Raw genomic sequence first — 133,465 nt, forward strand, 5'->3', positions numbered from 1 at the left:
TAAAACTTCTATGTTCCGGCCGCCTTCTATGACCAACTACTTTGTTAATTAATTTATATGTTGTATTTGCCTGCATATATGCGCGTGTGAGAGAGAGAGAATTGAACTTGGACAGATAAATGGGTTGAAGGCATCACCTTTGAAGTTCCAAAAAATTATTGTATTTGCCTGCATATATGCGCGTTAGAGAGAGAGAGAGAGAGAATTGAACTTTGGACTGATGAATGGGTTGAAGGCATCATCTGTAAAAATTAAAACTTTTATGTTCCAGCCGCCTCCTATGACCAACTACTTTGTTAATTAGTTTATATGTTGCTTCCGGTCGTTGTGCTTTGGATAAATTTTGCTAGGTGGGGCGTAGTGGGGCACAACGTCCAACTTAGATTGGGACGTTGTTGGGGACACTTGGATGGCATCCGTGTCTCCTTTATGGGTGTTAAAGCTGGTGTCTTGTCTCTGAGGATGATCCGTGTTCATTATTTTGAAAAGGGTGGGTTAACCTTCTTAGGGATGATGACTTCCACTTGTGAGTCACAGGGTGCAAATGGCTTTCCCTGGAGCTAGATTCAGCATGACACAAGTCTCCTATATAGATGCATGAATGATTTATGTAAACAAGCCTTTTTTTATATATTTGATTTAGTGAAATAATTCTCTGAGATTGTACACTTTTTTTTTCTATTTATCCTATAAAATAAATAAAATACCATAAATAAAGTGCAGTCGGATGGGTCCAACTTATTCTTGAATTACACAACTAGAGCACACTCCCTTTCCAAAAAAAAAAAAACTTAATACAAAAACAAAGAAAGTTAAAGGCCATCATAGTCATTCATATTCCAAAATCAATTAACAAAAAGTAGCATTTAGTTCAAGAATCAAGCAGGAATAAGACTTTTGGAATAAGTTTTCATGCATGTCAAATAGATTTTAAGAAACTGACATAAGAAGGGAATAGTTTCCGTGCTGGATGGTGGCACGATAGGTGGAGCGGGTTTTGTTATTCGGGACCCGACCTACAGGGTAGTGGCGGCGGGAGGCTGTCAAGTATTTGACTGCACGGTTCCTGGAGCGGAGCTGAGAGCTGCCTGGGCGGGTCTTCGACACGCTCAGCATGTGCTCTCAGCTAGATCAGTCATCTTGGAAGGTGACTCGGCTACGGTCATTAGTTGGATCCAGGGGGGTCTGAGAGCCGGTGCTGCCGACCATCCCTTGATCCGCGATATCTGGTTGATGATGAGGGACGGAGGGGTGGTCCAGGCGAAGCATGTGTTTAGAGAAGTCAACGGGGCTGCGGATTGGGTGGCCACGTATGTGGCTAACCATGCCGGTAGTACTAGTACCTTATGAGCTGGGGACGGAGAGCTGCCTCGGGAGCTCCGGGATGTTTTGTTTTTCGGTTTTATTGGGTGTATCCGTACACGTGTTGTATAGATCACCCGGTTTAGCAAACAAAAAAGGGGGAATAGTTGCTTCAGTGAAACCTACTTATCCCAAGTAAAACTATGCTATAACAAGGTCGTCATAAGATATTACTGGTGCAAACCTTTTATCTATTCATGCACTTTTTCTTTCTTTCTTTTTTTTTGGGGTGGACAAGAATATCTTTAACCTTGAGTTATTTCAAAAATTATATCCAAACAAAAATAATTTGTGAAATAACTATTTTATAAGCATCTATTTTTCTTATTCCTAACTAAACACAAGCAACAACTACTCAATTTTGCATCTTACCCAAAGAAAGACCTTGGTCTTGGTGACACTTTTCCCCAGCGTCCTACACACACTTTCTCCACACCTTTTAACTTGCTCCCTACTATACGGTGCTTGCGATCAAATCCAAAAAGCATCCACCTTTTGAATTTTGCTGGTAGAATGGCATCCACTTTCAAGATTTCTTAATAAGAGTAAAAGAAAACGACCATCTTTATATGTTATCGGAATTGGTTAACAGATGGAGTCTTCTTTTTTTTTTTGCGTAGAAATCAAATAGTAACTCCATATGGTGGGTCCTTGTCTCTGGTTGGTGAAGGTGTAGAAAGAATAGAAGCATCAGAGAGTCTGAGGTGCCAACTTGCCAATTCCTATAGTAACTTCTGGACCGTGTCTTTAAGTTGTTCATCGTACAGTATTAGTGAGAACATCTCTTCCTTCCTCCATTTTCTCTTTACTTTTTCACCAATGCATGTTGGCATGGAAAATAGATAGAAGACACAAGCTCATAACTCAATATTATGGTGATTCAGCAACAATTTGCGATGTAGATGGCCAACCAAATACTAGTAATGTTGATGTTTTCATAAGCTATAACTAAATATAAGTTCCAATTTATTTCCTCATCTAGATGTTCGTCATGTGTGTGTACTTGATAGTCCATTAATTCAATTAAGATGGCTTGGCTAATTCTTGATAAGTACTTTCCATGCAATCCATTAGTAGATCACATGAGCCTCGCTAATCAGGGTTTGGCTTTGATCTCATTGCTATCTAATTTTCTAGCACATTTCCAATGGAGTGCACAAAGTATAAGTTAAAACCCAAATTTTCAATTTCATTATAACATTAAATTTATTACTGAAATAGTGGTTAGATGTTCTTTTCCTTGCCGCTCTCGCGTTTCTTTCTTCCTATGTCGATAGTGTCATAAGAGTCAACTATGCGTGATCTAGTTGATTTGAATTTACACCCATATAAAGTCCAAAGTAGCAAGCTTTTGCAGCAGAGATAACCTCCACTCCTCCACCTCCGAGAAAAGACCTATACATGACTGTTGGGGGAAAATAAATCGCTCCAAAACACATGGACGCATGACCATCACGTGCCTGAAGGCGCCCGACCTGAAGGCGCCCGACCTGAAGGCGCCGACCTGGAGGCGCCCGACCTGAAGGCGCCCGACCTGGAGGCATCCGACTTGAAGGCGTCCGACTCTAAGACGTGCAGCCAACCCGACGTCCGACCAGGCGCTCGACTCCGGGACGCCCCATAAGCACTCGACCTCGGCCTGCTCTCCCTCGGAAGCCCGACCTTACCATCCACCTGTTGCGGTCACATCCTTCTGCAGCTCAACCAGGGGCCATGCCCTGCTACCACCATCAACAATTAATGCGCATGGCCTCTGCTGATCTCCGGTTCACTAAACAATTAATGCGCATGGCCTCTGTCGATCTCTAACTCACTCAACAATCAATGCGCGTGTTATCTACGGATCTCAAGCCCTCCACGACAGACAGTTGAGCTACTCCGCCACGTCCGATCAGCCACGACGACACTGACTCCGGCCTGATCTCCCACGACAATATATTAATTCACACGATCGTGCTCAATCATGACAGTAACCCATTTGCCCCGTCACATCACAGGTAATCCTGTACCCCTCTATAAAAGGAGAACCTCTCCATCTTAAAAAGGGGGAATGTTGAAACTCTTGAGATATATTTTTCTCCCTCCTCATACATTTGCCCCCTCTGACTTAGGCATCGGAGGGCCGGCGCCGGAAACTCCGGCCACCGGCTTTTTGCAGGCCCTCCGGAGGACACCGCCCGCCGGCATACCGCCACCCACCATTCCTGCACTGGAGCTCCTCCTTCTCAGCCAACGGCCGCCTCCGGGTCCAATTTCCAGCAACAGTCGGCGCTAGAGGAAGGGACCGAGTTGTGGCCATGAAGTTGAGAAGCAAAGGAGCCTCCAATCCCTCCCGGCGTCTTCCACCAAGTCTTGGACACTCTGTCCAGAACTCGCCGCCTCCGGTTGACCCAGTTCCCCAAGTCCAGTCGGAACAGTTCAATATCCTGGTGCAGCAGGTCCAGGCCTTGGCCGCAGCCGTTCAAGGCCTGCAACGTGAGGAAGCTCCACCTATGCCGCTTCTGCAGGCCCAGGTCCAGCCAGTGCTTCCTCTAAATGGACCGGTGCCCCAGGGCCAAAACCTCCACGGCTTCTCGAGGGCCAATAATGAAGAGTCGTGCTGCTACCAAGGCTCAGCCCAAGCGTCCCCCCAGAGAGAACTGCCGGGGAGGGGCATAGGCAGAAGACTGCAGCACTCAGAAGCTGAGTCGGCCCTGGATCGACACGAACTGGAGCAGACTACTGTGGCGATCCCCCAGGCTGGAGAGCTCGACAGGAAGGTCGAGAACCTGGAGCACCAGATTGAAGCGCTTCACAGCAGAAGGGCGAGGCACGAGGGTGACTTTGAGTTTACCATCAAGTTCCCCTTTTTCCGCCAGATCGAGGATGAGCTGGTCCCACCGAGGTTCAAAATGCCTCAAGTGGAGCCCTACAACGGAACTACCGACCCCCTCGACCATTTGGAAAGCTACCGAGCCCTCATGGCCTTGCAAGGGTCCTCGGAGGATGTGCACTGCAAGGCCTTCCCAGTGACCCTTCGAGAAACGGCTCGGCTTTGGTTCTCTGGACTGAAGCCGAGCACAGTATCCTCTTTTGAGCAGCTCGGCAGGCAGTTCGCCATCAACTTTGCTACCAGCCGGCGCCAGCGGCGAACACCGGATTCCCTTCTGAACGTCAAGCAAAAAGAGGGGGAATCCCTCAGAGAATACCTTGACTGCTTTACCGCTGCAACCTGAGAGGTTCGCGAGCTCGACCAGTCGATAGCCATGTCGGCACTAAAGACTGGGGCTCACTCCTACAGATTCCTCTTCTCATTAAGAAGAGCTTCCCTGCCGACTTTACTGAAATGCTGGCCAGAGCTCGGAAGTATGCGAAGGCCGAGGAGGCTATCACCTCCAGGCGGGGCGCAACCGAGCAAGCCTCGAAGAAACAGAAGAAGCGTCGTGAAGAGCGCGGCCACCCGAGAAGCCAATCCCCTCGCCTAGATAAGAACCTGCCTCGGCTAAGCAGCCCACCTCGACAGTAGGGACAGCTTCGACCAAGGTCCCCACCTCGACCGAGATCTCCGTCGCGGCCACGAATGCCCTCGGGGAGGTACGAGAATTACACTCCCCTGAATGTTCCCCGGGTAGAGGTCCTAATGGAGATAGAAGGTCGAGACTATTTCCGACCTCCACCCCCGATACGGGATACAGGAGCTCGGCGTAATCCTAGGAAGTATTGTTGTTTCCACCGGAATAACGGCCACAACACGGAGGATTGCTTCCAGCTCCGGGATGAGATCGAGGCGCTTATCCGCTGCGGGGTACTCAACCGGTTCATACGAAACCGGCGTGAGGAAAGGAGGCCAGTGGAAAATGCCGCACTGTCCGAAAATCCAAATGACAACGGGCCTATCGCCGGCACCATCAACACCATTGGAGGAGGAAGCTCGGCTAAAGAACCGATCGAGGGAATGACCCCTCTGAAGCGTCCGCGCACCTCCGAAGCCATCTCATTCTCGGACGAGGACTTGGAAGGAGTTGAGACTCCTCATGATGACGTTGTGGTCATCTCCATGATTGTAAACAAATTTGATGTAAAACGCATCTTAGTTGATAATGAAAGCTCGGCTAATATTTTGTACTACGATGCCTATCAAAAAATGGGGATGACAGCAAGCCAGCTCCGGAGAATGAATGCTCCACTGGTCGGATTTACCGGGGATTCGGTCCCGGTCGAGGGCGAGGTCGGCCTCCTTGTCACGATCGGGCTCACTCCCCGAGAAAGTACCGTAAGGACGGATTTTCTAGTGGTCCGCCTATCTTCGGCCTACAATGCCATTCTTGGACGACCATGGCTAAATGCTCTCCGAGCTGTGGTCTCAACCTATCATCTGCTTATGCGGTTCCCCACCGACCGAGGAGTAAGCGAAGTTCGTGGGGACCAGGCAATAGCTAAGCGGTTCTACATGGCAACTCACCAAGCAAAGCAACCAGTTAAGGCACCAAGCCGGGAGGAGCTACCGGCCAAGGCACCAACTCAAACGTTAGATCAGATGCTGCCCATCGAAACCTTGAAAGTGCGGGATGATTCCCGAAAAGGACGGGTAGAACCTGGTGAGCTTCTTACCCAGATTTTTTTACAAGAAAATTGCCCAGAGCTAACCGTGCAGGTCGGCTCCGGCCTAAGCTCCCTTGAAAGAAACCGCCTGATTGAGTTTCTTCGGTCCAATATGGACGTCTTCATCTAGTTGCCCGCCGACATGCCGGGAATAGACCCTGAGGTCATTATTCACCGACTCCAGGTGAAACCAACCTGCAGACCTGTACAGCAGAAGAAATGGGGCTCTGCCCCGGAACAACAACGAGCAGCGGCCGAGAAAGTGGACAGACTTTTCGAGGCCGGCTTCATCCGGAAGGTCTCCTATCCAGACTGGCTCGCCAACGTGGTCCTCGTGAAGAAAGCTAACGGGAAAGCTAACGTGGACTGCACCGACTTGAATAGATCCTGCCCAAAGGATAGCTTTTCACTTCCCAGCATTGACCAGCTTGTGGACTCCACCTCGGGACACCAGTTGCTGACATTCATGGATGCCTTCTCGAGATACAATCAAATTCGAATGGCACCAGAAGACGAGGAGAAGACGGCCTTCATCACTGACAGTGGCACTTACTGCTACAAAGTGATGCCTTTCGGGTTGAAAAATGCTGAAGCAACATATCAAAAGCTGGTCAGCCAAATCTTTAAAAACCAAATAGGCCAAAATATGGAGGTCTATGTGGATGACATGCTGGTAAAGAGCCGGACAGCGGAGGACCATGTGGCTGACCTCAACGAGACATTCTCCATACTTAGAAAGTATCGGATGAAGCTCAACCCTGCTAAGTGCGCATTCGGAGTCATCTCGGGCAAATTCCTTGGCTTCGTAGTCACCCAGCGTGGAATCGAAGCAAATTCCGAGAAGATCCGAGCACTGCAAAAGATGGTGCCACCAAAGACGATCAAGGAGGTACAACGGCTCACAGAACGGGTGGCGGCTCTGGAAAGATTTGTTTCCAGGTCAGCCGAATGGTGCCTCCCATTCTTCACAATCCTCAAGCGACCGAAGAACTTCTTGTGGTCGGAGGAATGTCAGCAAGCTTTTGAAGAGCTTAGGCACCTCCTTGCTTCCCCTCCATTACTCACAAAACCCCAGCAGGGTGAGCTCCTCTATTTGTACCTCGTCGTCTCCCCTGTTGCAGTAGGCTCGATCCTGGTCTGAGAAGAGAACAAGCTTCAAAGGCCAGTATATTATACCAGCCGAGTCCTGAGGGATGCCGAGACCCGATATTCCAAACTGGAGAAAACAATCTTCGCCCTGGTCATCTCGGCTCGAAGGCTCCGGTCCTACTTCCAGGCCCACACTGTGGCCATACTGACCGACCAACCTATGAAGCAGATTCTGCAACGCTCGGATCGCGCCGGGAGGATTGCCAAGTGGGCAGTCGAGCTTGGAAAGTTCGACCTCGAATACCGTCCGAGGCCGGCGATCAAAGCCCAAGCGCTCGCTGATTTCATCGTGGAGTGCACTTTGCCAGACGATCCCGAGCTCCCACTCATGTCAATGGAGGAGACCCCGAGGCAGCCATGGGTCTTATATGTGGATGGCTCCTCAACCTCGGGGGGTAGCGGAGCAGGTCTTATCCTTACGAGCCTAGATGGGGTAGTTGTGGAGCAGGCCCTACGCCTCGAATTTCCAGTCTCGAACAATGAGGCAGAGTACGAGGCGCTCGTCGTCGGGCTCAAATTGGCAAAGGAGCTGAAAGCCAAGGACCTGACGGTCTTCAGTGACTCCCAACTGGTCGTAAGCCAGATCCTGAGAAACTTTAAAGCAAGAGAGCCATCGATGCAGAGATACCTCCAAATGGTACGAGACCTCACATCCGCCCTGAGCTCCTTCAATATCCAGCACATCCCCAGAACGGAGAACCTAAGGGCAGACCAACTGTCGAAACTGGCAACCTCCCACATGAGCAAGCTTCCTAAGGCAACAATGCTCGAATATCTCCAAATGCCCAGCATGGAGGAGCCTGAGCCGACCCTCTACATCGAAACCGAACCGAGCTGGATGGACGAGCTCATCAGCGATCTACAAAATGAAGCCCTCCCCAATGATGAGCTCGAGGCTCGCCGAATCAGGCGTCTAGCCTCCCGATACATATTATATGAAGGCAAGCTCTACCGAAAATCCTTCACCTCTCCTCTCCTCAGATGCCTCCGCCCGTCAGAGGCGGACTATGCTATGCGAGAAGTTCATGAAGGGATATGCGGGAACCATCTGGGAGGCCGAGCACTGGCCCATAAAATCTTGCACCAAGGATACTATTGGCCCACACTTCAAAAGGATGCGACGGACTTCGTCTGAAAGTGCGATCGATGCCAGCGGAACACCAACATCCAGCGCCGACCCTCGGCCCCGCTGACCTCGATCAGTGCCCCTTGGCCATTCGCCCAATGGGGGATTGACATCCTAGGACCATTCCCTCTAGCTACCAGGCAAAGAAAATTTCTGGTCGTCTCCATCGACTACTTCACCAAATGGGTCGAAGCCGAACTAGTGGTCCGAATCACCGAGCAGAAGATGCGGAACTTTGTTTGGAAGTCAATAATCTGCAGATTTGGACTCTCCCGCATCCTTATATCTGACAACGGCCGTCAGTTCGACAACGTCCGCTTCAGAGAATTCTGCTCCGAACTCGGCATCGATCACCGCTTCACCTCGATCGCCCATCCACGATAAATGGAGAAACCGAGGTGACGAATCGCATAATCCTCCAGGGGCTCAAGGCCAGGCTCGACCGATCCAAGGGTAAATGGGTCGAAGACCTCTACAATGTCCTCTGGGCCTACAGAACCACATTCTGACTTCCTACCGGCGAGATCCCTTTCAATCTGGCATACGGAACGGAAGCTGTCATCCCTCTGGAAGTTAGACTCCCTTCACCAAGAGTGGAACATTACAACGCAACCTCCAACTCCTTCCAACACAGAGGCAACCTGGACCTCATCGAGGAGACAAGGGAGGCAGCCCGAGTTCGTATGGTAAGATACCAACGAAAAACGGTGCAGTACTACAACTCCAGAGTGAAGGCCAAACTTTTCAAAGCAGGAGATCTTGTCCTCAGGAGAGCAGAAGCTTCTCAGTCCACCGAGCAGGGAAAGCTTGCCTCGAACTGGGAGGGGCCATACCGGAAGCGTCACCAGGTCGACAGCGAGCCCAAGCTCCCTCGGCCTCATGCTCGATTTCTCGACTAAGGTCGGGATGCTCCGCTGAGTCGACAATGAGCCCAAGCTTCCTCGAACTCGGAAAGCGTCATCAGGTCGACAGCGAGCCCAAGCTCCCTTGACCTCGTGCTCGATTCCTCGACTAAGGTCGGGATGCCCCGTTGAGTCGACAGTGAGCCCAAGCTCCCTCGGCCTCGGGAAGATATACGGGATAGTACCTACGTGGTCCCCCGTGGCGCTCGATAACGACAACGGGGTAGTACCTACGCGGCCCCCCGTGGCGCCCGAGGCCTTCAACAACGGGGTAGTACCTTCGCAGACCCCTGAGGCCTTCAACAACAGGGTAGTACCTTCGCGAACCTCTGAGGCCTTTAACAATGAGTAGTACCTTCGCAGCCCCCCGTGGCGAACAGAGACGGGGTAGTACCTTCGCCCCCCGTGGCGAACAGAGACGAGGTAGTAACTTCGCGGACCTCCGAGGCCTTCAATAACGGGGTACCTTCGTGGACCCCCGAGGCTTTCAACAATGGGATAGTACCTTCGCGGTCCTCCGTGGCGAACAGAGACAGGGTAGTATCTTCGCGGACCCCCGAGGCCTTCCACAACGGGATAGTACCTTCGCGAACTCCCGAGGCCTTCAACAATGGGGCAGTACCTTCGCGGACCTCCGAGATCTTCAACAACGGGATAGTACCTTCATGGACCTCCGAGGCCTTCAACCATGGGGTAGTACCTTTGCGGCCCCCCGTGGCGAACAAAGACGAGGTAGTACCTACGCAGACCCCCGGCTCGCAGGCACGCCTAAAGCAGACAACATCTCGTAGAGGACACGGCATTCTCCCCCGCTCGGCTGGTGCGGGCTATGTTGTTGCGCGAGGCCCTGATCAAAGCGCTATCTTCTTCTACAACAGATGACATCACCTGCGGAAGTGGACTACAGGCCAAAGAAAGCCCTTAAAAGTCGACCATAGAGCGGAGTCGCTTGCCTCGACAAGAGGTGCCTGGCTCCGACGGTGTGAGAGGTACCTTCCACCCAGCACCTACATCATTGCATCTACTTGTTTATATTACTAGACGGTCGACAAAATCCCGACCAAGCTCGGGACCCCCCCCCCCCCGACCGAGGTCGGGATGTTCTCCTGGATCAACCATAGGTCGAGGTTCCCTCGACCCCGTGCATACTCTCCTCACCACTAATCTCGAGGCCAATCCTCACTTGCTCTGAACCCCTCTTAATGAGGGCTCGGCCGAGTCCATACGTCGATTTAAGCCGAGACGCCCCGTAACGACGACCTCGAGCTCCGCCCGATGATACTCTGGCCGAGCTCGGAAATGTCAAGTCACTCACCGCAAGTTTCGATTCTACTTGTTGATTCTCCGACCAAGTTCGAGATCGAAAAGCATGAAAGCCCCAACGGTAGCCCGACCTCGGTCTACGATCTCTTCGGAGTCCGACTTTAAAACTTTGGCAAGCTTATTCTGGAAGCCGAGCCCAAGGGCTAGGCCAAATTTTCCAGAAAGTAAATCTAAACACCTAGCAGGATCTCTTCGGAGTCCGACCTTAAAGCTTTGGCAAGCTTATTCTGGAAGCCGAGCCCAAGGACTCGGCAAAATTTTCCAGAAGATAGACCTGAAGGCCTAGCGGGACTCCTTCAGGGTCCGAGCTCAAAGACTTTGCGAGTTTTCCTAAAGTCTGAGCCCAGAGCTAAGCCAAACAACTTTGCAAATGCTATCGGAGCCTAGGTCTAAGGACTTAGCCGAGCTTGAAAACTTGAAGAAATTCATCGGAAAAAATCCAACTCAAGCAATCAAAATAAAAGCTTATCAATTACGCAAATGAAGGCAAGCACAAGTCTAAAAAAGAAGTTCTTCATTAATGAAAGCTCGAAGGCTAAGTACAAAATCAAGATTCGGCCGTACAATAATTTCGGAGGCCGACCTCATTTACAAAAAGGAAGAACGAAAAGAAGGACAAAGACTAAGTCCTAAGGGGTAGTCGCAGCTTCGGCGCCAACCTCGAGGTCATCCACGACGACCACCTCGGGATTCTCAGCTGGAGCCTCCCCGGGTTCTTCCGCCGACCCGGCCGCAGTCATAGAGGTCTTGGTCGGGACGTCGCCAGCAGCTTCGAGGGTGGCATCAGGCACTCCTTCAGGAGCTCCCTCGGCGGAAGCCTCCCGAGCGGCCTCCTCGGGTGCTACGACCTCGGCCCCAGCCGGGCCTTCGGGCCCGCCCTCATCCTCGTCGATTCCCCCTCCGGGATGGAGCATGCTGAGATAGAACTCAGGGTAGAGCCGCTTCAGTTGCCTCCGAAAGTCTTCGAAGCCGCGGATAAGTCTATCCACGGCCTCTTCCTCCAGCAACTCGCGGAACTCTTCCGACTCTCGGAAGAGTTGCACCGCATGCTGAGCTTGCCCCAAGGCCCTCTTCTCCCGAGCCTCGAGCTGCTCAACCTTTAGCTGGGCGCCCCTCGCCTCATGTTGGTGGACAGTGATCATGGAGCGAGCTTCGGCCAAACGAGCCTCGGCGGCGTGCACCTCCGACCTGGCCAGAGTATGCGCGCCCTTCTTCTCCTCAAGCTCCGTAGTCAAGGCCCGGAGCTCGTCTTCGACGGCCTCCACCCTTGCAAGAAGCTCCCTCCGCGAGACCTCGACCTCGCCAAGTCTCCTCTCGGCCTCCTCCTATCCCCGCAGACATCTTCGGACCCGGTCCCGATAGTCTGCCGCCACAGAGATCAGCATGTCAACCTCGTGGAGATGCTGCAAACAGAACAAATGAAAGAGTGAGCCAAGGCCAAAGACCAAATACAGGAGTTAAAGCCGAAGGCAAACTCACCCGGACGTAGGAGCAATAGGTCTCGTCCACAAGACTGTTAAAGCCCGTGGACTGGAACTCGGCCCGATCGGCCGGAAGCAAAGCGACCCGGAAGACCTGACGCGCAACTTCGACGTCATGGAGGGCCGAGTCACCCTCAAAGACCGCCCACTCGGGGCAGCGGGGCCTTCTCTCCTGCCAGGCCTCACCCCCCGAAGGACCCGAGAGACTCGGCCTCGCTGGGCTCACCGAGGATGACCTCGGGACCCCTTGGCCGCTCCTTGGCTCGGGGACCGAGCACCGCAACTGGACGAGCTACCGGCTGGGACGCTGCGAGATCGGAGCTGGACAAGCAGGGGCCGTAGAAATCCTCGCAGAGCTTGAGCCCCCGCGATCGGTGCTCGAGACCTCCTTCCGAGCAGGCCTGGAGGATCCGGCCTTGCGAGCACCTGCTTCGGCGGCCGCACTCGCCGAAGATTTGGCCTTTTTCCTGGGCTCGAGTAGAGCCCCACCTCCCTCGGCCTCGGCTGCCCTCTTCCTAAATCGGGCATAGAGAGCCGCGCTGCTGGTCACCATCTTTGGGACGTCTAAAAAAAATAACAAAAAAGAAAAGCCCAGATGTCAGGGAAGAGAAGACGAAAGAAGAAGAGAAAAAGTAAAATGAACGAGACAAAAAACAACAACCATCCTTACCCTGGGGGCGCTCCGAGCTCAAGCCGACATTGACCAAAGCGACCTCGCTCACGAGGTCATTCAGAAGAATATCTTCCTCGAGGTCGTAAAGAGCGTCGAGGATCCCCTGCTCGCTCTCGAAAAGTCTGGGGAGCTTGTTGGCGGTCTTGAGCCGGGCCTGCCCCCACCTAGGGTCAAACCCCCACGCACGCTCGGAGTGTAAAAAAAAAAACTTCTCCTTCCATCCGTGAATGGACGTAGGAGCACCTCGAAAGAATGGCCGACCATCCCGAATGGCAAGGTAAAGCCACTCTCCGTCCCCCAGATTGGACTTCAGCAAGAAGCACCGCCGGAAGACATTGACCGAAGCCGGCACCCCGTGCAGAAGGCAAAGGGACAAAAAACGGACAATAGTCCTCCACGCGTTCGGAACGAGCTGTACTGGGACAAGCTGATAGGTCGCCAGGATCTCGTTCACGAACCTGTGTAGGGGGAACTGCAGGCTGGCCCAGAGTGACTCTATGTACACTCCGATCCGACCTGGGGGAGGCCTCGTCACCCGATCCTCCGACCCTCCGGGTTCAAGACGAAACCCGCACTGAGGGAAAAACCACTCATCGGCCATTTCTAATTTCTCACTACTCAAAGTGGACCCGACTTCGTCCGGACCACGATCCATCCCAGAAAGAAAATGATAGAAGAAGAAAAGGAAAAGAGAGCAAAAATCCTCCGAGCGGACGAGGGGCACCTACTAAAATTTCCGCCGGAAATGTCGACGATCGAAGGAGAGAAACCGAGACGATTGCCTGGAAACCCCTCGGAATGCCGCCGGAGGAAACTGGAGAACAGAAGAACAGGGAGAGAAGGAGCAACGATAGCGGCGGCCAAACAGGAGCCCTTGGGGCCAGGACAAGGGTTTATATAGACCTCTCCAACGGCTCGGATCGAAGAGGCAGGATCCCGCCTTCCATCCAGATCATACCACGTGTCGGCCCCGGAGACCGAAGCGGCATATCCGATTCAGATCGACGCTTTGAATACCGAATCAGGGCGGCATTCCATCGGATCGTGGAGCCCCATCATGAGCCCATGACGCGAGACCACCTCGAAGGGCGAAAAGGCGTCGCCCCATCTCCTTTCATTAAAGATGCCCCGAAGCGTGCGGGACGCCGGAATAATTTAAGGCTCCCTGGCCCCCACTAATGTAATAAAGGCAACTACTTTCCACGCCCGAGCTCGCAAACGGCTCGAACTCGAAAGTCGGGGGTAGTGTTGGGGGAAAATAAATCGCTCCAAAACACATGGGCGCATGACCATCACGTGCCTGAAGGCGCCCGACCTGAAGGCGCTCGACCTGAAGGCGTTCGACTTGAAGGCGTCTGACTCTAAGACGTGCAGCCGGGCCCGACATCCGACCAGGCGCTCGACTCCGGGACGCCCCATCCAAGCACTCGACCTCGGCCTGCTCTCCCTCAGAAGCCCGACCTTACCATCCACTTGCTGCGGTCACATCCTTCTGGAGCTCGACCAGGGGCCATGCCCTGCTACCACCATCAACAATTAATGCGCATGGCCTCTGCTGATCTCCGGTTCACTCAACAATTAATGCGCATGGCCTCTGCTGATCTCCGGTTCACTCAATAATTAATGTGCATGGCCTCTGCCGATCTCCGGCTCACTCAACAATCAATGCGCGTGTTATCTACGGATCTCAAGCCCTCCACGACAGACAGTTGAGCTACTCCGCCACGTCCGATCAGCCACGGTGACTCACTGACTCCGGTCTGATCTCCCACGATAATGTATTAATTCACACGATCATGCTCAATCATGACGGTAACCCATTTGCCCCGTCACATCACAGGTAATCCTGTACCCCTCTATAAAAGAGGAACCCCTCCATCTTAAAAAGGGGGAACGCTGAAACTCTTGAGATATATTTTTCTCCCCCCTCATACATTTGCCCTCCCTGACTCAGGCATCGGAGGGCCGGCGTCGGAAACCCCGGCCACCGGCTTTTTGCAGGCCCCCGGAGGACACCGCCCGCCGGCGTACCGCCACCCGCCATTCCTGCACCGGAGCTCCTCCTTCTCAGCCGACGGCCGCCCCCGGGTCCAATTTCCAGCAACAAGTATAATATTTTTGACATCATAATCGCCATTGACAAGAGCAAACAGTCGAGTTTTTTTATGTTTTCTCAATAAAAATATAATCCGACAGGGGAAAGATCCTTTATAAGGTAAAGATCAGAATAAAGACAGTACATTCAGATTCTATTTATTTCTATAGCGAAAATCCTCTGTATTTTTCTCACAATAGCAAGTAACTCCTCGAACAAGTAGCATTGCCGTCCAGTTTTATTGTAACCTCGTTTCTTCTTTATGTATGACTAGCGGCAACGAGTGTGAACCATGCACATGAGAAGTTGGCAATGAGCTTTTTAGATTAAGAACTTTTTAAATTTATGTGAAGATTATACATGCTGATTTATTTATTTTTTTTTGCTATAGAGCTCACCCAAAATGGCAGCGAATAACCGATGTGGGACTAAACATACGTCCGCACGGGTTCTTACATACTATTTTCGTTCAAATTTGAGGATAAGGGTTCAAATCTTTTCAAATTTAATCACAAGCACAACGATAGGCCCGTAGCTAGCCTCCATTAACCCGTGCTACAATGTTCCCTAGTCCACATAGGCTATAGGCCAAGTTTTCTCTGATACCATTTGTTACAATTCAGGATCTCATCCAAAAAAGTTAGCTATAAGGTGTTTCTTTGGTTTCTTAGTTCTGTATAAATATCCAAGATCTCTTTGGCAAATAACTAATATGGGACTAAATACACGTCCGCACGGGTCCTCATATGTCCAATCAGGAATTTGCTTATATTTTCCTTTAATATATTAAGGATTCCTTTCTCCATGGAAACAAGCCACACATTGGATTGTGGTTTAAAATATTTATCAGCTGCCAATATTGCACCAATAACAGTCGCTGAAAAGCTATTATTATTTTACATATATGACAGGAAAAAAATATTAAATTACCTTTTTCATTTCATTAAAACAATATATATATATATTTACTTTTAAAGTTGTTATATTAATTTTAAAAAACATTTTATCTATGAAGATTGAATACCAGACTTGCTATTGCTTTACTGGTTATGTTCTTTATTTCATGATCTAATTGCTAGTTATGGCTGTTATGACTTATTGACCGCGATTGCACCGTTGCAGAAGAACTCAAATAAAGGCTGGATCCTTTTTCTAATAATGATTTCATCTAGCATCGCAATATTTCATGCGCATTTTTTGCTTTTGTGTTAAGTTGGTAGTGCATAAAATTAGGTCTACATGGAGGGAATGATAAAAAATATACTTAAACACATAGGGGTGGAATTGGATTTACCAACTCTGCAAGATAAATGAATGTTCCAAGATTGAGTACATGATGTTACAGTTCTGCATGCACTTTTTAAGGTTTATGTTCTTGGATATAAAAACTTCGTTCTTGAAAAAGGTGGTTTCCGAGTCGCATGCTACATCTGTTTTGGTTGGTTCAAAAGGATTGTTTCGTTCTGCAGCTGAAGAAACTTTGGCAGGTTTAAGAGCCAAGAACTAGAAAACAAAAAAGAGATCAGTTAAGGCTCATATGGGCTGCTCTAAGTTGCTGAAATAAATTTGACGTATTTTGTTTTCTGAAAAGATCCCATACCAGGTAGTCTCATACATTACATCCTTCTGTAACCTGTAGAGCCATACCAATACATGCACGCTCCATTAGCTCCTCAAGGAATGTGGCATCAAACAACATGACAGTCCAAGTCTAAACCCTTAAGCAGGAAAGGGGTTAAGGGGGTCAAAAAAAAAAAAGGGTGGAAACTTGAACCTATATCAATTCTTATGAAAGAAACTTCTGTTCAATTGAACCTTTATTGATCCTTATAGAAGTAAAATTATGTTAAAATATTTCATGACCTTTCAATTCATTCTTTAAGATGGCCTCTACTACTGCTTACTGTGAATGTTCTCGCAACCTAGATGAGGGCATTAAGCAGGACGGATGGAAGGAGGGAGGGGAGGAAAGCATTCTACATGTATCCATGAATCAACTTGTAGAAAGTTTATAATGAATCTATATAGTTACAAAGCCCGAAGGTTTCAATAATGGTAGAGCTGCATTCTAGGAATCAGCTATCGCCCTCCCAACACAGCCTGGGAGAGTGACAAATTATAATTAAGCTGAAGTAGTCGCAGACCAAGGATAATGTTCTCCACTGTGATTGGTGGTACAAAAATTTTGCCAAATATTTTGCGAAGGCGTGCCCAAGATCTTCTGAATGCTAAATAGATTGCTCTCTCAAACATCTCCCAGCCTGTAGAACTTCAGAGGGCTTTCTTAACATCAAAAAATCCAGGTCGCTCCCCATTTGCTGCAGCAACATCCTCAGGAGACGCAACAGCAACCACAACCCCATTATTCTTGACAGCTTCAACTGCATCAGCAAACTCCTTGAAATCCTTCAAACTGTACATAAATGGGAAGAAGAATAGTCAATGCAGAACAATTTGAGAAACAGAATAATGAAGAGTGGTTCACTATGGAGGACAGGTTCATCTCAAGATAACAAGTTAACAACCTTTAATTGGTTCATACCTGCCACAACTATACTTCTTCCTAAAAGCCAGATAAAATAAAGCCGCAGTATCTTACCTAGTTGACAAAATCTCTTCCCGTCTTCTTTCACGTTCCTCATCTGTTATACCCAGTAGGTATCGCAGTAGACTGACATGGAAATATGGTCAGTGCTAAATGTTGTCAATTTGCTAATTGCGAATAAAAGCACAAACCACCAGCAGCCAATAAGTATCCAACACTGGATCCACACAATTAAAACAAGAATAAAATGTGCATGTCTATGGAGTTTAACATGTTTTCTGTAAATCCTTTTATATTATAATCACGTAGGAAGATAAATAATCTTACAGGAATATTTATCCTTGTTTTGATTGTCCCCAGTAGGCTCTAAAAAGGCAATTAGCAAGCTTCAATTATGTACTTACTGGGATCTCTTACCCAAAAAAAAGTATAGTTGCTGGGAACCAATAATGGCACCAATAAAGATTAAGAAAATTACTAACAAGGATAAGAAAGTACTAGCACATATGGGCATAGACTATATATCTCATATGCCTCTCACTGATGCAGGACCATGGTTTTTCATGAACAACCATTCCTTTAACTACTTAGAGCATGTTTGTTTTTGCATGGAAAATTGTGTGAAAACTGCAAAGTCTGTGTTCGTCAGAAAACTAGCAAATTTAGAAAAGTTTATTATTATGTTTCAGGAATTTCTTTGTATTGAAAAAAAAAAATTCTTTTCCTTTTCAACAGATTTCATTGCAACCAAGCATACCCTAAATCTACTGGCCCTTGAATAATTATCTTATAATGAATTCCAGAACTAGTGTTACAATGGTTAAAATCACTAATTTTGGCACGATGAGTTCGAAAAATGTCATGTCATGAAGATAAGGGAGAGCTTAGGCAATCAATGACATTATATTCGGATTCAAGGCAAAAGAATGATCATTCGCAATCTTCTTACTCGAGCAATTCATAGACAATTTTCAGAGTTGTATGTTCCATTTATATGGAAAATCATAAAAACAGAATGCCTGATGAGAGACTATTCTGCTGGGATGAAGAAAATGCATGTCCCTATGTATTCATGGTGCTACATTATAAGTGAACAATGATATGTTCATGGACTACCTAGAGAGGGATGGCAACATGAAATTGCTAGAGGGACAGCTTTGAGCCAGTCTTAATTTTAATTGCTAACGTCTAATAGGGAGATCCTTGATGGGTTTTTAGCTTGCAAAGACAAACTCATCAGTTGATGGGACTTGTAGTAGTTCTTAATTTTTGAATTATAGAAGTTTTTCTTCTGATAGGAAGCAGATGAGAGGATTTGGGTTTGGAAGGTGGTGACGAAGCTCTGCCAAAGTACTTGAAATAGAAGCAGGTGCAGGAGCGTAACCAATTAACATTAGTACAATTAAGCAAGAACATATATACGTAGTGAACAGGATGGAGCTACAGTTGGCATGACGAAGCTACTTTGGCTTCATTGCATAGAAGGACAAGAGAAGGATGAGGCTGCCTTAAAAAATGACCAAAAGCATGATGAATTTAAGTGTCGATGAGCCCGAGTTCTTTAGGGTACTCAGAAAGCATTGAAACTAGAGGAAATAGGATCTTCTCGGTCCTTCCATGTCGCCTACTCAAGTTTGATTTTTTCTCTATACCATATCCCCTATGCGATGAGAAAAGGCTTGGATGATAACAACAGCAATGATAACTAGGTGGAAATAATATTGTTATAACGGAAGCCTTATTGCATGGAGCAAAGAATGTTTAATATTGTGTGCATACAATAACTTGAGCAAGCAAAGATGTAGATGCTAGTTAATACAAGGTATGTCTGGGAAGATATCAGAAATGGGTACATTGGAGAATAGATGGAAGTAGCATTAATAAAGGATAAATCAAGTTGTATGAAATGGTCTCAAGATGGAATATATGCTAGTGATGGTCCCAACATGCAGGGAACCTCAATTCAGGTTAACGTCAAAAACAGAAAAGGGAAAGCCCAAAGATGACTCCAATATAATTAGTGAAAAGGCTTTGGAGACCCTTTCTGTCATCAAGAATTAAACCTTGGCAGAAAACAATGGCGCGGTGGGATCCATATTTACAAACAAAAATAAATGGAACAGGCTTCGTTGCTAGGCTCTGTTTTAATTTCTATTATTTGAATATGGCATTGGATACAAATCAAACGAAAGGTAAAGATCAACCCAACCTTAACAGGAGGACTGCAGATCTGTGCTTAGATGACGATGTCTCGCTTCCTATCCCACGTAGATTAGTAATTAATAAAACATTATCGTGCTTCAAACGCTCAAATGTACACCAGATTCTAAACATTATTTAAATGCCATAGTGGCAATGGTCCAATAAAATATTTTTGTCTCTGATCACCAGTCTGTAAAACTTACAATTTCAAATGCTAAGGCAAAGCATATCCAAATTATACTTAAACATGATTAAAATAGTAGATGAATCAGGCATTATGATTCAGTTTTCATGATGCTTCTAGCAGAGAAAATCATTTATTCAAATCCAAGAGAATATGCAAAAGAGAAACCTTTAGGATCTAGAAGCGGAGTACATCAATTTATACGCGAGATCAGAAGTGGAATTTATACCTGCTGTAACCTTTTGCATCTGGAAGCTGGTATGCATCAACATCTCCAATAGTACCAATAATGGCTTTTGTAAGAGTATCATCATCTAGCTCAATTTCTCGGAGAAAGCTGGCCGTCCCATCATATACATCTAGTGTTTTCAATAAGTTTGGATCACGATATGATAAATAAGAGAATACTCCTGCCATTGAAACCCAACTATGAGGAACAAAATACATGATATGCATGACAAGAGTTGATGGTTATCAGAAACAAATCAAGAAATGCATGGATATGATGTGATATGAACCTGAATGAGTATCAAAATCACAGAAGCCTCCATATGCACCACCGCTCACTCGGATGCGGTCCCATAACCACGTGTTACTGATGTGTTTGGAAATGACATATGCACTTCCATTAAGCTGATATCCTGTTTCATATATGTTAGCAGCTTTTCCCACATAGTTAACCTGCAAAAGTAATGGAAAAGGATGATAAATATCATGAGAAAATTTTTATATAACGGAACATTAAGTGGTACTGCTAAAATAAATGACTGCACCTGGGTAGGAATGACAATGGCTTCATTTCCTGAAGAAAGTTGGGCATGCCAGGAACCAGTCTCAGAGATTGAATCGCTTGGGAGTGAATCAAGAAACTTGGCCAGAAAATTTGTAGAGTTTGTGATATTTTTTCCATCGGCTGTCATGTTCACCAAACAACCTCTTCTTGAGAGCAGGGATTTACGTATTCCCTCAAGTGAACAAGCAATCTCATCCCAATCTTGATCAACTTTCTTTTCCAGGTCTTGTAAGAACTCCAAATAACTACCAAAAAAAGTATTGAACTTTTAGGAACTAATCATGCTAAGCTTCTTAACTTAATTGACAGATCGCTAGAGTATATGTTCCACAGAAAAGAATGTAATGCATAGTCAAATATTATTAACTATAACAACTAAAGCACATAGAAGTTTCATAACTCACAACTCTGACATTGAATATTACAGGTGTCATTTTGTACATTTTGCAATGATATAGTCTTAAGTCTTAACATATAGCATAACAACCAGGCATTATTTCACCTTTTTGAGTAAAGAATTAGAAAACACTTCAATTAAAATGGTAAAGAAATATATTCTAGAAAATAACGATGCAAAAGAAAATCAGTTGAGTTGGATTTGATTTTATTTTGGATCCTTCATTTAGGTAAGTTTTACGGTCGGTCTCAGAGTCCTATTCTAAGTAGGATCGATATACCAAGTTCCTCCTTTAGGCATATATTGGATGGCTAAGTCAAGAAGTCATTAGGATTTGTTTCCTTACTGTTTTATGCAAGCTTCATCATATGGGTCGGTTCTGTACCGTACCAGATGCTCGTACCATACCGACACTTAGTATGTCTCGCCGTCTCATACCTTATGGCGTGCCAACACTGTGATAGAATGGTACTGGTACGAGGTCCGATATCCACACGGCAAACGTTGGTTTTATGTGTATATTTAAGGTTCTGTGAGAATCTAAATTTTTCATTCAGGAAAGATTGTCTAAATGGCATCCTAAATTCCTAATAAATCAAGCCATGGAGATGTTCTAAAGGGCACTATGACTGGCCACCAGAAGACACTATATGCCAATTATTTGAATGAATGAAAGATTTCTCTTAAGCCAGGTTCAGATAGCTTCTGTCATAGTTTTCTCTGCTCCATTTTTTCTGTTCTAATTATTTCCATCTTTCACCCCTAGTTTACTAGAGATGGTAGCCAAATTCTGAGTAGAAGTCAAATAGGAGTAAAAAAAAGAGAATGTATGAGTTTTAGAGGAAAATGTATCATTTTAGTTTTGCATATATTATCAATATGAAGTTGTCCACTTAAAAATATTCATGCAATCTTTGTTTAAATGCTTAATTAGACAAATAACAACATGGATTTAATACGTCAAAACAAAAGCAGGATGCAAATACAGGAAACCAATCCTAAACGTTTTAGGTGAAATAGCAAGAAAGCAGACCTAATGCCACCCATCTGCTCAGCAATCCATCCTGCTACATTTAACTTAGCATCCATTCTAGCAGCTGCAATTCCATGACCACTGCCTCTTAGTCGGCTCTGCATACAGATATCCATTAGATTATCATGATGCTCAATAAGCATTTTTGCATGCAGAGATTCATGAAATAGGTACCTCCATTCTTGCTTTGCTTTGACATACAAATTGCTTAAAGCGCTGCTGTTCAGTAAACTGAACTTCCTGAAGAATGCAATTCATCTGGAAACAACTAAAAATGTCAGCCCCTTTTTAAGATGTAAGGCATGGACCGCAGATTAGTTTATCAGAATTCATCACAGCTTTAATTAGTATGTGTTCGGAAAAGAGTACTTTTTAATAACACTAACTAAAATTTAGTATGAGCAGATTATTCCCTAGCAGAAAGTTGATATGCAACAAACTCTTCCACACAAGTTAGAGTAACTGTGATAAGAGGTTCAATTCAAATTGTATATAGCTTTCAGAACTTGTTTGCACTTAATCACACATGAGAAGCTCAAACATACTTGAAGGGACAACTTGTTTTTGCTGTTGTCAGATCTAAGGTATGTTAGTGTCTTAAAGAGTCCGACTAAGCTGGATGCTTTAAAGACTTGTAATAACAGATGAAAGAATAAGAAATCCATCATAAAAGTTGAAAGGACTGAAAAGTGGCTGCTATTGAGGATTCATTCCTCATGGAACGAATGATGAAGACTAAAATTTGGAGACAGCCAATATTGACGAGCTAAAGATTGCAGTTACAGATATGGTAAACAAAGAAATCTAAAAGAAAACTCTATAAACATACGAAGCAGAATGATTTTTAGAACTATACCAAGAATATCAATTTATATCAATGCAAAATTAGAACCATAGAGCTAAAGGTAATGATAATACCAGGTTAAATAGGTCCTCAACCCGTCCTGCCATGGCTTTTCCACGAACAATTATACGTGTGCATGGATCAACCTTTCCCCTTACAGAAGATGTGAAGGGATAAACTGAAATTCCTCCTGTCTTTCTTCCAATTAATTGATTAAGCTGCACGAAATCCATGTCTTTTGTACCCATCTCTAGCAATGATTGGCTGATAAAAAACTCCAAGGTGTTAGCTCAAGTTCTGAAGTACTAAATTTCAACTGTGCATATATATATATACATGCATCAACTTAGTGCAATGACGAAGCAAAATAGTTCTGCTCACCAGAACAATGGCACCAATTGAAGATGTTCTTTCTTCAATAAACTCATATCAAATACAGCTTCTGCATAGACAACGTCATTGGTGAAGAGGTCATGCTGCAAAACTTTGACTCCATTGACTTCTCCAATCTGCAATCCAGAAGCATATGCTATTAATAACCTTCCAACCATGTTTAAAACTCAAATCACATGAAAGCATCAAAAATCAGAAACTGAACTGAAAGAGAAGCTTTTAAAGGGTATAAGTTATGTTGGCAATGCATCAGAAAGCAGTTACAACACAATATTGAGATCAATAAACCAATATGCTAGGAATAAAGGCAAGGATAAGACATCATGCAACGAGCGAGACAAGGTTGGCAGGGATGGGATGGAAAGTGTACATAGGAAGTGGGTGGATGAGTGGGTGCATTATGTATGTTAGAAGTCACATACATGCGATTTGTTATAGAAAAGGATGAAAAGTATTACTTCTGTGGGCACATGTATAGGTTTTCTTGGGATATCTTGTAATGAGAGGCTAGGAACGGATCTTAAAGCTTCAGGTGGATCTGGTGTTTCTTGCTTTAAGCGGAGCTCCTGCGTGGCACGTGCTAGCTCAGCGAGATCCTCTTCTGTCATACCAGCTCTAACTTTTTCCAGTATTTCTTTCTCAACTGCTTCATCATGAGAAGCTTTATCTGGATCAGGCTGCATAAAAAGGATGTCAGTTATCTTAAAAAACTGACAAAATGTTCTCCCAAGAAATAGAAGGATATCACTGCTCTTTAAAAACTAATGAAATGTTATTCTAAACTAATATTCTTAAGCTAAAGAGTTGTAGACACACCTGCAATTCAACTGTGACACGATGAGGGTTGTTTAAGATGAATTTCTCTATAAGTGGGGAAAAAACAGCTTTGGATCCTTCTTCAGCTATACGTGCTTTTAGAGATTGCAAAGGTTTCTCATATCTTAGGGGCTCAAATGGATCCATATCATATATCCATTTACCCTGCAAGACATGGACATCTATGAGTTAGTCTCAACCGGGCAAAAGATCAACAGTGTGACTTCCTTAAACTAGGAAGAGATACAGAATCCCATACAATGGAGCGAAGCATCAGAGATAAGCCTCGGGGGAAGGAACCCGTGTTATTCTCCCTAAGTGAGAACTCAATTGTGTTCATCGATGCCTCTACAGCTTCAGGAGCAAAACCTTCCTCTGCTAACTTTTTAAGAGTGTCCGCAACCAATTCTTCAACCTTTTGAATGTCGTTATCAGAGACACCTTTCAGTCCAACACTAAACTGGGGTTGAAGGAGTTCATCTTCAATTCCACCACCAACAATGGCATCTCCTAAGCCACTTTCCAGCAGAATTCTTCTCAGTGGAGAAGCTGGTGTTCCAAGCAAAAGATGATCCAAGAAACCAAGTGCAAGCTCAGTTTCTAAGCCCAAGGGCTCTTCAGATAGCAGCCAATTAAGGCAAACCATGTGTTTCTTTTTCAAATCCTCACCTTCACCAGCAGGATATTTCTCAATGATCCTTTTTGGTGCGCTGAACAACTTTTGTGGCTGAACCTTTGATTCATTAGAGGCAGAACTTGCTTCAAACTGATCAAGATACTCTGCAAGACAGATATCATTACAAATTAACCAACTCAAGAACTGATCCAGTGCTCGGAATTAAGTTGTACTCGAGACATGATATTATTAAACAGTTAAATACTAACTTCTAGAGAGATCTCAATCATTATTTGACCCTCAGACAGCCACTTATTTGAGCTGATAAGTAGAACATCATTGTTTCTATACTCTTAATAGCTCAAGAATGTCCACTTGGTTTATGGCTCGTTAACAAGTAGAATAATGTAAATGTCGCACCATGCAAGGGTAAAGTTCTAAAGCATGAAAGACACGATGATTGTAAAGGAATCTAGGAAACATAGCCTCCAAGCCATCACATTATTTTGGACAGTTAATCAGTTGAAAGGAAACAACTAGAGACAAACATCTACTAGAATATAACCACTACCGAAGACTCTGCTTGTGAATAATGTACATGCTTATTCACATGGTGAACTGCCAATATCTCATTGGATGAATTTCTGTGCTACTAACTTAGTGTTCTAAGCTCAAAGGGAAATTTCATTAATGTTCTAATACGAAGGTCTACGACGTCCATCGTATCATAGGCCTTATCTACATCCAAGTCATTGAGATCAGTGTTACCTGGACATGGGGCATAGGTGTCAAGCGTCCAAGTGTCCTGAAGTATCCAACATGAAAAGTTCAAAAAATGGACAAGAGGGCACGGTATATACACATCACACACAAAAAAAAATTTATTTGGATTTGAAAGCATTTAGATTGTAGACAATTAATAGTTTTGAGCTATGACATCATTTAGGCCCATCAACCATGTATCTCAGTTACTCAACTGCATCGCTTAGTAGTAGGCCCCATTACTGAAAAAAGTTGGGCTATCTTTGCTTTGCCCATCAGATGCAATGTCTCTTCTGCTCTCTAAACCCACCGCCTCTCTTCTCTATTTCTCTCCCTTCTAATCTCTAGCCCCCAACTCCCCATGAAACCCCTAGCTAACTAGAGAGGTGAAATGGATGTGTCTTTCTGGATGGATGATTTGCATTCCCTGCACTTTTAGAAGGGAAACAAGAATAGATCCATGAACAAGCCTTAAAGCCAGGGTTGGAGAAGAAACAGGTACACAGTGCCCTCCTCCCTCCCTGCTTCTCCTCCACCACCACCACCCTCTCTCTCTCTCTCTCTCTCTCTCTCTCTCCCCCCCTTCTCCGGCTAGAGTAAAATAAATACCCGTGTCACCGGCATGGCCAATACATGTTGCAGGTGCCATGTTGTATCCATGTGGGGACATGGTGAAGAACCTTATTTTCAATGTGTCTGGGTAACATGGATTGAGATAGTTGTATCGCTTCCCTAAAATTAAGAGCTTAGATTGGCAAAAAGGTATCAAATGAATATCAAATTGCATGTTTATAGCTCCAAAGCATATAGTTGCATTTAGATTCTTGGCTTCAAAACTAAATGTCTACAAGCAGACTTTTATGGGACATACAAGGGTATTTTGGCTTATTAATTTCAATCGGGCAATAACAAGGGCAAGAGCTCAACAAAAAGAGATGGAGAGCTGCCCTTTTAAGGTGATCTAACCATAATTTACATACAACAAGGCATAAGTCTTATATACGTTGAAGCTCACCCCGGGCCGTGGCACTTCCTTCATCTTCGTGCCCATCCATGTCCACATGAGGTAAGCCTCCCTTATATCCATTTTTATAGAACTCACCACTGTTTTTTGGATTTGTTTTCAAATATCTTAAAAAGATTTAAAAGGCTCGCTCATTAAAGCCTCTTGAATCCTTTGTTACTCAATTGTCAATGAAACTTCAAATTGTTGCAGGCAAGTTACGAAATCTTTTCAGAAGTTCAGTTCGTAAGTCAAGGGATTTGATTTTAAGCTGGTTAGAGAAATATCTGCAATCAAAGGAAGGGAGTTATCTTAAAAGTTCAAAACTAAGTAAAAACAGAACATTTAAAGCTAATCAATCTGGTAAATCCAAACTATCACTCAGAATATGCAACAAATGGAAAAATCTTGATTAGGAGACATGGGATCTAGGTATTTGAGAATTTTCTTTCAGATGGTTAGTATCAATAAAGCTAAATAAGTAGAAGTGCATCATAAGAGTATCAGGAAGAGAAGGCAAGGTGTCATACAAAGAAAACAAACACTTATGTAAGGTAAGCTCCTCACCACTTAAGATACGTAGTCGCTCATTTGGATCATCATCTCCATAAAACCATATCCTAGCATTGCCAGGGTGGTAGTATCTACGGTGGAAATCCTGAAATATATTGCACATAATATTTTCACACACAATTATGTACACACACAAGTTTAAAATATAAATTATAACGTAAATGCATGCCTGGTAGTATCTATGGTGGAAATCCTGAAATATATTGCACATAATTCTCATCAAATGAGGATAATAGCATTCTCATCAAATGAGGATAAGTTATTGAATGAACAGTTGTGATCTCACATTTGAAAAGTTTGTGTTTCAATAAAGAAACTCTTCTAACAGATGCACTTCCATTTATCTCTCCAATTGCTACATATTTATTTGGATACAGTATTGCATCAAACATTGTTGCCCCAAACTTCAACTACCAATGCAACTGCCCAAGCCGAAAGCAGCCCTTAGACACCCAGGCATTTTATAAAGCCAAAGCTGGTTATTAAGCATCCAGGTACCCACCTAAACGATCAGATGGCCTCCCTACCAAGGTTTGGCAGGGGCTGGAACATATTGTGCTGATGATTTGTTGGCACAGAGCATAGCTGCATGCCGTTCAATGTGAGCCAGCATGTTTCCAGATTGTGCCAAGCACTGGCAAAGCAAGTATCATGCCAATGCACATGCAGGACTTTGACCCTTTCTCCCTGCCTAGAACACAGGAAAGTACCAAGTGCCTATGCAGGACCATCAACCCACCTAGGTAACCACCTTTGCCAACCTTGCTCGGATGCATAAGCTTTATGGAAATCAGGCAGTAGGCATCATAAAGTTGGAGCATTCAGTGCCAATTCCTGACTAAAATTAATGTTTCCACTTTCTAGAGATCAATACCAATTTTATCGTAAAAAATGACTGTCAAAAAAGTGTAGCACCGGCAGTTACTACAGCTTGCCAAATACTAAATTAGATGATGAGATCAGAATATTAGGGTTCAAAATCCTGAAAGAACTTGAAATACAAACCTTGAGCAAACAAACAAGAAATGATACAATTTAAGGTTAAAAAAACAAAGCAATAGAACAATTTAAGAAGTGACAACAATCTAACTTTGACAGAAATTATTACTCTATGTCAAAAACAATTTAAGCATGGAAAAAGAAATGTGAACCTTGAATTCTTCAAAAGTGAGCTTGGGGATGACTTTTGGATCACCACCACTATCAACACCATATGTATTTTCAGGAAAAAGGGCCTGCAAGGAATCAATATGCAAAAATGTAACACACCTGGACTTTCATCACAAAGTTGAAAGGCAAAACCAAGGTAAACTTTCACCAAATACTGAACATATGGTGCCTGGAAAAAGTAACAGAACCAACTACAGATGCTTTGGTTCAGTCCAATTGCTCAGTGTTTAAATTAGAAGATTTTTCTAATTTAAGTTTATGGGATTGAAAATGATAACTTATTAAAAAGAAAGAAGAAAAGATAAAAGCAACAAACATGATAAAGCAAACAAATAAAACACCTGAATCATTTAACAGCTGGGCAATCCAGAAGCAAGACATCTAATTCAAGTTACTCGAAAAGATAAGCATGCTCAAACTGGAATAACTTATTCTTAAATTGTCTTTCTTCAGCTCAACAGTTTATATAAGACATGCAATTTAACAGCAAAAAGCAAGCATACCTTATACGTGGAAGAGCAAAGAAACTACACAGCAAAGTAGTTCAAATTAAGCAGGAGTTAACATTGAAAACAATATAGGTTCTCGTCCGCTCTTTTCCATTCTTATAAGTAAGAATTAAAACAACATCCCCAAGATAATAGAAACACATTCTTAAAAGAAGTGCAAAAATACCAACTAGAAATATTGGTGTGCGCTCAGGAAGAAGTGGAAGTTGCTTTGACAGTTTATAATGCCTAAAAGAAGATCTGAGACAATGTCATTGTGTAGATAATTCATGCCGAAATTAATGAAATCTAAGAAAAACAAGCCTATGGAATATCAATTGATGATGAACCTATATGTAATTTCAGCTTTTCTTTTGATTATCGCAAACCTACACTACAAGTAGAGGTAAGTTTAGCTCCTTGTATTTGAAACACATGTCAGTGGTTGTTTCTTTTTATTTGACATGAAGACTATCTTCATAGATAAATTTCAAAGGTCTGAATTCTTGGCTACCAAAGGGACCAATGCTACACATATATATCTAGCTGAAGGTTAAGGAATAACTCATGAACAAACAGTTACAACTGAACCAGGACAGCAATTGGATGTATTATTAACAGCCTTAAAAACAATCACGATTTCCAGGCCTTATTTTACTTGTTATTAAACCAATATGGATAGTAAATTCTACACAACCACTACATTTGTCATCATTCAGTTAAAGAGTACAACATTTTTGGAGTTTACAGCTAATATTTGTGTTTTCTTGTACTAACTCTATCTACTGGCAGAAAGATGTCAAGTCATGTGCACTTTAATCAGTCATCAACAATGGCTAATGCAATTTGAAGTAGACCGATTTACCGTCTGAATAGATAACCAGATTATCATTTTTCGGTTCATCTAAGCTAAGGTCAAAAATGAGTCAGAGAATATCAGGCTGCATCTACTTACTATGTTGTTGTTAATAATGCACAATGAAGAAGATAAATAGGTTTGCTTCTATTGTTTGGTATACTGGACATAATATGTATAAATCTGCATCTTCCACTTGGAGTCTGCTGCTTGGTCATTACCTCTTCCATCGTGCATTTCCTGATAATGACAGCTTTAAGATTTTCCGATATAAAACACTGAAATAGATCTGTCACATATAGGGCTACCCCAGATGGGAGAAATGCTTCTTATTGAGTTCAGCTCATGATTCAATGGATTGACCAAAATATCCACAACTTCCAGTACATCGTTTAAGCATTGCTTATATGTCAGATCAACTTTCAAATGTAAGTGAAAGCCAAAAATTAGAGAAACCAATATTCACAAGGATTTTCTCTACCTATATCTATTTGGGGAATAGGGGTTCATAATTACACTGCCAATACCTCATCCTAGTCATAAAAATCAAAATTGCGCACTGGAGAACTCTGTTAACCGCTTTTCCAAAAAAAAAAACATTTGTATGCCTTAATCTATTACTTGATTCTTTTGCAAAGCATTATAAGACCCTGCTACAAGTCTTTATCTCACCAATATCATATTCAAATTACTTTCTTAAGAAAGGAACTTGCCAGCCCTTGGTCGGAAGGTTCAGTAAAAGTAGGAGCTGTATTGTAAAACAACTAAAGTGGTAAACAGTTAAGCCTACCCACCAGACGAACATTAGCTGACAATGGGTTTACATATCAATCATAAAGCATGAGGGTTCCCAATCCTCTGAAGTATCGGATCATGAGCACTTTGTTTCTGTGTATAGCTGAAGCATACGAAGGTAACATTACTGGACACCATTCACAAGTATCGTACATTTAAAAATTGAAACACAACTCTCCCATTTAATGAAGAATATCTAATAGGTTAACCATCAAAGAAGTGAATTGAAAAGGATGGTTTCAAAGAACATCAGTATACTACAATGCTTATGCATGCAGCATAAGACAACTACCAAAAATCAATAACAATGATCATATAAGTTCATAAAATCATGTAGAGAACATAAAACAAGGAACCTGCCTGTTGAGAAGCCCGACCCAGTATGTTATCAGGCTGAGAGTATACTCCTTTCATCTCATTAAAGACGACTCCTGGAATTACATACCACGTACAAAGGGTGAATAATTAGTTAACTTGCCTAAACCATCCAAGGTACGGAAACTAAACAAAATCCATTGTAGAAGAGTACGGAGATGGCTTGATAGGAAAGCTTTTTGCATTACATTTCGTAGAAGATTGGAAAATTGCCTAAAAATGAAAGAGACCTTATTCATTACGGTTTACGGACGGAAATAATGTGGTCTGAAGAGCTACCTTTGAAGGATATATCTTCAGCAGGGTTGTTAAGCTCATAATGCCAACCCTCCTGTTGAAATGTTTGGAAATCCTCGATGCATTTAGGAAAGAAGACAGCATCTAAATATACATCAACCAAATTGTAGAAATCCTGAAGAATTGGGAATTGTATTTTTTAGGAAGACTCATATGGGCACATTGCAAAATAGTGAAGCAATGCCTAAAAATTTTACATATTTACCTTTGCATTTGTTGAAGCAACTGGATAACAAGTCCTATCCGGATAGGTGAATGCATTTAGAAAAGTATGCAAGCTACCTTTCAGTAATTCAACAAAGGGTTCTTTCAAAGGGTACTTCCTGGATCCACACAACACACTGTGTTCAAGTATGTGAGGTATGCCGGTTGAATCCTCTCTGCAGTTGGCAAACTTCTAGTTGTCAAAACACCAAATCTTTTGATTACATAATTAAGGATTGATAATCCATTAATCCACATTCAGATTTATACAAAAAAAATAACATTGATGTAGATTTCTAAAGGACTCAAGTTACTAAATAAAGTTTACAAACTAATAGTAGCGTATGTGCATGATTGCTAGCTACGATTACAGATTCATGATGGAGCACATGCTAAAACTTGCCACGAATTGGCATGGAAAGGTATACAGGCCTACAAAAAAGACTTCCAATCGACATGCTAGGATCTGCAATTTTGTTCATGTTCAAACATAATTAATATTAACTATTTTAAATCAGTGCATAAACATCTTTAAACTATTTAATTTAATAATTTCTATGATTGATGAAAAAATAGAATGCACAAAGCCTATCGGAATGCTGGAAGTCACTTTTACATTGATCCACCATCCGTATTTCTTCAGTATAACGCAACCCCAGGCTTCTCTATATGCAGGACATTCTTTTTTTGCAACTAATATCACTTTTCTCATAGTCAGCCTATACTGGGCTTATATAGTGAACAGTTATGCAGGCAGCCAAAAAGGCCCTAAAGTTCACTGCATATTAAAGCAACGAATTTCATAGAACGAGAAATGTGGACTGCCTCCAGAATCAAATAGTTTTAGCGCTCAATACTCAAGAGCACCACTTTGATAAGCATGAAGACAAATGATCTGAAATAAAGTGCTAAAGGAGACATGATCGAAATGGAAACCAGATGCATGCCTCATTTCCAAAGTACAAGGAGGATTATGATGACTTTAAAAAGGTGAGTATGAGTTATGAAGTACCAAAGACATAAATATATGAGATATGCCCATATAAAACAGGATAAGTCATTCAAAAATCAATGTATTTATAGCCCAGTTGCTTGAAGAAGTCAAAACTTCAAGGATTACTAAATCAATGAAATCAGTGCAGATGGAAGCCAAGAGCAAGTAAAGGACATTTTTGCAAGCTTCAACACACAGGGTGAATAAACCAAATTCAAAGGTACAGAGTCTACAGACTAAGTTAGGTGTTGAATGTCCAAGGGAGAAGATAACGAAGATATCATTTCACAAAGGAAACATGGAAGAAAGGTCAAGAATACCCATCTAGAGAGCTTCCCTAGTTTAACAGTTAGACCAAATTAAATCCCATTAGGGATCATTCTGCAGTGGCATGGAAGAGGGCAATAGAACAAGATTCATGATGTTGGAGATGAAAAGAAGGAGATAATTGAAGCAGGTTAGGTCTCCTGAACTCTTTTACTCAGAAAGGAAGAAGATAGTGAAGAGGTGACTTCCACAAAGGAAACATTAGGTGATAGGTGGAAATTACCCATCTAGAAAAGACCACAAAGCCAACGGTTAGCCCCAATTACCTCCATGAAGAATGATAATGCACGGAACAAGAACAAGAATCAAGTAACACTATGCAAGGATGACCTATAAGCTAGCTCAAAATTCATTGATAGCTTGTAAACATGAAAAATAAGAGGAAACAAAAAATCAACCAATAATGTTGGAGTGGCATGTAAGAAATTGACAAATGGAGAGTCCAATCAAATGCATCATATGTTATATAATTGGATGCACATGAATCAGGAGTTAGAATGACTTCATACACCACAAGGTAGACAAACCAAACTAAAGATATCTAGACATGATCAAAAGCAAAGGCAAGATTCCAGGGGCATAAATATGTGGCCAAGAACCAATAAAGGTTCTCTATAAAATAATTAGCAACAGTCAATAACCACAGGGAAAAGATTATGGAAAGAAAATTTCAAGATTGGCAAAAGCAATAAAATTTGATGATTATTGTTGAGAAGAGCCATTTGTACCAATAGAGATCAAAGAGGAATAAAAGCAACTATATATGATATCAAGAAATGCAGAACCGTCCCGAACCATCTGGGACAGTTCTGGCATTCAAAACGGTAAACCGGCAAGTGGGAGGAGAGGGAGAAGAAAAAAGAGAAAAAGAAAGAGATGGGGGGAGGAAGGGAGAGGGAGAGGGAGGGAATGCCGCCATTGGCCTCCAAAGGGCACCGCAGGGGCAGGGGTCCGAAGGGCGGAGCCCCTTCTCCGGCCCTCTGTGCCCCTCCAGCACCCTCCGAAAGCCTCCAACGGCCCTCCCTCCCCCTCTCCCTTCCTCCTCCTCTCTCTCTCTTTTCCTCTCTCCTGTTCTCCCTCACCCTCTCTGTTGTGTCGGTACAGACCCAGCACGGAACAGCACAGGGGCATACCGAATCATGCCGCCAACCGACTGGTACAAGCTTGTACCGGCACGGCGAACCTTGCATGATATAACTATTAACAAATCTTCCATCTTACATGCTTTTCACATATCAGAGTATTGTTTGGAGTACTTCACCATGTCACCAAGTGTCCAGCATAGATTGGATGAGGAACCACTAGATATCAATACCACCAGCAATTACTAAAAAATCATACTTTGAATTTCTGCCTTATCTCTATAATCAAAACCATAAGTTTTCACTTTCATCCAAAAATGATTCGAAACTAGAGTCAGTTTTGTAGGTTCGGCCCAAAGTTGCCCAAAGGCCAAATATATTTTATATATAGGCAATTATGATAGCATTTTGTTTTCTATTCCAAAAGCATTTTCCCACGAAAAAAAAAATCAAACTTTGCAAATTTGATGAACATTTGAAAGCATTGGAAAACTAGGTTGCTAAGAAAATTAGAGAAGCCAACTTTTAATATAGGTTCGGCTATCCTAGAGATTAAACTTAGTGGTCACAAAAATTAATACATGTCAAACTGTCATTTACAATCATTGACATAAGTCACATAACACTCTAATATGTAAAAAAATGATTATCAATTCCACAATTAAACTACTATTTTTTAAACATTACGCATCCCATACATGCATTCCAACAAGAAACCATCGAAATGATATACTTAAACACTCCGAACAATAAACATATTTTATAATGATGTCAGAGCAAAACATTTTTACTAGATTTTTTACTTTCCTCAATTTTTCTACTTTTTTAAATCATTTTTGGCTGAAATTGCCCAAATCACAATTAAAACTGCAGAAATTGAAACCAAACTTTCAAACTTTGCTGCCAACATGCCATAAAAAAGTGTTCAAAGAAAAAGAAGTACAGTATAGTTAGAACTCAGAAGACCAAGTGACATATGCATAGAAAGATAGTGTACCCATTAAACTGCATATAAGCCATAAAAAGAAACAAAGGAGGTACACAGAGTAATCACAACTGCTGCAAGATTTGTTAAATGCAATGGAATAAAGACTGAACATTGAGCAAAGCAAAGAGCCAATAAACCAATAGCCATTTGCATCTGTATTTATCCCAAAAATTCACTGCATGTTATGTGAAAAGATTGTAAGTCGATTTCCCCGCCAGTAAGCAGTCAGGTAGACTGCGGGTGTAAACAAGTTATCTTACAATCTCTTTCATACATACTTAAAGCCCAAAGTCAGTTCTGAAGCAGGTCAGCCTTGATCACTGACCCATACTATTTCTAATGCAACACAAGCTACATACCAAATTTTCCCTTCTAGATGAATGATTCCCAAGTAACAAACTTATGACTATGCCTATAAAATGCTCACCAAAAGAGAAACAAATACTGCAACTCTGAAATTACTTAGGTTGATTGGAGTGGATTAATCAATTCATATTGGTATTATCCCAAACTGATTACTTATTCACAATCCAGTTTAATAAAGATTAAAGATGAAAAAAGGGAAGGAAAAGATATGATAGGCAAAATAGGAGAATAAAAACGAAAATAAGCAACCAAAAAGAAGATCCATATATGTGTCATTTATTACAATTCCTTGGTTTTAAGCAGCATTTTTTTAACTAAAATACCTTGGTTTTCTAGCAAGAATTCAAGATAATTCAAGGGCTAATACATAAATCACGCATCTGAAATACATGTGCATATTGGTGTTCAACCTGTGTATGTATTCTCCATTATTAAGTTTAGAATGTAATCTTCTTTTTTTTCCAAACTAATTTTCATTTAAGAGTATGTCTTTGAAAGAAAATAAAATGTAAACTCTAGAGACTTTCACCTAAATCACATACTTGATCATGCATGCATTGAGACTCTTTATATAAGTGCACAGATTGCTAACATTGATAAAATTAATATAGTCTATGTATAACAAAGTTGATATTTAACTAAACAGTCCAATGAATTAAGAGCTGAATTAGAAATCAAAAAAGTATTATTCGGTCATATACTGTAAAGTTTTTTATTTTCATTTTTGTAAGATGATATGCTAACTTTGTAGTTGTATCTGATTTTTTTTTATACTCTTTTCTAGCTTTCTGGCACAGTGTACAAGCTGGAATACTACCATGTCTAATATCATACCTTTTTCAGCCCACATCAGTTCAGTGAGCAAGATCATAGCTCGAATAACAAACATATATATATACATATTTATGTGTGTGTATGTACATATATATGTGTGCATATATATATATGTGTGTGTGTGTGTGTGTGTGTGTGTATGTGTGTGTATATATATATATAGATGTGTGTGTGTGTGTATAACTATATATATATGTGTATATATATGTGTGTATATATATGTATATGTGTGTGTGTGTGTATATTTGTGTGTGCGTGTATGTATATATATGTGGATATATATATATAAATATATATATAATATGTGTATATATATAAATATATATATGTATATATAATATATATATAATATGTATATATATTTGTGTGTGTATATATATATGTATATATAATATATGTATATATGTGTGTGTATATATATGTATATGTAACATATGTATATGTGTGTGTGTGTGTAATATATGTATATATATGTGTGTATATATATGTATATATATAATATATGTATATATGTGTGTATATATATGTATATATGTGTGTGTGTATATATGTATATATAACATATGTATATTTGTGTGTGTGTGTGTGTGTATATGTATATATGTGTGTTTGTGTGTGTATATGTATATATATATATGTGTGTGTATATATATGTATATATAATATATGTGTGCATACCAGATGAAAAAACACAACACTTTGACTAAAATTGGACAGACGAGAGACCAAGAGCAGATAGAAGGAAGAATATTAGATGTACTTACGGAGGAGTGCGGAAGACGATGCCAAATACTTTATTCTCATCATCGTTGGATACAGACATTACTTCTGCACCTGTCTTCTTGTGCTTGTAAAGTACGGCAGTCGATTTGCATTCATCAATAGTTTGTTCAGATATTTTTTCAAAACCAAGCTTCTCAGCAATATCATGACTCTCATCCATTTCTGCTGGCAATAGAAAACAACAAACAGATTACATAATTTAACAATACATTAAAAGAGGAAAACACTAACTTTGAACTAGCAAAGGATTTTTCCAGACAAAAAAGAAAGCTGATAGACAATAACGATCTCCTACAATATCATCTATCATCATTAAAAGCAAATATCATCAAAGTACTTGACTAAGTGGATATGTCAAAATATGTGCGCAAGATAGTGAACAATACCAATTAACAATAGTTCATTACCCTCTGGATCTAAAAATATCATTCAAATGTTCAAAATCATCCAAGAATATCAAGCAAGAAAAACTAAAACCAGCTTACTGAAGATTGCAATATATGCACTGTGCTATCACAGAGTTCAATGACTTCTATCTTGCACACAATACACTGAAAGGAAGGTGCTATGCTGATGCAATGGAGCAGATACGTAGAATCACATTTATGTGTGCATGAATACATGTTATGCATGTATCAGTGTTAAATGATGAACAAAAATTGAATAGAAATTTGTTTTATAGCAGCCTGCTTCTCTTTTTTCCCATTTTTCTTTGCTTTTTTTTTTAATTCACCCCTTTCCTACTGATGGCCAATCATGAGGCCTTGCTACAGCTCCAGATGACTGAACTAGATCCCACATCTCCTCAAAAAGGACCTATAATCTTTTTTTTCTTCCATAAACTGAGGCTGCCCTCCTGTTTCACTGTGTATAAGTTATGCAAGTATAGGATCTAAAGCAGATACAAGTAACCACTCAAGAAGACTGACAAGTTGTTAATTGTAGATTATGAATGACCAAACATGTTATCAATGTACCAAAGTCATAAACTATAGCTGATAGGAGGTTATCCTCAATAGGATACTATTGCAGAAAAGAAATTCAGTGGCACAAACTTTGAGAATAGTACCAGTGTCAAATTAAAAAATAAATAACTTCCTTGTCAAAAATCAAGAATCATCAGTTAGAAAAACGAATGACTGAGAATGGTTAAGAAAGCCTCAAAGAGTGACTTTTAATGTGCCATATTATGCTACACAAGGATAATTCACTTGGAGCATCTGATCATACACTGGAAAAAATTTTGGCAAGGGCATTTTCCATTATCTTTGTTGGAGTCCTACTTTCCAACATTATCAATATAACCAGATACAGCAATCAATCTAAAGGGTAACATAAAGGACTCTCATTAGTTAGGGAATAGCAGCTTTGATGAGCTAAAATTTCGTCTATAATCTCTTCCCCCCCCCAACCCTTAAAAAAGAGAGGCAAAAGAAAAAAAATGCCGAAGGCTGTTATGACGTATGATCATGTGCTCCTCCCACAATATTCTTGTACAGCACAACACGTCATCCAGTCATCACATAAATTACAAGGTGATACCAATTAGAGTGAAAAGCTATAATCTTTTAAGGGGAGGAAAAAAAACCTCTAACTCGCTTTCAGTATTGAGTTTGTCAAAATTAGCATCACTGATTCACTCGTCAAAAATTACTGAACACATTAACGATGGCAATGGAAGACAAAATTACAAATGTCAACGAATAAATCAATGCAAGCAACCAACAGCGCAATTCCATTCAGTTAAACTGGCACAAGTTTCAGCAAATAAAAGTATCCCAGAATTTTATCGGGTAGGGAGGGGCGGGCAACCAAGTCTATCGGGACAAATCACAGGAACCAAATAATTGTAATAGGATTTCTGGGAAGGAGAAGTTGCATCAAAATGCAAATTTAAAAAAAAAAAGACAAAAAAATGCAATTTTTAAAAGAATAAATGAACCAAAATGCAACTTTCAAAAGAAGAAACGCATTCTAAATGCGATTTTTCGTAGGAAAAAAGGAATTTTCCGATGGCCGGGTGGAGTTTCTTGCACATCTTTACCTCGGGAGACAGGCGAGGGGGTGGTAGAGACCGCCCGAATGGTGAGGGAGAAGGCTCTTCTGAGGTGGACGGAGGGGGCGGGACCCGGCCGCCAACGGAGGGCGCTGGAGCAAGATAAGAGGCGGAGGTGCTGGGACTGATGCCTGAGGGGATTGGTGGAGAAAAGGCGTGAGCTGGCCTTGGCGCGGGGGAGAAGACGACGGCAGGCCGTAGAGGAGCAAGATAAGGAGCGGAGGAGCGCAACCCTCTCCATTACGCACTTGAACTAAGGGAGAGCAGATGAGAGCCGGGAGGGAGTTTGCTGCCCCGGGGTGATATTAAACTTCGGGAGCAAGAGAGAGGGGAGGAGGGGCTGGAAGATTTTTTTTCCCCGGCTGTAGACCTTAGCTAAACGGACGGTCCCGGTTTATGGGTTTGATTGATCCATATGGCCCTCAGCCATCCAACCAAATTAGGGTTTTTGTAATTAGTTTGAAACTTGGAGTAAAACATTATTGTTTGAAAATCCAAATGTTGTCCCTACATCCCTATCCTAATTTTGTTGTTTTCACATCTCTATCGTGATTTTGCAAAACATATCTTGAATCTCATTAGCCCATAAAACAAATTTTAAGATAATTGTTATGCACTTGCTGCCAAAATATATTCAAACTAATAAGACACTAGATAGGAGATTCCATCCTTGTAATGCATAAATATAAATATATATATATATATATATGTATGTATGTCTGTATGCCAAACAAATACATACCGTACCAATATTATGCTTTTGTGGCACCGGTATGTGATCCGGTACCGAGACGATAAATCTTGGTTTAAACTATTGCTAGAGTTTGACACATTCAATGCATGTATTTAAGCTATACTTCAACATAGTATTACTCAGAAATTTGAGTTTAGCAATATATTTGGTACTAGCTATTACAATAAGTTTAGAGGTCATTTCCTATGTTTTTCAATACTTTTTTTTTTGATGATATTCAATACTTTGAACTTTGTATCTCATCTATATACTTAAATAAGTTTTCTTTTTTGGCATGTACATCATTGTACCATCGCTTTAACATGCATCGAAATTGTTGTATAATTTATCAATGTTAAGAAGTGGGTACCTAGACATAGATAGCTTTCTAAATTTGATAACCATTGGCTTCAAAAATGAGTATGGAGGTAATTTTATTGGCTTTAACTATTTTAACTAAGCTAAAATATTGTTGATCCAAATTATTATTTGGTAATATGGGTATACTGACAGTACACAAAAATTGTGAAGTATACAATATAAGCTTGCACAAGTATACATAAAATGCATATTTTGGTGAGATCATTGATAAAGAGATTATTAATGCATTAATATGATGAGGTAGTCTTATACTTCAATACTCAACATTCTAGTTTTTTGATAGAGTAAAACAAAATTAATGAAAAAAAAAGTAAATGCATTTTCGACTTCATTGATTCCATTCTAAGATATCCCGATATAGTTGTTGATTGGTTAGACATGACTACAAAATTTCTCAAGATAAGCAGAAAAATGGCATAAATTTGGCCGATAGTATTTGAATATAAAATAAAAGACATCATCAAGGTGGCGTACTAAGTTTTTAATATAGCTAGATACCTTTTTTCTTTTCTTTACTTTCAAAAAAAAGGGATATATTTTAGAGGCATGTATGCAAGAAAATCCAGCTAAAACCTAGAAACAATATTATCTATCTTATACAAAAAAATATATTATGCACCATCGATATATATGCCAAAGATTTTTTATTGAAATCTAGATAAAAGGAGCCTACTAGCATATTATCTTTTGAACATGCCAAGTTATGAAATATGTTATAAAATCACTCTCATGTAAAATGTTTTAGTTCAAATTCAATTCTTCTCTTTGTATGGATCTTTTGCATCTAATTGATGATAAATGAGGTGATAATTGATCCATTTTGATAATCACCTCTAGCAGCTTTAAGTTATATGATTTTGAAGAAATGTGAGTTAGAGAATTAGAGTCCATTTAGAAATGCAAAAACTTTAGCTTTTAGGATGTTTGAGATATTGACTAATTGGGCAAATAATAAAGTGTTTGAGCATGACATTTCTCAAGATGATATGTGTAGATTTATCAACAGTGATAAAAAAATAAAAAATAAAATTTATATTAAATCATATAATAAAAAAGTTAATTATCTTGTCCAACCTTATCTAAAAAATTATTAAGAACAAAGTTATTAAAGTTAGTGACTTAGGAAGTAAGTAAAAAAAGGGAAAAAGCAGACAAGAAAAGAAGAGAAGAAAGGTGAAAAAAAAAGATATAAATGCCTTTATAGTCAATACTATTAAAGAAAAATTTTTGACATTTAGAAGGAAACTCTACTCATAAAGTTGCAAGACCTTGTGAATCTTGTCTTCACTGCTTAATAGGTTTTTTTTTATTATTATATAAAGCAGAATCTTTAAACTCACAATAATTAGCGGAGATGATGGCACTATAAAGCTCTAAGTTTTGACTAATTATTTTTTTAAATGGTTTGATTTTTCTTTCTTTCTTTTTTGAGATGAGAGGATTGTTCCCCACCCTTATTTTATACCCATCTTACCTTTACTTAAAAGCCCATGCCCCCGCGTAGATCAAGTTTTAAATAATTGAATCAAGACAAAGATTCTGATTTTGGGAAGTTAAGGGTTCTAAGGTTATTGAAAAAAATATGTTAGGAGAGAAAAGTGAAAATTAGAGCTTTCTTAACACTTAGATAGATTGTATTGTTTTCATGCTTCCTCTCTTTTCATGAATAAGGGATATGTAACAAAGCATTTCATGAGTTAGAGGTACCATTTGAGAGAAAAAGGGTTAAGCAATATAGATAAGTTTTTGTCTTAAGAATGAAGTGAAGAATGAGATGGTAGGATTTACTTAGACTCACTCAAATGATAATGGTTATGGGTATTTAGAAGGATGGGATTGGCTTTTAAAAGAGGGCTGGACGGATAAAGTACTTTATAGAGGACAAATGAGTACTTGGATTGAAAGATCCCACATCAGCTAGACTCGTTTCAGAGCTTGGGCATATGAGGCAGGTATTTCCAAATCCTGCAGACGCGTTTTGGGTGAAAAACAAAATTGGAGAGGTGACATTCTAATAGTATAATTAAAGATCGGTATAGTGATGGGTGTGAGGAAATGTGAACAATGGTGAAGAGGTTGTGTGGCTAGCATGATAGTTTCTAGATGCAGTAATTATGCTTCTTATCGACTAGTGGATTATATAGCTCTTAAATAATTTTAATTTATTGGATCTATAAAGGTAGCTTTGGATTGGGATTTTGGGGATTATTTAAAGAATATGGGAGAGGGCAAAATGCAATTAGAGGAATGGCTTAATAAGGTTATAGGCATGTTAAATAAGTGGCTAGTGATTGAGATAATTTAATTTGCTAAACCCAATTGATATGAAATAGATCATGGTAGGCTGTTTGAGCTTCAAGATGGGCTTAGATAAAGGCAATATGTTTGGTTTGAATTAGTTTGGATTTCGTAAGGGGTTGAGTCTAAGTAACTCTATGATTTTTATCGAAAAAAGGGATTATCATGGCAAGAAAAATTGTATGTAAACATGTGTGCTTACAATCATACTATATGCAAATTTAGGGTCAAATTAAGAGGCCATCATAAGGCTTATGTTAAGTAGAGGATATTATAGGTCTCATATTAGATAAGCTTGAGTAGAATCGAATATAGGCAAATGGTCTTCATTATTAAGGTTCATGTTTATTTATATAAAATCAAAAATCAATATAATTTTACCATCAAAGCATGGATGGTAAAGTGTACGCTAACTTTGCTACGATGTTTATTGCATGACGTATGAAGTCATGTTTTACTAGAAATAGCATACTTTAAAAATTTAGATTATACATTTATTTTGATAGATTTTGGTGATGTTAATTAATATTTTATTTTAAACTAATATTACAGCCGATCAAGTGAGAATTATTTGTTACTTAAATCTGTTTGTATTTATATTTGGATTTCATGATTATTTAATAAAACCAAGTTTTACATTTATTGCATTACAATTTTTTTTTTCTTTACTTAAATTTAGGTTTTCTAGAACGTTACAAGGCATTTGGTTAGGGTCATAAAGTTAATTTTTTATTTTTTTGTATATTACCTATATTATATTTTTTAAGAAAAAAATCAAGAAATTTTTTTATTTATTTTTCCTTCGCTGTGGTTTGCAAAAATAAACTTCACAGCCGTATCAATGCTCCAGCCTTGTCCGAAGTTCTCCTATTTCGGGTGCTACCGGTTTCTTGTATTATCAAGCGCCCTACGCTACGGGAATCCAAGGCCGGCGCTCTTCTACTGACGGGAAAGCGGAAGCCAGGAGCGGAGAAACCCTAGCAGCGGCGATCCCCTCCGTCACTTCCTCCCAAATTTAGGGTTTCTTCCGTTCCCCAGAGGAGACCAGGGATTGGAACTGGGAGTAGCCCAGCGTCTTCCTCTTTCTGTGGCGGTGAATCGAAAGAAAGGTGAGGAATCCAGAGGTAGAAACCCAAGCGGCAAAGATCCATCAGCCCTCGTTAAAAGAGGGACTTTCGAACGGAAAGAGGCTGCGGAGATCATCTGAGGAGCGGAATTGGGAGCAAGTAGGCTTCTTTGTAAATTGAAAGGAGGGAGGAGAAGAGATTAGGATTTCGTTTCTTCAAGATTTCTTGTCTTTCTTTGTTCTTTTATTGATAATTTTGCATGTTTTACTTGGATAGGAAGGAATCAAGTGTCCTCAAAAAAAGATATCAAAACATCAACATTTCTTGATGAAAAATTAAGGTTTGGAACTAATAACTGGGAGGAAAAAGTATAATTTATGGGTTTAGTTCATTATTTATAGGTTATATAAACATTTCATCCTTTTCTTCTCACTTTCCCGCTTTTAGCTTTCTTGGAGAGTTGAGACATCTGGTTTTCTATGTTGAGTTTTAGTTCCTCAAGAAGGAACTCAATTTTATTCTGAAAGGCGTCTGATTCAGAAAAAAAGCTTATTTATCTTTCTTTTGCGGTGATGCCCATCTTTGCTAATTTGCAACTCCTGCTGTGCTAGATCGGTGACCTTTCCTGTGCATAAAACTGCTTTCGTGATTGCAAATTTTCGAGCTCGGAGCCGCTGCATCCCTCGGAGTTGTGGAAAATGTCGGAATTTCTTGACCTGGAGTCACAGGATGGGGTGCGAATGACTTGGAACATCTTCCCAGGCACAAAGCAGGATGCTGTGGGCTGTGTCATCCCTACTGCAGCTATCTATACCCCTCTTAAGCCCATTCCAAACACCCCAGTTCTGCCCTACGCTCCCCTTCGCTGCCGCATGTGCCGCTCCATCCTCAACCCCTTCTCCATCGTTGATTACATTGCCAAGATTTGGATCTGTCCCTTCTGCTTCCAGCGCAACCACTTCCCCCCACACTACTCATCCATCTCTGAGGACAACCTCCCTGCTGAGCTCTTTCCTCAGTACACCACCATTGAGTACGAGTCAACTCCTGATGCTGGCCCTGCTGTGCCTCCGGTGTTCCTCTTCGTTGTAGACACGTGCATGATTGAGGAGGAGATTGGGTTCTTGAAATCTTCACTTGCCCAGGCTGTCGAGTTGTTGCCTGAGAAATCTCTTGTTGGGTTGATCACCTTTGGGACCTATGTGCAGGTTCTTGATATCATCACTATTATCCCCTCTCTTTAGCTGATATCTTCTCGGGTTCTTCATTTGGTGAAACAATTATATTATGCGTTTATGCAGGTTCATGAGTTAGGATTTGGGCAGGTGCCAAAGTCATACGTGTTTAAGGGGTCAAAGGAGGTGACTAAGGAACAAATCTTGGAGCAAATGTGCTTTTTCACACGAAAACCAAAGCCAAGTGTGGGGGTCATTGCTGGCAGTAGGGATGGACTCTCCGCAGAGAGCATTGCCAGATTCCTCCTGCCTGCATCTGAATGCGAGTTTGTCTTAGATTCAGTTAAGTTTACCTGTTTTTCAATTTTATTCTATGTATATATGTACCCAAAAATTTATTTATCCAGATAAAAAGATCAAAATGCCTTCCACTTTCCTGTTGGAATATGAGATGGTTGTCAGTTTAATGATATTTTTCGAGCTATCTTTAGTACAATTGAACACAAATTTCTCTCTCTCTCTCTCTCTCTCACACACGCACACTCGACAGTTTTCATGATCCTTCTTTCATTTTTCTTTTCGTTTCTTTGCATTTGATTATGATAGATGAAGTTGTGAGATCCTTTGTCTTGGTCATTTACATGATGAATTACCATTTTATTTTTCTTTGGTAATTTGACTTATGCTGCTGACTGACAGATATGATTATCTCGTTTGAAAGCATTCTTTCCGTCATATGTCAATCTGAAGTGTTGCTGATCTAATTGTTGATTTTCTTGCTACATCTAGCTTCTAGAAGAGCTTCAGAAAGATCCTTGGCCTGTCCCATCAGACCAGCGTGCATCGAGATGCACAAGCACTGCATTAAGTATTGCAGCTAGTTTATTGGGGGTTTGTGTACCTGGTTCAGGAGCAAGGATTATGGCCTTTGTCGGTGGCCCATCAACAGAAGGACCTGGCTCTGTAAGTTCAGTGGTTCTCAATTAGTGCCATACTGTTACATACCTCTACTTGTCCAATTTATTCACCTAGATATGCGAACATGTTAGCTATCATAGATTAATCAATTGATATATTTAACTAATAAAATTAAACTAAAAAGTAGAGTGAATGTCATGCCTGTCAAATGGTGAACTGATGTTTACTAGTGACTTTAGCTGTGTACTAATAATTGAGCATTTATAACTTTTTTCTGTTAAAGCTACAACTTCACGTCCATATTATAGTAATCGACCCTGAATGGTATGAATTATATATAAATTATACTGTACCTCAGAGTCGGAATTTGTGCAATATGTGTTAAAATATTGATAACTGATTGCATATAGCTCAAGTTTAGGTGCAGTGAGATATGACGTTCTTGTGTCTCAGAGCTGACAAAATTGCAATTCACTGTTATCCTTCTAATTTTAGTCTATACATCCCACACAAGATAAGAGCTATAGAAGGAATATATTACTAGCTCTTTTTTATGTTAGCAAGAAAGAAGGAGAACATTGAGCTGAATGAGAATATGACAATATCCATAAAAAAGGTTGATGCAAAAATGTACATCATGTTCTTAGTGTTACTGGCAGGGTGGTTAATAGGATGGTGGCGATATGAGGGCCTGGAAAAATTGGAACTATTTAAAACAGCTGTCGCAATTGCTTTGCTGATGAAGCTGTTGAGGCCCAAGGTTTACCCTCAAAGGGATCATTAACCTAACTTGTTAGCTCTCATTCAGTAATTATGCTCGAACTCCCATGCATTTTTTTTGTTTCCTTGTGAACTGAACATTGAGAAACTTATCATCCCTTGAGCCCCCTTGATTTGTGCTCTTGATCTTTCTCTTTTGCTTAATTTATAAAGCTTTTCTACAGAAGGACTGCTTGTATTTCCTAGTTGTGTCAGTGGGCTAGGACAACTTGATAACAACCTGTTTCTTGGTCTAAGTTAAGAAATCATGCTCATTCAGTTAATTAACAAATCAGGATTGGTTATGTGGCATAATGAGCTATAAGAGCCTTATAACATATGTACATACATGTATTACATAATATGATGTTCTATATAGTATGTATTGACTACTAAAAAATTAAAATTAGTGTTTTATTTTGCTTTTTATTAGTGTGTTCCTATAATTCATAAAAGAGCCAGCATTTTTCATGAATTGAATTGAGTTTTATTTGGATAAACATGGCACCATAATCAATGAAATAAATCATTTTATTTGTGGACTTTAACAAGAAGACTTGGCCAAGCTTTTGGCTGGGTTTGGGCTTCAAGACAAAGGTCAGGGAAAGCTGGGCTGTGCATGGCCTGGTCCAAGTTAATCCCACTAAGAAGCTAGCTTCCATGCTTGAGAGTCAAATACATTGATATAATCATCTTTTGGTGGGACATTCATCATGGTTAATTTTTTGGTTAAGAAATTCATATAGCTAGAGAGAGAATTCCACTGCATTAGTCATGGATGAAAAGCTTAAAAAAATGGAGCCATCAATGGATATCTGGTTGAAAAACTTGGAGAGCTCTTTGCTTTGTGTCTGAAGGCTGCTTGCACATTGCTATGTCTTTCTTTTCTTCATGCAGCAAGGATATATATATATATATATATATATATATATATATATATATATATATATATATATATATATATATATAAATTTTTTGTCACGCTCTCATTTGGTTAATAATCAAAATGACCCTTCTTGTGCAATATGCAATTTTCCTGCAAATTCACCTAAAATGCAAGTAAGGGCAAACGGTGTGCTATTTTTCCTTCTTTAAATGATAGCATATTTTTGAATCCACAATAATGGAAGGTGTGCAAGTTCATTGAGTTACTGATGATTTTTTTTTTCAAGAAGATAGCACTAAGATGGTGAAGAATTAATTGCTACATTTAACTATGAAGTGACCCAAGAATTTAAAGAGGAATCAAGCAATGTTAAATCTTAATACTGACAAAGGTGATCTTGCATACGTTGAATCTTTTTAAAACACTTAAATGACATCAACAGGGCTGCGGCACTATAGCTGGTACCACATGATCTAGATAATCATGCATTTTATGAATCGACACTTTGTTCTCCTTGTGAAGGGAAACAATGATGGCTGATGGCTTAGGATGAGTATTCTGGGATTTCAATGTCCAATGGTGGTGTGGTTTTCATTAAAGTAGTAAACTCATTGAAGGGATTTTCCGTCATGAAGTTGGTACCCTTTGGATGGTATTTCATGGGCGAGGGCATAGTTCCAAGAAATGGGAGCAGGTACGAGTGCGAGTATAAGTGCAAGTGTAGGAAAACAGATATTTTAAGTTGTTGAAATAAGGAAATGTGTCAAAAGCAGGTGACACTTCGAAATTTTCTAGGAAGTTCCAAGAAGGTGTATGTTCACCCTTGTACAGGTTTCTTGCTACCAAGGGTGAAGTCTATTTTAAGCTTGTTGATTTATATGGCAGGTTTTGTAAATTTTAGGAGAAGTCAGCAAGGTTGGTTATTCTAATAAGTGGAAGATGGATGAATAACTTTTCTTCTTGTTAAGGTACTGTTTAGTTCATGAATAAATCTAGAATAACTGGTGAATAGGGAGGCTATTTCATAGTTACTAGGAAATACATTTCTCAGTCAACTTGAAGTTTCTTGAGAAATGTCCTTGGGAAACCAAAGTAATTCATTTTTGTCTAACTAGGAAAAACCAGTTAAAAAACAAGGATGTAGCCAGAAAAAACTCATTAAGAATCTGACCCCGATACACCAAGGCCTCTTATTATCAGGCCACCTTTGTGCCTTTCATTGAGCCCAATGCATGCAATGCTTTGTGGTAGAGAGGGATTCCCCTTCATCATTGTTCACTGCACGCTTTGGAGCTGAGAGAGAGAGAGAGAGAGAGAGAGAGAGAGAGAGAGAGAGAGGCCACTTGCTACTGTTTCCCCTTCTTGCTCCTCGGTATCTATGGACCATGCCCTGATGTCTAGGGTCCTTACTTAAACCTCATATCAATGAGAACTTGATAAAAATACCACAGTGGTACCATTCACATTCCCTTTTATCTTGCAAAAGACATAAAAGAGGAATAATTAAAAAAAAAGAATCATTCGATTAATCTCTATGCAAATTCATAATTCATAAATCTTACCCCTGCTTAAAAAACCATTGAGAAACCAATGTAACTAGTTTCGCCATGGATTCCATATGGTTTCTACATATTTTCTCGTACATTTTTTTACAATTTTTATTTTTCTTATACTACCATAATGTTTCCAGATTCCACATTCAGACTATTCTTGACTTTTGTTTCTCATTTCTGACTTTCATATTGTTTCACATACAGGTTTCTCTTTGTGGAAACTATGGTTTATTCAGCTAAACACTGAAATTTTATTCATCCATAACCAACATAATCTATTATGGTCAATTTTTTTTGGTCTCCACTCACCCAAAATGTGAACAGTTATTCATTCATTTCAGCTTATCAGTGAAACAGCATCTGCAGCTTTTCCAGTTTATGCAGAGTTTCAAACTGAACTGGATTCGGCTTTTTCCGAATAGACAAGAATGTAGAGAAATAAAACAACTTATTAGGCTTTCCTTACTCACGAACTGAAGACAGCGTCAAAGAAACCTTGAGGGTGGTTTATGAATAAATGGACGACCTATAACTAGACCATGTTGTGTATATATATCAGCTTTTGAAAACAAACATCTCTCTGACATGTTGATCTAACTTCCAAGTGTTAAGTATCTGTTTCGAACCTAGTGTGCTGCATCGCTGGTTTTTAATTTAAACCTCATGTGTTGTTAAGGAATATGGTAGTGCAACCACCCCCCCCCCCCCCCCCCCCCCCCCCCCAAAACAAAAAAAAAAAAAAAAAAAAAAAAAAAAAAAAACAACAACAACAACAACAACAAAAATTCAGGACATTTAAAAGTCAAGGCACTATTTTCAGCAAATTACAGCTATTGAAGATCCAAATACATCTATTTTGAAGAGCTTAATAATTTGAGCAATCTGTTATTTATTTGAATGTGGGATTTGGTTGTTTTGCTTTTTTTTTTTTTTGTTTTGCTTTTTTTTTTTTTGTTTTGCTTCACAGTTCTCATTGACCATGTCTACACCCTTTGTTTGGAAGTACTAATTAATATGACAGTTGCTTAATATAGAGGCAAAAAGTCATTGAACAAATAACTGATGATTATATTCCTGGTAAGGAAGTCTTTGTTTTGTTTACTCTCTGTATAATTATCATTGGAATCAACAATACAGCCTGCCAATCTTTTTTGGTTGAACTGCTGAATGTCTTCTTTTTTCCTTGAGGTGGGGACTGGCTATGGTGTTGGTCATAAACTATTGCATGTTGTTTAATTCTATGCTATTATTTTCTCTATTCTAACAATTATTTGAAGTGCTTTATCAAATTTCTTGTAACACTTGCAGATTGTATCAAAGAATTTATCTGAGCCAATTCGTTCACACAAAGACCTAGAAAAAGGTTCTGCACCACTCTATAATAAAGCTGTCAAGTTCTATGAGGGGCTCTCAAAACAGCTTGTACATCAAGGACACGTATTGGATTTGTTTGCATGTGCACTCGATCAGGTCTATGATTAAAATTCTTGTTTTCCCATTAGTATCAGAACATGTTCAAGAAAAATGTTATCATGCGGCCAATTTTTCATCTCAAAAGTTGTTTTGGCTGTTGATGTTTTGGCTTTCTGTTGCTATGCGTGCCGCCCTTCTTTAATTGTTAATTTTTGCCACCTATTGTTTAATATACTTGTTTCTCAATCTACGGTCTTTTTTATTGTGCATACTTGCAGTTAATGATTGAAAAGGCTGTTGCGGTACAAGTGGCCAGGGTATTGCACAACACTTTCATGGATTGCATTAAGAAGTCATAAAGGCAATCCACAAATATATAAAAATATATAGTATGCTACAATCAAGCGGGAAGAATTTAAACGAAAAGTTGAAACTTAACCAGACAGTCCTTTATTTATTTGAGAACATCTTTTAGTGCAACACAATATGCCAACTAAGAAGATTAGAATTTTCCTGCATCATACAAATATGCCATTTATTCTTTAATGAAAATTAGAAATTTAGTTCAAAAGGAACACTATCAAATGGCGCATACATGCTATTGATGCCCAGCTTGGAAATCATGATCTATAACTACTATATTGAAGAGATTTTGGTGAAATTTTTTCAGCTTTTCTCCTTTTCCGTCATATCTTAATGTAGTGACAATTAGCTTTACCTAGTCAGTCTGTTCTTGAACATAAGATTAATCACAATGAAAATTTCAGCTTGATTGCCACAGCATTTTTCTTGATCATTATAGAAGCCTAGATTTTGCATAAATCTTTTCCTTTGATGCCGTTTTTGTTGTTTGAAGAATTTTTTTGTTTACAACTTCAATGCTTCACCTGAGTGCTACTTTATTTTTTGTTTAAATTTTTAATTACTTCTCCAAGAGACAAGATTACCATGATAAATGCAGAATACCTTGTAGCGGATCTGTATTAGTTGGAGAGCCTGCTCAAACACTGTTTGAATGACTAGCAAATTTTAGATGACCATTGCTCTTGAACATCAATATTTTCCCATGGGCTTGCTTTTTTAGGTATTGGATGATATGGCATCAATACTTACAATGGGAAACTCTGTGAGCAGTAGGAATCACCTGATTTCACTGTGTAAGTGGTAATTAATCGATTCTTTGCCAAAAGAGGTTCTCAAGGAACTTGATAAGTAGATCAATTACGTACTTTCTCTGAGACAAATTTTAACCATCATTTGGATGGACCACTTTGGTTCCTCAAAACTAACATGGTCGGTGTATCTCCTTTATTGCAAAAACCCTTATTAAGAAACATTTTATAGCATAACCCAGCACTATGATGCTAGTGATGATAGTCTTATCAACATATATAAAGACACCAGATGCCTTTCTCTGGGCAAATACAGAATGCTTAACATTACACTAAATGAATCCATGAACAATTATGTTCTCATTGGATTCATTTGAGTCATGCCCTAAGATCACTGCAAGCCATATATTTGTTTTCTTTGAATTGCAAACAAAATGTTATTCCATCCGAACAAGAAATTGGGGGCATCCTTTTTCCTATGCTGACTAACTTAAGTCATCATTTAGATAAGTATTCTTCACATTCAGCTAAGATTTAGGCCAATCCAAGTTGCTTCTGAAATAACTACTTCAGTGACTTGTGACTTAGCAACATAATAGGGTCTTGTTATAAAGGACAACAAGTGGCTAATCCATTGACTGCCTGGTGAGTATTAGGTTGCATATTACTCTCGCCATTTGGTAAACACAATATTTTAGGCCTCAAAGTCTGTTGACCTGGTTAGTCCAATGTTATTCCACTTTTATTAAAAGTGAATGGCTGCCATCTCCTCCTCCAAGTAGTATGACCAAGGTTTGATGTGAAAGCTTTGGATAAATTTACAAGACAAAGTGGCTACCTAGGAAAAGAATATGACAATCAGTTGTAGGATTGGAATGCATGTTTACTCGTGGATTGCAATAGTAGCACCCGGTTATAAAAATTGGGGTTGCATGAGGAGTATAATGAACTATAGCTAGAATATTGTTGCTTCAACACCTGGGGAGAAACACAGTATGGTATGTTGAATGGATGAAGGTCGCTACACAACAATTTGTTGATCATGGCGTATCTCTCTTCCTAATACAAAATAGTTTTTATTTTTGTTGATAATCATGCATCTCTCTTCTCAATGCAAGAGAGGTTTTCCTTTTTGAGACAATGTCATATTTTGGATGTGATGATTGATAACAAGGAGTAGGAACAAAAATAGTCATAGACTGACATAATACCATGAAATGGCCACGTTAGACTTTTTCATCATTTTGATTTTTTTTCCATGGAAAAAGAAAATCAGTTTTCCAAGTGTGTGGTTTATTAGAAATGGAAAAGTTTCCTTTCTCATCTCCTTTTTGGTTGTTCCAATTGTCAAAAATTGAGATAAGGAGAACTCTTGAAAGAGTGGTAATAACACCACTTAGTATTAAGGTATGAAATATGATTGGTATGGTATGCATTATGCACCTATCGATGTACTATAATGACCCCTTGGGCGGCACAAGGGGCATCGATTTGGGCAAGAATGTCCGTGCCACATTGAAATTGCTTGAACCAACCTTCAATCAAGTGGTTTTGAGTGGATCGAGGTTGGTTCATATGGAATTAAGCTCAAACCTTCCTTAATTCAAGGAGTACCACTCGTGATAACTAAAATAGCACTTTCTATAATTGTTCTCTACTATCTGAAGGTGCGGACAAAGTGAGAGAGAAGGGAAGATTGACTAGTGATGTTGGCTTGCAGGATTGAAGCTTGATTTTCAATTCTTGAGGCTAGAGAATTATTCTAGCTAGGTAAATGTTCTTCTTCATCCCTTTTATCATGTTATTTGGAGTAAATTATGTGGAAATGGTTACTGATTATCATGAATTATTGGAGGATAAGTGGCAGCTAGCCTTATCTCAAATGACCCTCATTAGATGCAAGTGCACTTTTAATTTATTGGTTATGCTAAAGCCAACTTCCTGATTTTATCATTGAGTGAATGTTTTCTACTAATTGTAAAATCAGTATACACTGCTACTGCAAGAGAGGAATCATAGTGCTAAATGTAACAACGTAGGACCCAAGGTATGTTGAACCGGTACCGGTAGGCGTACCGGTTGCCTACCAGACCGGTTCGTATAGGAACCGGCTCGGTATAAACCGGTCTTTGTTTTTTTTTTGTGGTTCACGGACGCACGCGGAATTTTTTTTTTGCTTCGAGCTAGCCATGTGCGGGGCGATTCCCAGTGCAGGAAATCGTGCCCGCGCGCGGTCGCGCGGCCCCGCCCTGCGCGGGGCGCTCTGCCTCAGGGAGCGCGTCGCCCTTTTGGGCCGCGCGCTCTCACACCACAGCACGCGCGCTGTGGTAAAAAAAATGGTACCGATGCGAACCGGCCGGTTCGCACCGGTACGGGCCGGTACGGTACGCAGCCGGTATGCATGCGTATCAGTCAGTACCAGCCCGAAAATAGCTAGAACCGGTACCCGGACAGCTGGAACCGGTATCCATGCAGTCCGGGTACCGGTTCCAGGCCGGACCGGTACTCGGACAGTTGGAACCGGTATCCACGCTGTCCGGGTATCGGTTCCAGGCCGAACCGGTCTGTATCGGGCCGAACCAACCGGTTGGGCAGACCATGGTAGGACCTCTCCAAACGCCGGCAAAAAGTACTTAAAATCTTCTTGCTGTACAATAGACGTAGGATCATGGTCTGCCGTACCGGCCGGTACATACCGGTACCGGACCCTATCGGTACGGTACAATATTTCGGTACTGAACCGTACCGGTCCGTACCGACCGGTATCGACGCGTACCGGTCCGTACCGACCGGTACCGACCCATACCGACTCGGTACCGGCCCATACCGAACTGGTCCGTACCGGCTCTAATTTTTTTTGGCTTTTAGCCCCATCGGTACAGTACCGGTTCAGCTCGGTTTGGTTCGGTACCGTACCGGTATCGATACCCACCGGTACGTCGGTACAGTCGATACCGCGTACCTTGCGTAGGACTAAAAGTATGCTTGCACGGGTCCTCACATACTTTTCTTATTTAAGCATACAATCAAATCCAATCACACATAGCATGATCGACACTAGGCCAATCCCAAAAAAGGCCTATGCTATAGTGCCCCCACGTCCATATGAGCCATGGTTCGGTCTGCTTTGATACTGTGCATAATGATCCAAGATCTCACCCAAAAAGACTAACCAAAAGTTATTATTGGTTCCTTGGTCCTGTATGCAACCCAAGATCTTCCCAACAAATAAGCTATATGGGACTAAACACTCGTCCATAAGGATCTTCAGATACTTTCTCATTTTAAGCTTGACATCCTTACCATGCTAAGGGTCCAAATCCCATCAAATCTAATCATAAACACCACAATCGGCTCGTGGTCAATTCTAAAAGGTCCATACTGTAGTGCCCTCTTAGTCCATATGGGCTATGGCTAGATCCATTCTGATGCCATTTGTAATGATCTAAGATCTCACTTAAAAAAAAGCTAGCCAAATGTTATTATTTGAGTTCTTTGGTTTTGCTTTTCCTAGTGAATAATCAATGCGGGGCTAAACACATGCTCGCATAGGTCCCCGTATACTCCTCTTGTATATGATCAACCCTAAAAGGGCCTAGTAGTATTGCTTGGCCTGCATTGGCTATGGATCTTGTTTGTTCTGATACTATTCATAATGACCCAGAACCTCACTTAAAAAGGCTATCTAAAAGTCATTATTTTAGTTTCTTGGTCCTGTATGAGGACCCAAGATCTTCTCAGCGTATAACTGATGAGGGACTAAACACAAGCCTATACCGCTATACAAGTCCTCACGCAAACTCTAAATTTCTTTGCTAGTAGTTGCTTTTGATCACTCAGAAGCTGTGGGTACCTTATTTATTTCATCCATTTAACTGTTGCAATTCTTCACTTCAAGCTTGTTACAATAAGCTGAATCTATTTATTTAATTTAGTTCGAAAGACGTGAACTCTTATTATAGTTGGTAGCAAGAGCACGAAAAATTGAGTGTTTCTTATCACAACCCTTCTTTGTGGCAGAAGTATTTATTGGTTCATGCTGGTCTGGCAGAAATAATTAGTAGGGTGTTGTGGTTGCTGTGTGTCTATGTACTCATTCATATGCAATTATCGCTTTTGTTTTTCCTCGCAGTTATGTGCTATCTCTGTTGAGATTCAATTATCTGTATAATAGTATTCTTTCAAATTCATAATCTAGTTGAAGATCGATGGTGGCTTTATATTGGTTGGATATTGTACCTCTCAGGTTGGGGTGGCAGAACTCAAAGTTGCAGTTGAAAGGAGTGGGGGAATTGTTGTGCTCACAGAAAGTTTTGGTCATTCTGTTTTCAAGGATTCACTTCGACACATTTTCCAGTCAAGTGATTATGACCTTGGTTTATCATTCAAGTAAGGATTTCTTTCTTGCTAGTTTATCTTTGTCGCTGGAATAATTTCTAGCAGTCTTTCTCTATAAGTATGAAAAATATTGAGAGCATTTCATAATTGTTATTTTCCAAAATAAGAATTTTAATATAGAATTAGAAAATAAATTCCAACATGATCAGAGATTATATTTGTTTCATTGATTTATTTTTGGCTCAGGTTAAGAGTTTCCCTTGGATATTGTTTATGTTCCCTTGGACATTGTTTATGCCTTGGATATTTTTTGCTAATTTAACTTTAACTTTCTATATAAACTTGTCTTCAGTGGTATATTTGAGGTTAACTGCTCGAAAGATGTCAAAGTTCAAGGCATTCTCGGTCCCTGTGCTTCTTTAGAGAAGGTAATGAGAAATGTGTTTGGTTTTCATATCTTTGTCTAACTTATGTTATAACACTTGCTTGTTGGGTGACCTCATGCAGAAAGGTCCTCTGTGTTCTGAAACGGCTGTTGGACAGGGAAACACAAGCGCCTGGAAGTTGTGTGGTCTTGACAAAAAGACATCGTTGTGCTTGGTATTTGACATAGCAAGGAAAGATGGCCCAGAAGCAATTGGTCAACCTACAAGCAATCAATTTTACTTCCAATTTTTGACATAGTATGATCACTAAACTTGCAATGTTTTGTTTAACCATAATAATAGTTTCTTGGGTTGTGTTAGTATATTAGTTGGACAGATGAGGATTATCTGACGGACTACAGAGACGATGATGCAGTTATCAGCACAATGATGGCCATATGAGATTACGTACAACTACTCTTTCCAGAAGATGGGTGGCTGGTCCTGGCAGCATCCAGGCAAGTTTGAGTATCTCCTTAAACATTATTGTGTCTGTTGTTTGATGTGTTGCATTTACCTATTTTGATTAATTGTCATAGCTACACAAATTATAAAATTTTTTGCCTGTGTTTTACCTATTTGGTAGTTGCATGTTGTAGACTTCAATTATTATTCTGGCGTAATGCTTGATCTTGTTCCTTATTATCAAGCATGATGGACTGTCCAGGAGGCATATCTTTGATTACCTTGATTTAGGTGCTGCATTTTCTGCTCTTTCTTAGGTGACTGCTTTCCAGTAGATTTGCTAATTGGAATTTAATGAGATGCAAACTCGTTATTTCATCCACATGTATTCTCTGTTCTCGGATCTTGTTTCAGAGCCCGGGCTAGTGTCTTTAGCATCATAGGATCATACCCATGCAAGGGTCATGGGCCAAAACAGCACTGCACCATACAATGGTTGCCATGCTGGTCACATACCAGTGGTCCATTTTAAGAGCCAAGCTTACTATCTGTCTGTGCTTTCCTGCTGTACTGTGCATGCACTAACCTGCACCCTACGGTTGTACAGACCAGTGTATCATGCTACAGGCCATTATGATTTGGTTCAATAATATAATATTAAATAATTTCCGCTTCAATACCATGCTGACCTTTAAATCCTTAATCATGAGTTTTCTATCTATAGCATTCCAGATTTTCCCAATTCTGCAGGCATCTTATATGCTGGTTTTGTTGATTTGTCATGTAATAACCAAACTTATATTCTTAAAAATTCACATGTATGTGAATGAAAAAAAGAAATCTGAAAATGAACCAGTCTGTGGAAATGCCATGTGCTGTTAAGCATCATTTTGTATGACAGACTTAGGAGACTAATTTGTAAGACTTTTATAACTGGGCTTTTGTTCTGTAGTAATGCTTAGGTATAATAGAAATTATGAAACTTTAGGATTTGAGAAATACCTTGGTATTTGGAAGTCGAAAAATTGACTCAGAGCCAAAAATCGAGGTTTTGAAATAAATTTGGGACATCTACTTTTTATTCTTGAGGAATTGGATTTTTTGAGTATTTTTGTTGAATTCAAATGAGTGTTACCTGTACATGTAATGTCTTAAGTAAATGGTTCTTCTTTTCTATTTCCATTTTGCTTAAAGGGAGAAATACACTTACTCCCACCAACCTCTGTCCCTTCAGCTATTTCATCATCAAATAAGTTCCATCCAAATAGTTGTCCATCTTCTTTGGTTAGTTGGAAAGACAGTTATGCTCTTCATCCTCTTCATGTCTTCTAAAAGAACACCTATGTTTCAGTGTTTTCTAGTGTTAAATGAAATTAAGAATATTGAGGTTCATGTTAAGAGTTGGGGAGTTGTGATTTGTTGGAATAGGAATTTTTGATGTCTGAGTTATATAGATTGGAACATACTTGTGTGAATATCTGAAGAATAGATCTGTGTGGAAGATCTGAAGTATAGACAAAGAGGACACATTAAGCACTAGAGTTGGTGTGGTGTATATTCAGTGGAAGGATGGAGGGGTCGTTTTTGGATGTCTGAATGGTTTCATAGAAGTATCTCAGATATGATCAGTTGTCAGTTCCAAAACTTATCCATAGGAGAAGGGAAGAATTAGTAGCAAGTAGAAGTAAGTGGAAGGCAATAATCTGTTAATATTTCTATGATGAAGTCATAGATGTTAAAAATTGTTTATACTTGGTTTAATTAACAAGGATATAGGCCATCAGTATTGCATGATCACTTGGATAGTATGGTTGATATGAGCAAGATTAATAGGATTGAAAGAAGAGGAACAAGTGATAGGAGAAACAGAGGAAGGAATGTGCGAGAGAGGAAGAAGACAGAGAAGAAGAGATGTGAAAGAGACTGCAGACGGATAGGATGCTGCATGAGCTGATCTTCAGTTCGTGCAACATTTTATTTGTTAAATACATGTTCTGGTCACTGGTTGAGGAAAAGGGACAAATATACCCCTTATGAGTATCTGGTTAAACATTTTACAGCTTTGGATTTATCTGGACTCAATCAATGGCACAATAACATATGAAGCATATAAAATATGGCCTGTAAGCAAGAGATACGGTAAATACTGGCATATTACAGCAAAAACATAAATAAAAAAGACTGTAATCACGAACAATTAGCTCCATCATATCCCATTTACTTGTGCATACATTAGGTATGTAAATTTCAACAATTTGCACTGCTTCAGCTTGTTTTTGCCTTACTAATTGAAAACTTGAGCTTGCTTAACTTTCAGTTCAGGGGAAAAGTTGGCCATTGAGGTAAAGAAGAGACATTTCTTGATATTTGTGTAATTTGTTATTATTTTCTTTCAGTCCATTATGTTCTATAGTATGATGTATCTTTGGATATGTTCTTTAATTGGATATGGTTGCTTCTGAGACTTTGTATAGACATTTAAGGCACCTTGTTTAGTCTATGGTACCTTTTCATTATTTAGGATTTTCTTTCATAAATTATCAGAATATGTAGAACATCAAAATGCATCTTGCTGATTACTAACTTCAACTTTCATAGGATTTGATAGCTGGGTTTGATCAAGAAGCAGCTGCTGCAGTCATGGCACGCTTAGTTTCTTTTAAAATGGAAATGGAGGTACTTTGTTATTCATGAATTAACTGCATGTAGAGATAATTACCAGTTGAACTCTCCTTTTTCATTTCTGTTCTAGGAAAAAAGCGAAATTTAACAGACTAATTTCTTGTTATAATTATTCTCATAGTAGTTTTTATAGTTCTATTACTGAAATCTTCCAGATAACTTTTACTTAATCTTCTTTATTAAGTTCATCCAGAAAAATTCTAATAGGCGCTTTAGTTCAAGGATGTTCTGTCAGTTGGATTGATATTTTAATTTTGAGTATGAAGGTGGCTGAGGCATGCATAGATGAACAACTCCACATGTTGTCCATATTGGTGTTTGCCATGGGGTTGCTAGTGTCAAGATGCCTATGAGAATTTTGGAATGTTATTCGCAAAAATTCTTTCATATTTACTTAGTAGTGTGGATGAAGTTAGATCAAGAGGTTGACTGAATTTTTGCGGAAGACTCGATGAGTACTGAAGGATCTAACAAGGATAGAGTTATAATATACCTGATTTTTATATTCATACTAAATGATCTAAAAACTTGTTACCCTGGCAGAGACCTCAAAGCCTCGGAGATAGCAGATTTGGTAATTGCGATTTAGATAATCAACTTAATATGTGTTTTGAGTGTATGTTATGCTATTTTATCTGTTGATGTTTTTTGGGTGGGTTTCTGGGAATGTAGTTTAAAGGGCTTTTTAGTAATATAATTTCTCGTCTCTGTTTTAGACTTTTAGTAATATAGAGAGGTTAAAATGTAGATCTCATGGTTGCATGCATGAAGCATGAGAAAATATTGGAAAATGATTTGTGTGGGGAAGTGGACCAAGTTGTAATTCTACATAATGATAGGAAGTATAGAGTGCTTGGCAAAATAGTAGACTGGACATATCTATGAATCAGTGTTTTTTATTTTTCTTTTCTTCTCTCTCTCTCACACCTTTTTCTTTGAATTTTACAAAGGTTAAACCTTAAAAGACTAAAATATCTGTTGTTTTTCAAAATATTTTGATGGTGGCATGGATAGCTTTGTTCCCTGTCCCCAACCCCAGATGGTAATCTTTTGAGCAATGTTGTCAAAGCTATACCTAGTTTTACAGGCTGGAAATATCACAAAAGTTTGGATGTGGAATGTAATGGAGTGTGCAAAGCTTTTGAGACATCTAGGGTATGGCACACAAATATATCTGAAGTAGTGTAGGAATCAGTCAACCAAAAGTTTTAACTTTTAGGAAATGGTTTAATTAGGTTAAGCATCATTTGTAAGTGAAGTTGGCAAGTGGTTAAAAATTTTCGGAATTTTTAAGTAAAATCGGCAAGCAGCCACAGCCTCCACCGCCCCCCCCCCCCCCGGTGGCCCTCTGCTGACATCTGCCACCTCTCCTTCTCCCTCCCTCCCCCATTCGCTCTCTCTTTCCTTTTCCTTCTCCTTCTCCGGTTCTGGCAACGCGTCTCGTTTTCGTTGCCGGAACCGTACTGGTGAGCCACCGGTACGACTCGGAACGAACTGAACCGCCCGGTTCAGGACGATTTCGCCGACCTTGATTATATCTTCACTCATTTGGTCATTTCGGAAAGTTTTATTGGGCTGACATGTGGGTGGTTGCATGCCAGTGTGCCTTGACTAATCTGTTTGGGACCTTTTCATTTGTTTAACCTTCTCATGAGTTTGTGGGAAAGGAGAGTATTGTCAACAATGATTGACATCTGATTCAAAGATTTTAGAAGTACTAAACTAAAAAAGAATGAAGAGAAATTATGCTCACCTTCCAGGTCTTCAGATTTGATGCTTTCCACTAATTATCCTCATCTTTATCCTCAATATCGCCATGATTGAGTTTTCCGTACCGGTTGGTACGGTACAATTCCGAGCATTACTGCACCATACCGGTACCGAACCGATATATGGTACTGTACTGTACCAACACTCGATATGCTGAATCTTACCGTATCATACTGCATACCAACACTATAGTAGAATGATACCGATACAGGGTTCGGTACCGAGATGACGAATCTTGTCCATGACCTTTTTTCTTTTCCCTTTAGTTTTTCGGGATTGGGTCATGGGAATTGTGAATGGAGATGAAATAAGATGATGATGACTGGAAATAGATACATAGAGTAGTTGGGAGAAGAGACCTTTGAGAGTGGATGATAGTGGGTTTAAAGGGCTCTTAGGAATAGATAAGGGAAAAAATGCAAAAAAGAGATGTGTTGCCCAAAGCTTTTCAATGTTTACCCTGTATGTTGCCTTAAGGTAAGGCTTTCCAATAAAACAACTCAAGGTTAATAGACAATGTTATATAAAGTTACATCTATGCATCACATAAAGTTACATCTATGCATCAGATTGAGAAAATTCTGTAGAAACTCACACATTGTTCCCTACGTAATGCCTTCCATGGGACGTATGCTTATTAGGGCTTTGATTATTTTGCCTATCAATAGTGTTATGTATTTTTGCATAATATTTTGTGGAATCTTGAGAGTGATGTGTCAAACTCAGGAATCTAGGATACACCACTGTATAATTTCTTTAATATTTATAAGCATCTGGTGTAAAAATTCTTGATCATTATCTCCATTCAATAAAGTCAGGTCCTAACACAACACTTTTAGCCCTTACCTTGCAGTCTTGATAGTTTCTTTGGTCATAAAAAGAAATTGACCCTGCTTCTTCAAATGCATTTTGCTAGAAAAAAAAATGTTACTGTTCGTTGCTATCCGGATTGTCAAAAGTGGGCAATTTATGCAAATGAGGATAACTTGAAGGATTTTCATTTAGGAAGAATGATGTTATTTACAGATGGTATGTTGCAGAAAAGAGAAAAGAAAGAATGGAGAAACGAGAGGGTGAACTGTCTATCAATTCCTTTGACTGCATATTGTTCATCTTGAGATTTTCTTAGTGTTTTGGAGGTTGTTTGATTTTGGTTAACAAGGTCGCATAGGGTGGAAATGATCAGGGGATTTATTTAAAAATATAATAACCTTTTGTTTTCAGGATATAATATTAGAATTTTCAATCTGTTCTTAGGTGCTTTTAAGGTAATGTGCATATTTATTAATAAAATTATTAGTATGACCAAGAATAGTGGTTCATATGCATGGGGTCAGGTCTGGTTTTGGCATGAGATGTTGCCAAGTTTGGTAAAATTCAGATCCAATTTTTTTTTTCTGAGAACCTACTCATTTACACCATTTGTTATGAGGTTTAGTCAGGATTTTGCATCTGTGGATCCATGATATCCATAAGGCTGGTTCTTCGATAACAAGGACCTATATTGCACTTAAAAAGTTGTTTGACTTTGTTCAAAGGTTGAGCTAGGTTCTAATTACAAGTCCGAATATGGCATTCCTCCTATCCTTTAATAGGAAAAAGCTTCATAATCTTAAGCACAGTGTAACAAATTTTTGGTGCCCCGATGAGTTTGCAACCGTCAGTGCCTCACCCAATCCGTATGGAAGAAATCTTGAAAACTTGATGAGTGATAAAACTGGGAAGTAAAATTTGGAAGATGTGTTAGATTCTTAATGTATACCAAATTTTGTGTGGGAAGGGTGTGAGGTTGGATGGAGGCAACTCCTGAGGCATGTAGGATTTTAATGATTTGACTAATGAAAATGAGATGATATTTCCATTTCCAATGAACAATTAAAAGAACTAAACGAAATTGTCCATGCTCTGTGTATATTAGATTTTGTGTAATAATGATTGGGATTGCTAGCAGTCCTGCAAACCAGGAGGATGAACAAAAGATGTTTGTCATAAGGCATAATTTATTACACAAATACAATAACAAGTGCTAAACAAGGTTTTCAGCTTTTAATTAGAGAATGCTAAACTTTTGGGAAATATCAGATCAGTCAGTTTATTGGAGATGTTGAGACATTCGATGATGAGAAATTGAGAAGAGAAGAAATTGAAAATTTGACGCGGATCCTAAAGCTGTAAAATTCAGAATTTCCTTCTTGAAAATATTTCAATAGTGCACCAAGGTGGTGCACTAATATTATGCAAAAATTGCATGGGCTTTCAAAACCATTAAAATTTGATGATGAGAGAAGATGAAACTGAAAAATTTGACGTTGTTTCTGAAACTATAAATTCAGAATTTCCATCATGAAAGATTTAAAGGGTTCATCAAGGAGGCACAATGATCTTATGCACAAATTGCATGGGCTTTCAAACCATTAAAATTCTCAACTTTTTTTATTTGGCAGCTCCATCAGTAGTTTGGAGGTTTGATGTTGTGTCCCCGTGACTTATCTAACTCATTGACAACATTAACCTGGTCTTATTCATGAGTGAGATCTGTTAATATTTAAATTATAGGAGCAAAAAAGTATGCCCAAATTACTCCATGTCCAATCCAAAACTATATTTATTTCTTAAGAGAGAGAGTTTTGAAAATTTCATTGAAGGACAGAAGTGAAAACAGATGCTTTCCTAATTATAATAATTATACAAGTAGCCTATGTTCCTTGCTGCTAGTATATACATTGTATACAATATTAGACCGAACCGCCTGATTCGGTCGGTATTGTACCATATTGACCACAAACCAGGATGGTTCGTGGTCTTGGTACAAAAGGAGGCCCAAACTGTTTAGTTTCGGTTCTTACCAGGCTGAACCGCTTGGAACTGAGCGATTCCGGGTAGTTCAGCTTTTAAGTGCCTTGTTCACGCCAATTAATCCTTGCCTCTCAATAATCGAGGATGGTTCAGCTCGGTATAGATCGGTAGAGTGGAGTATGGTACCGGTACCGGTACTGTGCCAATCAGCCACAAGTATGCAATCCGATACCAAAACTACAAACATTGATTACAAGTAACCAAGGTTTGCTAAACCATGTCAAACCAGCTGATTCGGGGAGTACCAAACTGGAGCTGTTGGTTATTGCACGATTCATTACCTCCGTTCGAAGTGGAGGTAGAGGGAGAAGGAGAGAGAGGAAAAGAGAGAGGGAGAGGGAGAGGGAGAGGAAGGGAGGGAGGGATCGGGAGAGAGAGGCCGAGAGAGAGGGAGGGAGGGCTCGAAAGCCCTAATCGAAATAGGGATCCCCTGTTTTGAAACAGAGGTTCCCTTTTTCTTATTTTGCCGATTTTGGATCGAAATTGGCAAACAGTTTGCCAACTTCACCCTCTCTCTCTTCTCTTCCCTCTCCCTTTCTCTCCCTCCTTTCTTCTGTTTTTCTCCCTCTCCTCCTCCTTCTTCGGCTCTCCTTTTGTCAGTACACCCGGTACGGCCTTCGGTACCATGCCTCCTGTACCGATTTGGCGAATCTTGCATATAACTCTTTTACAAGATGTCAGATAGAGTATCCTTTTCGACTAAAGCAAAATGACGATGGTTATCTTCTTGATGCATTTCTCACTTATTCTTAATTTCGGTCCAATCAAATTGTCTGATTGATAATTTTGGTATTTATGTTAGCAAATTCGTAAACAAGGGCTCATAATCATAACCAATAAAGTGAGAAAGATACTTTTTATTTATCTTTCCTCTCTCTCTCTCTCTCGCGGGGGCGGGGGGGGGGGATCGAGGCCTTCATAATTGGAAGTTTGGAATCCAATGATGCCACTAAAGAATAACAGTAGAAAATGTTAGTTCAGACTAAACTGCTTGTGTCAATAACTGCACTGCTTGTAGATGATACTACAGGTACCATACCAAGTAGTCTTCTAGATGAGAAACAAGGAAACTTTAATTTTTTTCTTGTGCCTGGTATAATGCCATCTCTACATAATGAGGCCATAATTCCTAATTACTATTGCAGGCTGATTTTGACCCAATAAGATGGCTTGATCGATCATTAATTCGTTTATGTTCGAAGTTTGGAGATTATCAGAAGGATAGTCCATCCTCGTTTAGCCTATCCCCACGTTTATCAATATTTCCGCAGTTTATGTTTCATTTAAGGCGTTCTCAGTTTGTCCAGGTATGACATTACCTTTTTTTGATTTTTGTTTTGACATGATTACATGACTTGATGATGTTTTCAAACTTATTTAGAATCTTTATTTACTTTTTAGCTAGTCTTTTTTACTCCACTGACACTTCTCATGCAGGTTTTTAATAACAGTCCGGATGAAACTGCATATTACAGAATGATCCTCAATAGAGAGAATGTAGCCAATTCAGTTGTGATGATCCAGCCTTCACTGATATCTTACTCGTTCCAGTCAGACCCTGAGCCTGCTCTCCTTGATGTAACTGCAATTGCTGCTGATAGGATCCTTCTATTGGATTCCTACTTTATTGTTGTTGTATTTCATGGAGCAAGCATTGCCCAGTGGCGGAATGCTGGATACCAAAATCAAGCTGAACATCAGGTGATCTTTGCAGCAATGTGATTTTACAGATAATACATCCTTTGAATTACAATTCCATTATCTTTATAATTTTAGAAGTTTGAATCCTGTGTTTTATTAATCATTATATTATGTTTGGACCTGGATGCAAGACACCTATTTGCAAGATAACAATTTGCACCATGTATGTTCGTTAACTGTAATTATGATGCAGATTATTGTAAAGGCTGCATTTAGAAGTAGTCCTTCGTATAGTTTGATCTATCCAGAATTTAGTGAATATGCCAAGCTGGGGTGTACAGACTACAGGCTAAAGTGTCAGTTGTCTGATTCTTGACTATATGCTAGCAAGTTTAGTGATAACTGCAATGTCTTTGTTATTTAGGTTAAAAAATTATGTTCGATAATATACTTTTAGGTCCTCTCTCTCTTTTGTTTAATGCATCATATATTCCTTCTGGTGCCAACTAGCAGTTGCTTTGGCTCTTACTTCTGTATCTTTATTAATGGTGTAAAGCTTAAGTTCCACTTGATTTTTTCATCTATGTCCTGTATACTACATAATACGGGCCTGTTTGGATGCCGATTCTATTATCCGGCAATTGCGTATGCTCTGTGGGAAAGCTCTGAGAAAGAGGTGATGGGTTAAGAAGATTTTTAAGATCACTGATTTCATTGAGTTCATTATCCCTAAAATGTAGGGATAAGATAAAATACCTTCTCAACGGAATGGATTACCTCCATTGGCCACCAATTGCTCGTGTAACCTTTTCAGTGCGGTCATCTTCCACCCAAGAATCCTTAAATGTGGGGGTCTCAGGCTGATCTTAATTCAGGATGGCCGACTCTGGCATTCAAACAGGCCCTACATCTATCTCACTTCTTTGTTAGTATGAAGTAATGAACTGGTCCAGCTTCTAGGCCTTGTTTGGATTCCTGGCTCCCCTTTGCTTATTATGTGATACCTCAGAGAATGGTGGGAGTTGCTGGGAGATGGCTTAAGAAGATAACAATTGGTAATGATTAGGGTATGCCAATAACTCAGGCCCATAACTCAGGCCCTATATGTATCAGTAGTACTGGAAATCACTTTAGATTTGTGAATTCTGGCATCCCAAAAATCTTATGATTGCCCAATCATGGCATCCTCCCAATTCCTCGAAGTTCACCATCCTCCTACCTCCTCTCTGCAGCCCATTCTATACCTGTGAAGACGTAACTTGGATATGCTGTTCCGACATTCAGACAATCTCTTATTGTTTAGGAGCTTTTCGCTTGTTCTTCTATGACATCATTTTTATTCTATTTTAGTCTGTTAAATTGGACCTACCAAATATGATCCATTTTGTTGAAACTGTGAAGAACAGACTATTGAAGATTGCCTGCAAATCAAGGCTGTCTATCAACTGCTGGAGTAAGTGAACATAATCAAAATAGTGTTAGAAGTTGGGCCTTATGCTATGACTATTATTTCAACAAACAGCTTAACATTTAGTCCATCTTCATGAAAAAAGGATTGTTTAGGAAGTAACTCCCAGTATATTGGTCATAAACTGGCTACTGACTGATGCTGTTCCTAGATGAGATCTCTACATCTCAGAACTATGTTGTGATGGGGTAAAGGAACTACTTGCGTTTGTTTGAATTTTGAAAAAAAGGAGAGGAGAATGTCTGTTTGGACAGAGAGAATGTAGTCATGTATCTCCTACGAGTTGTCTAACATCGGCTTCATAAGGGGAGGTAGCGGCGAAGTATCTGGTGTGGTTTTTCATGAAAATGTACAAATAATGGTATCAGGAAGAAATAACACTTTTATAGGTGATTTGGAGTTGAAGGATGAACCAGTGGATACACCTTTCAGGAGATACAAGTTTCTAGCATTTGATTCACCTCTAGTTAGTTTTCCACTTTTTTTCCCAAACATGCCTTGTTAGCTTTAAAACCTAAATGAGTGCACTAGGGTTCACATTCCCGTTTAGTGACTTGTAAGTTGGAATCTTCTTTATGCTTCTCGACTCAGGTGGAGTTGGTGCTGGTTTTCTCCTATTAGTTGTCCCATATCATAGCGGTAATTTTGGTTGCCAATTATTTCTTATGATTACCGATCCGACCTGCTGAAATCATTGGATAGGTTATGGAGCAGATTGTCATCAATGTTGTCTTCCGGGCAACTGTTTATATTCAACTATTTGATCACAAAAGAGCCAATTTTGGTCTTGGAAACTTGTAATAAACTGCTTAATCCATCTATCTGCTTGGTTATATTATTGTAGGTGATGGTTTTGGAAATTGAAGCTACCTGTGCAGTTAAATCTATAAGTCTGGAAGCCTATGATGAGAACAGGAAGGCTACAAAATTTATACCTGAAAAATTTAGAAAATCCAATGAAGTCTTTCCTATTTTGCATACAATATTGCATCTATTATTCAAGTTAGGTAGCAAAATGAGTTCTAATGCTACAATGCTATGGGATGATTAAATTGCACTAGTAATTAAAGCCTCTCTTGTTTGGGATGTTAAGAGTGTTCTGACCTGTGTAGAATGTAACAGTCAAATGAAAATCTGCACCTTGTGTTTTTTTTTTCCATGTCATATCATGCTTTCCTTAGTTATATTGGTCTATGCTTCCCAGTTGTATAATTTAGTAATAATTTGGACAAATGCATACTTCTGAAATATTGTTGACTTGGCTGGTTTGTTAATGCTTTTGCATCCATGAACTAGTCTGCAAATTTCTGTGGTCTATTTGCCTCAAGAATGCTGCTGCTGCAGGTTTACTCAAACTTTAAACATAACTGCTATGTTTCTTGCAGCCATTTGCTCAATTGTTGCAAGCCCCACGCGATGATGCTGATGCAATAGCCAAAGAGCGGTTTCCTGTTCCTCGTTTGGTCATATGCGACCAATACGGCTCCCAGGTCACTTTTCATTAAGTTCCTCAGACATCAATCATTATAATTGTACAGTTTGTCTTTTGTTAGTAACATATACGTGGTAAAACTATATCATTTTTGACCTATATCTTTCATTGATTTAGTCATGCGATTAGGATTCATTAATAACATAGAGCTAATTATAATTTGGTTGTCTGCAATCGCGGACTATAGGGATTTTGAAGTATTACTGTATAATTTTTTTGCCCCTTTCTTTTCAGTTTCATTTGACTGGCATTTAAAGACATGGTACTAATGATAGAAATATCCATGCATCATTGTTAGGATCTTACAATCCATGACCAGGACTGTATGATTCGGATCAAAATGGCCCTTGGTGATCTGGATCAGATCCCTGGATCAGGATTAGTATGGATTGTAAGATTGAAAGCCAGGTCATACTTTTACAAACTAAAGCTGTTATATATCGTTTAAAATTACCTGATTCTTTTGACTTGTAGAATGGCCTTGATCATTGATAAGCTTCCAAAATATTCAAACAATAATATTTTATAGAAATTTCAACTTTTAAGAGAAAAATAGATTAGTCTTATTGGGGCTAAGATCTAAAGTTATGTATCATTTTGAAAAAATTGGGTTTTTTCTAACCTCAAGTTCAATAACCCTATGTCCACATTTCTTTCTGGTTCAAATAGCTCAAATTGAGATATCTTATTGACTTATATGGTGAAAAAGTATTTTATCAAGTATACTGTTGAATTCTTGGACGTGATATTTATGAGCTCATGGTTGTCAGAAAGTGAAATTTTTATGTCTAGTGATGATAACTTATTATTGGTTCAAACCATAATTTAATTATGCCTTTCATGTTGTTTTGCCCTATTACTTCTGTTTGATAGAAATATGAAAGAATCTTACGACTTGTGATCTCATCCAATTTGACCTCTTCTACGATACAATAACGTGCTACTTATCTTGGTTGTTCATGTGCTTATCTTCTAATGTATCTTTGACAAAAGAGCCTGATTAATCTTTTCTTTTAAGGTAAGTAAACTGCAAAAGTGAATGGTTGTAAACTTGTAATTACATAGCATGCTCGATATAGGAAGTGCCAGATGAAGATTATATATAGAGGTAAAAATAACTCATTGTGAAAAGGATGCCTTGCTGCCAGCTAGTATGTAGCGTGGATTCCACATGTAGATCAGATATTAAAAGAATTGTCACTGATGCTGCTAACCAAGTGGCAGCAACCAATACAAGTTGTGTCCTAACTTCCCACCATCCAAAAAAAAGGAAAAATGAAAGAGTTGACAGTTAATGCTGTTCCAATATGCCTTGCGCTTCTCGATATTTCTTAAGGTGCCATGCAGACATCTGATTGAAGTATTACCCCATTTTCTTCAATATCTTTGATAAACAGCTTCAAATATTTCGCAGCTAAGTGCTTAGGCAGCTTGAAAGGACCTTTAGCTAGTTTTTTTCTTTTTGAGAACATGGTGGTTATTCACTACCATGCAGGTTTTAACCTGAGGCCTCTCGCTTGGAGAGGTAGGTGCCAGCCAGCTGAGCTACCAGCTGTTGGTGTAAAAACTGTTAACCAGTTAAACTATGGGAAATTAACTGTGGGATCAATCTGTTTGCCAATTTATCCGAGGAAAAGTAGGCTTTATAACTGTCTTGTGATGTAGTGGTGAAACGTTCTAACCGATGGTTCAGCTTGGGAAAGTTTTGGTTTGAGATGCTTGAGCTATCTCTAGACAGTGTGTGCATCATGCTTCTAGCTTTTGAAACTTTTGATAGTTCATATGAATGCTGATACACAACTGGGCCTTGTTAATCAATGTTGATTTCAAGCGAAAAAATGGTGGCATATTCTGGCAAGGAACATATAAGTAATGTTTGTTTAGTTTCCACAGTTTGAGCATTAAGGATTTGTCACTTAGCTGGTCGTGGCTTCATCATATCCCTTATGTGCTCTCTGTTCCCTAGACAAAAGCCTCTGAATTTGATGTATGTCGTATGTGCTTTCTGCTTGTATATGCTTTCTGCACTTGTGGCCTTTTAAATTCAGTAATTGGTTGTATCAATTTTACTGGTAGTTTTGGTTCTTGTGCTTCTTGTTGATGCTATGTTATTCTTTCAAGCAAGATAATAATTCGGGCTGTCAATAAATTTGTTGCATTTCAAGGGGAAACTGGCTTAAATAATACTGCTCTGGACCAGCCGAGCATTCAGATTTAATCAACTCTGCTTAACCTAATTAGTTGCTGGGAAACCTCAGCAAAGCTGAAAGGTTCCTGGATCTTTAACTGATTACATCAATTTGCTTGTGAATGGTGCAGGCCCGTTTCCTCTTGGCGAAATTGAACCCTTCAGTCACATACAACTCCGATAATCCTCCAGCACCTGGTGGAGATGTCATATTCACGGATGATGTTAGCTTTCAGGTCTTCTTGGATCATCTCCAACGTCTAGCAGTTCAGTAATATAGGTCTTTATATTACCAATTCTATACCATTTCTGTTCGTCTATTCCATGTAAAGTGATGAATGCTTTCGTTTATCCCTGTATATCCACTCTTTCATCATAAGTATGGAAAGGTCAGTTTTGTTTTTATCATTTGCACGAAGAGCTGGTATATGCTGGAAATCTCTGCTTTTCATTTATTTTAAAACTACTATTTCACAAAGTTGTTGATATGCTCACAATGATGAGCCTAATCTGTTGATTTATTGGCTGGCATTAAATGTGATGTCTTAACAAGCACTGCAACTCTTCATTACTAGTACTCGTGCATTCTTCTGCACATAGTTTAATTTGGATTTTGATCAGTTGGAATGCTATACTTGTGGCTAGTGTCTTGGAATACGGGGAACTAGTGATCTAGTTACAAAGCCTAGCCTGAGATAACTACACCTAGTGTACCGCAAATGCGGAGGGAGATGGAGATCCATCTCCATCCCAATCGCAACTGATTCATGGTTGAATGGCTGAACCTGTGACCCACCTGTCGAAACCGTTTTGGACGACTGAAGCTGTGAATCATTGTAATAACACAAAAGCGTATGCTCTACTTAAAAAAATTGTTTTCCAGTCATCTCCATATAATGCAAATACTCAGGAGTCATCTCCATAATAGTATTTCATTCAGTACCCCTCCCCTCCTCTCTCATACATACACTTCTCGTTACATCCCTCCAAGTAACAGAGATAAAGAAGCACATCATATTAATTTCCAAGAATACATGTCAAACGTACTCCAGATAAATTGATTACTAATATCACAACCATTCATGGAATGTTTCATTCGCTTGGATGAAATGCGCGTAGTGATGCTCGTGCCAAATATTAGCTTAGCTAGCGGCAGGTTTATTAATACCGAAATGGAATGCTTGGAGTTAGGCCATATTGAGACATGATATTAAAGCAGTGAAGACTTCTAAAGAATTTGGATGATTTATTTTCTATTCAAAATTTCATCTCTATATCTTTTATCAGTCTGGTTCCCAGAGGTTTCTCGTATGTATTTCCTTTGGCATTGCAAATTATATTAGATTAGGTTCAAAAAGGGTGAGCTAAAATGATAATTGGGTGGGTATGAGTCGAGAATTCTTAGCCTGATGTTAGGTCAGTTCAGGTATCAGTCAAAGGTTTTGTAGGGTGTTATCCCTACCTAACAAGCCAACTCAATTCATTGCTAACCCCATATCTCACCAAGCAGTGCTCCCCTCAGATCTCCTTTCCTTTCCATAGAATGTTGATAATGGGAGAGGAGACATGATAATACTATGGACCAAGAGTACATCTACCTCCAACAAATATTAACTTGCACCTCATCTCTCTTCTCCAGTCATGAAAGTTATGAGAATGGTTTTTTACAATATAGGAGGGATTCAAGCTTTGTCGGATGACAAAAGCCTCCTCATCTCCACAGGTGATATCTTCTTCCTCTCCCGATCCTCATCATGGGTAGGAAATTCTCCACATTTTCTTCAAGCATTCCTCCAAGATGTGGCAACCTTTCTATTTGGAAATTTTGAGGCTATATGTCCAATGTCTTGGCATTTGTAGCCTCACCTATGGTCGGAGTTGGAAGACATAAAAAGGTTAGAAGGAGTTGCACCATCATGCTTAGGAGACTAGCTTCAAACATCAGAAGATTGAGAACCACTCCCTCAATTGGGAGTGTTCTCTATGTTACTTCTTTTCTTCAAATTGTCTCTTCGCTTTGACTGCAAGCTTGTAAATAGCATGATAAGTCCAATGAACTCGTCGGAGATCCGCTTGTCGGAGCCTACCAGGGTAACGAGCCATGTTTTGCTCCTCCAATTCAAAAATACCACACCAAATCACGAGATGATTAACATCCTCTGTGCTCCTCCACCGAGTTACGTTCTTGTGCAAAGCAAGAATCCTTAAGGTTTGGATCTTGTAATAGTTCTTTAGCAGTAAAAATTTCTCTTTGAGTACTGCTTTTTATTTCTCGCAAGATCCGGCTCTAGGCTTGCCTTCATGCAACTGCCGAATTTTGAGGTGCTCCGACCAAATAAAAGCGTGCTCTCTCAAATTTTTGGCTATAAGCTTCACTTTGCAGTGGTCTGGCACATCTTTGTATTCAAAGACTTGCTCCATGTTGTGAAGCCAATCTACGAATTCATCCAGTAGGATACTTCCTTCAAATTTCAAGATATCAACTTTAATGCCATAGTCTGATTAGAATCTATGGTCCCTCCAAGGATGACAATGGAGAGAAGTCTCCTCACTCGATGCTCGATGGCGAGTATGATGTAAAGCAAGTAAGTTCCTCTTCTTTGTTGCTTGGGGTATCATGCTCCGAGACATGATGAGATTCACCATGTCTTAGACCATCGTTTCGAGCAAGTTGCTCTTCTAGAAGTTGCACGTCTCTGCAAGTCTTTAATCATGACATTCCATATGTCACGTTCATGAATCAGAGTGCTAATCTTCATTTGATCCATGATTACATTCCACCATCAAGAACTAATGCTCCGATACCAACTCGATATTGGGATGGAATGAATGAGATAGGCGAACGTAACACAAGTACAATTGGACAAACACACACTTCTTTATGGAATCCTCCATGAAAGGGATAAGCACAAAACAAGAACTCCTTACATATTTATAGGACATGACCCTATAAAATATTAACGATGGATAACTTCCAAAATATTCATAATAACGATCACTAGCTGGCCATTCAAAATTTATTAGGGATACTTCATAAGTGCCCAGAAGTCCTATTAATGATGTCCCAAGATTCCAAGGGACACTTTCACGAATACCCATAGGCCCAACTATCCATTAATGTATATTAATAATAAAAAAAAATGAGAATGAATTTCTCTTGGAGGTTCCTTCTTGAGCCTAGTCCATGGATACTCTAGTTTCACTTGGAAATGCAATTCCCTATTCATTGGAGGTAGATATACACTTCTTTATGGTATTATCATCTCTCTCATCTCATTATTAACTTTCTGTGAAAAGAAAAGGACAAGACATGAGGAGAGCATTGCATGGTGAGATACAGGATGGCAAGAGGTTGGGGTGGGTCAGTTCAAGTAAGGGCAACTTACAAAATCTTGTTCGATACTTGATTTGTTATTTTAGGTTACTCATTTTGATCTTAACCTAATCTATTTTGCAAGACTCAACCCCCAAAAAACCTAACCTAATCTACCAAATCTAATATTTTATAATTTTTATTGGCTAATTTTTAACATGATTTAAATAACTAGTAGTAAGATAAAGACCAACCGCTCAAAAATTTTTATGCAAGATCATAACATCTAGACCTAAATCATTTCAACCTAAATAAAACTCTAACCTCATGACCTAGGCATAAGAAAACTTTGATCTACGCCCAACACATTTAAAGTTTGAGTCAGAAAATATGACCCATACCTAACCCTAACTAAAACCTTCACCCAAATATGATCCAATAGGGTCTGGTTTGGTTAGGTTTTCAAGTCAAGCTAATTTTTGTCACATCTATATCTATAGAGAGAAGAAGAAAAGAGGTCACGATATTAAGAATCACATACGTTTCAACTAAGTAATGCCAAGGAAGTGGTGGTGGAAACTGATACTAGGAGGGATCATTCTTAGAGCTAATTAATTATAGGTAATTACTGGAAGATGATAAATGTAAATGAGCTTTCTTCTTCTCCTAAAATCAATCTCTCACCCTTTTAGAGAGGGGTCCTTACGGTCCACCCTATCCTTTTGAAGGGCATAAAAATTTTAGTTTGAGATGTACTTGTTTTTGGAAAGATGTGTTCTTATAGGACTCCTTTGAGACACACGTTCCTTTGCCTTTTCACATTATCTGAAGCCTAATAGATGATTTAGGGACTAAGTAAAAATAGTGGATTAGCAACAAAGCTAGGTCCCATGACTTGGCTTGTACTTAATGAAGAAGCTGATTCAGAATATTTTGGAGTAGTGCAACTTGCTGAACAATCTATATTATCTGAGTACCACACTAGCATCTAGTTCGCAAAATCCATATCAAATACATATATGAATAGGAGTCGTTTACCAAACTGATTTGCTCGTCTCTTTTGCAATCAAGGATATGGTTGTACGAGCCTATAGAGCAGATCTTATTCAAGTAAGGACGTACAACCATATCTTTGATTGCAAAGGAGACGAGCAACTCAATCTGATGGATAACACAATCTCAGGACCACCCCACTTATTATTTTTAAATTTATAGCTTTTAAAATTGGTATAGATTGAATTAATCCTATAATGAGTTTGATCTATTATAGTAATATTAGAGTTCCTTTGTTCTTCTTAGATATTGATCAAGAATATATATATTACGATAATATTACATAATGCCATATTTCTAAATCTTTAAGCTAACTAGAACTATAGGTTCCAAAACATGTTAATAAAGATCCTAACAAATAATATATTTTAGCATTTTCTATTAGTATTATATAATATATAAGTTAAAATATTTTTTCCAAATTCAATATTGTCTTTTCCTCTAGTTGAGTCAGACACTTAAACGTCATGTGTTAAAATTTGATTCTTACATCCATTATTATGAAACACTAAGGACATTGTGCGGTTAATATTGAATCCGGATGGATAGACATGGAGGCAGGTAAGGAATGGATTGTGTTTTATTCAACAATGCTATCACTTTCTCCTACAATGTGGCAACATGCACCATATACATTTTCTTTCTTGAAGTCAAAAGTACAAGAGAAGGTTTGTACCAAAGAAAAGCACAAGGAAAGATAGAAATTTTCATTTGGCTAAATTTATAAAATAAAATCCTAACTAAAGAAAATCTATGGGAGAGTGGCAAGCATGTGCTTAATGGTTGTTCTCACTACGAATGTAGTGTGGAGGCCACAACTAATACGTTACTTGAGACTTTTTCAAGAATGTAAAAATTTATTTGCTACACACCATGAGAATTAGGTATTATATAGATCCGTCTTTCAATTGTGAACTTTCTGGTAAAACAATGGGTTAGAAAAGTATTTGAGAAAAGTTTGGCACTTCATTTGTGCCATTACGTACTAGTGCATCTAGCTAGAATGAAACCCTAGAGTTTTCTTTCTACTATTAGCCATCAATTTTGAAATAATATACGGAAGCCTTTGTTATATATCACGAGAATTAGGTATTTACAGAGATTAGTCGTCTTTTAATTGTACACTTCCTAGTAAAAGCAACGTGTTAGAAAAATGATTGATAAAAGGTTGGGATTTTATTTGTGCTATTACATGCTGGCTTCTGGCTAGAATGAAACTCTAGAGTTTGCTTTCAAATAATAATTTGCTACCTAGCGGTTTTCAAAGAATATATGGAAGCATTTGTTACATGCTAGGAGAATTTGGTATTTGCATAGATCCATCTTTGAATCGCGAACCTCCTAGTAAAAGCGATATGTTAGAAAAATAATTGTGGAAAGGTTGGGACTTTATTTGTGCTATTACATGCTGGTGCATGGGGCTAGAATGAAACTCTAGAGTTTTCTTTCAACTAATAATTTGCTACCTAGCAGTTTTCAAAGAATACATGGAAGCACTTGTTACACGCTATGAGAATTAGGTATTTACGTCGATCCGTCTTTGAATCGTGAACCTCCTAGTAGAAGCAATGTGATAGAAAAATTGTGGAGGAAATTTTGGGACTTTATTAGCATTGTTACGTGCTGGTGCATCTAGCTTGAATGTAACATTAGACTTTTCTTTCTAGAGAAAAAAAAGACTCCAAATTAATGCTTTAAGCCTTTATCCGAGTGTACGATGGCAAGAAGCATTCACACTCCTCTTTAAGCCTAGTATATCCAGTTGCTGTAAGAGAGGGGAACTAGCATGCTGATTAACCCTCCCCCTCTCTTGTTTTTGTTTTGTTTTTTAGGCCTTCCTCTCCTCTTCCTTCTCCCTTTCTTTCTATCTTTCTCTCACTTTGTACTCTACCAATGGGGGAGTTCTAAGACTATTAATTTTCTTAATGGAAGCATATTAGACCTTTAGTTCCAACTTTTCCTCTTGGAAAAAAAGAAAACAAGAAATGAAGGTGAATTCATGCGCAAATCCAAATGCTAATCTGCTCAAAAGAATCCCTCTGAAGTGGTGCACAGTAGAAAACCAAGTCAATATTTGTACAATCTTCTCTTTGGCATTTTTTTTTATTCTATCACAAAAGAATGTCAGAGAGTATTGACACCATAATCAAGAAATTTAGAACCTGGAATGAACCTTCAAAATCGATACTGTTGTTAAAAGAGTCACCAATGCACATCATCAACATGAAAAATTTAAAATGTACAACTGAAGGAGCGGCTGTTCATAGACATACACCTACTGCGTCACCAAGAGAATTGGTCCAAGGACTCAACAAGTTCAGCTTCCTCAAATAAGATCAGATTACTGCTATCATTAACATGCGTGACATCTACTTCCTCAAAACATGAAACTATAATGCCGTGAAATCTACGATATCATGACGATCCTGATTAACCTTCACCAAAGCCAATGCATGACAAACAAATACATTCAGTATCTTAATTAATGCAAGGAAAACGTACCTCCAAGGGAACATGAAGATGAGCTATGTGCAGAACTCGAAGCAAGATATAGCACCAAACAAGAGCAACCTTCATCTGAGGGAAGAGGGAATTGATAAAAGGGCACCATCGTTTCCTGTGCAGGTGGGGGAATCAACTATCCACTGACTCCATCAATGCCTCAACACAGTGCCAACCTCTACCACTCACTACCCAGCCATCAATTAGTCTAGAATTAATTGTGTTCCAGGGGTTGGTTTAGGCTGTTGTCCAGGGGGAAGGTGTGGAAAAAACCTTGAACTAGCCTGTATTCACCAAGGACTTCATCAATAATGCCTTCAGCTATCACAGTTGCACTGTAACACAAACCATCCCAGTCCCAAAGCAACATCAGGCTGTGACGCTAGATCAATACTACTGATATCAATAGTGGAGAAATGAGCTTTAACAACTTGAGTACATGAGCTTGTAGGAAATAACCTTTATTTCATTACTTATTTTTTTGAAGGTAAAGCTGAGGATTTCACTTCTATCAATTCTTCGAAAATTAACTACATTTTCTAACCAACAGTTTATGCTGGAAGAATTCTTGTTGAGATGATGAGCAGTAGCGCATTATCAAAAGAGGGCCAAAGAGAAACACATGCTCTAGTATCATCTTGATAGGTTGGAATGAAAACAATAAGGAGCCAATCTTCTTTACTAGGGAAAGAAAATATTCATGCTGAAGCACCTTCTTTTGTCAAATACTAAGCTTATTTAGGAATTGGATTATATAAATGCAGCAAGAGACCAGATTTTTTTTAGTTTTGCCTGTCACCTAAGCGCATCAATGTCCATAGATCAGTGTTATCAGGAATCACCGACAAAATGAATTGTACCCAATAAGCAACACTAAGACATAGTCTCACAATTAACTTTGATCTTGCATGAAGCAGATCTGTTGAATATTTGAGTATACTCCAGAAGATTTCAGTTGAATTGTATTTGTTTAGTCACATATGAATATCCTTATTCCCCTTTGTATGAGTTGATAAGCTTTGTTTCTCTGTAGATATATTAGTATGATAGATAAGCTCTGTTTCTTCATAGATATTTAATTTTGTGCTTGCATGCATTTCAATATCTCGAGACAAAGTTTAAGTCAAAGACTCTCTTCTCTCAAAAGAACATTCCAAGATTGTCCATGAACTCTAAATGTCATCAAAGCACCACATCGAGGAATCTATGTTGAATAAAATACGCCAAGTACTACGAGATAGAAGAGTGTGAATCCGTAACATTTGAGGGATCATATATTGAATATGCTAAAATAAAAGAAGACAAATGCTATGATTATTGAAAAAGAACCACCCAACTTTTGAACTAATAGGAAGTTAGTCACAAGTTTATATTATTGATAAGAATGCAAAAGGGATGCTACTTACAAGTGGATCTTTGAACATGCAAAGCCTTTCTCAGAAGAAAGAAAAAGGGTATGAACATACGGAATTGATGATTGAAACCAATATAAATGCAACTGATATGTGCAATTTAATCATGTTATTAATAATATCTTTTTTTACCTGAGCATTAAATAATAGCTGATGTTAAGGTGGTGTTTCTGACCTAGCTTGTTGTATTCAGGGTTTACTGCATGATAATTTGGTGAAAGTCTTTCTGCACATACAACATAACTATAAACATTATACATAATAATATGAATTTAAAATATGACAGTAGAGATGCATCAGCTAATCACTGAAATGTAAAGGAAAAAGCTATGAATATGCTAACTTAGTTGAAAGATGGCAAGAGAACAGGTCTGCATAGGTGAAGGACGATATTTTCTATTGACATATGCCACTCTATTGTGCCTTCGTCTATAAATTTTCCATTGTTCATCAATAGCTTTGTGGTAACTACCATCAGAAGACATATCTATGAATTTGTTGGGCACAAACTAGCTGCTACGTTCTGTTTTGGGTTCTCTTTCTTTTGCCATGTACTTGTTAGTGAGTTTGAGAAAAATACTATGTAGATTACTTAAAATAATTATCATTTTAGGTTCTTTTTTTCTCTCAATACGATCTTTACATGGATTCTCTGATAGATCTACCAAACTAAAATATTTGTGCTGACAAAGTTCTCTCCTCTTTTTCCTGAAAAAGCAATAAGAATCAAGGCCAAATCTCCTGTTGTAACAATCCAATGTCAATTCACTTGTGATTGTTTCTTATTTTATGCACATAAATGGCATTGAAATGCATATTTATGTCGAATCATTTGCATTGCGATTCCCACGTGTTAATTGCTTCTTGTGTGCCCGACACGAAAACGATGTTCCACATTTGAATATTCATAACCAGTGTGCCACAAGAATACGTCGAGATCTGAAATCTAACTTGTCTATCTCATTACCCTCCTTTAAATGCTTTTCCTAGAATGCTAACTCGATCTTCCTTGGTCAACTTGTATATTAAGATCAGCAAATTCAAATTAGAGCCACACAAGCCACCTAACATCCAATGTAATGCTTTCTTCCTACAAGTCTCCGGTGATGTCTTGCACTTCACCATAATCAAAACCATTTTTTGGATGTCCATATGGTATGGTCGTAATGATAAATTGGCGGCAGCCATGACACACTTATGTGAAAATTCGTGGAATTCTTGAATAGGCCATAGAGACTGCAATTGATCATTTTCTTGGACCAGAATTCCAGAAGGATGCCTGATGAATTATTCATCTATAAAAGCTCATTCTGCATTGCAGAACTCCATCAGTACTGCATAATTGAAAGGATTTAGAAGCTCGGTTAGTTCTTATTGAGAATTTCCATCTTCATTCATACATACTAAGTAGTCTTGCATGGAAAAATCGAAATCAAACATCAGTCAGATACATGCCCCAACATATGGGAATCTAATAACCATTCTAAGCATTGATGGAGGAATTAGAGGAATTATTCCTGCTATTATCCTCAGCTCCTTGGAGTCAGAGCTTCAGGTATGATATATTTCGAGCTGAAATATAAGTACATATCTTGATTCTGTATTGGATATTTCAGCTTATGAGCACATTTAAATTAGATTATATGTTCTAGTACTGTTTCTGTTTCTTCCATACAACTCTAACTCATGAGGCCTTTTAATTTTACTTGTGCAGAAACTTGATGGCGAGGATGCAAGGATTGCAGACTATTTTGATGTGATTGCAGGAACGGACACTGGTGGTCTTGCGGCGGCAATGTTAGCTGCACCAGATGAAGATAACCGCCCTCTCTTCGCAGCAAAAGACATAAAATCCTTTTACCTAGTAGAAAGCCCCAAAATTTTTCCACAATATGGGTAACTAAAGGACCACTATTAGATATTTGCGCACAATCTTTTCTTTAGTAATTCATTGACATTCCTAATTAATGATTCCTAAATTTCTTATTTTAGAGGAATTTTGGCACCAATCATGAGGATGGCTAGAGCTCTATGGGAACCCAAGTACACTGGAAAATATCTTCATAAACTTATCAGGGAAAATCTAGGAAGTACACGATTGCACCAAACATTAACTAATGTGGTTATTCCAACTTTTGATATCAAGCGGCTCCACTCCACCATTTTCTCCAGCTATGAGGTGAGATCCTTCTTTAATCCTACTTATTTTGTTCTCTCTTTTCATGGACTACAATGCTTCTGCTTACAGCATAGAATTATCATGATCCAAGTAACCGAGGACAAAAGATCTTAAAATGATTAGGAGCTAGTAAGTGTAAACCACGGTTGAAGGGATCCATCGCCTTCCTTCCCTCCAAAAAAATAGTCGAAAGGATCCATGGTGGAAAGCAGATGAAATTTTGTGAAAGTTGACAACCATTTAAACTTTAAAGTTCATGCAGTAACATTTGTTCACCTGATGTAGAGGCCAAAAGAGAGTACCTACAGATACAATGTCAAACCAAGCCACAGTTGGTTCTGCATGTACAGGAAGCAGGCTTATTCGTTTAATGTAATAAGGATTTACTGCTAATAAAGGACTACCTGATCGTAAACTATATGGTATATCCTTTAGAACTTCGACGAATGCTGAATGGGCAAAAAACTCACACATACTGAGCTTTTCCTAGCAAATCAGATTCAGTCAGTGCTATGTAGAACATACTAATTACTCCTTTTATATTAACAATCATCACCACCTCTCTCTCTCTCTTTATACACATACACTTTGAAATCACATGAATTTTTGAGTATAAGCAGTTTAGAGATAGTAGATTATATCCGACATCATATCATCTATATTGACCGGGTCTGAGTGAAGATCCTCTTGGATAGAGCCAAGTCTAGCTATATATATATTATAGAAATACTTGAAGGGTAGTTGAGAATATTCATGGCTTCCTATTTGAAAAGCTAGCCCAACTAATAACATAATTGATAAGCCAATATCTCTTATCATTTTGGACATGAAGTCATCCATGAATCTTACGTATGGAGCTGAGATTTTTCAGGTGAAGCGTAAGAGCTCTCTGAATGCGCAGCTTTCTGACATCTGTATTGGTGCTACTGCAGCACCCACTTACCTCCCATCCCATTACTTTGAAACCAAGGATGCTGAAGGGAATGTGAGAGAGTTCCACCTCATCGATGGAGGCGTTGCTGCCAATAATCCAGTACGTACCCACCCAACCATAATAAAGAAGTTTGATAAAGATTCATGGATCGATGGTGCTAAGCTCTCTAATTGTGAACTTTCAGGCATTGATTGCAATAGGAGAAGTAACGAAGGAGGTGCATAAAGGGAACCCAGATTACTTCCCCTACAAACCTATGGACTACCGCAAACTTCTACTCATATCACTGGGGACTGGTTCGACAAAGGTTGAAGAAAGGTACAGCGCGAAACGGGCAAGCAAATGGGGAGTTCTGGGGTGGTTTCTTAGCAGCGGATCCACGCCTTTGGTGGATGTGTTCATGCAATCAAGTGCTAACATGGTTGACATCCACATTTCGGTGGTCTTTCAAGCTCTTCGCTCTGAATCAAATTATCTTCGGATTGAGGTACGCATTTAATCTTATATTATCAGATAACTACTCATTTCAACATGATGAACAAGTGATCAGAAAAGTATGAAAAATAACAAAAAACAAAAAAAAAAGGAAACTTATCGCTTGTTTTATTATAATTTAAGCCTTAATTTTTATTCTTGCGGAAACGCAGGATGATACATTGAGTGGGACTATATCTTCTGCTGATGTCTCCACGAAGGACAACTTAGAGGATCTCGTGAAGAGGGGTGAGCAGTTGTTGAAGAGGCCAGTCTCAAGGGTGAATTTGGAGACCGGTGTGTTTGAACCAGTTGGAAATGGAGAAGGAACAAATGAAGATGCTCTTAGAAGGTAGAAAGAACCATTTCAGTTTGTTGTTACTTTTGTTCGACCAAGATTTGTGACAAAAAGATCATTTAAACCCAATTGGTGCATATTTGCAGGTTTGCTAAACTACTCTCGGATGAAAGAAGACTTCGTGAGTCAAGATCCCCGCATGCGAGATCGCCCATAAAACATTAATGAACATCACTCGTTTACTGTAACTCTGATTAAATTTTCCCTTTTTTGACGGGAGAAAAGGCCCGCTGTTCATTGGATACAAGCAGTCTACGAATTCATGGTGGATGGAATTAGTTCATTCGGTACAAGAGATGGTAGTATTATGACATTGTAGGCAAATTTGCTGGGAGGAGAGTTCTGTAAATTAATATCCTTAAAAGGACCGTAGAATTCTTTCATTCCATTCTGTAAGTCCTGTGTAACAACTGATAAGGATGTTTTGGTGAAGCTGGACTCTCTCTCTCTCTCTCTCACACACACACACGCACGCACGCACACGCACACAAACTTAGATGTCAAGATTTGTACTTCTCGGAAGATTGTTCATCTAAATAAATAAATAAATTTATAAATTTAATTAATAGAAAATTTTAAAAGAAATCATATACATGTATATTATTCGGCATCCAAATAATTCTATCTTAATGCAAAATAAATCTAATCCAGCACAAAATAAATCTATGCATTTAATAAATTTATATCATAGAATTTCAAATCCTACAAATCTACTAATATTAAATTAAAAATAAAGATAGAAGAAAGTAGCCTAATTGAAGGCAGGTCGAAGTGCGTAGACGCTGTTCCAAAGAAGTATTTGCTCTCACGTACGGATCTTCCGACAATCCTTTTCTGAGATACGACGACCCTACAACTTCTTCTTCGGTACGTCTCGAAAGAAGTCAAAACAAACCTGATCGGACTTGCAGATCTAGCAAAGAGCGGAATGAAAAAAATAAAATAAACTGAATAAATATATAAAAATAAAAATCAAAAGTGGCTAAGAGGAGGAAGAATTTCTTCAGAGTTTTTCTAGTATTTTTTTGTAATTTTTCGTATCTCATAAATGATGAAATAGAGGGATTCATACAGGGATTTTAGTCGGGGCACTTTGGTCATTTAGCGGATGCTTCCGCGCCTTCCGCGGACACTCCGAAATTCAAATGCAGAATTAAAAAGGAGCTGGCACGTGTCCGCGGAACACGGACGCGGCCAGCCCACCTTTAATTCCGAATCGGGCTTTGGCAACGTGCGCCAGCGGACGCCAATTGGCGCTCGGGCGCCCGCTGGCGCGCGCCCATTTACTCCAAAAGAGTACGCCCGTTGGCCATTAATTTTTCCCGTAGAAAAAACTAAGAAACTCTCACTTGAATACATCAATTAAATGAATCTATGAACTACATTGCCACCATAATTTGTCCATGGATACAAAATCGGGCTGGAAAGAAATATGCTCGCATGTAGAATATTGAAGTCTTTAAAATGTAATATAAATTTGGAATGCAAAACGATATGACCGTCATCGAAGGTTAAAAATAATCAGAAAGAGACATGCAATCCGCTTTCAAAATTCCCCATTTTTTGAAAATTTTGACAGCTATATCAGCTGGAAGTTATTGGTTAAGTTCTCCGTAATGCTAATGAAGTTGTCAGAAAGATGGCAAATCAGGCCGCAGGCATGGCCGCACATACCTTCATGAGATTGTGCGGAGAAAACTAGGGAGCATGAAGCTTCATCAGACGTTGTCAAATGTGGTCATGGCGGCACATACCTTCATGAGATTGTCCGGAGAAAAACTAGGGAGCATGAAGCTTCATCAGGCGTTGTCAAATGTGGTCATACCTGCGGGAGTTTTAATTAAAAAAAAATAACTTTTTTTATCCCTTAAATTTTAATTGTTTTAAATGTTTTAAAATATTTTTTTTTATAAGATGTCTCTTTCAGAAGAGTTGTAACTTTTCAAAAGAAAAACGTTACATATCTGCAGAACTATCGTGTCTTTTCGGTCTTTCGGATAGACTAATTCACAATTAATTCAAAAATAATCTGATTTCTCTGTTTCTCAGTCTTCCAAGAGATTATACTACCGGCAAAGAGTTTTTCAATCCTTCAACTTTCTGTTTTCTATTTTTTTTTATTTTTTAGGCAATTAAAGAAGTCGGTTGGGTTGAGCCTCCTAGTGATCGTGCTCGTTAAAGAAAAATCGGGCTGAGCTGGATTGTTGTAACTTAGAGAAGAGATAGTCGCAAATCTGCATGTAGGGGCGAATCACGTTTTTAGGATTGTGTATATCATAGGGCTCAATCCAAAAAAATTCTTTTTAATTTTTTTGACTTTATTCTAGTAGATTATTTCTTTATAATACTTTTTTAAAATAAAAATATAGCAGTTTTTAAGTAAAATATTTCCCATAAGCAACATTTGATAAATGTATCTATGTAGCTTTTGACACCAAAAAGCTTCCCGCTACGGACAGCATAAGCATTTTTTTCATTTAGAAAGAACTATGAACTATTGTATACGTTATTTGTAGTTGTGGATACAAGCATAAGGTTCTCACTTGTAACCTGAGAATGCCGTTTCTTTTTGGGGGGTACAAACCTGAGAATGCTTCAAAGCATGCACGGATCAACAGGACTGAGTCATTTAATATCGCAAATTCGGATGCCAATGCCATTTCCACCTCATTTGTACAGTAAAATAGTGAGATAAATGGAACTTGTAATTCAGAAAGATTTACTCAATTTCAGTTTTCTGATAGCATGCAACTCGTGCCAAGCAACAGAGTCATCTATTGGAAAGCTGCACCTCTAACAGTACATGCTTAGATGGAACAAATGAGCGGCCATGGGCTCCCTCATGAAAGGAGATTCTTCTCCTTAACAGAAGTTGCAAAAATCTGACCTCTAAAAGCATGCTCAAGAAAAACTTCATTCAGATCATGTTCCAATGGTTTAAACAATTTAAAACTTAATACAAAAAGATGCCAGCAGCTCACTTTGTGTCGTCAAATTTTTCTCCATTTTAATACTATTGTTCCATTCTTTACAGTAAGCCACCCAAGATCTCTCGCACAGCAAACCATTGTGTATTGAAAACAGAGTGCCATGGACTAACTAGCATCGACATCGCTAGTACTACTTTACTACTAGTGCTGCTTTCTTCAAGATATTGAGTGTCCCTCCTCTAGCCCAAGAATTAAACTTGCAATATGATTTAAATAGGGAATCTTATGCTTTCGGCAGCTGAAGATCATAATCCTTATTCTCAAGGTCCAAATTATTAAAAGCATGAGGCCATTCTTGATCAAAGACATTTTGGTTAGAAAGTAGGTTTCGCCGACCAAAACTTTAATCAGGCTCAATATTATGCTTTTGATGGCTGATCATCATAACCATTATTTTCAGGGTTCCAATATTAAAAACACGAGGGCTTTGTTCATCCAAGAGACTTAATGGAAAGTAGGTCTGTCCACAAAAAGTATCATCTCTCTCATGGCAACCATCCAATAAAAACTACTTTAAGCTTAGTGGAATGGACATTGAACAGGGGAATCCCATATTTCTTGGTGCATGCAGTAGTATAAGAGGTCACGCAACTTGTACTTCAGCCCATCTAGTTGCAAATAAAAAATTAAAAAAAACTACTTGATTCTTCTTAAGACCTTCGAGGTTGTAAAAAGGTTTTGACGACGCCAAGCTTTGCTAGCAATCAGAGAAGAGATGGAGGAGGTCAATAAGCTTAAGAATCATTTCATTTCAGCAAACCAACTACAATGCATTACTTTTGGATAACAAATAATCAGAATATAAGATGGTATGCAATCATCATCTGAAGGTGATCGACACACTAACGTAGTCCTACGAATTAATCACCACATTCAGTTAATTGGTGTATTTAAACAGAATGGTAATCCTATCAGTCTTGTTTCTATAAGCCATACATGTACCTCCAATTGATGGATCCCCTTGTAGACACTATATATTCCATTGGACCCACCTATCTAACTACAAACAGAGTGATCTTGAGATTGCCCTTACTAATTGTTTATTAAGTAGAATGATCCGATCGAAGAGAAGAAAGATTTTTTTCAACTCGCTCAATTTGAATCTCTCAAAAGAAAACTAGAAGGAGATAAAGGAATCTCGAAAGACTTTAAGTTCTCTTTTCTTTCATTGATTCTTCACAACTCTTAAACTGAGGTACATAGCATCTATTTATAATACTAGCGATGTCCCTCTTCACAATTTGGATTGAGTTCTTCTCCTACTTCAAATAAGATGAAATATCCTAAAATAAATGATTAGTAAAAATATTCTAAAAAAACTAAAATTTTTGAGGAGGTAGATCTCGACTTCTACATCAACTTTGTCCGATGTCACTTCATCTGATTCTTTTCGGATAGAGAGTTACGCCCAGTCAAAATCTTATCTAAAAAGAAAACTTTTGGTTTGACCTGTCCATTTCGGGACCTAAATGATGGAATTTTGGCCCAATTCAACCTTCTAGAGATTGGGCCAAAGTTTTAGATCTCGAAAAAATACCTATTTTTTTTTAAAAAAAAGATCATTTCAATCGGGCATCGTATGACCAAATTATGGCTTTCTGAAGTTTAACATGCAACTCGCCTTTCCGATATGATGGATCTTGCTCCTGAACCCTTTCCAGCCCTACTTGTAATGGTCAAAGTATTTCTCTTCAAAGGCGCCTTTTGTGGGGCAAAACCGTGCGTTGGGAAGAGACTATGAAACCCCCTTCAAAGCGGACAATATCTCTGAGGAGAAGCAGTCGCCTCCGCTGTCTGAGACCGGTGGGGACGAGGTCTGAGGGCGGTAAATCCTCCCGTAGCGCTGGACGCGCGGGCCGAAAGCCGATCTCCCTTGACCTCATCAATGGTGCTTTCGTTGAGAGCCTTTGACCCCGGCACTGACCCCTCCACTGAGGGGGCTATGTTGTGGAAATAAAGGGTCCGAACTTAGTCCCACATCGACTAGATAGCGGAGATGTCTGTTCCTTAAATGGAGGGGGGCTACTCCTTTCTCTTCAGAGGCGCCTTTTGTGGGGCAAAACCGTGTGTTGGGAAGAGACTATGAAACCCCCTTCAAAGTGGACAATACTTCTGAAGAGAAGCAGTCGCCTCTGTTGTCTGATAGCGATGGGGACGAGGTCGGAGGGCGGCAGATCCCCCGTAGTGCTAGATGCGCGGGCCGGAGACCGATCTCTCTTGACCTCATCACGCATCGATTTTAATAATCCTCTTGAATATTTATACTGGCCAAAGTATTCCACATCTAGTCTAGTGATCCTCCTTAATGCTCGTACGTAGTGGCCAAAATATTCTGCATTGAGTTTGGTGATTTTTCTGAATACTCGTAGTGGTCAAAGTAGTCCACATCGAGTTCAGTAATTCTCTTGAAACATAGAATATAAGGAGCATATACATAGATATTATGCTATTCGACTGTTACAGTCATATACTTTCTGTAGTCTAAAGAGTTAAGTGTTGAGATTCCTTAACTTTCTGTAGTCAAATACTTCCTTTTAACTTAAAAAAAAAAAGGAGGTTCTTCCTTTTACTAGCAACCAAGAGTATTTTATGCTTCACTTTACTTGGTCTCAGAATGATAAAGTTGAATCATACTTAGTAATCCGGGAGTTCCCATGGTTCACTTTACATGAGTATCACCCTAGAGTATGGTTTCCTTGAATCAACCAGGGGCAATTCTATGCTGTACTTTTACTCTTTTACATGACTAAAAAGGCATCTTTAAACATGTTGCCGCTATACCCATTTCCAAGTGCAAGAAAATATAAAGAAACAACCTTATGGTATGGGCCTATAGTGGGAAAAGTTTGAATGGGGTGTTTAGGTATTGGTCCTTAGCTAGTTAAGATACCAATTGAAAAAAGAAACCTTAAAACTCCTGGAAGATCATATTGTCCAATCTTTTTCTCCTTTCCACTTGACATTTTATTACTCTTATTATAGTTGTGGGAATAGTAACTCAAGGGAAACTTTCTTCGATGATAAATAGACTAGAGAATAGAATGGAGGTGCCAATCTTGCCTTCTCTTCCAAGACTTCCATTGTTTTGTTCTCTCTCTCTCTCTCTCTCTCTCTCTCTCTCTCTCTCTCTCTCTCTGTGTGTGTGTGTGTGTGTGTTGTCATGGCTGGAAAGAAGCAGTTCTATTCTTGTATTCTTGTTATTGTGCTAATTCTTGCTAATGATTATCTTTCATCAGAGGGAAGGCATTTGAAGGAAGAGAAGTTTAAATCTAGGGGATGTAGAGAGTGCCCAGAGCGAGGCGACAGCAAAATCGAAAGAAGGACAAGCAGCATGGTATCAAACACCATTGAAGGGCACGATAACCGTGTCCTCATGGTGGCCATGGATGCTCGACCCACGGCAGGCGACAGCAATATCGAAAGAGGGACAAGCAGCATGACATCAAAGACCATTGAAGGGCACGATGCCCGTGTCCTTACGGCGGCCATAGATTCCCGACCCACGGCACCCGGGCACAGCCCTGGCGTAGGTCATAGTATTAATAGCAGAGGCGGTGACAAGAACTAGTAGAATAAGCATCATCAGGAGGTCACGTAAGCCTCCTCTGCATGCATGGTGTATATTTCTGTGTCTACATGTATTTGTTTTGTTGCTTGGATTGTGTAAGTACAAAGAATTGTATCTATTTTATGCATCTATTTCTGCAGTATGTAATACATGAATTGTTGGGAGCTTGAATTTGGTGTTTTCTTATAATCACTATCCTAACTCTTGTATGGTTATGTTTCATTACCAAGAAAAGACAGGAAATAAGGTAAAACTAGGCAAGCCAGTAGTGCCTGGGTTGCGTGTGTTTTGGACTAGTTACAAATTTCACAACGATTACAACAAATGAAGTCCTTAGTATTTTGCAGTAATTCCTAGAAATCACACTTTATAATAACTCAGTTAATAATAATAAAGAAGAGAGGAATCAATTGGAGCAAAAGTAATCAAGAAAATGACAGTGGACCATGAACCAAATCATGTGTCTCATATAAGCTATACTTTTTCTCATCTAATAAACTGCAAAGATAGTGATCAGTATTTCATAAGTCTACATTAATTTGCCAGTAAGGTTGTTAAGCTAGTAACTTGAAATATATTCGACACTAGCATATTACACACGTCTCCCTGATTCAATTTTATGAAGAGCAATTTCTTCATGAGCCTACATCAATTTATTCTGAAAAATCACTTTTCGGTGCCCTATTATCTTAAGCTAAGCAACACAAAATTCTCGATCAAATGAATCTATTGTTTCATTTCAAGGTAAAGCTGCTTCCACAATGAATAATTTAAGATTCTCTGTTGCAGAAGTTTGCATTTTCTTTGAACATGTAGATACAGGCACGATGACCATTACTCGTTCCATCAGACGACGGAAAACCATGTCGACAATTTCTTTCCCAGACTCCTGCAATGGTAAGAGAAAAGATCAAGTAGCTAAAGTCCTCAGATGAGCAATTTGGTTTAGCTTACTCCATTAATTAAAGAGTTGGCTGGTGGAATCATGTTGGTTGTCAGCATCACTCAAAACAACGGCAGGATCTTTTATAGCCTGTCGTTTATTCACCCAAAAAAGTAAATGAACATAGTCTATTAGATAGATAAAAAAAATGAACGTACTTTAGCCGCATGAGTTGGTTAATAAATCATTGGCCAGACAAACTTAACTGTCTTGTAATGCATATGAGACTATAATTTTATTTTGTTCGAATAATTTAGAAGTAAGAATGTCATTAAAAAGGTCATTAGCTCTGGTCATGGAACGTCTTTGACTATCCAATCGAGCAACTTTGTATCAAGGTAGATTTTCTCATGCTTCCAACTTCTTCCAACCATTCATGGAGGGTTGGCCAAATAATTTTTTAAAGCCAGGTTGAGTCATTTACCAGATTTTATATAATATCATTGGTGATCTACAATAAATAATCTTGTTACTTGTATTTGATAAAGTAGTGGTGTTGTGCAGTCCAGCCTAGCAGAGCAGAAATAAAGAAAGAAAAGAAAAGAAAAAAAAGGTGGTGCTCATGGTTGTAGTCTTTCTCTGATGATAGAGGAAGTTCCCTGACTCGAGGAGCCGACCAAGCGTGCATGCTAGAATCTATAGGGAACCTTCCTCTAGTTTTCTAATCCTTTTCCTCTTCTTTGGGACTTAAACAAATAGCACCATCTCTCCATGACCATTAAAGGTGGGTGAGGGTGGAAAAATCTTCCTCAAATTATCAAATCAAGGTGCTTTCACGATGCTTCCATGCCTATCACTGCAAATTAGCATTCTTATATCTTTCCTCTCTTCTGAGACGTCAAAGTTCGCCACCACCTTTTACAAGGCAAAGTGGGTGACTGAGGCCCCAGGGTTTAGTTAGGTTTCTTTTAGAATGTGACAAGTGTTGAGTACGGACTTCTGAAAATAAAGAGAGAGGCAAGCTGCCACTCAGCATGAAAAGTATTTGGATGATACTAAATTATACCCTTGCAAGAGGTTAATTATTTTTGTTCTCATGTCTTTTACTTCTATCTCAGCTCTATTTGTCTCTCCCTCTGCACTATAAACAAGTTGATAAGCAGTTAAGATTAGAGGTGCGTCCAACAATAGTGAAATTTAAAGATGCCTTTGGAAGGTCGACATGTGAAAATGCGAAAAACAAGATACTTGTAAGAATGATTTCTTTTCTTTTGTGTTTCTATGAAAGAAAAAAGTTATTTAGTCCATTGTAAGGATGGCCATGAATGGGATTTGCTTAGTTTCTATTATTTTAGTTTTGGTCAAGTCGAAATGTTGATTATTCAATTGTCAGAAAAATATGGCAGACAGAGGTGGATGTTAATTAGGAAAAGGTTGCTATTCCATTAGATTGAACGAGTATAAAGAGCATACAAGTACCCTTGATCAGGGGAATTGGAGACTATAAAATAAATATACAATTGGCTAGACATATTCCTTGATTGAGGGGATTGGAGACAATATGTGATACACAATCAATGTTATTTGGTACCTAGGATAAAATTTTAATTTGCGCTATATTAGCACAATCTATCAAGTTGGTATGTGACCTTTGTCTGGTGCTTTCATGAATATGTCAGCTCTTTGGTGCTTGGCTGGCGCATACTTGGTTTGAATGAGACTATATTTTTTTATATGAATAACATGATAGCCAATTTTGATATGCTTCATTCGTTCGTGATGCACTAGATTAGCTGCAATAAGGCATCTTGATTATTGCAATAAAAAAAACCGATTGTGGATGATTAATGCCCAAATTTGTAATGGATACCAACTCATAAGTAGTAACAGTCATAGATTTGTACTCAGTCTCGATAGATGATTGATACACAATTTGTTGTTTTTAGTGTGCCAAGGGAATAGAAATGTCTCCAAGAAAGATGCAATATATCCGGTGATAGATTGCTAGGTGGGATAGCTTGCTCAATTAGCATCACAATAACCTATGAATTAGAATGATCTGGAAGAAGAAAGAAGAATGCCTTAAGTTGGCCTAACTTTGACGTAGCAAAGAACATGCATGACAGCATCTAGATGAGGGCATATAAGGCTGATTTATGAATTATTTGAGAATGTTGATCGAGTCCACAATATTCAGTCTGGTAATAGTGAGAGAGATGAGACAACCGAAGAGAAGTCAATACTTAGAAGCATCATCTCATAAATCAGCATCTGTCGCATTCAACTTTAGATGGTGCTCCAATTGGAAAAGTAGAGGGTCCAGGACCGAAGTAGCCCATATTATTTAATATTTATAAAGTGTGTTTTCTTTGGCATGAGAAGAGACCTTTCCTTGAACCATCTATTTCTATTCTAAGAAAATATTTGAGTGGCACAAGATCTTTGATGTGAAACCTGGTATTAGAAAAATGACTTGGAGCACATAATAACCTTTAAACCATTGGCGGTTATGATAACATCATCAAAATACACCAAGATGAATATCTTGCTACCTGTAGAGATTTCCATATATCAAGAATTGTCGGCTAGGGATTCATGAAAGACAGCACTGATCATGATACAAGAGAACCTGGCAAGCCATTATGTGAGGCTTATTTTAGAGTTTGGATTCTTTATGATGCAACTTTTTCACGGTAGAGTTTTGTACTACAATAGGTCGTTGTTGTATCATTCATCTTGAAGATAGATGGGTCTCACTTATCTCATGAGATGTTTATACATTTTTCAGTGCTACACGCGGGTAATCAGGAGTTAAAGGAGAGATGCACATCTCTAAGATGGTTTTATAAAACTAAACGCATAATTAAGTTGGCGAACACCCCTTAAATATATATATATATATATATATATATATATATATATATATATATATATATATATATATATATATATATGATGTGGGGTCGGAACCCCGACACCAGCCCGCACACCGGGCGAGCAGGGAAAGCATCCGCGTCCTCCCCGAGGTATTGTCCGCTCTGGGATTGCCGCTTCGGGTCTTGCGGGAGGTCGCCTAGGGCCGTAGCCCAATGACAGTTCCGAGCCCTGACGGCGCGGGGGTCCGCGGAGGTTGCCCCCTACCCTCACGGTTTTGTCCCGCAAAAGGGCCCTCGGTGAGAAGAGGTGTTTTTTTTTTTTTTTTTTTGTGCTAAAACGGGTGCGTCATACAGACCGTGTATGAATACACCCAATAAGATCAAAATACAATATCTCACGGAGTGCCAAAGGCAGCTCCCCCTCCCCTGACCAAAGGGCGTAACCCGAATGGTGGGCCGCATAGGCGGCCACCCAATCAGCCGCCCCATTGGCCTCCCGAAATACATGTATGGCATGGATGGCCCCCCCATCTCTCATCATCCTGACTATGTCGCGGATCAAGGGGTGGTCTGAGCTCTCACCCCTCAACCCCTGCTGAATCCATCCAATAACGGTAGCTGAGTCGCCCTCCAGAATAATCGGGCTGGTCCGCATCATCGCCCGTGCATGTCGAATCCCCGCCCAGGCAGCGCGCAGCTCTGCTCCCGGGACTGATGTAGCGAACAAGTGGCAGCCGCCTGCAGCCACAACCCTGGACTGCGGGTCCCGTATGACAAAACCTGCACCACCACACGAGCCGCCATCCAACACAGACCCATCAAAGTTGACCTTGAGGAAGCACGGGGGTGGGGTGAGAAGAGAAGAGGTGTTTGCACCCCCCATTTAAGGCACAGACCTTTCCGCTGATTACCCGATGTGGGACTAAACTGGGAACCCTATCCCACAACACAGCCCCCCCAGCGGGAAGGTCTGTGCGTGGCCGGGGCCCTTCCTCTAGCGCCATCTGATGTGGGGTCGGAACCCCGACACCAGCCCGCACACCGGGCGAGCAGGGAAAGCATCCGCGTCCTCCCCGAGGTATTGTCCGCTCTGGGATTGCCGCTTCGGGTCTTGCGGGAGGTCGCCCAGGGCCGTAGCCCAATGACAGTCCCGAGCCCTGACGGCGCGGGGGTCCGCGGAGGTTGCCCCCTATCCTCACGGTTTTGTCCCGCAAAAGGGCCCTCGGTAAGAAGAGGTGTTTGCACCCCCCATTTAAGGCACAGATCTTTCCGCTGATTACCCGATGTGGGACTAAACTGGGAATCCCATTCCACAACAATATACAAATAGATTTGTAAGTTTATTGCCAAATAGGATCAGCAAAAGAAAAGCACCGACGAGCTCGACTGTCAAACTTGTGTTGATATTTTGCAATGTGAGCATAACAAAGAAAAACAAAATCTGTTAATAGGTATTAAATGGTTTGCTTTCATAATAACCAATATATAATATGATCCTTTTCTCTCTCTTTTTTCCAACTATTTTTAAAATATAATATAATAATATAATAAATTAAAATAAATGGAAAGTTTCAAAATCAATTTTTTGTTGCATATTAAACAATAAACTATAATAATCGCCGAGCAAAAATTTTCGTCATTTATATGATGTCATTAATATCTTTATTATTAACATTGGGTTTAACCTAATAATGTGATACTGGTTGGTGAAATATGCTTAAAGTCTACTTTTCCAAACGGGACATAAGTAAAAAGAAACTGAAGTTCGGATTTTATAGCGAGCAGTTAGAAAAAAGAAAAATCATTGGGCCGAGGAATGACTTGTCAAACCGTTTGGCACCATAAGCCCATGTAGCAATTTACATATGGAGGGATTGTTCTATTCCATTAAATGCTTTCATGATCATTTTCACTAAATAAAATTTTTAGGCCTACTATTTAAAAAATAGCCCTTCAGTTTTCCGAAAATTGTAGAGACTCCTAGTATCCCATTCACAAGCTCTATTGTCTAAAAGTCCCATTACATTATAGCCAAGCCTTGGAAATTTCCCCCCTCATTAGGTCAAATGCTGGTTTTTCATTAACTCCACCCTTTCCATTTTTATTTTTTCAAATCAAGAAAATGGAGCTTACTAAGATATTAAGCCTCTCTTGATTCTTAAGTACGGGTGTAAAATCAACTCATCATTTTCAGTTTTGTGATCCCTAACTTGAAGTATAGGATAGGATAGGATAAAATGATATCCCATATGTACATTATAATAATTTTAAATTATTGGACATTGGTGTAAAACTATCTTTAGCATACCTTCAGTTAGTTATGCTACTTAAATATGGTAGTCTGAGACAACTTCTCATCTTCCCTATTTTGATAATAACCAAGTTTGGCCTGATGTATTGTCATATTAATTTATGTACAGAATTAACTTTGGTCATGGCACATTTAGTAGACCTTCAAAGCCACCCTTTATTTCATTTATTTTCATTAATTTTATTTCATGTTTCAATAGAATGTGAACATATTGGATGTTAGACTCAATGTATGATTATGCTATCCAACACTTCTTGTAAGAAAAGAGGAAGATATAAAATGCAAAATCCAGATAAAAATACTTGACTATTTTCATCGAGTTACTTGTTTGTGAGATTAAGTGGACAAATCTTTTATTAGACAATAGATCATACTTTTGTCGAACACATTAAAGCGCTAATAACAAGTTATTGCTCATGTGCCAACAATAATATTCCTAAATTGGTGCCTAATTTTATGTTTCGATAAATGTTCCAAAATATCTAGCATTTTATTTATCATTTCAACATTTTCGTGCATCTACTCTTGTCTTGCATGGCTTTTGGTCCTAAAGACACTTGAGTTGACTAATGGCAGTAATTCTATTCTAGTATAAATACGAACTAGAAATTTCTTGTTCATGAGGCATCTCTGGTTAGCCATGACTCTCAATTTTTTTTCCCATCTCTTTTTCTAGAACGTAGAAGATCCAATAGCCTTCCAACTTCCCTTAACTTTTCTCTTGCATGTCTTCCCGTTATTTCTTTCCTTCATCATGAAATGCATCCAACATGCAACATTTCAGCATTAGATAAGTAAAACCAACAATAATGCTGCTTTTTCAAAACGATTTATTTCATAGGTTTTAAAAAATGCTATTCTAATGATACAAATCCTCACTAATTCAGCACATTTTGGAAAAGAAATATTTATAATCATCTCATTATTTCCTTCCTTTGTTTTCCATCTGGTTCTCTAAAACACTCAAATAAAAGAACTTTGAAGTCAACAAAATATTCATTAATGATTAGAATCCATGAAAAATAAGTGTCATAATACTCTAATCCCATTAGCATCTTCCATTATATATATTTTTAATTAATTTATAAGTCGGAAGGCTCGGAACCAGTTGGACGACGCGGGACCCAGGAGAGCTGGACCCTGGAGGAGGCCACGACATCACCGTGGATTACCTCCCCCCACCCCCGCCTCCACAAAAAACCCCGAGGGGCGCCCATCGACGGCCAAGAATGCCTCTACTCTCTCGATCCAGCGGTCCCTATCCCTCCTCGTCTCAAAGCCGCTTCCCTCTCCCATATCCCCCCCGGCCCTCTCCCAATCTTTCCCCTCGCCCGGGTCTTGCCTGTCCGCCCGCGACCACGCTCTCGCCGCCTCTTATCCGGCGACGAATCCCTCCGACGAAGCGGTGGAAACGATGCAGCAGGCGGCTGGCGGCTCTGATTCCCTGCAGCAGCAATGGGTGGCGATGCAGTATCCGCCGCCTGCGGCGGCGATGATGATGCGGCACCAGATGGTGCCGCCGCCGCCTCAGCCGCAGTACGCGCAGCAATTCCTGCCATACCACCCCCCGCCTCCGCCGCAGAACCACCAGCACCAGGCCGGGACGGCGGCAGGCGAAGAGAACAAGACGATCTGGGTAGGGGACCTTCATTACTGGATGGAGGAGAACTACCTCCACAGCTGCTTCGGCCACACCGGCGAGGTTGGTGTTTCCCTTCCTTTCTTTCTCCATATGCCTTTGCTTAGATCTTATTGAAATGTACGCTGTATGAACGCAATAAAGAAAAGAGAATGATTTTTTTCGTATCAATTTGAACAGAAATATAGGATTTCAGAAGAAGGGATCGTAGTTGTTTAAAATCTTTGTAGACACTTTGTTTAAGAATTTGCTTTGAAAATGGCATGTTGAGGGATATAGATCTTCAAAAAAATTGATGAGGGTTTGTTTAATTTGCAAGATTATCGATTCTAGATATTAAAGAAAACATAGATCTTTCTTCATATTTTATGAAAAAAAATGCAAAATGGGAATGTAAAAAGGGGTCCCTTTTAGAAGCCCAATGTCCGAATGTCAAGTTTAGATTGTATAGAACATGACTACAGTATAATTGAAAATTAAACTAGATTTCATATGCTAACTGGCTGTTGTAGTGAAAGATCTGTGGCAAGAAAAATGTGTCTCTGCATTTAATTTGTACTAGAGCTCTTATTACTTCATCAGTTTTGAACCCTTTTCTTCCCTTAGATATGGGCTGGTGGTTGCTCCTTTTTCCTCGTTAAATCTATCTTCTTCCAATTTATTGAAATTAAAATCATGTTTGTAATTGCTTTTTTTTTTTCTATTTTTTTATAAATACTATGTGGTAGTATTCATTAGACTTCTAAAAATGTTTTAAGTTCAAATGTATCCAAGTTGAGCTGAGACTTGTGCACACCACCACTACACCTTCTCGTATCATTCTTAAAATTCATATTAACTAATGCCATTCTTTGTAAACAAGAAAGCTGTCAACTGAGTATTTGAGTTGTGTTAAGATTTATGCATGATATGACCCATGACCTATTTAGTGATATCTAAGTATATACATCCTTTGCTTGCTCTTTAGAAGTCCAATTTGCTTTATAGGGTATTTCCCTTTCAATCCTTCTGTTCTATCCTTTCATCGCATCCTACCATTATCATGCCTCAGTCTCGTTTGGCTTGTTAACTTGTTACAGAATTATGTAGAAGGGTAACATCATTGATAATTCAAGGAAGGGCTGAGGGAATCTAAGCTTCATTCTATTCACTGTTAGATTCTTAAGCCTATTTATCTTGTAGTTAGTACTACATTATTCAACATATTAGTCGATCCTCCTTAGATTCAATTTCTTACTATTTTTATGATACTGATTTTCTCTAAGAAAGTCATGGATGCTGTGTTTGATGCGCCATTGATGTTGCCTTGCTTGGTTGTGGCTTTAAGTCCTCCGCAATCATTTTTTTAATTGGTTAATTAAATCTGTTTAAATTTCATGGTATTATTGTGGTTTTGAGTTTTCAAAAACTCCTGGCTTTTGGGTGCAAATACATGCAATTATGATGGCTTCATGTATTATGAAATGTTTAATGGGACTGTGTTGTGAATAGAGGTTGTTATCCTAAGTACTATATAATGAGATTTGGTCTTGAGGGATGGTGCTTACTTTGATACTTCGAGCACAAAACAATATTTTTATGATTTTAGATTTGAGTAGGCTCAATGCTCTCTTTAGCTTATTGAGAGGCTCTGGAAGTCTGCTTTTCATTATAGTGCCAAGTGCATGTGTATTTAACCTACTTTAGAATGCATCCTTTTGTTCTTTGGTTATACCTGTTCGAAGTCTAAGAAATTTTGAAGCTGTGTAATAATGCAACACATGTACTTTGACTACTTTGTCATGTACTTGCATTGGATAAGCATAGATACACATACCAATATTAATTATTGCTGAATTTTTCTAGATCATAAAATAAGGCCTTGTATTGTGGAAACTAACTCCATGGTTTCACGAATCAAGTCTTGAAGAATTTGATGCATTCCTTTACTTTTTATTACTTTTGTCATCCTAAAATTTGTAAGAAAAAATTAGAAGATATTAGTAAGAAATTGTTCCTAGAACAACTTGCTAAATTCAGAGCTTTGTTGTTATTCACTTCCCTTATACTACATGTCATTTTCCCATGTTTACAATATCAAGTGTCAGTATTCCATATTTCCAATTATGAAAACTTGTTTATCCTATATTCATTACTGCTGCTTTCCTGGCTCTTTGTGGACACACAGTTTTACTAGTTTATGTTGATCATTTAAATTGGTGTTGATATTTTTGTGCAATCCATCACTCACCTCATCTGCTATGGCTTGTACTATGTGTTGATTTCATGAAGTTTACCTTGTTCATTTCTTGCCTTCCCCTTTTGAACATTCTGCAGGTGGTCTCTATTAAAGTTATTCGCAATAAACAAACTGGACAGTCAGAGGGATATGGTTTTGTAGAGTTTTATACACGTGCAGCAGCTGAAAAAGTAATTCAGAGCTTTGTTGGTCATATAATGCCCAACACAGATCAACCTTTTCGGTTAAATTGGGCATCATTTAGCATGGGCGACAGGCGTGCAGATGTTGCTCCTGACCACTCTATATTTGTTGGAGATCTAGCTTCTGATGTTACTGATGCCATGCTGCAAGAAATTTTTGCTAGTAGGTACCCATCTGTAAAAGGGGCAAAAGTTGTTATTGATGCAAATACTGGCCGTTCAAAAGGTTATGGATTTGTAAGATTCAGAAATGATAATGAGAAAACGCTTGCCTTGACTGAAATGAATGGTGTATTCTGCTCTGGTAGGCCCATGCGAATCGGTCCTGCAACCCCCAGAAAGTCATCTGGTATGTTTCAATTGTAATCTAGTTTGTCCAGTCACTTGTACGGGATTTTACCTATCTAGTTTTTAAATGCTTAGAAACATTTTGTTAGTATCAAGTGAAGTGCTCTAATTAGAGAACTAATATAGAACTCTAATTAGATAAGCATTTAGATAACTTGTGTTAGAGTGACACCTGACAGTAAAATGCAACAATATATTCTAAACTTGGTTTTAGTATTCTCTTTTAAATAATGATTCTTTTGGTTTTTTCAACAAAAAATTGCTGACAGAATACACCTGAAGGTCCCCAAACAATATATAGTACTCTAGTATGATGTTCAATCTGTCTTGACAAACTGAATTGTTCTGCTTTCCTTTTTTATCTGTTCATAGTTTTAATTTGCATTTTTTTGATACTTTTCAGTTGAAACTAAAGACTGAAACCACAGAAAACTACGGAAGTAGGATCTCATTTTTGTCTAGTCAAACTGAAGTGAAAATGGCTCAAAAATTGTTTCTACTAATGGTTTATCCAATTATGGAAGAACAACTGTTATGACTTAAAAGATATTTTATGGCCCATAATTTAGTCTCAGGATTGATTTTAGGCTAACAATAGGAGGGGAGAAGCTATGGGAACAGCTTCTGAAAAAATTGATAAGAACTTTGGTTTCTTTCTTCGTCTTCTTCTTCCCTCATCATTATTCTTCTTCTTTGATCCTCTTTCCATAAACAGGCCTGAGAACTTGTCTCCATGACAATGATTTATTCATCTTGGGGGACAGAATATTATTCTGGCGATGTTTTTGTGCACAAGTTCTGAAAATAATTTAGATTTTAATAAGACTTGATGGTTAAGGTCAAGAAATGTTTCTAGGAATTATGGAAAAGAAAATATTTTCCTTGCTCTTCGTTTTCTTGAATGGAAGTTAGATCTCACTTGATCTTTCTGCCCACACTTGTTTCAAGGGAAGCTAATTTCATATAAGATTTGAATCAAGCTAGCATATATTGCTCAGTATGGAGTGCACTCTAAAGTTCGTTTCAATTTTGTTTTTTGGTAAATGGTTTGGGGCTCCAACAGTAGCTGCACTCTTTTCATCGTGCTTTGCCTTCTTTCACCTTCATCTAAACTCTTCTCAAGACCACAGGAACTTCATAGAGTTGCTCCTTGGTTGCATGAACTTTAACCGGACAGTGAAGAATGCACCTTTACGCCCATTGACCCCATATATTTCATGGCATTACTTTGTTTTGAACAGCTGGCTTGACCAAAAATTCTTCTTCTTCTTCTTTTGTTTTGAATGGAGCCTTGACCAAAAATTCTAAATCAATTTATATTAGTTATAGCAAGTTTTGAATCGTTCTTAAAATTTGGTGGATCTGACCGTAATCCATAAAGCTGGATCCCTGGAGGGGGTAAAACTTCTTTGTAAAATTGAGATGAAGGTAAAGTTGTGATGTACAATTTTCTTTTAGGAAATTTAGATGCGTTCTAGATGTGTCTTCTTGAGATGGAGGTAAAATTGTGAAAGAAGAAAGATGCCTTCCTGTTGATTAAACTCTGCTAATAATGTATATTGAAGGTTCAAAGCTAGCAGGCTGTTTCTTGGGCCAATTGGGAGGGAGAGTGAAGGGATTATTGCGAGGGGACAACCACTTCTTAGTTTTGCTTGGCACCATCTTTTGAACCCTAAACCATTGTGAGCATGAGAAAACATGTCAACCTGGAATATTGATTCAAGGAATGGTTAATGTTAGAAATGTTTTAATAAGCAAAATATTTTTAGTTTTTATTCCCTAGATTCTATAATGGAAGGCATTTTCTTGCTACTTATTCATGCATGATGGTATACTTGTCTGTTTATATTGAAGTTGGAGTCGTGGAAGTGGTGGATGTCTTTTTCTTAACTAATATTATCATTCTAGGTGGTTCTGGAAATGGTGTACCTGGACAGTCGCATGGAGATTCAACTAACACAACAGTAAGTAACAAATTTTTCTGCTGCAGCTTTCTGTAGCCTATGGCTGTACCTTTTCCATCATTATTATGATCCTCTTGTAGGTTTTTGTTGGGGGACTTGACACAAATGTCAGTGAAGATGATCTCAGGCAGGTCTTTTCTCAGTATGGTGAAATTGCCTCCGTGAAAATTCCATCTGGAAAACAATGTGGCTTTGTGCAATTTGTCCAGAGGTGCATTTCTAAATGCTTGATTTTATACTGTGATAGTGACGGACTTACCATAGTTACTTTTGTTAGTTGCTCCACTAAACTTGAAGCTTTTATGTGTATTGCACATTATCATGTTTGGCAGAAACAATGCTGAAGAAGCATTGCAGGCGTTGAATGGAACTGTCATTGGGAAGCAGCCTGTTCGTCTTTCATGGGGCCGCAACCCTGCAAACAAACAGGTATAACTAATAGAATTAGAATATTATTTCAATACTGGATCATTCAAACTGTCCTTTCAGCTTAGGTTACATGTCAAGCTATAGACACCTACCTATTGTTAATTTGCTAGAGACTTGGATAATGTTCATCACCCAAATCAAAGTATGGCGTTCTCCGGCAGATAAACATGAGAGAGATCTACTTGCAATTATTTATATTTGAAGGGGGAGAAAAATCATTGTAATGGTTGTCCTGCTAGAAGATGAGCAGAGTAAGCTGAACACCTGATGTTTGGATTGCTCCATGGGGCTTCCAGCCATACCCTTGAAGTTCAGTTGCTACGTTGGTATAATAGACGAGATCAACGATCAGAGGAGACCAATGATTCGATTTAGAAATCTAATCCCCTGTTTTCATATCACTGTTTTTCAAGTAACAAAGGTCACATTGAATCAGATGTTGTGTCTTAGAATGTGGATTATTAGGAAAAGTTAAACTAATGACTCATACCATCCTCTTGCCAGATTCTATAATTACAACTGAACATTCTTGGTTTTGTTATCCTGGTGTTTTATGGAAAGAACATCCTAAAACTTTCTGGCTGAAATATGATAATGAAATTTCAGGCTTGATTGCTGTCATTATTATGTTTTCTAATGTACTTGTTTTGTTGTTGACAGTTAAGAGGTGATCCTAGTAATCTGTGGAATGGTGTTTACTATGGAGCACAGTTCTACAATGGCTATGGGTATGCTGCCCCAGTTCCAGGCCCAACCATGTATGCTGCTCCATATGGGGCTCATTCCTTCAATGGAGACCAACAACAAGTGAGCTGATTTGGGTACAACAGAAACCCACATTTTCTTCGTTGATTTTTGTCATTCTTCCTTTTATAAATTTTGATTGGTTGCTGAAAGATTTTCTTTTTTTTTTTTTAAAAGCCATGTCTGTGTGCTTCCATGTGATATAAGAAAGATGCTTGATATGTACAATCACAACATCAGCTTTTAAAATTAAGTTTTCATTGGTTTTGTGTCAATCCACCAAGGTATTGTTGTTGTCCGCAGGATTTGTGAAGTTTTGGCTGCCCATGTCTGGTACCATTAGGATCCTTAGGCCCCTCTTGATCAACCTGTACATCACCCTTGCTTTATATATGGGCAGAGATTCCCTGTGCTATATATATGTGCAGAGATTTGATTTGTTTCTTAGGTTTCACAGATGGCCAGCATAGATCTAGTAAATAAAAATAAATTAGGGAGTTGTTTGTTAAACATAGAATTGATGTGAAATGGTCGATACTTTTTGCTCAACTTGAGCAAAGTGTCACGGAACAGACAATTGCTGTGAAAGCCGTTACCGTTTCACGTCTAATGTGTCATATGGAACATTGTCAACAGGCAAAACAAAAGTGTCAGTGGAGGATTTCATATTAGACTTAGAACATATACAATTTCTATCACATATCGTCTATAGTATTTGAAGCATATTTTCATGTTCTTCCTTCGATATTTACTGTGATGGCACTGGTTGTAGCCACAACAGTGACTAAGCTCCAGTATCAGTCATGGTATACGGTGTTTCCATGTGTCTCGTCTTTCTCATGTGTATCATCTGCACGATCCTAATCTCTCTTAGGGTGATCCTTGTGACAATTAATATCATCTCTGTTGATCATGATCCTTGATTCTTATCTCTCTCACTATTATGATTCTTGATCCTTTGGGTGATTTCAGATACTGATATCCGTTTTACTGGGAGCAAGCTGCAGATGGAAAAAAAAAATCAAAATTATTAGTAGATATAATTTATGTTTAAGAAGAGAACAAGAAAGAAATTCTTGATCCTTATCTCTCTCCGTATCAGGATCCTTGATCCTTTGGGTGATCTTAGATACTGATGCAGGTGTCATGGGGAGCAACTTCACCCAGTATATTAGGGTTTATAGGGCATTATCGGGAGCACATCTGCAAACAGAAATAGTTAGAATATTATCCTAATTATTGAAAATTTCTTGAAATATTCTTGATTTTCGGTTCTTTGAATTATTCTCTGAGCATGAACAATCCAGAATATTCAATTATTTTATAATTATACATAAATTTTATAATTTATTCATGGATCTGACTAGTTCAAGAAATTTTTATATATTATAAATTAATGATGCTATATATTATTGTCGCTAGAGATGTTTTTTTCTATCATTTATTAATTTCACCTCTTCTAAACTTATTTTTAAGTAAATAATTTTATAAATTTTTTAAAAGACTCACGTTTTTAATTTTGTTATTTTTTCTAATTCTTTGTTATCTGAATTTAATTTGAATCTTTGATGATTTTTTCAGATTCCTTTTCAGATTTTGGATTATTGTATCCAGCCCAATTATTCCCCAACATCAAACTTATCATTGTAGCCGCTGGGAAAATCTATCATTAACTGTCTTTTTTTGAATGCAACTATCATTAACTGTCCTTCACGGATAGATTGCTTTCACATGTACGCAATTCTTATGAAGAAAAGCTCTCAGCACAAAAGCTAAATGAAACCGGTTTAAATAACCTTTACATCCTTTTTTGAAAAAAAACCTTTTCTTTTTGATGACAACACAAAAACCTTTTCCGTCCTTTAACTGAATAACTTTATCCACCACTACTTTAGTGATGTTTAGTTGGTTAAACTCATAAGTTAATTTAACCACCAACCAAATACAAGTAACTTTTTACTAAACAACTAAAGCAACATTATGGCTTTCCAATTTCATTATCACATGTCAATCTCATGCATGCGCCTTAAACAAATCTACCAACCATTGTCTGTCAATTAAGATGGCTTTCCAAATTATAGAAGCTCCATTAGCAAAAGGAGCTCTTAAAACCTATTGGGCAACAACATGGAGCACACCATCAGATGTTTCATTTTTGGTAGTACCAAAGAAACCAACCACCATCTCTTTCAGTCATCTCTTACCAACCACAAGTCCACTTTGTCCTGAAGCCACTGCCCACTTTCCAAAAGTCTTAGGGGGCTTGTATTATTGGATGCAGGTGCAAATCCTCTTATCAATGTCTAATCCAAACCTTTAATGGAGCAAAAGAACATGCACTGCCGAAGCCTAGGATGTCAGCAGATTCTACTCCCTTTGTAGGTTGTAACAATGAATATGACCACCTTAGGCCTTGCAATGCGTTGTTTGTGCAGAGCAATTGAAGGAAATTTAATTTAAATCTAGCTCAAGGTACAACCAAAAATAGTTTCAAATGCCCATTGATGTTGGTGGCAATGCTTAACTGATTAATCCATTCAACTTATTTCAACTCGCTGTAGATAGAGTTAGATTACTTGTTGAATAAAATAGTTAAATTTGAAAATAAATTTGTGATCCATTTAATAAATAGGTCGGTTTCGAGTCGACAAATTTTTGATCTATTTTGTGTCCACTTCGATCTGTATCTTGTTTAATCTAATTTAATTGGCACCCACCCTTATTTATCAGGTAAACCAACACAGGTAAATTTGACACATACCATGCTTGATTCAAGTATAAAAAAAGTTTAATAGGAATATAGCTGTGCCAATGAATGTAGTTATGCTGCATGCTTCCTTTATTTTTTTTTATGGTAATGTGGTGGAAGCCAACTAAATGGTAAACATTGGTCTTCTTTTTTCAAAAATGACCGTCCTGGCGCCTAAATTATTTCAAAAAAAAAAAAAATCCTGGTATCGGAAGAAGAAATAATAATTTATAAGAATCCACATGGTCCCCTTATCCAAACCTTTGAATAAAATTTATTTTTCAGAAAACCTAGATTTGATGTCCCAACTACCTATCGAATCACTGGAGACTGGGCATCACATGGAGAGCACTCTCAGACCGTACGATTGAGACCTCTCGACGTCGTTTCGTTTTACTGTCCTCCCATGTGGGACGATCCGAGGACTTATTTGCATTATTTTGGGGTACAATTTCCCCACCTCTGAGCGTCCTGGAAAAGGAGAAAAATGGACGTCTTTTGGCACATGTATGTGCTTGTCTTCGAGGTGGGCACTGCACGAGGGAGCAGAGTTCCATGCAACAGCTGCTTCTAAAAGCTTTTTCTGAAGATGGCCGCCACCTTGGTTTGGCCGCTAGAAGATAAGTATGGCATTCGTTGAGCAATGTTTTCTTGAAGACAAATATGCTGTGAGCTATGAATCTACTTTTCTTATTCTCCATGTATGGTAATTGTGTTTTGGGGTTCATGGCATTTGACAGTACCCCAGTAGTCACAGCCCTGCTCTCCTTGAAGAAGGTTATATGCTTTCGTTTTGGATGATGTATTTTCAAGTATTTGAATTTGAAATGAATCTTTGTTTTTTCTAAAAGACAATTTACTAAGATATTTGTTGAAATTATTAGTGGGCCAGGGCCGCTCGACCACCCTTGAAGGCCAGTCTGGAAAAGGATCTGAACTTGCATAAAATTAGGCTTTTGGGGGAAAGCCTGTGTCTAAGAATTTACAATCCAGCTGAACTTGCGCGAGCTATAGGTACCAAAAAAAAAAAAGCAAAAGCTTGGCCAATTTTGAGAAATCATGGGCAAGTTTAAGCTTGAACTAGTCTAACAAAGATGCGTAACTTAGGCCAGCTTCAAATTTGTTATGTCATTATATTAGAACAGGTTTGGGCAGTCTCGGCCCGAGTTTAGCCGTTTCCATCCCTAAGACATGCTGAGGTTGAGTTCAAGTCTATGTCCAAACTGACCTAATGAGATGCTCGATGAAGAATAATGCATGAGACGGCATGATACCATGCGTTTAGTTTTTTGGAGAGCAACCTTCCAACTACGTATCCAATACTTGGAAAAAATTCTGTGCATATATTTTACTCTATTCAGAATAATTATGCGCCGGCCACGTCACCATTTGTCGGAAGCATACATTCTCCATTCAAAGTGGTTACTGGCTAAAAGTTTACCTATTGAGTCCTAGCAAGTCAATATGTCAAGTTCTCCAGCAAGATAAATGTTAATACCTTAGAAAATCTAGAAATTGCAGAATGAGGCAGGTTTGGATCTCTCTATTCCAAGGTTGAATCGAAGAGGTCATGTCTCCTTAGAGACACCGGATAAATTGAAAATGTAAAACTCAGCAAACTAGGTCTGGACCATTTCACCGCCCCTACCATTTTTGGCCCAAACCAAATAAAAAAAAAAATCGGCACGTGCCATGCAAGTGCCTCGAGGGAAGGGACTCTCGATCGAAATCTTCTTCCTCCTCCATTACAAATCACTTGACGGAATCCAACTCTAGGTCGTCGGATTTCGATTATGCCAAGCCTATTTAGAGGCCCTCCCCCACTCTTCTCTCATGCTCGCTAGAGAATTGGCCTTGATCGTATCTCGCCGCCGGCGTTTTTCTTGATTCTTCTTTTCGAGTGTCAATCACCTTCTCTCATTTGTTGCGGCTAATTCTCGCTGGAAACTAGGTAAGGACCTGGCCTCCTTTGAGCTACTCTTTCAAGGTTGTTGGGAGCCTCGATTGGGCTGGTGATTGCCGAATTTTTGGTGGAAAATGGCGATACCCTATTTTTCCTATTCTGATAGGTTGGCCCTAATTTTTCTTGATTCTAACTATTTTCGTTGCTAGTGCTCATCACCGGGTCTTTCTCCAATCTCTCGTAGTGGCAAGAGATCATGGCCAAAATTTCAACTATTAGGATACTTGATTTCCAAGGTTAAAGCGGTCGGAACACTTGTCTTGAATGGTTTTGGCACTGCCAACCGCCAATCGCCGCCAGCAGCCTGTTGGCCAGTCGTGGGTCCTTGACCTCGGGCATCACCCACAGCCACCCTTCCTTCTTCTTCCTTGGTTAGAGAGAGAAGCTTCATTTCTCTCTCTTTTATCTCTTTCCCCATTGTTTCTCTCTTTTTTTCTCTACTAAATTCTCTCTTTACTCTCTCTAGAGATGTTGGATTTAGTATGGTTCCTCTCTTCATGATTATGGATCAATCTTGTGAAGGGCCCTAATCCATAATCGGCTGGTGGCATGCTAGCCCTCACCTTGGCTCTTTCCAGACACTGTTAGAATTGGTCACTCGATCTTTACTGAACCACCTTTATTCTAGTTTGAACATGATCATAAGAATTCCGCTTTGATCGAATAGACCGGGGTGTCGGGCACTCCCACTAGGTCAGCCCTATAAGAGTGTTGGACTTAGGGTTTTTATTTCTAAAATAACTATGATAAGTTTTGATGGAAATATAATTGTTAAATACCAGGATCTTAGATGGTTTTTGAAATTGATTAGACTGATACTTTGTATTCACTCGCAAAGTAATGTTTTACTTTTTCTAAATTTATCAGTAATTTACAACATTATTATATTCATGGCTTTTGAGTGGTATTATTCAGGAGTGCATGAATTTGATATATAGTATATTATTACGAAATATGTTATTTTGAAATATTATAATGATATAATCTTATTATGGATATGATTGATTGATTTTGACACCGCATGATTTTAAAATTAAAATATAAAATCTAGAACTATTTAAATTTCGGCTGCGCTATGTTGAGGACCTTGCTGATATGGGCTAATACGTTGGCACATGATTTGTCCTAAAGATTGTGTCGCAAGATGATGCACAACATACCGCAAGCAAATACACAGTTCTGAAGGACTTTGCTGCAAGATAATGTACAGCTCACCGCAAGAAAATGCGTGATGTTATAACCCTACTACAAAGAATGTGTAGTCATAGCTCATGATCGATAAGAAAAATTGGATATCAAAAAAAAATTTGAATCCATGACAATAACTAAAATTTTCAAAGAAAAATTTGATTCGTATATTAGTACTGTATATATGCTTATTTTTTTATAAATTATTATCTATTTGGTTGTCTGATTTATTTAGATAAAGTGATCATTGTTTACTGAGTTGTTTAGCTCATCATATGACTTTTTTTTTTTACAGATTCAGAGAATTAGCCTGATCGGGGTTTCAATATAGAAGACCGAATAACAGGACTTTCGGATATATTATCTTAGATTAAAGTTTATTTAAATTGATGTATTACTTTAGAACATGATTAATTAGAATTGTGAGATTTAATTTTTATTTTATAGTTGGATTTGTTATTTAAATTATTTCCGTTACTTGATTATAATATCTTGATGAGATGTCTTGTATGCTTATAGAGATAGTTTTTTATGAGTGTCCAGCAATTGCCACGACTCTGAGTTTATGATCTCGGATCACAAATGTGACGAAAATGATACAAATAAGATTAGCATAGGGGCTACCTTATGCAAGAATTGGAGAGGTTAGTTCCAAATCACCATCGACCGATGTACTACTAAACAATCCATGATCGAGCCAGACCGAGACATTTTGCAATGCATGGAACGCTACAAGTTCTTGTCAATCACTACCCGTTGCACAATACATGAACAATTGGTAACTTGGAACCGAAATTTCCGGTTTAACCCCAAATAGAAGAGGACCTCGACTTGGATTAGCTGCCTGATTCACTCTCCAACTCTTCCTTTGTTCTGCATTCTCTCACTTCCCTCCCCTGTTGGAGATACCAGACATTCGGCTACTGGCATCCACAAAGCATCCATGATTGATTACCTTCAGACTAGAATATATGATTGTCAACAAATCAAGGGTGGGTAATGATATAGAGGTGATAATTTATAGAAGAAGCTAAATGGAGGTGATAATTTATAGAAGAAGCTAAGGGCTGGGCTTGCTCTCCCCACACGATTCTCCACGATGAATTCGCCACCCTATCAAAGGCAAAGAGAGATGGCCGCGTGCTTCCATTTTTGAAGGCAAGGAATCCTCCTTGTCTTGCCCCAAGGCATTATTGCGTACCATCAAATGCCCCCATTCTTGTTAGCCCACTAGTGCTCTCCATGCCACCTTTTCCTCCATGGTGATCACCACAGTCCATCAAATAGTTGAGTGGACCACCGTGGTGGCATGGTGGAAACAGAGTTTTGATTCCATCAGATTAGCCCAGATTCGAAACGCACGGGCATCGATTAAATATGGAGATCAGATGCCTCCTGCCTGGTTTGCCCGGTGAAGTCGCTGTCTGGTCTGCTGGATGTTTACGTGGTGCTGGTGTGACGTACTCACCCGTGGATTTTTCACGGGTCGGAGAGGATATGAGTAAAATTTGTCTATCCGCATCGAATATTCTTCAGTGGGGATTGCTACGCAGGTGAGGTTCTCCTCACCCCCCTCTTTCCTTTTGGTTTACCAAAAAAATAGTTGGATGGACCCATTTTTCTAATTCTCCTTTAGGGCACTATTGCTTTATCTTAAAAATATCACTTAAAATGTGTTAACATTAATTGAATCTTCTAGATAGAAATTTGTTTTTAAAATTTTCTTATTAATCTAACCATTATAAATCTCCAAACTGCATTCTTTCCCTTTTTTATTAGCTTCTTCCAATTCGCCTTCGGATGAGTGGATTAAGAATATTTTTGCTTATTATGAACTAATTATAAATGACATCTCCTACATCAATGTAGTCTTTGCGAGTTCCTACAACATTGACTAGGTCAAGGCCTCCTAAAATTATAATAATCCCTTCTTGATTTATTATTATTGAGGCGTCCTTGGTGCAGAAGACATGGTCTCTTGGTCATTAGCATCGACATTTTCTGTGGGTTTTCATGACAAGCCTCATGTCTCCTTAAGTTCCATGTATTTAGTTAGCTCCTTGTCATGAGTGCAACCACGGTGGGACTCACAGTCATATCATATTGCGCAATGATACTACACAGACCTAGCTTCTTTATAGGCAATATGAGTAGCCAGGGTGTAACCATTGGGAGTTAATTATTGGGTAGTCATCTCCCTCTTCTCTGCATTGCTTTATTTCAGGACGAATAATTACTGCATATTACCATATTAAAAAGGACATTGCCTGTAGAACACTGACATTTTTTTCTAAATTAATTGCATGAACACAGTTCAATCACATGCCCATATATAAAAAACACCATTATGTTCTCTTCCCCATCAAGATCTTAAAACCATTATCCTCCCCAAATTTGATATAGAAATCTATATAAACAAGTCCCAGAGGAACGTGACAAGAAACAGTTTAATGGTGTACGGTTTTCATGGATGTTCATTCAGATGCTAGCCAAAGTTTGGGCTCTTGGAGGTGTAGATTATATGTTGCATTGGATGAATGCTTCTCTCCTCCTTATAGTATTCATTTTATTACCCCATGAGCAGAGCAAGCCAAGCCATGCTATATATTAGATACGTATTTGTTCTCGGAACCTTTCTTTTAAAAAATGGTGGCGGAATATAAAATTTAGTTACATGAAAATAAGCAAGAGAAGGGAGTACGCAGGCTTATTTCAGTGCCAAGGACTTGTCTCCCATTAAATATTTAGAAAGAATCTCTAGTGATTTTCGAGCTTGGAGGGATAGAGACTTGGAGAAGGTGGAATGACCCGCTTATCATTTGTCACCATCCATTCCATTTTTATAGTGTATTCTTGGGAATCTTAGTTTCAATCAATAAAGGCTTGGTTGGAAGACAGAATAGAGACAGAAAAAGATTCTTTTTTTTTCTTATTTATACTGTCGAATATTCTTTTTAAGCCTAGTGGAAGGGGATCACACCTTGATTATGGATAGGCAGGGGAGAGAGAGAGAGAGAGAGAGAGAGGGTATAATTCTGTTTCATCTTTTGGTGGAATAGACTTATATACTGCAAAATAGAAAAACGTTACTCTACTTCAATTATATTTTTGCCATTATTTATTTTTCTTAAATATATAGAAAATAGTAAAACGATTTCATCCCTGTGATAAAACTTAAATCATTGTAAAAATTCAATGCACATTGAGTGCAAGCATATTTATCCCTCTATCAGGATGTACAAAAATTTTAATCATCAAACAAATTCGATCATCCCAAAATTATTCGAATAAGTTTTTTTTTTGTTTGCTCAAAATTTATTTTGTAATCAATGCCCACTATTAAAGCTGATTACAAATTATATATCCGTATATCCTTACTCGTATCTATTTATATTTGACAAATACGAACATGAATATGAAATTTAATCGACTACGAAAGTTCATATCATATTTATTTTAAACAAATACAAATTTTTATAAACAATATAGATATTAAGTTAGTTAAACTTTGTGACGTAAAATTACTGAATAGAAGATTAACTAAGTGAATAACATATTAATATAGTTATTTATTTTCTTTAAGTTCATAAGTGTTATACAAAACTATATAGGTTGTATAATTGTAAACGGAATATTTACATATTAATATAAATATTTGTCGGAAACTCAAATTTATATTTATATTTAAATAAATTTACGTGCAAAAATAAATTTGGATGCATAATATCAGATCCATTTTCAGCAGCGGTAGAATAAATTGCCCCACCACACAACATGAATGCCCTCATCTGAAGAGGACGGAGAGCAAACTTTTTGGTGGCCCATTGCGGGAGACACGCATCCATGATAAGTGGTCCATGATCTCTAATTTATCCCACCGTGTCCATGAAATTCTACTTTTGAGAGATTCTCCTACGATACCATCAATTTGAATGGGAGATCGACGCGTGAATTGAAATACATAGAGGCTGGAGTGTATCTCCCTCCAATAAAAGTTGAGATAAGTTCTTTCAACTAGAATTGCGAGGAATCCATGCGTGGCCGCGGTCGTAATAGTGTGGTCACGTAGTGCTGAACTTTTGAAGGCATGCAGTACGTACGGGTAGTTCTTCCCATGTCCCACTACACTTATTAAAAGGTGGCAATAATTGGCACACATTAAGCACGTAGGCTACGAGTGCACGAGTTAACGATCATGGATCCAATGCAAGCCATTGTGCTAACAATTAAGTTGGTGGGTTAGGTGTAGCCACTTGACGACTACCTCAAATCTTGGGATTTTTTTTTTTTTTGACGTAAATGGCGCCTAAGGCAAATAACCTACCACTGGGCACCAGCTTTTACTGCTCAAGTCTTGGGATGATCTCGTTTGTTTCGCTCGCATTGAAGCAGAGGCTATGTTGTCAACTTGTCTAGTCCCGAATGACAGCTTAGGTGGAAATTTGAACAGTAAATGGCACACCCTTTTAGGTACCGGACTTAGACTATCCCCACTTGATAGGGCCTGAGGCCCGGCCCTATACCTTGTCTACCGATTAAGATCATTTACTTCTGCATGGAATGGTTTTTGGGTTCCTTGTACATACATACCTTGTGTCTACTTGGCTAAACACTGATCGATCTCTTCTACCCAATTTTAAGCAATGGTTTTGACAGGGGCGGCCCAATGCATTTGGAGGCCTAAGGCGAATTCACTAAATAAGGCCTTTTTAAAAAAATAATAATAAAATTTTTTAATAAATATAAAATACTTTAAAATTTATTTAGAAATAATTCGTCTAGCAATCTCCAATATTAATTCGTCTAGCAATCTCCACTAAACATGCATTGTCTGGTACAGAAGTAACAGAACAAAGATATAGACAAGCAATCTCCACTATTAAAGAAAAGGAATACTTGATATCTGCTCTCTTAAAATCAGATGAGCAAAGGACTACCATATTCTCATCAAGACTCAAGAGCCTGTCACTTGACCAAAGGCAGAGTCAAATGATGCTGCAAAGATTTCTCTTGGCACATATCAGGCCAAGATTGAGGAGTTGGAGCTTCAGATTCAGAAGTTTATTGCTAAAAGAATTGATCTTGAAATTAAATTGGAAGAAGCTGTGCAGGATTCAGGTGATAAATGACCCCCATATTTTTCAGACTAGCTTTGGCATTTCTTCAAACAGATTCTGAATCTGTTTCAGGGAGGAAAGATATCAAGGATGAGCATTAAATTTGTTATCGAGCTGGGCCCTGTGCCTGAGCATTAAATTTGTTACACAAGTCATGCTTGGGTTCTTTCTCATACCTCCTCTGTAGTCTGTTCCCATTACCCAAGTATCCCAACAAAGAGAACACCCTAGAGGGCCTAAAGCCGTTCTCGGAAGGCAGAAACTCACCTCCGGGCTCCGGCGAGTAGGCGACGGTGGCGAGGATGGAGGGCTGGGTCGAGAAGGACTGAAGGAGAAGAGACACCGTCACGCCGGCGATGCCGCCTCCCTTATTCCCTTGTCACTCTCTTCGGCCGAGTGCCGACGGGGAGGACCGACGACGGCGAGAGCGACTGAGCGAGTGGCGAACGGCCGGAAATGGGCGAAGGACAGAACTCGGAAGTCGGAACTCGGAAGAACCGAAGATTGAAGAACTAAGGAGTAAGGACTCAGGAGGAAGTGAGGAACTAGGGAAGAAGGAAGAACCAAAGAAAAGTTTAGAAGGAGGACTCTCTCTGGTTTACTGGTTTTCTCTTATCTGGGATGGCCGGATGGGATTCTGCCATTTTGGACTGGTGAGTGGTGACTACGGCCGGCGGATGGAGAAGACGGGCTATGGAGGATCATAGGGGCATAGGGCCCTCCATAGCCCCGTTGTCCGTTGCTTGTTGGCCATGTCTGGAGGCTGAAGGCTGGATCGTTCGTACTTCATAGGCAGCTAAGGCAGGGCAGCAGCCAGGTAGCCAGCTATGATTCCTAATATCCCATCATGGGCACTGGCCACTGGGTAGCTGGAGCTGATAGCCAAATTCATGGCGATCCCAGGATGGCGATGAGGGGCGATAAGGCTATCCCAGGCTAGAGAGTGGAGGGCCGGAGGCCTTCCTTTAGGCCGAGGCCTTAGGCGGCCGCCTCGGTCGCCTAAGGCTTGGGCCGCCCCTGGGTTTTGACACCACTAATAACTCCAAGATATGTAGCTTTCTAATGAAACTTTTTTTTTTTTTTTTTGAGTTTGCCATGGGGAACGATAATGGAAGTGTTATCTTTCGAATTGGAGCTTGAAAATTTTTCCTAAGCTGGACTCTCATTCGCCACCTTCAGCACAACATATGTGCGTAAGCTTGAAAACTTGCAAACCGAGCAATGCAAGGACCCTGGCGTGGTAGCTAGAATTCAATAAGAATTTCTCCATAATGAATCCAAAAAGGATAGAAGCGGCCGGTCTCGAATCAAAATATGAAAGTATAGCACCATGACATAACGTTTGTTATGATGGATTGTGATATTTCGAAGCTGTCCATGTCATGTGGACGGTGGTGCATGGGATCTCAATGTTTGTAACAAAGTCTGATGGCATAGCTTAACTTGCCTGGAAAGCGAGGTCTGATAGCAGCGTGTCCACGACCCACAAGCGCATCTGCATGCGATCCCCCCCTTCTCTCTCTCTCTCTCTCTCCAAAGCTGGGAAGATTGGAAGAAAGGAAAAGTAGAGGGAAAGAAGGATCCAAACACAAACGGCTAACTTTCTTTTCAGAAATCGTAGCTTCCAGTGGCCGGCTTTTTTGCAAAGGTGGCAGAGGGATCTGTGAGCACTGCTCAGCAAAGATATTCACGTGGCTGGTAGTTGTCTTTGGCATCTGAGTATCATAATTAATGGTCTTATCTCTTTCCAAAATTTACGGAGAACAAGGCAAGTCTCTTTTATTCTTGCCGGACCTGCACTAATAGCTAATATCAATCAATGACCGATTGATATTCCTGAGCTGGATTGAATCATATATCTATGTATCTTGGTTCTGCTATAGGAAAAGGAAGGGAGAAAAGGACTAAGAACTACAGAGTAACAGAATGATTTATAAAGCACTGCAAGAGTGTTTCTTAAGCAATAATGAATTAAGCAAAATTTTTATGAGTGTAAACTGTTTCTTATGCGCTCCTTTCTGCGTATATGAGTTCTAGCATATAATCATATAAACATTTGTGGCCTGTATGCACATGATCATAATAGCTGCTACTACTAGTATTGGTAATTATTGCTGCTGGAAATTGGCCCGACCAAGATGCCGAGCTGGATGAGTTGCTGGATTGCTTGGATGATCGGTTGCTTAGGTCGTGGAGGTCAGATGAAAATCGTGATGTACGTTCGAGATCGGGATACAATGGTCGTTGAGCTCGGATGATGATGGCTCTGATGCCAATCGTTTCCAAGGCGATGCTGGACTTAGGAGACTGCGCTCGGACCTTTACTTTGGTACCAGATCCAACTTGAAAGGGCAAAATAGGAAAGTGTTTTTGCTGGAGAGTGTTTGATGAGGAATCGTCCGATACCTAAATCAGACGAGCTCTCAGGGAACAACCGAGGTGTTATAAGAATAACAAGATGATAGTGCAAAGGCGTAAAAAGGGGCTCTAGAGCATTTATCTCGAGGATCTCTCGAGAATGATTTATATATATATAAGGGTTGATGCCCACGCCGAAGGCTTCAGGCATACGGATCGACTGTCTTTGGTAACCGATCGCATGTCTCGAAGATCACGTGCGGGCATTTTGTCCATGCATCTGACACGTCCATCATGAGGATGTGGAAGCCATTCACAATCATAGGCGAGCTATCGACAATTGGGGAAAAGTTTGAAATTTGAAGAACTCTCCACACGCATCTAAGGTCAGCCATACTGCGGGCCTTGAATGGCTAGTTGGAGGCTTTGTAGCAAACTCTCATTAGTCGGTTTGTCATGTCACCAGAGTCGATTTTGAGGCATATTAGTCATTAAGTTGTAAACAACCTATTTAAGAGCTAAAAATAATAGCAATAGTGCCTTTGTACTCAAATTAAATTTCAACAAATTGATCTAGGAGGAACTTTTTTTTGATACAATCTTACAAAAATTTACAAAGCACGAAAAAATATTCTAACTTAAGTAAGAAAAAAAACCTGATTTAGCTAAAATTTTAACTTTAAAATAATAAATAAATATATTTATCCAGTAATGGAAATGCCTCATTCTATTCTATTTTTATCCATTCTTCTAATTTTTTTTGATAAAAAAATGGGGTTGATTACTACCTGGAATTTATTAATGGTGAAATCTGTACAGTGGTTGTTTGCATGGGTAAATTTTTACATGGTGTGACCATGATGACCGAAAACAAGCCGATTCCAATCCGATGGTTCGGCCCCAAACCTTTTGTATTTTCTTGGTGGGAGAAAAATAAGGAATAAGTGTTAAGATGCCTTCGAGAGTTCTGTTTGCTCTCTCTTTAGTTCGGAGAACGCTTCAGAGTCTTGCTATGCTTGTAAGAGCTGCGACTATCTCTAAGATGCATGGTTTCAGCTTTCCTTCGTACAACATGAAGACTATTTTGTCCAATATTCGCGATGGAGAGTTTGCTACTTGCTTGAATACTAAGGAGTTCTTTTCCTTCCATATAAGGGTTGAAATCAAATCGAATATTGATGGATATCAGTATATATCCACATCCATATTTATTTTGTTTAACACAAATACAAATATGGGATATTCATCGGTTACAAAAATTTATATCAATTTTTGGTTTAAATAAATATAGATACTGAAAGTATAGATATAAAAATGAATATAAGTCGGATAATTGAACTTTATGATTACAGAATCAAAGATATTACTAAGTGAATAGTAAATCAAGTTAATAGCATATTAATATGATTAAATATTTTCATTAAAAGTTCATGAGTTTATGTAAAATTAAATAGAGTTATAAATAGAATCAGATAATCGGATACAGATTAGATAGTTATTATTTTTATCCATATCTATTTTTATTCGATAGATATGAAGATAAATATCGATTTTAGTTGGATACTTCAATTTTTACCTATATCCGAATATGTATCCGAACCCCTATTCCGGATGCAGCAACATTTCAATGCCGTTAATTAATCCCAAGCCTCTTAGTCACTCTTTTCCTCCGGGCGGTCCAGGGGATCTATAATGTTTCAAGTAGTGGTAGCTAAGGTAGTTTTAATGTGAGTTGCTGATAAATAATCTTGATAAAAGCGCGCCCCAGAAGGAGGTGATTCGTGGTTTCCTCCGCCTCGCGACAAAATGCATTTTTTCAGTGTTTTTCCTTTCCCCCACTTGTTTCTTCTCATGTTTTCAGCGGCCAGGGATCCTACTCTTCTAAATTTAGAGTAATTATTTCGAATACTAGATAATATTTTTTGGCCGGGTGCACTACATTTTTAGAGGTGGGATTTATTATCACACCTTCCACATGGATCTCCTGTTTCATTGGTATCCATCCTATTTTGCTGGCACGGACAGCATTGCCTTCTGATATATCAAACATAAAACAAATATTTGCCATTACTAAAAGTTCTCAAATTATGAAAATATTATTGAATTACTCATAATTGAGCTACAATCATATCACTAAGCATAGATTACTTGAATCTTGGATAAATACAGTTCATCAACCAAAACACTTCAACAAATTCCTATAAGTTGTTACTAAATAAAATGTGTGCATCTTAGAAGGACATTTTGCTCATTCTACTCCAGCTGACGAAAGCTTAAAAAAGGCCTTTGTATCAAAAAAAAAAAAAAGAAAAAAAAAGGCCCTGAAGCTGGAAAGCAGCTGGGGAAGATGGGGGGGACGCGCATGTTTGCTCATAATGAATCGCGTGGCGCTGCCGCGCTGGCCCACGCTCTCTGGACCCCCAGCCACGCTACAGTGCGCCGGTGCGAGTAACTTTTAAACTCCCTCTGCCGGTCCGGTCCTTCGCGGTAAGGGGGAAAATGAAGAGAGAGAGAGGGTACAAATAGACAGCCAGCCCACGCTCGGTCGAGAGCGCAGAAAGAGAGAGAGAGAGGGAGAGAGCAGCGTTTTCCGAGTGAAAGATACTGTCATATCTTTCTCCCGTGTCTCCTTCCCAATGGCCTCCTAGAAGAGTAGAAGAAGGGCACTAGAAGAACGACAAGCAGTTAGTCCTTTCTTCCTCTCTCTTCTCTTTCTTCTATGCTCTCTCAATGGATTCTGGAGGTAAAGATGGTTCCTTCGATACCCTCTTGCCCATTGCATTCAATTTTCCCGCTCCCATGAGGGAATGAGACCTCTCCCGAGGTTTAAATATTTCGCAGCTCTTTCTTTGATGCCATGTTTTTTATATAGCTTCTGTGGCGTTGGGGGGTGAGGAGGAGGTTGGGCTGTTAAGGCGTGCAGCCTTTTTACACTTTCTCTGTTTCAGGGAGGAATTGGCGATCAGCGGCGGGGGCTGGGAAGAGAGAGAGGCGAGTAGGAGAGGAGGAAGAAATGAATACTAGAGTCCGGACGGCGGTGCAAGGCATGAGAGCTCCACCGAAGCACGTTAAAGTAGGCTTCTCTCTTTTCTTTTCTTTGGGTTTTGTGGCGTTTTGCCGCGAAAAGTTGGCTCCTTTCGTGAAATCGAGGGGCCTCCCCTGGGTTTTTTTCTCGGTCATTGATTCTTCTTTTTTTGAAAAAAAGATTCGATTTCTTCTTAGTGGGATATAGATTCTAAGCATCTATTTCTGAAGTACGAACCGAGAAAAACAAAATGATTTTGTCGTTCGAACTGTGAAAAAATGTTTTTTTCCCTTTTTCCGAAGAATTTGGCTACGTCTCGATGGGACTGGCACTGCTTTTGTCTGGATGTTTGAAGAGTTGGCGGTTTTGATCAAAATTCGAAATGGGTTCCGTGATTTCGATTGCAAAGTCCGCTCCTTTGAGCAATGAAATCGCCTTGGATTGTAATTCGAGATTGGTACCTTGTGATTTTTCGAAAAGGATAGGCTTTTTTCCCCCTTACCTAGATTCTATCTTAAGCTGGAAAAACCAATGGGAACTGCTAGTTTTATGTCTATCTAGCCCACTATTAAATGAGCCTGATTTGTTCTTTCCTTCATGAATCTTTTATTGGTGAAGGAGATGGAGAAGGAGAAGAAGAAGACTGAGGTGCAGGGGAGTAGATTAATGGACGCAAGGAGGGGGCTAAACCGATGCCAGTCCAGAAGGGAGAGGAAGATTGCATTGCAGCAAGATGTATCATTTCTTACTTGTATTTGAATTTGATGCGCTACAGCTCTCCTTGATCCAATTAAGTTGTATCTGAATTTGATTAGTTGTTTCTTTCTTTTGCTTGTATTCATCTTCCTCTTCTCATATTATTTGCAGGTTGATAAGCTAAAAAAAAAGCTTAGAGATGAAGAGAATCTCCACAGAGCTTTGGAGAGGGCTTTCACTCGACCTTTGGGTGCTCTTCCTCGGCTTCCCCCATATCTTCCCTCATATGTAATTACACTTTCCTCTCCCTCACTCTATATTCCGGTTGTCTATGTAATGATAATGGAAACTTGTAGCACATAAAATGGTCGTTCTAATAGACGTAGAAAGATCTGATTGTGAATTGGTTTTCTTTTTCCTTTCACTGAAGACACTAGAGCTTCTGGCTGAAGTAGCTGTTCTGGAAGAAGAAGTGGTTCGGCTCGAAGAACAGGTGGTGAACTTCCGGCAAGGCCTCTATCAGGAGGCCATCTACATCTCATCCTCCAAGAAAACCAAGGAAAGTGCATCTGATTCATATTGCGATCCAAACCAATGTCAGAATTCCAAAACCATTGAGCAGGCGAAAAATTGTGCCCACTCAGCTACTTCTGAAACTGCCAACATCAGCAAGACTTCGGTCACGATGAGGTGGTCTTCGGATGCAGATTCCGATGGGCCTTCCTCTAATCAGTTCGTCAATGGCGAGCGCACGCCTAAGAAACCAAATTCTCGTTTGGCCTTGCTGGAGAATCGCCATGGAAAGGAGAATCAACTGAATACCAACGCCGCTGGGAATTGCAAGCAATCACCAGTGAAAAGAGTTTCAAAAATGAGAATGCTTGCACCACTGGAAAAGCGCCCAGATGCTAAGGTGGATTACTCTCTGAATTCAAAATTCTATCCCGAGATGGTCTCCTAATACTCCTTATTGAATTTTGGTGAATCTGATGTCTTTACTAACTATTATGCCATTGCTTGGTTCCAGGCAGGGTGCCAAGAAATGAGTAGAGGAGTGGAAGAGAGCTTCTGTGGTGCTTCAGATGAAGCAACATCAGATGAGTCCGGCAGCCCAAACAAATTGTCTGAGGATGTCCTGACGTGTCTTATAAGTATTTTCTCACGGATGAGTTCACCAAAGAACACAGTGGAAGAGCAGGAGATGTCTCCATGTGTTTCAGGTTCTTCTGAAAGTTCAGAGGACGCTGGTTTTCGAGACCCTTATGGTATCTGTTTGGAATTTGGAAGAAGAGATATCGGCCCATATAAACACTGCCGTGCAGCTGAAGCAAGCTCGATTGATCCAAATGTTGTTACAGGTGCTCCATTACTTACTCGGAGGCTAAAGTGAGTTTCTGTACTTAATTTGATTCAACACTCATTTTATTAAATTTGATGACATGGTATATGTGACAATTGCTTCTTGATTTGTTTGAATTCAGGCTTTTACTCAGAAAGCTTGCATTTGTGGACTTGTCAGGGCTTACCCATCAACAGAAGCTTGCTTTCTGGATCAACATTTATAATTCATGCATGATGAATGTAAGCTGCTAGCAAAAATCTTTTTAAATATCTGAAGTAACCTTGCGAGTATATTTTCTCTAGTATTAAAGTTTGAAGGCCTGTTCAATTATGGGACGGTACATGTAGAAATTTATAATTGCTTGCTGGTTCTTTTGCCATACTACGACATATAGCTCGGATTACATGGTTTGGTGGTTGAGGTAGAGGAGTAAAATTTCTATGTTACAAAGGCATGTCTGCACATTGTAACATCTGGTCAACAAATCCTGTCAGCAGATGCTGGTTTCCTCCTTGTTTAGGCCTTCATTAGATACTTGACCATCCGCTTATCTCCATTAGTGAATTATATGAGAGCTCTGTAGCTATCAGAAGGAAAAAAGTGTCTGATAGATCATCTTCTTTTTTTCATTACTATTTTGTTCAGGCATTTCTAGAGCAAGGGATACCTACTAGTCCTCAGATGGTTGTCTCCCTGATGTCGAAGGTGCGACTTTTTCACTGTCTTCTTTACCTCCCTCTTTTCTATTTCTAAAATCCATACTTGGAGCTGGTACGTCACCTATAATTGATTAGCTTGGAGTGCCCCTCTATGATGAGCAACTCTGTAATCCATCTTTCTGTATCATTATCATCTCAGGCAATGATTAATGTGGGTGGCCGCTTGTTCAGTGCAATGGCAATCGAACACTTCATTTTGAGGCTGCCCTATCACCCGATACATGTAAGTGGTTCTCTTCTTCTGTTTCTTTAAAGGCTCGAGTCTTCTTTTTTTAACCAATGCTTGCACAAATCCAGCAGGCCTACCCAAAGGGATCGAAGAGCGACGACATGAATGCACGAGGCTTATTTGGTTTGGAGTGGCCTGAACCCTTAGTAACATTTGCACTCTCCTGTGGCAGTTGGTCCTCCCCTGCTGTAAGTTTCTTTAGCCATATTGAATTGTTATAAATCGTGCATGGCTTTATAATTGTTTCAATGGCTTTTTTCATATAATGGTTCTGTTGCTAGAGCGACAGCATGCCCTTCGTGTATATATTGTTCAGTTCTTTTTACTCATGCTCGACATGCATTATACTGTCAAGTTGATGTAAGTGGTTGGCATAATAGTTTGTATTATAAACTGCAAATTAATAGCAAGACAATGTGGTGTTGAAGGTCATTATCTTTTCAGCTGGTGCAGACTCTTCTAATTTGGCTTCTCCTGGTGGCCCCAATGTATTTAATATTCTCTCTCTTTACACTTAATAAAACAAATGCAATGACAAGGGTCATCCAAGACAGTAAAAAAAGGGGAAGAAAATAAACTAATATGATTCATGTTGTGCCACGTAATCAATTTCTTTGTAGTATCCTGGAATAGTTTAGCTCTGGGATTATTATAATTATTCCACTGATGCTTTTGATATTGTCGTAATATAGGTGAGAGTTTACACTGCATCTCAAGTCGAGAATGAGTTGGAAATAGCCAAAAGGGATTACTTACAAGCAGCAGTTGGTGTATGTGCACCAAACAAGTTGGCGATTCCAAAGCTGCTGGATTGGTACCTGCTCGATTTTGCAAAGGATGTGGGGTCACTGATGGACTGGATCTGCCTACAGCTACCAAGTGAATTGAGAAATGATGCAGTGAAATGCCTTGAAATGGGAAGAAGTGTGATTCCACAGCCTATACAAGTCCTTCCATATGAATTCAAATTCAGGTACCTACTGGCCCCATTGAAGCCTCTCTTTGTCTCCTCAATAATACCATGTGGTCCACCAAATTCCATGCACTGAAGGTTTTTTATTCACATCTTTGTAATAAAACAGGTTGAAAATGAATAAATTATTTATTTGTCTGATTCTGGAAATGAGGTTTTTGCTCTTCAGATTTCTCTGTGCATGCCCATTCCGGGAATGCTGCCTTCTGTAGAAAATATAGAAATACCATCAATGAGGTTAAACTATTGTCGAAAGAAATTCAGGTAATTAAGTGTCAGAAAATCTTGTACTCTCAGCAATTAATTAGATTGCATTCGTAAGCACTCGAGATAGTTTATCTGTCAACTATCTACAAAATACTGAACAGGAATGCAATTTTTGTGCTAGCTTTACTATTCCATAAGATAACTTGTCAAAAAGAAGTGCCAATATGCTTGGTTTCACGGAAGTACTACTGACTTAATCATGCAATGAGTACATATGGTTCTGAAATGGATTATTACCAATTATAATTATCTTATAAAGTGCCATGGATATGTTAAAGGACAAATATTATTGTGACATATACATTACTTAAAACAATATTCTCTGCTCTTAAAATATTCATCTAGTTATCTTAGATGTATTGGCTAATTGTTGTTACTTGCTAGTTCCTGTTTCAGATGTAGCGGAGTAAGAAATAATAAACTGCATATGCTATCTAAGAGATCAGTATTACAGAGGTGCGGCTTTACATATATAAGGTTTGAAGTTTGCTCTCTGGCAACTGCTTGACCTCAGTAATCAGCAATTCCTACACTGAAAGTCACAGATGGTAAGAACACTACTCTAATGAGGTGTCCGCATTTAGAAGTTCACTTGTTAGGACGCTTAAGGAGACCAAACAGGGTCCTTGTTAATTCACTTGATGCCTTACGAGGACATAACTGGCTTTGGCACCTAGTAAACTGACAGTTCATCTATCCTTTAACCTTATCTCTGATAGATACTGAAAGTCCTTTTTTCACGAGTCTTCAACTCCTTTTCACAAGTTTCACTCAGATGGGTCAAGGTTGGATATTAGCTGCGGAATGTACTCTATCTGATTCAAGGTAGCCACTGGGGTTCTGTTATCATGGTGTCTTCTTGTTGAATTGTCAAATGCGAGGCGTCTTGCCAACTTGGGATTTACAAGCTTGCATGGGGCAGGTTGAAAGGGACATCCATGCCACGTACTGGTCCTTGTTGACCTTCATTAAGTGTGCTCCCCAATAATTGTTTTTCGGTAATTGAAGAAAAAAATTACTGAGGTACTCTTTTACATTTACGCTAGAAACATTTAAACCCTAATTTTTTAGAAAAATTCAATCAGCCATCAAATTTTAGTTCTCGTTGCAATATGACCCGGTAGTCTATTTAGAATCTGGCATTATTAACAAAGTAAAAAAATAGACACAAATACCTTTGATTCAAAGAGGCCGGATCATAGTTATATTTTTCAGGCAAAGGACTTGCTTTCCTTCATAAGAAACCATTGTTGGATCACCTTCGGTATATATCTCAAAGCACTCTATCATTCTTCCACCGGCACAGATCTTTAAGCAAGTAGTGGATAGAAGAAGGAGGTGGAGATTTCTCCTCCATCCGTGACCACTAGATATGAAAGCCTTCCGAATGTTATGGATAGATATGGCCCAACCGAAGATGGGAAGGCCGGAGATGAGGACGAGGGCGAAGGCTGAGGAGCTCCTACTATCAGGGTTTGTCATCAGAGGCCAGTTTGGTTGCTTGTTGTGGGCTGCTTGTCGAACCCTATCCTGCTTTTCTATTTCATTTGGAGAATTGGTAACTGCATGGAATGGTATTCAATGTGTAGTCTATCAGTTTAAGGCACCACATGTTTGGCTAGAAAAGGATACTTCTATCATTTTCTTATGGATTTTTGCATGTGCCTAAATAAAAGAGGTAGACATGTTACGGCGGAAGAGGGAATATATTCTTTTTATTCCAGGCTATCCATATTCATTAAGAAAACAACTGGGTTGCTGACCGGATAGCAACGAGGGTCTTTGCTGAGAACTTCGGCATGGACGCTCATAACTTAGTTCTGCCTAAATTTACTAATATTTTGCTTTCTGCTCTTCGCGGTGTAACTCATTATAGATTTTAGTTTAGCTCAACCCTGATGCATCATCGCTAGGTTTCTTCTTAATAATAAGATATTTATTAAGAAAATGCAGGATGAGAGATGTTATTTAAAAAATTTCCCTAGCTACCAGTGGGTGGGTCAAATAGACTTTTACATATAACTATGGGTTAATAATGATGGAAATTTTTCTAGAGATAAATAATTTAATAGGTTCAAGGGACACAAACGGCCATACCCGAGCAAGCCGGTGACAGTAAAAGGTCTGCCAGCCAATCATTTATTTTTTTATTTATTTTGCGCGCGCGTGAACCACCCAGACGCGCGTGCGCGCGTGACCCGGCCAAACACGCGATCGCCCGCGTGCGAAGATATCTCATAATTGCGTAGGGTTGGGTTCGGAAGGCTTTTGAAGTGGTTCAACTTGGGCTTCAACTTTCTTCTGGTCATCTATAAATACTGCCACGCCAAAATTACACAACAAAAATGATTTGCTATATATTTGGCAATAAAAATTTTATGAATTAAACAGGTCTATACAATTAAGACTACAATTAACTTATCCCGGAGACGGTATACATAGTGATGAGAAAGCTGTTCCTTTTGTTCTCGAAAAGCCTTAGCTTGTTTGCCGAAGAAAAGGCTCTTCAAGAAAAGGTAAAAGTGAAAAAAAAACTAATAATCAAAATCATGAGCATAGCGAGAAGGAAAGGAGGGTTCGGCCACTAGATGATATTCTGTTTCCCTCCACTTTTCTTGTCTCGACAATTAGAGTACCTTGCCATAAAGTTTTTCACAATTGGATTGATCGACTTGCTGCACGCTTCTTTTTTGCTTTCTTTACCTCGCTTAGAGCTCACTTCCTTGCTTTCCAAACTCCAATACTGGAACTAACACTTTTGCCGGGAATCTTCTCTTCTCCATTGAATGAAGACCCTTTGACCTCAACCTGACAAAAACTTCTTTCCCCGTTAGCCCAACTCATGTCGACAAAAAAGGAAAAAAGAGCAAGAAAGAAACATTAAAAAAAGGCATATATCAAACTCAAACTTCATTTCTAAAGCTCTCCTCTATTTCGGCCCAGGCCCATTCCGGAGCTTTAATCTAAGATGAGACTTACGGCGCATGCGGGTCAAATAGCGTTCAATTAGACATGAGATGGAGAGGTAAGATATTACGGGCTTGTATCTGGGCCCATGGATTCAGTTTGCATGCTATTTTGAATCTGATTTTTGATCTTGTTAAACATAATTTAATTAGATATATGCAATAAAATATAAACACATTTCCAAGTCTGTAATCTAGGATCTTGATTTCAGTTTGCGTTTAAAGTTGATTCTGATTTTCCAATAAGATGGAGAATTAGGATGGCAAACAATCAGACCCCATGAAATTAGTCCTCAAACAATTGATCCGAAACATTACAATGCACCGAACTGAATCTAAATCTCATAGCAAGTTTTAATCAAATATTTGTAACAACCAAGAATTTCATCCAAAAAAACTACCTGGAAGATATTATTGAGGCTCCTTGGCTTTGTATAAGTACCTAAAATCTATTTAGTGCATAGCTGATGTGGAACTAAACACATACCAAGATGGATTCTCACGTGCTCTTTCCGTTCCAAATCTATTCAAACCTAATCACAAGTACCACGATCGGCCCGTGGTCAACGCCAATAGGATTTTGTTGTAATGTTCTCTAATTTACATAGGCAGGCTGTGTTCTCTTTGAGACCATTTGTAAGAACCAAAGACTTCATCCAAAAATGCCTACCAAATGGCATTATTTGGGTTCCCTAACTTTATATAAGTATCTAATTTTTATCCAGTGTATAGCTGATGTGGAAATAAACATATACCGCATGGATCCTCCCAATATTAAATCAGTCAAACCAGCAGAGTAGTTTGGTCAAGCCTCACACAAAATTATTAATCTCCGATATGTTTGTTAAAAGAAGAGATAGTTAGCATATGCTTCCTGCTTCCACAAATTTTATATAAAATTTAAAAATTTGAGTGCTGACTTCTTCGGTTGATAAAATTATTTGGAGCTGTTGGCGATGACCTGGGTTCAAGTCCTACCTGCATTATTTTAAAAACATTCTCCCTTTGTTCGAAAAATCATTAAATTCTAGCGAAATTCGCTATCAGACTTGCTCCATGAGACCAAATTTGTGAACTCATGCTTGGGTTTTAATATATCAAGGCAACGAGGGAAGTTAGCTCGCCTTATGGATATCCTTATCAACAATTTAACCAAGTAGCTAACATGTTTTAATTAAAAATAGCAAACAGTAATTGTACGATATAGGTTCAGTAACAACCAAGTAAATTAGATAAGAAGTAGTAAATAATATTGAATATATATAAAAATAATTAAAATATAAAAAAGTTAAAATATGATATGTATGTATGTATATATTGGAGGTAAGGTTGTGAGAGAGGGAGATAGAGATAGAGGAGAAATAAATTTGTTCAAGAGAGAAGTTAGTTAGGATGGTGAGAATTTGAGGCATTAGAAACATCCCATCAAATATGGAATTTGGATGCAGGACAAAAGATTTAGATCAGTTATATGCATGTTTTTATTTCTTAAATTATGGATATTGTTGGTCATTGCATGCTAAAGTTTTGTTTATAAATCAAATAACATTTTTATTGGTGGGCAAATTTTATATATTTAAAGAATTTTTCAACACTTCTTCAGTGTTGTTTTATATTTTAGTACTTGTTGACAATAGAGGACAAAAAAACACCAAGAATCGATCCAATGAGCTTAGAACATGAGCCAGAATATGTTCCTTTAGCCAGAATAATTGTTTTTCATTTAACGTCAACCGAATGTGTACCTAACTATCACGCTCCTTATTTAGCTCTTATTGAGAACACGCGTACCACCACTTCTTTTCTTGCAAAACGAATAAAAAAAATATCAAAAAATAAAAAAAGAAAGAAAGAAAGAGAGAAAGAAAAGGTTGAACATATCCGGCACCAAATTTGGCGAATATATAGTTAAACTTGTAATAATATAGGACCTCATCCAAAATAACTATCTGAAAGGAATTTTTCTGCAAATAACCAAGGACTAAATATATGCCCTTATCGATCTTCCTATACTCTCCCTTTTAAGTCCTGATATCCTCGTCAGGATGTCATAAGGGTTTAAATCTATTCAAATCTAATCACAAGCACCACGATCGACTCGTGGCCAATCTCAATAAGCTCTTGCTGTAGTATCTCCTATTCCACTTAGGTCATATGTCGGGTTTATTCTAATACCATTTGTAATAATCTAAGACCTTATTCAAAATAATTAGTCGGAAGGTATTTTTTAGATTTTTTAGTTCTGTATAACTGTATAAGTATCCAAGATCCCTCCAGCGAATAAATGATGTGAGACTAAATATACAGTTGCATAGATTTTTACAAAACTATTATTATTCCATTAATCTTTAATCATCCACTTGTCGGTGATTATAAAGTTAATGAACCTTATATGCAGTCTTCCTATAGAACGTCAATGAGGTTAGCACCTAACATTACCATACTAGATGTGACAACCTCGTTCCCAACTCAATTCAACGCTTGGAGGTGCAATTAGTGTCACTTTCCATGTCCAGCTGGTCACTGAAACAAACCAACCCTTGTCAGGTCTCACAAAGACATCGGAACTTAGTAAACAACCAAAATTAGATGGAGTGCTAAAATATTTCATACTTCAGTTGGCACCAGCATCTAATAACCCCAAGGAAGAAGTCCAAGGCAATAGAAACCACATAATGCGACAAACAGGGGGTCACTTGCAGGTTGAGATCAGCAATAAAATCACACAGAGGGTTAAGTAAGGAAAGGGTACAAGTTTTGGTGGTGATCTCAGGATTAGGACAAACGGACTTTGATATCTATGTACAGGGGCATTGCTATGGCGTGACAAATATTTTTATTGGAGCAAGTGGGAGGATTAGCGAGAGATTTCTTGGATCTGCGCCGGCTTTAACGCCTTATGCCGAAGGCTGTTCGAAACTCCCGCGAGCCACGAGTTCACACGGAAGAAAAAGAGAGGCGGTCACGTCCTATGCCATTGGCCTGTTCGAAACTCCCGCGAGTCGCGAGTTCACACGGAAGGAAAAGAGAGAGGCGGTCTCGTCCTACGTTCACACAGAAGGAAAAAGAGAGACGTTCGATTTAAGTTCCTCAATCAATGTTATTTGTTTGAACAGTAATAGATCACTCAAAAACAAACTTACATTTTTTTTACAAACTTATATTTGTTTGCCAGATTCAGCTTCCAATATGATAGATCTTACTTCTAGATCTTGTTCAGTTTTACTCGTAGTAGCCAATATTATCTATATCGAGCCTGAAAATTCTCTTAGATCAGAGCTTTTTCTATTTAAAAAATTTAGCTCCTATTAAATCAGAATAAAAGGTAAAAAAATATCTATTTTTTCATCCGGTGATTAAACCATCTACTTGGAGATGATTTCTAGTCTTCTTGCTCTCGGGTCCCAATAAATCACTTGCTTTGCTTCCATATCTAGATTTTGTGGTAGGATGCTTCTTGTCGTACTTCGTCGTTCGTCGTTCGTCGTTGATAATGACCAGAGCCACTCCTTCTCCCTTTCAATTTCAGTAGACCGGGTCCATGGATCTATTGGAGCATTAATGTACATTGAATTCCGTGGGAACTTTGACCTCGGCTTCACGAAATCAGAAGGAATTGGTGGTTAATAAAAAAGATAAGGGATGTCAAAGACTAGTGCCCCCAGCCCATCAGCTAACGTGCCAAAGGACTCGTCAAAGCGTTTAAAGGCCAATATAGAACAATTAAGATACCCGTTGTCATAAATGGCAATGTGACATCCGTCCATTTCATATCCTGAAGCTTCAGGAAAGAATCCAACCTCGTGAATCAAACCCTTCCTTTGGAAATATAAAATTAACCTCAGGAGTTAGCGGGACCTAAGCTAAGCCAAGCCAACTCAAATCCCGTACGCTAAACAAACACGCACACATATATTTATCTTATTTGAAACTATCTATAAGCTCACGTTGGAAAAAAGTAGCCATGGTGCTTGGAATTAATTTGCTAGAATTATGAACCATGTCCTTCCAAGCCAAATGGCTTGAGGTCAGGTACAAATTCCCTCTCCCGAACTCGAGCCTTATACCATATGGTTCTTAATCTGTATTGGGTCCAACAATAAAAGGTAAGTTGTAAATGGTTGGGTTGACTCATAATCCGATCCGTTTAGATCGGATCTAACCTATTTTAGAGGATCCATGGGCCGAATCGGATCTGGATTTATTAAATTCAGATCTTATTTGAAATTTGAGTAATTTTGGATTTTCAATTCTACGATCCAACTCGATCCGAATCTGTAAAATTATTTGGGCCCACAAACTACGACCCATGGAATGTAAATACTAGTTCTAAAACCATGAATGGGTTAATCCGAACCATATCCGATTTAGATCCGAATTGGACTCGATTTTTTTTAATTAAATCTGGGTTATACATAGATCTGACCTGACCCAAATGATTTATTGGATCAAAAATTGTAACGGTTGACTGATCCAATGCCATCTGGATCCAAAATTAGAACTTGAATAAAAAATTAGATTGGGTCGCAATCACTCACCCGACTTATTTGCACCAAGAGGAACCGAGGGACCCACGGAGAGACTTCCTGCCCCTACAACTCTCTACTTTCGCAAGGTGACTACCGTGACCAATTTCATAAAGCAAGAGAGGAAGCAATCATTATCTTAGACCTCACGTGTTTTTTGAACGTTTCCTCACCTTCCAGAGCCAAGCCTGTAACATAGCCCACATGTTTCTCTCCCTTCATCAGCCAATCGCAATCTACCCTTATTTTAGTTCGACGTTACAAACTATAGAAAATTCAAAACCTTAACAAAAAAACCCTTGCGAGTAATCCAAGGCGGCTGTGTCTCCTTCCGCCACCTCGCCCTCTTGGCCTCTTATTATCTGCTCCTCATTTTATTGTTTCATTCCAAACACTTCTCGTTGGTCAAAAGTCAAACCGTCGCCCTCCTTTCCTCCCACCTTCCACACAATCCTTTCAACTGTTCCCATTTAAACTCCCTCACCATTACCACCTGCCTTCTCCATTCAACTCTCATTACATTTCCTCAAATCTCAAAGAAGAGAAGAGAGAAGGAAGAAGAGAAGATAGGGGAGGTGGGACATGGAGGTGGTGGTGCGATTCCAGGACTTCCACTTCGATAGCACGAGCAGCACCCCCTATGTTAGTGCTCCGTCGAGCCCGAAGCGCTTCGGCGACCCCTTCGACCTCTACTGCCACTACACCAGCGCTCCGAGCAGCCCGACGCGCGCTGCCGCCATCTACGCCCACTTCAACACCATGTCCGCCAACAATTCCCTTCGCCTTTCATCGACTTCCCCCCCTTCAGCGATCCCTTTTGATTGGGAGGAAAAGCCCGGCACCCCGAAAGCCCGCTCCACCGCCGCCGCCGACACCGATCATGACTTCGACTTTGCTTTTGATTTCAGCGGGCAGCTCGACGAGGCAGGGATGCCGCCGGCATTAACAGCAGCCGATGAGCTCTTTGAGGAGGGGAAGATACGTCCGCTTAAGCCTCCTCCTAGGCTCCAGTACCCAGTCATGGATGACAGGAGCAGCGTTACTGCTTCCTCTCTACGATCGCCCCGGTCCCCTAAGTCCAAGGGGCTTTGGTCTCCCCGCCACCGAGGGAGGGGAGGAAAGGGAGAAGAGTTTGACCCCTTCACCGCAGCGATGGTGGAAGCAACAAGAGAGAGAGGGAGGGAGAGAGCTCCCACCTCTCTCGCTATCCCTTCCTCGAGAAGCAGGAAGGGGTCGAGATCGCTCTCTCCCCTAAGGGGAGGAGGAGGAGGAGGAGGAGGAGGAGGAGGCTTCTTTCAAAAGCCTCTGAATTCTCCTCCTCCCACCGCCGCCACTTCTTCCACCAACACGCCGAAGAGTGGTGGGAGCAAGAAGTGGCGGCTGAGGGACTTGCTCCTGTTTCGCAGCGCGTCAGAAGGACGCGCCACCGGAAACAGGAGCAAGGACCCTCTCCGAAAGTACATATTGCTATCCACATCCAACTCCTCATCCATTTCGTCGCCGGTATCTAAGAAGAAGGTCTTAAGTAGGGAAGAGGACCTGAGGAATTCGAGCTTCAGGTCGGTTGACAGCAATGGGTCGACGCGAAGGGGGAACCAATCCGGAGTCTCCGCACATGAGACGCACTACACCGTGAACCGGGCTGCGACAGAGGAGATGAAGAAGAAGACACCGCTGCCTTACCGACAGAATCTCTTCAGCTGCCTCCGCTTCAACCCGGCCGTCAACAGGATTGCCAGGGGGTTCGGCAGCTCGTTCACCCACAGGCGATCCTAATGAAACCAGATGACTGCTTGTGTGCGCTTATAGATTTATTCTTCAGCATTCATGCAAAGCCTGTTTCTTTTTCCCTTATTCCTGAATTGGGAATGTGATCATAATTTTGATGGTATGTTTATGTACGTATGTCCTTCCTCTTTTTTTTTTTTTTGGTGTGTGTTACATCTTGTAATAAGAAGATTTGAGCTTATATACACAGGGTTTTCCTTGCTCCAATGCCTTCAAACTGTGAGAATTCTTTTCCGCAGATAACGATATAAGAGTTCATAACTATCGAGAAAGGAAATGAATGCTGATATGAATGGAAGGCCAGAGAAGCTTAGTATTGTAATTTGATGGGCATAATCATTCATTGGAACTCCACATGGAATGATCTGATTAGATGTATTTGTGGAATATCTCGTAACTCATACGCTGAGTAGACCTCATTTCTTGGCTTATCGAGCCTTCGCTTGCAAAAATATAATGGTGAGAAGAAAGAGTACGGGGCCGCCATGGATGCTGTGGATCTTTAGTCAATATACATGTCTTGGCTTTCTAAAGCCACTTGTGATGATCTCATTGTATCGTTTTTTCCCCAGCTGCCCCTCTATAATAATGGCGAAGGACTTTCTCTTGTTCTGGTTGGCTAGCCATCGGTTGGCTAGTATTGGTCCTTGAAAACCATTCAAGTGGGTTTCCTTTGGTTGGGTTGAAGAGGGACAAGACCATAGTTGCACTTGGGGACGGGTAATATCAAATCAACCACATAGACATGATCTCATGAACCTTGGTTTCCTACTTGAGAAGGAAAAGTCCCAAAGAGAAGCAGAGTAATAAAGATTCCTATGACACTAACAGCTGAAAGAAGATGGTAGCCAAAAGTCATGTGGCATTTTTGTGGCTCGTGGGATTAAAGCTAAGACCAAGTCTCCTATACTTACAGCCAAAGAGAGCAGTGTCATGATCGTTTGAGCACCAGCTGTTGGCTCATTGTCTCTCTCAAACTTCCACTGATTGAGCAATACTAAATCTTCTTGACTCCCTCGCTATTTGTTAGTTATCCTCTGGCTGGTTTGACTTTGATGCATATGAATCCAACATCTACTACATCATGGGACCCTTCGCTTGTCTGCAATTTAATTGCATATAATTCAAACACA

General features: G+C 39.4%; 7 protein-coding genes across 18 annotated transcripts in view; 5 read left to right on the top strand and 2 right to left on the bottom strand.

Moving 5' to 3' along the window:
- LOC103698766 (presequence protease 1, chloroplastic/mitochondrial-like) overlaps nucleotides 1–284 on the bottom strand; it is a 51,719-nt gene extending 51,435 nt beyond the window's left edge. The window contains exon 1 of the mRNA XM_089927565.1: nucleotides 138–284. Within this exon, the coding sequence (XP_089783691.1) occupies nucleotides 138–174 (37 nt within the window). The 5' untranslated portion in view covers nucleotides 175–284. The remainder of the gene's footprint in view (nucleotides 1–137) is intronic.
- A 16,397-nt stretch (nucleotides 285–16,681) lies between these two features.
- Nucleotides 16,682–38,892, bottom strand: LOC103718342 (presequence protease 1, chloroplastic/mitochondrial-like). Of its 4 annotated transcripts, none has more exons than XM_089927556.1 (20): nucleotides 38,457–38,892; nucleotides 36,394–36,574; nucleotides 31,040–31,214; nucleotides 30,817–30,949; nucleotides 30,523–30,593; nucleotides 28,005–28,088; nucleotides 26,848–26,938; nucleotides 24,569–24,679; nucleotides 24,159–24,448; nucleotides 23,900–24,064; nucleotides 23,542–23,760; nucleotides 23,072–23,199; nucleotides 22,765–22,954; nucleotides 22,021–22,104; nucleotides 21,847–21,944; nucleotides 20,397–20,661; nucleotides 20,142–20,304; nucleotides 19,853–20,033; nucleotides 17,292–17,363; nucleotides 16,682–17,105 (listed from the first exon to the last, which is right to left on the bottom strand). In XM_089927556.1, the coding sequence occupies exons 1-20, from the start codon at nucleotides 38,707–38,709 to the stop codon at nucleotides 16,964–16,966; spliced, it is 3,096 nt and encodes a 1,031-aa protein (XP_089783682.1). In that variant the 5' UTR covers nucleotides 38,710–38,892; the 3' UTR covers nucleotides 16,682–16,963. The 4 variants fall into 4 exon arrangements, with proteins under 4 accessions (XP_089783682.1, XP_088567358.2, XP_089783681.1 ...); XM_088711232.2 differs by having other exon boundaries at nucleotides 36,394–36,577; nucleotides 38,457–38,854; XM_089927555.1 differs by having other exon boundaries at nucleotides 24,159–24,679.
- A 3,806-nt stretch (nucleotides 38,893–42,698) lies between these two features.
- Nucleotides 42,699–70,436, top strand: LOC103712495 (protein transport protein SEC23 C). Of its 4 annotated transcripts, none has more exons than XM_008799024.6 (15): nucleotides 42,703–43,106; nucleotides 43,224–43,287; nucleotides 43,559–44,155; nucleotides 44,249–44,464; nucleotides 44,912–45,085; nucleotides 49,547–49,708; nucleotides 55,010–55,152; nucleotides 55,454–55,529; nucleotides 55,609–55,784; nucleotides 55,903–55,984; nucleotides 58,530–58,607; nucleotides 64,385–64,546; nucleotides 64,677–64,940; nucleotides 67,734–67,838; nucleotides 70,160–70,436. In XM_008799024.6, exons 3-15 carry the CDS (start codon nucleotides 43,646–43,648, stop codon nucleotides 70,301–70,303), a joined length of 2,292 nt encoding a protein of 763 aa, XP_008797246.3. In that variant the 5' UTR covers nucleotides 42,703–43,106; nucleotides 43,224–43,287; nucleotides 43,559–43,645; the 3' UTR covers nucleotides 70,304–70,436. The 4 variants fall into 4 exon arrangements, with proteins under 4 accessions (XP_008797247.3, XP_008797246.3, XP_008797248.3 ...); XM_088711658.2 differs by having other exon boundaries at nucleotides 42,729–42,989; XM_008799025.6 differs by lacking the exon at nucleotides 43,224–43,287 and having other exon boundaries at nucleotides 42,699–43,106.
- Nucleotides 70,437–79,599: 9,163 nt separating this feature from the next.
- Nucleotides 79,600–82,682, top strand: LOC103712533 (patatin-like protein 2). The gene is made up of 7 exons (XM_008799084.4): nucleotides 79,600–79,863; nucleotides 80,023–80,204; nucleotides 80,301–80,487; nucleotides 81,359–81,520; nucleotides 81,606–81,908; nucleotides 82,069–82,247; nucleotides 82,340–82,682. The coding sequence occupies exons 1-7, from the start codon at nucleotides 79,726–79,728 to the stop codon at nucleotides 82,416–82,418; spliced, it is 1,230 nt and encodes a 409-aa protein (XP_008797306.2). The 5' UTR covers nucleotides 79,600–79,725; the 3' UTR covers nucleotides 82,419–82,682.
- A 13,430-nt stretch (nucleotides 82,683–96,112) lies between these two features.
- Nucleotides 96,113–102,701, top strand: LOC103712494 (polyadenylate-binding protein RBP47-like). The gene is made up of 6 exons (XM_008799023.6): nucleotides 96,113–96,583; nucleotides 98,837–99,290; nucleotides 101,198–101,253; nucleotides 101,334–101,464; nucleotides 101,586–101,682; nucleotides 102,343–102,701. Exons 1-6 carry the CDS (start codon nucleotides 96,296–96,298, stop codon nucleotides 102,496–102,498), a joined length of 1,182 nt encoding a protein of 393 aa, XP_008797245.4. The 5' UTR covers nucleotides 96,113–96,295; the 3' UTR covers nucleotides 102,499–102,701.
- A 15,584-nt stretch (nucleotides 102,702–118,285) lies between these two features.
- On the top strand, nucleotides 118,286–122,935 carry LOC103712010 (uncharacterized). 6 transcript variants are annotated; one of them, XM_039134188.3, is made up of 11 exons: nucleotides 118,286–118,544; nucleotides 118,750–118,874; nucleotides 119,445–119,561; nucleotides 119,694–119,810; nucleotides 119,953–120,435; nucleotides 120,550–120,908; nucleotides 121,004–121,103; nucleotides 121,510–121,569; nucleotides 121,723–121,806; nucleotides 121,884–122,000; nucleotides 122,505–122,935. In XM_039134188.3, exons 1-11 carry the CDS (start codon nucleotides 118,532–118,534, stop codon nucleotides 122,859–122,861), a joined length of 1,932 nt encoding a protein of 643 aa, XP_038990116.3. In that variant the 5' UTR covers nucleotides 118,286–118,531; the 3' UTR covers nucleotides 122,862–122,935. The 6 variants fall into 6 exon arrangements, with proteins under 6 accessions (XP_038990116.3, XP_088567839.2, XP_038990115.3 ...); XM_088711713.2 differs by having other exon boundaries at nucleotides 118,349–118,625; XM_039134187.3 differs by having other exon boundaries at nucleotides 118,349–118,544; nucleotides 121,881–122,000.
- Nucleotides 122,936–130,982: 8,047 nt separating this feature from the next.
- LOC103711986 (uncharacterized) lies at nucleotides 130,983–132,517 on the top strand. The gene has a single exon (XM_017844010.5). It carries the CDS (start codon nucleotides 131,127–131,129, stop codon nucleotides 132,318–132,320), a length of 1,194 nt encoding a protein of 397 aa, XP_017699499.4. The 5' UTR covers nucleotides 130,983–131,126; the 3' UTR covers nucleotides 132,321–132,517.
- Nucleotides 132,518–133,465: the final 948 nt, after the last annotated feature.

Source organism: Phoenix dactylifera, chromosome 15, assembly GCF_051530095.1.
Source record: "Phoenix dactylifera cultivar Ajwa chromosome 15, Ajwa_hap1_PhDact_Kaust_v1.1, whole genome shotgun sequence".
Lineage (NCBI taxonomy): Eukaryota > Viridiplantae > Streptophyta > Magnoliopsida > Arecales > Arecaceae > Phoenix > Phoenix dactylifera.

Excerpts from the sequence above, each read along its gene's own strand:
- LOC103712533 (XM_008799084.4), top strand. The coding sequence starts at position 79,726 with ATGGAAAAATCGAAATCAAACATCAGTCAGATACATGCCCCAACATAT. Across the intron at positions 80,205-80,300 it reads AAAATTTTTCCACAATATGG|AGGAATTTTGGCACCAATCA; the intron begins GTAACTAAAGGA and ends TTCTTATTTTAG. Across the intron at positions 81,909-82,068 it reads CAAATTATCTTCGGATTGAG|GATGATACATTGAGTGGGAC; the intron begins GTACGCATTTAA and ends GCGGAAACGCAG.
- LOC103712495 (XM_008799025.6), top strand. The coding sequence starts at position 43,646 with ATGTCGGAATTTCTTGACCTGGAGTCACAGGATGGGGTGCGAATGACT. Across the intron at positions 45,086-49,546 it reads CAACAGAAGGACCTGGCTCT|ATTGTATCAAAGAATTTATC; the intron begins GTAAGTTCAGTG and ends TAACACTTGCAG. Across the intron at positions 67,839-70,159 it reads GCGACCAATACGGCTCCCAG|GCCCGTTTCCTCTTGGCGAA; the intron begins GTCACTTTTCAT and ends TGAATGGTGCAG.
- LOC103712494 (XM_008799023.6), top strand. The coding sequence starts at position 96,296 with ATGCAGCAGGCGGCTGGCGGCTCTGATTCCCTGCAGCAGCAATGGGTG. Across the intron at positions 96,584-98,836 it reads GCTTCGGCCACACCGGCGAG|GTGGTCTCTATTAAAGTTAT; the intron begins GTTGGTGTTTCC and ends AACATTCTGCAG. Across the intron at positions 101,465-101,585 it reads TTTGTGCAATTTGTCCAGAG|AAACAATGCTGAAGAAGCAT; the intron begins GTGCATTTCTAA and ends CATGTTTGGCAG.
- LOC103718342 (XM_088711231.2), bottom strand. The coding sequence starts at position 38,709 with ATGGAGAGGGTTGCGCTCCTCCGCTCCTTATCTTGCTCCTCTACGGCC. Across the intron at positions 31,215-36,393 it reads ATCGTCTTCCGCACTCCTCC|AGAGGATTCAACCGGCATAC; the intron begins GTAAGTACATCT and ends TGCCAACTGCAG. Across the intron at positions 22,105-22,764 it reads TTGAGGACCTATTTAACCTG|ATGAATTGCATTCTTCAGGA; the intron begins GTATTATCATTA and ends AGTTGTTTCCAG.
- LOC103712010 (XM_039134187.3), top strand. Across the intron at positions 120,909-121,003 it reads TTACTTACTCGGAGGCTAAA|GCTTTTACTCAGAAAGCTTG; the intron begins GTGAGTTTCTGT and ends GTTTGAATTCAG. Across the intron at positions 121,570-121,722 it reads TTGTCTCCCTGATGTCGAAG|GCAATGATTAATGTGGGTGG; the intron begins GTGCGACTTTTT and ends TTATCATCTCAG.
- LOC103711986 (XM_017844010.5), top strand. The coding sequence starts at position 131,127 with ATGGAGGTGGTGGTGCGATTCCAGGACTTCCACTTCGATAGCACGAGC.